This window comes from Papio anubis, chromosome 6 (genome assembly GCF_008728515.1).
Source record: "Papio anubis isolate 15944 chromosome 6, Panubis1.0, whole genome shotgun sequence".
NCBI lineage: Eukaryota > Metazoa > Chordata > Mammalia > Primates > Cercopithecidae > Papio > Papio anubis.
Window position 1 is genome coordinate 140,699,906 of NC_044981.1, and position 144,179 is coordinate 140,844,084.

General features: G+C 36.9%; 2 protein-coding genes across 3 annotated transcripts; one reads left to right on the top strand and one right to left on the bottom strand.

The window, feature by feature from the left end:
- The first annotated feature begins 10,140 nt into the window (after nucleotides 1–10,140).
- SERINC1 (serine incorporator 1) lies at nucleotides 10,141–38,839 on the top strand. Its single transcript, XM_009206190.4, has 10 exons — nucleotides 10,141–10,346; nucleotides 23,376–23,537; nucleotides 25,393–25,562; nucleotides 27,808–27,887; nucleotides 28,139–28,276; nucleotides 29,959–30,128; nucleotides 30,262–30,352; nucleotides 34,805–34,949; nucleotides 35,066–35,296; nucleotides 37,004–38,839. Exons 1-10 carry the CDS (start codon nucleotides 10,308–10,310, stop codon nucleotides 37,137–37,139), a joined length of 1,362 nt encoding a protein of 453 aa, XP_009204454.1. The 5' UTR covers nucleotides 10,141–10,307; the 3' UTR covers nucleotides 37,140–38,839.
- Nucleotides 38,840–49,129: 10,290 nt separating this feature from the next.
- Nucleotides 49,130–87,112, bottom strand: HSF2 (heat shock transcription factor 2). Of its 2 annotated transcripts, XM_003898240.3 has the most exons (13): nucleotides 86,834–87,112; nucleotides 69,643–69,751; nucleotides 69,359–69,486; nucleotides 68,474–68,598; nucleotides 65,790–65,865; nucleotides 62,835–62,896; nucleotides 61,845–61,932; nucleotides 59,760–59,908; nucleotides 59,100–59,339; nucleotides 58,366–58,471; nucleotides 54,119–54,172; nucleotides 50,563–50,647; nucleotides 49,130–50,165 (listed from the first exon to the last, which is right to left on the bottom strand). In XM_003898240.3, the coding sequence occupies exons 1-13, from the start codon at nucleotides 86,924–86,926 to the stop codon at nucleotides 49,870–49,872; spliced, it is 1,611 nt and encodes a 536-aa protein (XP_003898289.1). In that variant the 5' UTR covers nucleotides 86,927–87,112; the 3' UTR covers nucleotides 49,130–49,869. The 2 variants fall into 2 exon arrangements, with proteins under 2 accessions (XP_003898289.1, XP_003898288.1); XM_003898239.3 differs by lacking the exon at nucleotides 54,119–54,172.
- Between the last annotated feature and the right edge of the window lie 57,067 nt (nucleotides 87,113–144,179).

Sequence of the window (144,179 nt, forward strand, 5' to 3'; positions counted from 1 at the left end):
GTCCAAGTTCTAACCAAACCTTTGAGTTACTCATCTCTGGGTATATGTTACATGCACAATGCATGTGTTAATAAACTTTTGGGGTTTTTTTTCTCTTATTTTGCTGCCTTTTGTCAATTTAATTTAGAGGACTCTAACCAGAAAACCTAGGAGTGTATTAGGAAATAATTTTTCATTTTCTATATGCATACACAAAATTTGTCTGAGGCATTATGATATGTGGCAGATAATTGTAAAAATTATTTCTGTTTTCAGTAGCATTCATTCTAATGTATTCAGGGGATGTTTCAACTTGTAATTAAGGATTATTGCTCTCCCATAATCAAAAATTGATATAAATTAATGTATTTATAGTTGTTTAAATTACTTCCATCAAATTTTAGACAAATGTTCTTTATGCTGTATACTGAAACTTTTTGTCTGGTTTAAAATTAAAAGTAAGGAAGCTACACATGAAAAAGAGATAACTTACTAAAAATTTAATACTTCAACAAATCATTCTTTTAAAAAATAGTCTCCAGGTTCTGGTTTATTAAGATAATTTTAAATAAATTTATATGATTAAGACAAGCAGGCGGGTTGATTCCCTATTTTAAGATGGTCTAAAGGAAACGATAAAGCCCCTCACTCAAGTACTAGCTCATTTAACTTTCAGCCAATCAGTGACAAGAGATCCAAGAAACTATTAACAGCAAGCTCCTATTTCAGGGGGCTAGGGATTTCCCCAGAGCCTTGCATGTGCTGTTGGACTTAAAATCCAACCTAAAGTGGCCTGGCGTAGTGGCTCACACCTGTAATCCCAGCACGTTGGGAGACTGAGGCAGGCAGATCATGAGGTCAGGAGTTCGAGACCAGCCTGACCAACTTGGTGAAACCTCGTCTCTAATTAGCCGGGTGTGGTGGCACACGCCTATAATCCCAGCTACTCAGGAGGGTGAGGCAGGAGAATTGCTTGAACCTGGGAACCCGGGAAGTGGAGGTTGCAGTAAGCCAAGATCATACCACTCCACTCCAGCTTGGGTGACAGAAAAAGATTCCGTCTTAAAAAAAAAAAAAACCTAAAGTTACCTCTTCCTCATTTTAATGCTAAAATAATTCATACCCAAGGGTGGAGATTTTAAATGCTAATGTTACATGCAATGTATGGAGAAGTATGTTGAGCTACTGTGCAAGCACTAGAGAAAACTGTCCTATATATGCCCTAATATAACCTTTCCCTATGAAAAGAGTCTATAAAATTAACCCACACACTACCCTCAGGCAACAGCCAACTCCTTTTTTCTTTCTCAGTGCTAGCTCCCTTGTGTACAAGCTGGAATAAAATTAAACTTACCTTTGCTGCTGTGTTCTGTGATGTCTTTTGATTTCAATATTGCGAGATTACAAAAACCCTGGGTGTTGATAACATAATTAGCATATTTTTGACACAGTTAACTACAGGTAAAATAGGAAGCCAAAGCAATATTAAAAAAAAAATTGAACTAATTTCAGACTTCAGAAAAGTTGCAAACGCTATACAAAAATTTTCTATGTATCTTTCACCTTTATTCACCAAATATTAAAATTTTATCTTGTTTACACAATGTGTGTGTATGTACACACATACAAAACAGTGTATGTGTATGTACACACACACACACACAAAATGTGTATGTACACACATACAAAACATGTTTTGTAAACCATTTGAGAAAAAATTTCCAACATGATCCTATTTACTCCTATATACTTCAATGTACAGTTCCAAAAATACAACACTTTTCTACATAACCACATTATAACAATCAAAAACAGAAAATCAGTTTTGATATGATGCTGCTTTGTAATTCACAAGCCCCATTCAAATTTTGCTAATTGTCTAAATAATGTTCTTTACAGCAATAACAGTAATTATTTATTATCATTGTTATTTCTGCTCCAGTATCTAATCCATGATTACATGTGGCATTTAGTTGTCAAGTCTCTGGTCTCCTTTAATCTGGGCAGTTTCTTAGTCCATTTCTTTCATGACCTAGATATTTTGAAAAGTACAAGCCATTTATGTTGCATAATGTCCTTTAATTTGGGTTTGTCTGATGTTTCTTCATGATTTATTCCCGTTTATAGGTTTTTGGCAAAAATGTCTCAGGAGTGATAGTGCTCACTCCTCAGTGTATTACATTAGAAGACACATGAAACCTATTTGTTCTATTACTGGTGATGTTAAAACTTTGATCTTTTGGATAAGGTGTCTGTCAGGTTTTCCACTGAAAAGCTTTTTTAAATTTTTTGTGGGATTTTCTATACACTTACATAATCATGGGCTTGATTTGACGCAAGGAGTTTGACTAAGTGATATCTTAAGATTTACTCAATTTAACTTCATTTTATGATATTTCTATATTAAGTTCTTTAAAAAGAACACCAAAAGATTATTTTTATATGTCAGATTTTGTGGTGTGTACAATATCACTTTACAATCAACACACATGCATGTCTATGATTAGTAACGATGTGGATTTTAGTATCATTGTGAAAATGAAAGCGTGCCTACTAAGCTTTAGAGAGTAACCTTTACATTTAACAGAAAAATATCTGTACTGTAAGAAATGGAGATGAACACTACAACCCACTAAAAATTGTTTGAAAAAAATCCTTAGAAATATAAGGCATAGCCATCAAATAGATCAAAGGGAAGAGATAGAAATGGAGTAAATACTCTGGGCATATAAATAGAACATGACATTTTTCTAGGATCACTATTACTACATTTTCAAAAAATTTATTCCCTTTGGAGTAAGTAAATAACTTGAATAGAAAAAGGTACATGAAGCATTATTTAATGGGATGTTGTACATTATTTTTCATATTAAGTTTTCAGATTCTGGTTTTGTTATATAATTAAGAGCACATCTCCATTTGGACCAGCACATTTCAAATGTCCAATAGTCCCTGTATTGGACAATGCAGGTCTATAAGCTGAAGGAGAAAGTTGAGAAAATTATCCAGGTGATACAAGCTAAACAAGCAAGCAATCATATTTTTCTTTGTATAAGTTATTTAGATATTTCAGATAAAATGAAGAAGAATGGTGCATTCCAGCCCAGATACTATGCTTTTCTCGTGGTCTTCACAACCCACTGACCAGGAGATTCCCTCCGGTGCCTATGCCACCAGGGCCCTGGGTTTCAAGTACAAAACTGGGTGGCTGTTTGGACAGACACTGAGCTAGCTGCAGGAGTTTTTTTGTTTTTTTGTTTGTTTGTTTTTTGTTTTTTCTTACTCCAGATTTTAAGCATGTCTCTAAAACACTTTCTCCTATTGGCATTTAATCCATGGTTGTATTCGTATAAAGATCCAATGGGAAAGTTCATTATTTTGGACTCCATTTGTATGTGAAAGCTACTTCTTAAAGCATAATTCCCCCTGCCACATATTATGTTAAGTGACTCTAATTATGTTTTTCCTCTTACTAAAGACTACCATTTGGAATTGCTGAACAATGTGCAGTGTCCAGCCATGCCCATATCAAAGCATACCATAGAATTGAACTATGGAGTACCCTCCCATGGCATCTAACCTGCTGGATGAGTATTGCGGAGAAGTGGAAATGTGCCTAGCATTTGTATAAATGATGCTGGGAGTGCTCTCTCCATGGCAGAGAAAATAGGTAGAGAGAATTCTGCTCTCAGCTCTACAACCACTGAGATGATTTTAAAAACTGGAGGATTCCTAGAAAGACTGGATTCTGCTGCAAAATACAAGTCAGGCCAATTGAGGCAGAAAATTTCCTTCAGGAGATGTCGATAAAAAAAATTGGCCTGTGGTTGGTTCATACATAAGCTTCATCTGACATTACATCTTTAAAAAGATAGGACTTTTCTGGAGAAAAGGGACAGACCCATGAGCAAGAATGGAAACTAGTGGAAGCCAGCCTTCGCTATAACAGGACTCTGAATGAGAGCCTGGGAAAAATAATACAACAAATGATACAGCCACATGCTACCAAACAGCTAAGTCTAGGATTTCTGCAGGTGATGCAAAGCGGGTTACGGAATATGAAGACCTTAATACCAGAAAATATTAGGAAGCTTTATGGAGAAATTAAGACCTTACCAGTGACTTACCAGGTTGGCTCTGAAGGGGTGTCCATACTTTGTTGTAATCGCTTTTGGTGTTAAAGCAAATCTTCAATGGGGTAAAAACTGTAAGGAAAAAGTACCCGAAGTTCTTGATCATTCAGTGGAAAGAGCTTTAGGTATGAATTTGCCAAGTGTTATATGAAGTAATGGACAATACAGTCAGTGGAGTGAGCTGTAGAGAATTGGGTAAGAATAAAAACACTGTCTGAAGTCGCTTGAGATCAGGCCACTTAAAATGTCAGGGCCTCTGGATATCATTCTATTTTTACAATTAATTCTGGAGAAAAGAAAGCAGCTAAGGCCATAGAAACTTGGGTGAATAAAAAAGAAATCAGGATAAATTGGCTAAAACAACATCATGGAGTATTTGGATTATTGGAAAATAAAGTCAAATCTGGCAAATTTCATACATATAGTATAGTACTTTGATAGCCTAAATGATTATCAGAATATGACATTTATCCTTCTTACAAATCTCTCCTATTTGATTTTTATAGAAGAAATCAATTTAGGTTCAATACCTAAAGCAAATGCACAGCCTTAAAACCACTTTATCTAAAATATCTAAATAACTTATACAGAGAAAAATATGATTGCTTGCTTGTTTAGCTTGTATCACTTGGATAATTGCCTCAACTTTCTCCTTCAGCTTATAGACCTGCATTTGAAATGTGCTGGTCCAAATGGAGATGTGCTCTTAATTATATAACACAACCAGATTCTGAAGACTTAGTATGAAAAATAATGTACATCACATTAATAATTTTTATATTAATGTTGTTGAAATATTTTGGATATACTGAGTGTAATTAAATGCATCTTTAAAATTAATTTCATCTGTTTCTTTTAATACAGCTACAAAAATTTTAAATTACAAATGTGACTCACATTTCATTTCTATTGGAAGGTGCTGATTTAGACATTGCCTTAATAACACATTTAATAAGAACTCAAAAATCTGATGAGTGCCAAATAGAAGTAGTTGATTTCTTTCTGTAGCACAATAAATAACGTTTTGGGTGAATGAATGTAAAGAATTTCTTCAGTATATACTTTCATTATATTTTATCAAGGTCAATACATCTGCCTTTGAGAAGTGAAATGTTTTAGAAATGCCATTAACAATTTTTCAAGAAGTCATTCCCTTCTCAATTATTATAAAACAGTACATTAAATATTAGACACATATTTGAATTAGCTATCCACTTTATTATTTACACAGTGAATATTTCCTTTTTTCCTGAATTTATATATGTTCTGACTGAAATAAACATATTTTTGTAGACATCTATTTCACTGGTATAAACATATCTCCTAGTTATGGAATTACAGACTTAGATTTCAGCAAAAGAAGAAAATCAGTGTGGAAAGAAAGTTCACTTGCTATTTTAACATTAAGACCATAACTGAAGAGAGTTTTTATACATTTGACACTATATCTTAGTTTTTGAGTTATTTTCCAAAAGTATCAATGTCTGTCTTAACAAATAAAAGCATGTCTTTAATCAGAATTTGGTCTCTTCCAATTCTAAGTTTATACTGACCCCTATGGGTTACTGTGTCCTAATCTATTTTTGGCTTACCCTTTCAGAATATCTGGTGAAATACTTAAACATGTTTACATTTAAGATATAATTAATTTAGGGTGAAAGCCATAAAATACTTTTTATATTTTTGTTCTCCTTGGATTATATAACAAACTATGCACAAATTTTATTCATCCTTTAACTATTGTGGAGGGCCAAGATGTTTCAGTCCTCATTACATTTAGTGTTGATGTACTAAGGACAAGAGAACTAAGCAGTATAATTTCTAATTTCCAGAAAAATATGACCTGATTATTTTTCCTTAAAATCTGTTACACTTTCACAATATTTCAGAGATATAGATCATTTATTAGGATAAAAATTAAAGTTTATACAGAGATTTGTGTAAAGGCAGGAAGGATTATGGGACCAAAGATGAGTCTATTTTAGTCAACCTTGATGGAGACACACTGATTCTAGGTTACACTGGGAATTTTTAATGTGACATACAGGATTCTAAACCCTATCCTTATGGACTGATTATTTACTTTTACTTTTTTTTTTTTTTTATTTTTCTAAGACAGAGTCTCACTCTGTTACCAAGGCTGGAGAGCAGTGGCGCGATCTCGGCTTACTGCAACCTCTGCCTCCCAGGTTCGAGCGATTCTCCTGCCTCAGCCTCCTGAGTAGCTGGGACTACAGGCGCAAGCCACCACGTCCAGCTAATTTTTGTATTTTTAGTAGAGATGGGGTTTCACAGTGTTGGCCAGGCTGCTCGCAAACTCTTGACCTCAGGTGATCCACCCATCTCGGGCTCCCAAAGTGCTGGGATTACAGGCGTGAGCCACGACGCCTGGCCTATTTTAACTTTTATAGAGATGAAGTCTCACTATGTTGCCTAGGTTGGTCTCTAACTCCTGTGATCAAGCTATCCTCCTACTTCAGTCTCCGGAGTGTTGGAATTAAGATGTGAGTCACTGCACCCAGCATAACCTTATGGATTTCAACAGGAATTACAAGAGGTGGTGAAAGGTTATAGACATTTATTTTCCTTTATGCTGAAGATGTGGTTTTATTACCATGCTGGTGAATTCTGAAAATAAAATTATTATTTTTAGTATTCTCTCAAAAATTGAATGTGCCAGGCATTTTGGCACATGCCTGAAATCCCAGCTAGTCAGGAGGCTGAGGCTGCAGTGAGCTAAGATCAGGCCACTGCACTCCAGAGAGAGGTTGCAGGATAATCACTTGAACTTGGGAGGTGGAGGTTGCAGTGAGCTGAGATCAGGCCACTGAACTCAAGCCTGGGCAATAGAGCAAGCCTACGTCTCAAAACAATAACAACAAACCGAAATGACTGATAATTGACAAATCTATATTTGAGAGTAACTTACATAAACCTAAATCTTGTACCTAAATCATTCTGAAATTACATTGGTTAATATTGATTTTTGTGAATCCATTATTGAAATTTTTACTATGACTAGGATAAGCCTGGTAATCCTGCTTTACATTTTTCTCAGGGTACAATAATCACAACTATAGTTTATCTGGGAGATTCTTTATTTACCCATATGTGAGAATGAACCTGGACTATCTTCTAAGGAAAACCTTAAGCCTGACTATAGTACTCCATAGTTCTCCCAGCCCATTTCTGTGCATGTCTATTCTGACAAGTATTTTGGTCTTTCTCTTGAATTTCCTTAAGAGACTATTAATTTTACATACCATTTATTTGAATGTTAAAGTTTATGTCTTGTCCTTAATTGATAACACAGAGCATTCATGCTCTGATTCTTGACAGAGAACATAACCTTCAGCTCTCTGATGCCACATATGGAACAAAGGTTTAATTATGAGAAAAGATATTCTAGGAAGGCTACCAGAAGGCTATGAAGTCCATCCTTCCCTCCATCAGTATTTCTTAAACTATATTTCACAGAATAACTACAATGCATATTAATACATGTTTCATCAGAAAAAAAAAAGATTTTTTAAGGTCAAGTTTAGAAAACATTAGGAGTGAAGGAATTCAACATGCTAATATGCAACATCAGTCACAAGAGAATATAACAGGCAGTACTATCCAAGTTTATCTGAAAACTTTTTCCAGCATGTCTACTTAGTAACATTCTCAAAAAAAATCAGCATTCCAATTTTTTTTGTTTTTTTTTTTGGCATACTAGCCCTTAATCAAGTCAGAGAACTGAGTTATTAGATAGCATGGCTTTTTTTGTTTGTTTGTTTGTTTTGAGACAGAGTTTTGCTCTTGTCGCCTAGGCCGGAATGCAGTGGCACGATCTCAGCTCACTGCAACCTCTGCCTCCTGGGTTCAAGCGATTCTCCAGCCTCAGTCTCCCAAGTAGTTGGGATTACAGAGGTGTGCCACCGTGCCTTGCTAATTTTGTATTTTTAGTAGGAACAGGTTTTCGCCACGTTGGCCAGGCTGGTCTGGAACTCCTGACCTCAGGTGATCTGCCTGCCTCGGCCTCCCAACGTGCTGAGATTACAGGTGTGAGCCACCATGCTTGGCTAGATAGAATGTTTTTTACTAATGTACTTACTTAGACTAATTTGTATTTTGGCATTGTATGTTATATGTGTGCTACAGGAAGTCGCCTGGAGAAATGGGTGCTCCTACTAATAGCTGGTATACATTGAGAAAACTGCTTTGAGCTGTGTTTGGGTTGATATTTGAAAAAGTCATCATTTCAATTTTCTTTCATAGTTGGCAAAGAGTAAAACAAGACTGATGTCGAAGACTTTTCTAATGAATAAAACAGTTTATAATTTATATACTGTCGTGTAATTAATGTTGTATATATAACAACTTAAGTGAGCAAATTCCACTCCACATAGCCTACAGGTTAAATAAAAGTAATTTTTTTTTTAATGTATTTCAAGGCCAAGTGTTACATTCCAGAAAGATTAACAAGGACTTTTGTATTTAACTCTAGATATCTCAGGTGAAAAAACTCTATTGAATAGTGCAAGAACTTACGAATATCTCAGAAACTCTCTTGAACGTAGCAAGAGACAAGAACCTGCACTAATTTAAATTTTAAAAGACCCATTCTCCATTTGTCTAATCAACACATTCAACCTTAAAGTTACTTGCATATAAGTCTTTTTTGTCTCCTTCTCTGATACTTTGAAAAGTTTAAGGACTTGAGATAATAGGATTCTTTTCTCCCATAAATAACATATTACTTTAAGTTTAGCATAATTAAAAATATTGTTAGGTTTGTAATATCCATTTCCACAATTTTTTTTTTTTTTTTTTTTTTTGAGACAGAGTCTCACTCTGTGGCCCAGGCTGGAGGGCAGTGGACCAATCTCGGCTCACTGCAACTCAACCTCTGCCTCCCGGGTTCAAGCAATTGTCCTGCCTCGCCTCCTGAGTAGATGGGATCACACGCGCGTGCCACCATGCCCGGCTAATTTTTTGTAGTTTTAGTAGAGATGGGGTTTCACCATGCTGGCCAGGCTGGTCTTGAACTCCTGACCTTGTGACCCGCCCACCTTGGCCTCCCAAAGTTCTGGGATTACAGGCATTTCCACAATTCTTTAAACCTTATGGATGCTCTATTATAATACTTTAAGAGTGGTCTACAAAACCACTGATAAGGCAAAGAAGAATAAGGCAAGATTGTCCCTTAGTGGTTACAATAATTAGGAGTAGGGATTCTGACATTATTCCAGATTCTTAGGTGTTTACCCCACCTCGACCCATGCCATTTTTGTAGATTTTACATCACTTTCTTATTATTAGTTATAGGAATGACTATTTCAAGTTTGAGCTGTTTCCCAAAATATTTTCAAAAACCAATAACTCTAAAAAAACCTGGAACTTTTATAGGAATGCATTCCCTGCAGATGTGCATCATCACCTAATACGCAAGGGTTCCACATGCCTCAACAGCTCATGACATTCGAAACCAATGTATGAGTTTGATAATTAGTATGTCTTATCTAATTAAAAATAATTTTAATGTGCAAATTTTTTGTAACATCTTAACAGCACAAGAAATTAAAATATAAGTCAATAGCAAACAGAAATGATACAGAGAAACTGAAGCACATAGATGAATGATAAATATCCCAATAAAACTTGTTCCAGGCAGCGGGCTGCAGGAATACGTTGTGAACATAAGCGCAAAACAGGATGCAAAAGTGGGAAAAATAGAAAATAAGTGGAGTTAGGACGGACAAACACTAAGAAAGAGGAAGCAATCCCCTAAAAAGCAGAGAGGCTCCTCAGATGAAGGAGGGCAAAACGTCAACCACCACCTCAGCTCTGTTGTGTACTAATGCCCAAATTCAAGTTAATGGTAGGTAAAGGTTGGTTTTGCTCACACCGTTTTCTTAATTTGGCAAACTACCGTCAGATCCACACTAGCCTTAAGTTTCCAGCCAGCAGTCCTTGGGAAATTTTCCAGGAAGGAGGACAGCCGGGCCATCTAGTGACGCGCACGCGCAATCTCAGCGCTGCCCGCTCCGTGTCTTATCCCACCCTGGCCTGGAAGGAAGTGACGTGAGGCTGAGGGGCGGGTTGAGCTCTGTGCCGGAAGTGTCTCGCAAATAGTAAATAATCTCGGAAAGGCGAGAAAGGCGCTGTCTCCATCTTGTCTGTATCCGCTGCTCTTGTGACGTTGTGGAGATGGGGAGCGTCCTGGGCCTGTGCTCCATGGCGAGCTGGGTAAGGTGCTTTTTGCGGCCTCTGGGTGGTAGTGGGAGAGACTAAAGAGAAGGCGACCCGAGCCGGGGTTGGGTGAGCCCGGCGGGAATGTGGTGCCCCACCCAACAGGGAGTGCCCTCTCTGTCCCCGTTTTCTTCTCGTCTCCTCTCGTCACTCAGAGTTCGCTTCAGAGCTTTGAGTCTTGCGAAGAACTGATCACTGGCCGTAAGGTGTAGTGGCGATGGGAAGATGACCCAAATTGAGGAAGAGAAGTAGAATAGTACCCCTCCCCCACCCCTGCTTGGTGAGCGCTGTCTCCCATTCTTTCAGGCCCCTTTTCATGGTTTTGTTTGTATCTGCCTAAGCCATCTCTACAAAGGTCTTTGCTCCTTTCCTTCTGTGGGGTACCCACTCTGTTGTCATTTCTTTCCCGGCGACCTCAGACTGCCGCACTGTCGTTCATGGATTCATGTCGCCCTCTTTGTTCTGTGGCGCAGATTATGATTAAAAAGTGCTTGTCGTCATTTGGGACCGCCTGGCGGTAATGTTAATGTAGTAATATTGTTTTTGAAACAAGTAGTCATAGCTCTGCCATGACTGTTTGAAGTGTCAATTTCAAATTTCAGCTTAAAATTGAAATTTCAGATGACACGCACATGTTTTGTGCCTAAAGACCAAATTGTCATTAGGCACAAGGCATGCGTGTGTCATCTGAAATTTCATGCTTAATTCGCTGTACATTACATTTTCATTAAAGGATTGTTAGAGTAAAACTATTTTCAGTATAGTGGCAAGACTTTGGTCCCTGTGGCATAAATTTATTTCAGTTTATTTAAAATAATCTCTGCCCCCTCCAAAATAGTAGGCAACACATTGGCAGTGCAGTTAATAAAAGATATTTGTAATTTTAGGCGAGGTATTTGGATTCAAATCACTTTTCTTTAGTCTGGAATTTCTTAATTCTGTTTCTAACAATTGCTTTTCTGACTTCCCAAATAATTCCGTTATATATACTCTTTTCAAAAAGGTTTTCATATGTCTTGAACTAAAAATGTTGAATTTTAATGAAATAATGATGTGGAGATTATTACTCCAGCCAGTCTGTTCTCTTGATTACATGATATTTCTTCTTGCACGGAAACCTGGAATATTTTCTCTCAAGATATTAGAGAGTTTAATTATTGACTTTCATACAAAGGCATATTTAGTGTAATAAACAGTTTTGAAAGCTGATAATTGATTATCATGTAAGATTGTTTTCATCGGTTTTTATTGGAAGATGTTACGCAGTTTAATTTGTGATGTCGTATCTTGCCCACTTCTGAAGTAGGCATGCTGTAGTTTTTTTTGTATATAATAGAGAGTTAAAAGATGAGATACATGTTTTCCGTTTTACAATATAGATCGCCACCTTTATTGATTAGAAGAATGTCCGTGATAAAATTGACACTACCTTTTAGTTTCTGTGTTAATAGCGAAGTAAATTAAAAACGTAGCAGCAGTGAGGCAGTTTTTTAGAGACGAGGGTCTCAGTGTGTTGGCCGGGCTGAAGTGCAGGGGATAGTCGTAGTGAACTGCAGCTTGGAACTCCTGGGCTCAAGTCTTAGTACCTCAGCCTCCCAGGTAGCTGGGACTACAGGCAGGTGCTACTGTGCCCGGTTTGGAATTTATTTTATTGTTTGCAGTTTCAGTAATCTTTTTCCCTTTTCTTCTTGTGCCTCTGTCTCTATTCATTAATTGTTTGATTTTAGTGCAGGCCGATAGTCATTGAAGGGAACCATCCCTTCCACATTCTGAACAGTTAATGTGCTGATTTACTTAGAGGTTTTGATGAAATTAAAATTTATTCAACTTTTCCAAAGTAACATTCAGGGCCTGCCGCGGTGGCTCACGTCTGAAATCCCAGCACTTTGGGAGGATGAGGTGGATGGATCACTTGATGTCCGGAGTTGGAAACTAGTCTGGTCAATATGGTGAAACCCCATCTCTACTAAAAATACAAAAAAATTAGCTGGGCGTGGTGGCACATGCCTGTAGTCCCAGCTACTCGGGAGTCTGAGGCAGGAGAATTGCTTGCACCGGGAGACAGAGGTTGCAGTGAGCCGAGATCATGCCACTGCACTCTAGCCTGGGCAAGAGAGCAAGACTCCGTCTCAGAAAACAAAAAACAAAACAAAACAAAACCAAAAAAACCAAAAATTAGCCGGTTGTGGTGGCGCACAACTGTAATCCCAGCTACTCCGGTGGCTGAGGCAGGAGAATCGCTTAAGCCCAGGAGGCACAGGCTGCAGTGAGCCAAGATGGCGCCACTTCTCTGCAGCCTGGGCGGCAGAGTGAGACACTGTGTCCAAAACGAAACAAAACAAAAAACAGACCAAAAAAAAAAAGTAAGATTCAAATCATTAAATTAGATCAGGTAAGCCAGAATTAAAAACAAACCAGCCTCATTCGTTGTTAGTACAAGCATCTGCAGGCTTAATCAAATTTAGTAAGATTTTTCCTTATTTGTAAAATAATTGTAGAAAATGGCTAAACTAAAAAGAGATAAATTATGTGTAATAGCACTGAGCAGAAATTGGAGTGTTAAACTGTTCACTTTTTGTTTGCAGCTAAGAGGCCTAGAATTAGATTGATTATAATCCTTGGTTCATGGCAGTATAATTTTTTATTCATGCATGGTGGTTTCTTTTTTCGATTGATAATTACTTCAAACATTATAAACATCATACCAACTAATCCTATAACTACAACATTACCAATCACTAATACCTACTTACATGCTTTTCCCCATCCCAGTCTCAACATTGATATTAGTGAGTAGACAGAATTGATTTTTTTTTTGAATGACTGAACCTTATATACAATACCTATCAAGATATTTAATGTAGTTAAGTCGTTAAGAACTAGTGATTACTAAGTGCGTATTTTTTGCCAACCTCTCCTAAATTTTTGTTAATACAGTGACTTGTTTTATAGAAATAATTTATAGTTGCTATGAATGGTCAAGCAATGCAGAGTAGAAGTTAAATAAAAATGTCCCCTCAAAATCTTCCTTCTCTCACAATGCATGGGTGCATTGTGTATTTGTATACACGTGGGTGGATGAATAGACAAAAGTACATTCTTAGGAATGGCAACATTTTAGACATTTTTAAGCAAAGCATTGAAATTAATTTTTCTTGAATTTAACAAAAGAAAAAAAGTAATTCTTGAATGTTAACATTTGTCAGAAGAGTTTCCTAAAAAGATTCTTCTAAGGAGATGTTTCTATAGCAGTGATTCTCAACTGGACACAGTTTGGCTCCCCAGTGGGCATTTGGCAATATCTGCAGACATTTTTCATTGTCACAACCTGGGGTGAGGGGTGCCACTAGCATCTAGTTAGTTGGTAGAGGACAGGGATGCTGCTAAATCTACAATGTATAGGATAGCCCCCAACAACAAATAATTATTCAGCCCATAATATCAATAATACCATGGTTAAGAAAGCCTGTTTTAAGTTTAAGAAAAACATTGTATAAAACATTGAAGTTGGAGTAAATTTTTAAGGACATTTTAATTTTAGATTCACTTCTCTGAAAAGTGGAATAAATCAATATTCACCCATTCCCCTAGTTCCCAGGGTTAATTAATTGTATGATTTTCAAATTTTTTAATTCATAATTCTGTATGTACATATTTCTCTGTGTGCTTAAGAAAAATACTACCAGTCCCATTTCCACCCTTTGGAGACAGTATTTCTTTTGGTATTTATTGCCACATTTCTAATTAACATACATATAGTGTATTCTTGATTTTATTTGTTTGTTTTAGACACTGTCTTCTAACTATGGAAGATGAAGATTTAGCAATCATCCCTTGATTTCAGCTGGCCCTCATCCCTACCCCCACCAAAATCACATACACTCATTAATGTCCCCATAGCTTTCCATAATACTAAATAATTATGGTAAATGAACATTATTGTGACTATTTATATAAGTTTATATCTGTAAAGCTATAGTAAGCACTTAAATATTAGTTCTTTATTTGTGTAATGCTCTTCATAGGTCAGCCTTGTAACAAATATACAAAGACTTTTCCTTTCATGCACAAAATTTTGTGTTCATTGGTTTACTTTCTTTTCTTTTCTTTTTTTGACAGAATCTTGCTCCGTTGCCCAGGCTGGAGTGCAGTGGTGCAAGCTCACTGCGACTTTGGCCTTCCGGGTTCAAGGGATTCGCTTGCCTTAGCCTCCTGAGTAGCTGGGATTACAGGCATATGCCACCACACCCAGCTAATTTTTGTATTTTAGTAGAGATGAGATTTTGCCATATTGGCCAGGCTGGTCTCATAACTCCTGGCCTCAAGTGATCCACCTGCCTTGGCCTCCCAAAGTGCTGGGATTATAGGTGTGAACCACTGTGCCCAGCCTATTTTCAGTGTGTTTAAATTATTTGACCTCAGACTTTTCCCCAGCTGTATGCATCTCTTAGATACATGTCATGATTGATCGAACCTTGGAGGTTATCTCTCCCAGAATCATCTGACCTGCTCTAGTCTATAGTCACTGTTTTCATCCTGGATCTCACTTTATCCTCAAATGAGGATGTACATTTCCTCTCTCTTAGGTTGAAACCCTTTTTTTCTTCATTGCTTGTTTTCTTGTGGTTGACGACCATGTTTTGGTGTAGTGCTCCTTGACAGAAGCACATAGGAGGTACACTTTGGTCATAGAATTCTATATTGGAAGTCATTTTCCCTCAGAATTTTGATGCTCCTTTGTAGACTTGCAGTGTTGTTGCTGGGTATTCTGAAGTCATTTTAGAAACTTTTTCTGTATGACCTCTCCATCCTTCTCTTCTCCACCAGTTAATTACATTTCTTGAGTTATTTAATTTTCTCACCTGTATTTTCTACATTGTTTTTCTGTTATTCAGATAATGTGCTTCCTGGACTGAAACTCGATGTTTCTTCCTTTCTACTTTCCATCTCATTGGCTTTTTGCACTGCTTTCTGAGAAATTTCCTTGATTGTTTTCAGAACTTCATTGAATTTTGTTTTTTAGGTTTTTTTATTGACTGACTGGACTTCTGTTGAATTTTTAAACCTCTGCTATAGGGGCGGTGTGCTCACGCCTATAATCTTAGCACTTTGGGAGGCCAAGGTAGGCAGATCAGTTGAGCTCAGGAGTTGGAGACCAGCCTTGGCAACATGGCAAAACCCTGTCTCTACAAAAAATACAAAAAAATTAGCCAGGCGTGGGGGTGTGTGCTTGTGGTCCCAGCTACACCCAGCACATCTGTGATCCCAGCTTCTGTGGAGGCTGAGGTGGGGGAATCACCTAAACCCAGGGAGATTGAGGCTGCAGTGAGCTGTAATCATGTCACTGCACTTTAGTAAAGGCTGCCCTCCAGCCTGGGCAACAGAGTGAGACTGTCTCAAAAAACAACAACAAAAACCTCTGCTATAACATTTTTAATTACCAGAGGTTTGTTTTGTTCTCTGTTTCACGAAGTCTTGCTTTGTCGCCCAGGTTGGAGCGTAGTGGCGTGATCTTGGCTCACTGAAACTTCTACCTCCCAAATCCAAACAATTCTTAAGCCTCAGCCTTCTGAGTAACTGGGACTACAGGCACGCACCACCATGCCTGGGTAATTTTTGTATTTTTAGTAGAGACTGTTTCACCACGTTGGCCAGGCTGATCTTGAACTCCTGACCTCAAGTGATCTGTCAGGCTCAGCCTCCCAAAGTGCTGGGATTACAGATGTGAGCCACCATTCCTGGCCTCTGTTCCATTTTTATAGCATCCTGTGTTTGTTTCATGGAAGCAATCTTTCTCCCTTTTTAAAAAAATCTTTATTTTTATCTTTACGATGTACGCTATACTATATAATTAATATACTTTGTAAGTATATTAGAAATATTAGATTTTTTTATGCTTTTATGTTTGAATATAATTTCTTTTCAAGTTTCTCCTATCCACTCCACCCACTTTCATTGATCTTAGTGTTTTCCTCAGTATTCAGTGGTCAGTAGCTATTTGTTCATATTTAGGAGTGGGACACTCAAGAGCTTGGTGTAGGACTTGTCAGTTGTGACTACAGCGAAGTGATCTGGCTGAACCAGTTTATTGTGGAAGCCTGATGCAGATATTTATCTAGGGCTATTGATAGATCCAGGGTACACTTCCAGTCTCTAACCTGAGGAATATACTTGCATTGTGGAAGGCAAGTGAGGGAAAGAATGATGAGGTTCTTCACATTCAGTACATAAAATTTGATTTAATTTTATATTTTTATTATGGAACCCCTTTTGTCAACTCCTCTTGGTGTTCCCCTGTCAAACCTCATGTTTTATCCTTTTCAGTTGGTTAGTGCAAGAAATGGAATGAAATCTGGGAGTCTTAACTACTCTTTGAAAAGACATTCAACCAATCATCTATTTTTACTCTACCGTTAGTACCGCTTACAGAGACTCCTGGTGCCACCAGTTCCTGAACTATTTGGGTATTCCGCCGAATGAATTGTGTTGCTTGTTAACTTTTTCCTTTGATAACTTAGAATTCAGCTTTCTCTGTTAAGGCTGTTACTACCTTGTACTTTCTACTTTCCAGATTTGTTCTCCTAGTTCTTTTTGACTTTTATATTTTATTACTTATTTTTTAAAGAAAAAAAAAAACCCGAACTTTTATTTTTTATTTGATTGGGATTTCTACAGGGAACATAGGTAAATTAATATATTCAGTCTGCCATCTTTAACCAGAAACACTTTGTACTATCATTTTTATGTCGCTATTATGTTGTACCATAGAAACGTTGACTGGGGACATTCTATGTTTTAATAAGCCGTCCAGGTAATTCTGGTAGTTGTTACAGTTTGAGAACCAGTGCTCTAAACTTAAGTGGATGCAAAGCTCTCTACCAGTCCTTGGCTTACCATTGCTTTGCTCTAATTTTTTATTTTAATGTCATCTCCTAATTGACCACATTTTGTCATCAGTAGATTTTTCAAAAAGGATTTATGGGTGCCGGTATCTTTGGTTTTTGAAAGTGTCTGCTAAATTCTTGAGAGACATATAGTATACGAATTTCCGTCAGAACTTTGTAGTTATTTCTGTATTGTATTCTGTCTCATATCAGCCTGGTTTCCACACCCTCCCAAAACAACTCTGCACATGCATAGGTGATTTGTTTCTTCTGCCTGAGTAACTGAAGAGTTTTTCTTTATTTTAGAAATTAAATAACCAGATAAGTCTGAGTTTAAATCTTTTATCACTTTTTTTCCTCTTCTCAAAAAGTAGTGTGCTCTTTTGATTCACAGATTATTTTTCCATCTAAGGAATTTTTCTTATATTAGATCTGTGAATATCCTTTAATTCATTTATTTAGGGTATTCTCTATTTTAAGGACTTTTTTTAGTTAAAAGTATAATTTTTATACAGTAGAATTTACTCTTTGTAATATACAGTTCCATGAGTTTTGACAAGTGCTTCTAGTCATGTAACCATTTTGGAACATTGATCATCCTAAAAAATTGCACTGTCCTGTCCTTGGCAACCCCTATTTTCTGTCTTTAGGATTTTGCCTTTCTAGAGTGTCATATTAATGGAATCCTACAATATATAGTTTTTGAGTCTGGCTTCTTATTACTTAGCACATAATTCATCTGAGTTTCATTCTCCATATGTTTTTATTGTTAGTATTGTTTTTGTTTGGATATACCACAATTTATTCATTCACCGTTTGAGGAGCCTTTCTAGGTTTTGATGATTACAAATAAAGTAGCTATAAGCATTCCCATAAAGGTTTTTTTGTGTGTGATTATAAGGTCTTATTTCACTTGAATAAATATCTGAGTGTGGATTTGCTTATTCATACAGTAAGTGCATGTTTGACTTAAAAATAAGAAACAAACTGGTTTCCATAATGGTTGTACCATTTTTCATTCTCACCACCAAAGTAAGAGAGTTCTAGTTACTCTGCATTCTTGTCAGTAGTTGGTATCATCAGTTTATTTCCTTTTAGCCGTTCTAATATGCATGTAGTAGTATCTCTGATTTTAATGTACGTTTCCCTAATAATGATATTGAGCACTTTTTCTTTGCTTATTTGCTGTCTATATGCCTTTGATTAAAGTATCTGTTTAAATATTTTGCCCATTTTTTAATTGAGTTGTATGTTTTCTTATTACTGAGTTTTTAGAGTTCCTTTTATATTCTGGATGCCAATGGTTTATCACATACCTCACTTGCAAATATTTTCAAATTTATGGCTTGCTTTTTCATTCTCAGCAGTGTGTTTTAAAGAGCAAAAGTTCTTAATTTTAATGAAGCCCAATTCATTTGTTTTTCTATTGTGAGTCCTTTTTTTTATATGGTATCCAGGAAATCTTAATTTTCGTATATGGTTTGATTATGGCTTAAGGTTAACTTTTTAAAAAATATATGAATATCCAGTTATTTCGGTACCATTTATTAAAAAGATTATCCTTTCCATAGTGAATTGCTTTGGTATCTTTGTGAAAAATCCTTGGTCATATTTGCATCAGTCTATTTCTGAACTTCATTGTGTTCTGCTTACTGTGTCCACCCTTTTCCCTGTATCACTCTAATTACTGTCACTTTAATGCTAGTCTTGAAATCAGGTAGTGTGTCTTTTAACTTTGCTCTTTTTTCAGACTTGTTTGAGCTATTCTAGTGTTTTTGCCTTTTCAGCTAGTTTATTTCTGTAAATCTGATATTGGGATTGTGATTGGAATTAGACTGAATCTATAGATAAGTTTGGAAAGACCTGATATCTTGAAAATAATTGTCTTCCAATCCATGAACTCTGTATATTTTGCCATTCATTTAGGTCTTTGATTTCTTTCACCAATGTTTTGTGGTTTTCATTATTTGAGATGTTTTCTGTTTTGTTAGATTTATAACTATTTTCTTTTTGTTTTCAGTTGTTACTAATATGTAGAAACATGATTGATTTGTGTATATTGACTTTTTTTTTTTTTTTTTTTTGAGACGGAGTCTCACTCTGTGGCCCAGGCTGGAGTGCAGTGGCCGGATCTCAGCTCACTGCAAGCTCCGCCTCCCGGGTTCACGCCATTCTCCTGCCTCAGCCTCCCAAGTAGCTGGGACTACAGGCGCCCGCCACCTCGCCCGGCTAGTTTTTTGTATTTCTTAATAGAGACGGGGTTTCACCGTGTTAGCCAGGATGGTCTTGATCTCCTGACCTCGTGATCCGCCCGTCTCGGCCTCCCAAAGTGCTGGGATTACAGGCTTGAGCCACCGCGCCCAGCCCATATATTGACTTTTTATCATGTGACCTTGAAGAGTTAGTTGTAGTTGCATTTTTGTAGGTTCTTTGTGGGGTATTTTTGTTGTTGTTGTTGTTTGTTTGTTTGTTTTATTTTGTTATCATCCAGACTCAAGTGCAGTGGCACTATCATAGCTTACTATGTCCTTGAACTCCTAGGCTTAAATGGTCCTCCTGCCTCAGCTTCCCAAATTGCTGGGATTATGGGTGTGAGCCATGGTTCATGGCCCTCTTTGGGATTTTCTATGTAGACAGTTGTGCTACATGTGAAGGGGGCAGTTTCGCGTCTTCCATTCCAATTTTTATATTTAGTTTTTTTCTTACCTCGTTATATTGGCTGGAACCTCCAGTGTGAAGTTGAATTCAAATGGAGAGGTATTTTGCCTTGTTTGATATCTTACGGGGAAAGCATTCAGACTTCCATCATCAATTATGGATGAGAGCTATAGATATTTGTAAATGCCATTTATCAAATTAAGGATGTTATCTTCTGTTCCTTGTTAACAGTTTATATCATGAATCAGTATTTAATTTTGTCAAATGGTTTTTTGAGATGACCATGTTTTTTCTTTAGTCTGTTTTTACCGTCGAGTTCATTGGTTGATTTTTAAAAGTGCAACCAACCTTGCTTTTCCAGGCTAAACTCTACCTGGTCACAATATGTTACCCTTTTTATATACTTTCATATTGTTGTTTTTGACTTGCTAAAATATCATTAAGAAGTTTTTGTTTATGTTTATGAGGGATATTTGTCTATTATTTTCTTATGATGTCTTTGGATTTAGTCTCAGTAATTCTGGCCCATTTTTTTAAATAAGAAGAATGTATCTATTTACTGTTTCTTTTCTTCTTTTGTATGCAAATCCAAATTTCTGTCTGGTATAATTTTCTTTCTTGGAGGATTTCCTTCAACATCTCTGGCAGTTTAAGTCTGCTTGTTTGGATTATTTTGTCTTTTCTATTCCTGAAAATGGTCTTTATTTCACCTTAATTTTTGGAAGATATTTTCACTGAGTACAAAATTCTGTTTATATATTTTTTCTTTCAGTACTAATTTTAGGCTTGAACCGTTTCTTACTAGAAGTGTGATTTATTTCTTTGTTCCTCAGTTTATAATGTACATTTTATTTTTCTGCCTACTTTTAAGATTTTTCTGATTATTACTTTTTTAAAGTAATTTGATTATGATGTGACTTGGTGTGGTTTTCATGTTTATTTTGCTAGGGCTTTGTTGAGTTTCCTGGATCTGTGAATTAATAGTTTTCATAAAATTGGAAAAATTTTGGCAGTTACTTCCTCAAAAGCACCCTTGTATCTGTTCCCTCCAGTTCACTTCTCTCCAATTGAAGTTCATCTCTAATTTCACTTATATTAGGCGATTTAAAGTTGTCTCACGATATTCCGATCTTCTTATTTTTATTTCTTTTTCATTTTGGATCATTTAGTTTCTTATGTCTTTAGGTTCATTATTAATCTTTTCTTCTGTCTTGTCGATATTTAGGGGGCTTATTTTGTCATCTGGAGAAGTACGATATGGGTCTTAATTTTAAATTATCTTGCATGTCTGTCCGTAACATGATCAAGTTTTCCTCTACCTCCTTGAGCATGTGAAATAATACACTTACAATAATACTACAGTGCCCTATTTATAAATGATCTCAGTTATCTGTATCATTTCCAGGTTGATATTGACTGATTGATCCTCATTATAGGTTGTATTTTTCTGTTTTTTGCCTGCCTGCTAATTTTTTGTTAGCTGTCCAGTGTAAATTTTTCCTTGATCAGTGCTGGATATACTTTTATTAAAAAAATATATATATATATTATTGGGCTTTTATCTTTGACTTGGGTGATTTTACTTAGAGACAGTGTGATCTTTTTATTTGCCTTTAGGTTTCGTTAAGTGCAACTAGTGCAGCCTTCAGTTTGATGGCTGATTTTTCTCCAGTATTAATTGCCTTCTGATATCTCTACCCAATGCCTCATGGATTACAAAGTTTTTCACCTCTGGGTGGTAAAATTCCCAGACCCTACCTGCAGTGGACGTTCTCCCCAGGCAGAAATAAGGGCCAGTTGACCGGGCAAGGTGGGCCACGCCTGCAATCTCAGCACTTTGGGAGGCCAAGGTAGGCGATCACCTGAGGTCAGAAGTTTGAGACCAGCCTGGCCAACATGGTGAAACCCTGTCTCTACTAAAAATACAAAAATTAGCTGGGTGTGGTGATGTACGCCTGCAATCCCAGCTACTCAGGAGGCTGAGGCAGGAGAATCCCACGAACCCGGGGTGAGGCGGGGAAGGTTGCAGTGACCGGCGATCGCACTACTGCACTCCAGCCTAGGCGACAGAAGGAGACTCTGTCAATCGATCAATTGGTAAAATAAGGGCCAGTCATAGGGCTCACATTGTCTCCTCTTAGAAATTACTGCTTGACATTGCCCGTTCCGGTTCATTGTCTGAAAAACTTGTTTTTTCCATTGTTTAAGTCAAGAGGATGAGTCTGGTCATGGTTTCTCCATCTTGACCTGAATTTATAGTGATTATCCCAAGCCTTTTTTCATCAGTAATTTTTATTTTTACCTATGTCTGTTTTGTTTCTTGATAGTTATTAGTTAAGTCTGTTTTTCCCCTTCTCATTTCTTTAGCCCTTTGATTCCCACTTTCCATTGTGTTCTGTTCTTATTTCATTTTTAAGGTCTCCTTTTTTTAAAAAAAAAAAATTGTGTTATTTTCTTATAGCTCAAATGAAATACTGGTAGAGAATTTCCTTACTGGATTATATTTATTTCAGACTGAATTCTCCATATGCCTTATATTTTCTTCATTCCTTTTTCTGAGGGGAGATGTTTATGTTTAATTTTTGCTAAAGTATATTTACATAGTTGCCATGACATTTATTTCTGTCTTGTGGACGTTTAATATAAAGCAGCTTTATTCTTACCTTATATTGGTTGGTGTAGTGCTCTAGCTTCTACAACTTCCCTTACTGTGGTATCTAAGACTGTTTTCCCCTAGAGTTGTAATTCTAGGCCTGGAAGATCTGGTTCATCCACCTTCTAGAAGTCTGACATCTCAGCCCAGGTTATGGTATTATGAGAATATTTACTCTGTGGCTTTCTTAGATACTGGCAAATACTCTGTACCAGTGTTCCTCTCTCCTGGACAGGAAGATATTCTGTTCCCTTGGGAGCATGCTGCTAGATTAGTGTGGTGGTCACTGGAGAAAGTTAGCTAGCCCCAGTTGTATTATTATCCTTTTTGGCTCACTCTAGTTGTAGTTTTCATTATTATCACTATCACCAGGTCAAAAGAAGGAAAACATATCAATTCACTTTTTTTTTCCTCCCTGGATGTATTTGAGAATCCTCAGAATTTTGTGTATTCTTCAGTCTAGTATCTGGGGGCTAAAGGGCAGGCACTGGAGGTGGTGGGTTTAGCAGCTGTGCTACTCATGTATATTCCATTTCTTTTCTTATTTAAACTTTGGTTACTACTGATGATTTTTTCCCCCTTTTTGTTTTAGCTGATTTGTTCATTTTACTTGTCATAGAGTCCAAGGGCTTTTTTGTCTTTACTCCTTCTTAGAAGTTGCTAAGTTTTGTGGTATATAATTTATATGAACCAAATACCTTATGTCCCTTGATGTAATTACTTTTAGTCTTTTTTCTTTTTTGGATAGAATGTCAATTTTCATTGTATCATTTTAAGATCTACTGATTTACTGGCTTTTAATAATATTTTTAATAATATTCTTTTTCCCAGATACCATGTTTGTGTGGAAGTGCCCCGTGTTTGCTATGCCGATGCTGTCCTAGTGGAAACAACTCCACTGTAACTAGACTGATCTATGCACTTTTCTTACTTGTTGGAGTATGTGTAGCTTGTGTAATGTTGATACCAGGAATGGAAGAACAACTGAATAAGGTTAGTCTCATTTCTTATTTATTGATTAACTGAGGCTATAGAGTATATATATATATGAATAAAACTGATTCAGGGATGTTGTAAACAGAATAATATAGAATATGACAGTATGTAATCCTAGTTGTAGTTCATAATCTTTTAGGAAAAACAAAGATAATATACGTTAGCTTGTTAAGTTCTTTGATGGTGGTACAGGACATGTACTGTGGTAATACACAGAAGTATAATTTTAATCAGGTGTCAGAATCTCAGTGGGTCATGGAAAAAAGGATATTCTAAGAATGGTTAGAACTTTCATATACAGAGATTGAAAAATAGAAAGCATAATGAGTATAAAAGAGCTTTTTGAGCAAAGTATCTGTACTTTAGGAAGATTAATCTTACAATTAATAAAGTATAAAAGTCAAGCAGTTAAATATGGAGGCTGTTGCAGTGGTATAATCAAGAAGAGAATAGAGGACCTGAAGTAAGATTTTCTGGATGTAAAATTGACTGAACCTGGCATTGAAATATTGGCAGTGAGGGAATCATAAATAACAACCAGGTTCTGATCCTAGAAAACTGGGAGGAAAGTGTTGCTATTAACCCAGAAACAAAAATTTTTAGAGAGAGTCAGGTTGTGGAAGGAGATGGGGAACATGTAATAAATTTAGCTTCTAACATGTTGACTTGGTGGTATTGTATCATGTACATGTGTATATTTATATATATATATATGTCTTAGTTCAGGCTGCTATAACAAGAATATCATAGGCCGAGTGGCTTAAGACAACAAAAATTTATTTATCAGTTTTGGAGGCTGAAAGTCCGAGATCAAGTGGCCACTATGGTCAAGTTCTGGTGAGGGTCTTATTCCTGGTTTACACATGGTCATCTTACGTTGTTGAGAGAAAGCAGCAGCTCTCTTCTATCTGTTTTTATAAGGGCATTAATCCCGTCCTGAGGGCTCTACCCTCATGATTTAATTACCACCTAAAGACCCCATCTCCCACTACCCTCCCATTGAGGGTTAGGCTTTTAGCATTTAATTTTGGGTAAACACAAACATGAAGTCCATAATAATATACAGCAGCAAGTAGAAAACATGAAGGAATTTAAAAGAAATCACAGCTAGAGACTGCCTTGAGGATAGAAATTGAATGTTGAAACCATGGCATCATATGCTGAAGATCATTCAGAGTGAGCAGAGCTAGAACTTTGCCAAAATCTCTTACTTAAGGGAGTTAGTGGAGAAAGGAAAACCTGGTTCTGATCCTAAAAAACTGGGAGGGAAGGGATAACAGAAAAGAAAAAAAAATGTACAGGTTCTAGGAAGAAAGTTTTAAGAATGACAGGGATAGTGTCTATATAAAAATGGGATTAAGGAATGTGATTAAGCAGTAGCATTTGGATTTGAAAACTAGTACATGACTAGTGTGCTGAAAAAGCAGTTCTTTTTAGAGTGCTGGGACTGGAAGGAGTGGGAGGAAATAATTTATTCTTACATATATGAATAATAGATGTATTAATAGTTTTGAACAGTAGTCTCAGAAATAGCACTTACACTACCAAAACAAGTATATCATGCTATTCAAGTAGAATGCAAGTTTTTAAAATGTAGGATAAATCTATAACTCAAAATAAGCATCCAGCATAGAATTGGTATTATAGTTTATGATTTGCTCAGATGGGGATTTAACACTTTTTTCCCCACTAGATGTGATTAAAATGTATCAGACTCATCTTGAGTACATATTCATCATAAATTGTAAAGCAAATTCCAGTTTTCTAAACGTTTACTTAAATATTTGATTACATATAATTTTTACTTTTACTTAATGAAAAAATGATGGATCAAACCCTTTTGTTTTTCTAGATTCCTGGATTTTGTGAGAATGAGAAGGGTGTTGTCCCTTGTAATATTTTGGTTGGCTATAAAGCTGTATATCGTTTGTGCTTTGGTTTGGCTATGTTCTATCTTCTTCTCTCTTTACTAATGATCAAAGTGAAGAGTAGCAGTGATCCTAGAGCTGCAGTGCACAATGGGTAAGTTTTCAAATAAGCTTCAATATAAAAGCCTGGGTAGCTTCTTATTGGTAATTGCCAGTTTATCTAAGGAAACCTTAAGGTAAAATAAACTTATACAATTTGCAGAATTACTTTATTCGTGAATGACAGGGTGAGAAAATCTTGTTTTTACTGGAGAATGTCAGACTTTGGATATTAAATAATAGCTATAATAACCTCTGATCCACAGTGTTTTATATTTTCATCCTAAAAAAGAGACTATGTTATATTTGTGACTACTAAGGGAATAGCTATTTCTCCTCCTCCTCTTAACTTTTGGTGGACCAGTCCACTTGCATGGAACTCTCAGTTCCCTAGACCCAGAGAGCAGATAATTCTAGGTTGGTTGTATTAGACAACCCAGAAAGAAACTTCAGGGTTTATTTATCAATCTTCCTTCATATAGAGCACTACCTCTGGTACCCTTATTTGACTGTTTTAATATCTGCTGTTGCTTATCTAGTAACATGTGCTACCAAAGACAAAAGGAATAAACAAGTAGAATATAAATATTAATGAGAAAATATGTGACAGGTTGATTATCTTTTATTGTGTTCCTTTAGTCATTGATTATTTTGTTAAATTATTAGAGTTTTAGATGGAGGCATTTATCATGTGTTTATAAAAACTATTCATTTATACAGTTCACCTTATACTTTGATATATTATCCCACTTATGTGAATAAGCCTGTGAAATGGAACTAACATTCTCGTTTTTTCATAATGAATTAGTGAGAAATACATCTTTCTCAAAATGGTCTTAAAAGAAGTTTATATAATTGTTGTCTTTTCTGATAATCAAGTGTATTAGGTTTCTCTAGAGGGACAGAACTAATAGGATAGATAGATATATATACAAAGCGGAGTTTATTAAGTATTAATTTACATGATCTCAAGGTCCCACCATAGGCCGTCTGCAAGCTGAGGAGCAAGGAGAGCCAGTCTGAGTCCCAAAACTGAAGAACTTGGAGCCTGATGTTCAAAGACAGGGAGCATCCAGCATGGGAGAAAGATGTAGGCTGGGAGGCTAGGCCAGTCTAGTCCTCACTTTTTTTTTGCCTGCTTTATATTCTAGCCCTGCTGGCAGCTGATTAGATGGTGCCCACCCAGATTAAGGGTGGGTCTGCCTTCCCCAGCCCACTGACTCAAATGTTAATCTCCTTTGGCAACACCCTCACAGACACATCCAGCATCAGTACTTTGCATCCTTCAATCCAATAAAGTTGACACTCAGTATTAACCATCACAAGTCAGTACTTTGCATCCTTGAATTCAAGTTGACACTCAATATTAACTATCAGAAGTCTACCCATTGTCAACTTGAACCCGAATACACCTCCTGAGACCATACATAATCTGCAAATAAAGACAAAAATAAGGTCATACAACTAACCTTGCAACTGAAAACACACCAGTCCCCAACCCAAATACTATTACATAGAGTTAACAATACTTAAATGCTGATGTGAAGTCAGTAAATCTTATGTCACATGATAAAGGAGAAAGGAAATGAAAATATTTTCTTAGTATGAGTATATGCATGCATGAACATGTTTTTGACAAAACGAGGAAGTACTCATGACAATTACAGCCCTCATTTCTGCAGCTGGACATGTAGTCGTAGCTGGTATTGATGATTGCCTTCTGCTACCCATTCTTTATTCCCTTTGCCTTCAGCAAGCAACTCAGCAGGTGTTTTTTTCCTGGTGGAGTGACCCAGTGATCTCCATAAACGCCTGCTTTAACTGGGGGACCACAATGATGTTTTGGGTACCCTGAAATCAATGTCAACTCAGAACCAGTGTCCAGTAGTCCCTGAAATGTCTTATCATTTCCCTGTCTTTTCCAGCCATTTGCTCTGATGCTTCCTCTAGCGCGGTCTGGGCTTTAATCCATTCCTTTCACATTTTGACTTGCCTTTCTTATCAGATTTTTTTTTTTTGCTTTGTTCTTTCCAATTGGAAAGATCTATAATATAAGCTTGGGTTCATGGTAATGGTTAATTTCACTCTCTCTCCAAACTAAGTTATCTAAATATGATGATTACCTTGTTTTGTAGTTACAAATATGGCTACACTCCAGATCATCATAATATCCTCAGAAAGAAGTAGACCATTCACATAAAGAGTAGCTGTTTGTTAAGATGCAGTTTAATGATTTCATATATGAAATTATTTGATGAATGAATGTTTATTAATAAAAATTATGTTTCTTTTTGTTTTAGATTTTGGTTCTTTAAATTTGCTGCAGCAATTGCAATTATTATTGGGGCATTCTTCATTCCAGAAGGAACTTTTACAACCGGTAAGAAATCCTTTTTAAGTTGTTTGACGTTGATATTTTATAAAGGAATCTGAAATAATTGTTACCTGGAACTATAACTCTAATTGTTCGTCTTTTTGGGTGTATGTGTGTGTGTGTGTGTGTTTTCCCAGTTGGCAAAATCAAGATGTTCATATAACATTTTATTTTCCTTTTTGTGTACTGTGATTTTTAAAGAATTGATAAAAATCAAACTAACCAATCACTTATGTATGCTTTTTTTTCCCTTTCAGTGTGGTTTTATGTAGGCATGGCAGGTGCCTTTTGTTTCATCCTCATACAATTAGTCTTACTTATTGATTTTGCACATTCATGGAATGAATCATGGGTTGAAAAAATGGAAGAAGGGAACTCGAGATGTTGGTATGCAGGTAAGCTTTTGTCGCAAAACAACTTCAGTATAGTTGAACTTTGAAGTCAAGAATAGATATGTAGACCAGGTAAATCACTTAGGATTTTTATGGTCTAATTTCCTATGAAGAGGTTTTTAATTTAAACTCAAAATATCACATTGTATCAGCAACTTGGTGATTAGATCTTTTAGCAGGTTAACTGGGAACATAACCCAAGAACCGGGAAAGAATCCAAAAGAACCTGAATACAAAGCATGTGCACTTTATATTCTAATTTTCTAGCCTACAATGGGTTAAAGGTAAAATATTAAAGGGAAGAGGATTGCTAGGAATAGATAAACACACAGTGATACAATTCATAAACAGCAGCAAATAAAAATATAAAAAGCAACTTGGACGTTTTATATAAGTACAAAGGATGCTTTTATGTGCATCAATAACAACTAAAGGAATTCCTATAGTGATGTAATTAATGGCTATTTTTAATGATGAGGTCGAGTTCTTTGGGGTTATACTTGAAAACAGATATCACAATTCAGATGCTTACAGGACCAAACCAGGTAACAAAAATGAGGGAACAGGAAGACAAAGTTTAAGTGCATAAGCTTTGTCCAAATAGTAGGGACTACAATGAGTTCGAGAGTATGAATGCCCCATCTAAAGTGCATTGCTACTGCTCAGCTCCATTTATTAGTTGCCTTGTGGGAATGTGAACTCAGTATTGCTTGATTTTTCTAATGTTTTTCAAAAGAAGTCATAAATCTGGATTTTCATTCTAAATGACCTGAGTTTCAGCTAAAAAAAATTTTAAATTGGAGTGCAAACCAAATCCGTTTCTGCTGGCCTAATATTCTTCTCACACAACTAATTTGTGGTGGTTGATCTCAGTGGTTCAAGTTAAAATAATTTGGTGCTCCAAGAAACAAACTTTAGTCATTTGGAAATTTCACTTACATTGAATACCTTGTTCTCTAAATGCAAAATCTAATGCAAGGGTTTCTGTCTCTTTTGTTCCCTGCTGTATCCCCAGGGCCTGGAACGCAGGCATTCAATAAATATTTGTTGGATGGATCCCCTGTCAGTGAGGCAAATCTACATAAATACTTGTATATTAAGCACATATTAGCATAAAGGCTAAACAACTTGTGTATGTTGAAATTTACATAGAAAAAGCATAGGTTGACTTATTAAATAATAATGACTTACCTTTGCATAATATGTATCTTTTAAGATTTTAGTTCGTGAGGAAAAGCATCATTGTTATGAGGGCTTAACATTAAGAATGAAAATAATTTTCTTAATGCCCTTGTTTACAACTGAGTGATAATGGTTCTTTAAGAATCTTAAGTAATATTCCTCTTATAGTTATTTTTCTTTATTTTGAAAATAATGGCTAACATGTAAACATAGTTTATAAACTCTAATATAGATATTACTAATAAATCATATTAGTTTCTTACTAACTTGCCATCCTTGCAAATGTGTAATAGTGAGATATGTGTAAAAACTAGAATTCTTAAGCAATAAAGGTCAGAATTAATTTTCTTTCCTGCTTTTATAAGCCTTTATAATGCTGACAATGTTAGTTGCTTAAAATACATTTTTTGACAAAATGACAGATTGTTTATAAAACAGGTCCCATTTCTAATTGCTAATATTTCTGATAAAAAGCTAATTATCCAATTATATTTCTTTCACAGCCTTGTTATCAGCTACAGCTCTGAATTATCTGCTGTCTTTAGTTGCTATCGTCCTGTTCTTTGTCTACTACACTCATCCAGCCAGTTGTTCAGAAAACAAGGCGTTCATCAGTGTCAACATGCTCCTCTGCGTTGGTGCTTCTGTAATGTCTATACTGCCAAAAATCCAAGTATGCCCTTTAAAGCATTAGCTTTTATGAAGCTTGTACCTTTTTAAGTTTTCAAAAATCTAGAATGATGTCTAGAATATTTACCTGTGTTGCTTAATATATACATGTATGTATTATTATTTTTTTTTGGTAGGAATCACAACCAAGATCTGGTTTATTACAGTCTTCAGTGATTACAGTCTACACAATGTATTTGACATGGTCGGCTATGACCAATGAACCAGGTGTGTTTTGTTTATATTATGTGTTTCTAAAGGTTCTGCAGTTGTTGTTGTTGTTTTTCCAGAAATTGTCTTTTGGTGAGATTAAATTACTTAAAAATTAGGCTCCCAGAGGAATAAAGTATAAAAAGTTTTCATCTTTGATGTATTACTATTTCTTCCCTTAGTTTCTTCCATCACTAACAAAATTATAAGAAGGTTACATGTATACCTAAGAGAAATTGTGAGTTCATTTTCAGAGCACCACAATACAACAAACATCACAGTAAAGCAAGTCAAGAATTTTTTGGTTTCCCAATGCATATAAAACTTTTGTTTATTTTACACTGTAGTTTGTTAAGTGTGCCATAGCATTATATCTAGAAAAACAATGTACATTCCTTAATTTGAAAGTACTTTATTTCCAAAAAATGCTGACAGTCATCTGAGCCTTCATCGAGTTGTAATCTTTTTGCTGGTAGGAGGTCTTGCCTCAATGTTGATGGCTGCTGACCGAACAGGGTGTTGGTTGCTGCAGGTTGGGGTGGCTGTTTTTGTATCTTTAAACTAAGACAACAATGAAGTTTGCCCATTGATGGACTTTTCCTTTCACAAAATATTTCTCTGTAGCATATAATGCTGTTTGATGGCATTTGACCCAGAGTAGAGTTTCCTTCCAAATTGGAGTCAATCCTCTTAAACCTGCTGCTGCTTTATTAACTAAGTGTATGTAAATTCTAACTCCTTTATTGTCATTTCAATAATACTCATAGCATCTTCATCAGGAGTAGATTCCATCTCAAAAAACTACTTTGTTCATCCATAAGAAGCAACTCCTCATCATTCAGGTTTGATAATGAAACTGCAGCAATTCAGTCACATCTTCAATTCCACTTATTAGTTCTCTTGCTCTCTCTACCATATCTGTAGCTACTTCCTCCACTGAAGTCTTGAAATCCTCAAGTCATCCATGAGGGTTAGAATCAGCTTCTTTCAAACTCCTGTTAATGTTGATATTTTGACATTTTCCCATGAATCATGAATGTTCTTAATAGCATCTAGAATGGTGAATCTTTTCCAGAAAGTTTTCAGTTTACTTTGCCCACCCAGATCCATCAGAGGAATTACTCTATGGCAGCTATTGCCTTACAAAATTACATTTCTTAAATAATAAGATTTAAATGTTCAAATTACTCCTTTTTTCCATGGGCTGCAGAATAAATGCTGTGTTAGCAGACATGAAAATATTAATCTCCCTGTACATCTCTGTCAGAGCTTTTGGGTGACCCAGGTGCATTGTCAGTGAGTAGTAATGTTTTGAAAGGATCTTTCTTTTAGCAGTAAGTCCCAACAGTGAGCTTAAAATATTCCATAAACCATATTTTCAACAGATGTGCTGTCATCTAGCCTTTTTTCTATTCATAGAGAGGCTGAATAGACTTAGTAGAATTCTTAAGGGCCCTAGGACTTTTGGAATGGTAAATAAACATTGGCTTTCTCTTAAAATCACTCTCTGCATTAGCCCCCAACAAGAGAGTCAGCCTATCCTTTTAAGCTTTGAAGCCAGGCATTGACTGACTTCTCTATAGCTATGAAAGTCCTAGATTATATCTTCTTCTAGTAGAAATCTGTTTTGTCTTTTTTGAAAATCTGTTGTTTGGTGTAGCTGCTTTCTCTTTTCTTATTTTTATTTTTTTGAGATGGAATTTCACTCTTGTTGCCCAGGCTGGAGTACAATGGTGAGATCCCCACTTGCTGCAACTTCTGCCTCCTGGTTAAGCCATTCTCCTGCCTCAGCCTCCTGAGTAGCTGGGATTACAGACTGCGCCACCACACCCAGCTAATTTTGTATTTTTAGTAGAGATGGGTTTCACCATGTTAGCCAGGCTGGTCTCGAACTCCTGACCTCAGTTGATCCACCCGCCTCAGCCTCCCAAAGTGCTGAGATTACAGGCGTGAGCCACCACGCCTGGCCAGTGTAGCTACTTTGATTAATTTTGTTGGCTAGATTTTCAGGATGACTTGCTGTAGCTTCTGCATCAGCACTTAGGTTCACCTTATACTTTTATGTTATGGAGACAGTTTCTTTCCTTAAACCTCAAGAACCTACCCCATCTAGTTTGAAACTTTTCTTCTGCTTCATTATCTCTCTCAGCCTTAATAAACTTGAAGCGAGAGATAGGGCCTTGCTCTGCATTAGGCTTTGGGTTAAGGGAATGCTCTGCTAGTTTGATCTTCTATCCAGGTCACTAAAACTTTCTCCTCCATATCAGCAATAAGACTGCTTTGCTTTCTTATCTATCATTTGTGTGTTCATGTTCACTGGAGTGGCACTTTTAATATCCTTCAAGAACTCTTTCTTTTCTTTGCATTTGCAACTCAGCTAACTGGCAGAGAAGGCCTAGCTTTTGACCTATCTCAGCTTTTGGCATGATTTCCTTACTAAGCTTAATCATTTCTAGCTTTTGATTTTAAGTGAGAAAGGGAAGACTCTTTCACTTGAACAGTTAGAGGCCATTGCAGGGTTGTTAATTGGCCTAATTTCCATATGGTTGTGTCTTGAAATAGGCCGGAGGAGAGGGATAGAGACAAGGAAATGGCTGGTTGGTGGAACAGTCAGAACACACAGAATGTTTGTTATTTCACCATCTTATATGAGTGTGATTTGTGGTGCCCCAAAGAAATTACAACAGTAACATAATAGGTCACTGTAGAGAGATCACCATAACAGATTAATTAATAATAATGAAAAATTGTGAAATATTACGAGAATTAGCAAAATGTGAAACAGACACAAAGTGAGTACATACTGTTAGAAAAAATGGAACCAATAGACTTGTTTAATGCAGAGTTGCCACAGACCTTCAATTTGTAAAAAGAACAGTATCTGTGAAATACTAAAAAAAAAAAAAAAAAAAAAAAAAAAAAGCAAAGCACAATAAAACAAGGTATGTCTGTAAGAAACTGGTTGAAATTATAAGGAAGGTATCTAATTTGCATAGAGCGTATGATCGTTGTATATAGAAAGATAAGCTCTTCAAATTCCTCTTGTTCAATTGTAAACAGTGTAATTTTTTCACATTATTAAATTACTCTTCTAGCCTGTGACTACCTTACAATTGAATTTGAAACTTGGGCTTTGTAATGCATCTTATTATAGACTAGTTATATTGCATACCATGAGAATAGAATATGTTGAAAGGAGACAAATTAGAATAGACAAAAATTATTACCTATTAAAAGAAAGAAAATGATCTCTTTTTCTAAAAAATTTATCTGATGTTACATGAATCTCACTGAGTTTACAAACTGAAGGTATTTTATCATGGGTACTTTATAACTTGGAGACCAAGATTTTTTTTTTGTTTTTTGTTTTGATGTATTACAGAAAGATTTCTATTTTTTTTTTCCAGGTAAGTGGTTAGAAAAAAATTACTAGTAATTTGCTTTAGAGAAGGAAATAGCCTTACTTAATTGGCTTTAAGATAAGAGTCATTTTCATTAGTAAGATGGAGTTTGACAAATCTGGCTTTGTGGGAGAAAAATACGTATTTTATATACTGTAGTGAATATTTCACCAATCATACTTTCTTTTATATTTTATTTTATTTTATTTTATTTTATTTTATTTTATTTTATGACAGAGTCTTGCTCTGTCGTCAGGAGGCTGGAATGCAGTGGCGTGATCTCGGCTCACTGCAACCTCCGCCTCCCGGGTTCGAGTCATTCTGCCCCAGCCTCCCGAGTAGCTGGGACTACAGGTGCACGCCACTACGCTCAGATAATTTTTGTATTTTTAGTAGAAAAGAGGTTTCACCATGTTGGCCAGGATGATCTCGATCTCTTGACCTTGTGATCCGCCCGCCTCGGCCTCCCAAAGTGCTGGGATTACAGGCATGAGCCACTGCGCCTGGCCTACTTTCTTCTTTATAAAAGAATAAAACGGAGTAAGCAAGCAGTAGGTTGTTACACCTTATTGGGTAATTCCCCCGAGGCATTTGCTGGAGTCCTTATAACTGGTTTTTGTGTAAGCCATCTTGCTTTTTTAACAATGTGCTGCATCAAATGGATAAGCTTCATAAAGTCCATTTCATAATCTCAACATATGATAGAAAAGCCAGTGCATTGTGGTTTATAATCTCTGAATTTTCTTTCTAAATCTACTAGAATTATACTAACCTTGGAAAGGTCATCTATATTCCTGATTGTAGAGGTAATTCTCTCTCAGCTCTCACATGTTGTTGAAAATTAAATGATTTAACTTTTCCAGGTACTTCTATAAAATCAGAATTATAACACTTCAGAGGTCTTATTCATAAGTGCAAGGTGTCTTCAGTTATTTTTGTTATACTGATGCCTTTTCCAGCAATTGTTTTTCAGTTTGCAGGGGTATAGAGAGTTAAACATAACTTTTGTTTGCTCTGAAACACATTTTTTTAATATATTCTAACATTTTAATTTGACTTTATGTTACAGAAACAAATTGCAACCCAAGTCTACTAAGCATAATTGGCTACAATACAACAAGCACTGTCCCAAAGGAAGGGCAATCAGTCCAGTGGTGGCATGCTCAAGGAATTATAGGACTAATCCTCTTTTTGTTGTGTGTATTTTATTCCAGGTAGGAAAAACTATGGAATTTTTTTCTTTAAACAAGAAGTCTAGCTGTTTATTTATGAATCATTTCTTTTAAAAATATTCTTTTCTCTCTCTCCTCCTAAACTCTCTTTCATACAGCATCCGTACTTCAAACAATAGTCAGGTTAATAAACTGACTTTAACAAGCGATGAATCTACATTAATAGAAGATGGTGGAGCTAGAAGTGATGGATCACTGGAGGATGGTGACGATGTTCACCGAGCTGTAGATAATGAAAGGGATGGTGTCACTTACAGTTATTCCTTCTTTCACTTCATGCTTTTCCTGGCTTCACTTTATATCATGATGACCCTTACCAACTGGTACAGGTATTTATATTTCATGAAAACTCTGGATGTGTGAATTCTGATGGCATTTTTATGATTCTCTTGTGAAACCATGGTGTGATATGAAGTACTTTTTATCCTCTGATAATATTTCAAAATGTACAGCTAAATGAATAGTGAGATTAGCATGAGAAATGCAATCTTTACTTCCTTGCTTTAACAGTAACTGAAACATTGAAATAGTTCCAAATCTTGGAGAGGTTAAAATAAAAATTTTCATGAAACTAATACTTTTTTTTTTTTTTTTACAAAATCCATGTTGATGGGGATCTAACATAACGTTTATTTTTTTCAATCCTGTAAACATAGTGAAGTAAAGGATACATCCTTTTTTCTGTTTTGTTTGAACTGTTATTAAAAGCTCTGAAAATTTTTAAATTTAAGTATGAATTCATTAACATAGATAGATTCTTAGAATTCTTACAAGCTACAATTTATGCTTTTTCTTTTTTATCACTTCAAACTTAATCCATAAATCTTTTTCTTTTAAGAGGAAGGTAGTGATTTGTAGTGTTTTCATTTTTGAAAGTTCTGGTTTTGTCCAAATGACTACTGAACGATTTGGTCAAAGATTCAGATTGAACTATGTGGTTGGGGAAGTTTTGTTTTTAATAACTTTTTAATGCATAATATTCATAAACAATTTGTAAGAAGGCCTTCAGTATCAGCAAAAGATGGAGGAAAAAGATTATTCTTTGTTGTATTTCTTTTTTTTTTTTTTTTTTTGAGGCGGAGTCTCGCTCTGCCGCCCAGGCTGGAGTGCAGTGGCCGGATCTCAGCTCACTGCAAGCTCCGCCTCCCGGGTTCACGCCATTCTCCTGCCTCAGCCTCCCGAGCAGCTGGGACTACAGGCGCCCGCCACCTCGCCCGGCTAGTTTTCTGTCTTTTTTAGTAGAGACGGGGTTTCACCATGTTAGCCAGGATGGTCTCGATCTCCTGACCTCGTGATCCGCCCGTCTCGGCCTCCCAAAGTGCTGGGACCACAGGCTTGAGCCACCGCGCCCGGCCTGTTGTATTTCTTTGAGTACAGCCTTTACTGATTTTTATTATTGAAAATAATAGATGTTTTTTAAAATTCCTACACTGTTGCGTATTCAGCTATAAGGATCCAGCTGGTTCTTAATTCAGATCCTTGGCTGTCAGATAACGGTAGATATTAAGGCTTTATACTAGAAGGATTCTGGTGTATTTCATTAACTCAAAAATCAGTTAAACTTGAGATATACTTCCTTTCCAGTCTCTTAATTCTTTCTTTTTTTAAGGAGATGTCTCTGAGTCATACCAGTCTCTTAATTCTGAGAAGGCAGGGGCGGGGGGCGGGGTGGAAATCAGGTGAGGAGTTCCATATACACTTTGAACAATCTTATGTAATAGTGACATCTCATTTATCCAGAGGTCACATTCAGTTTCTCTTCTAATAACATGGCAGACATGCATAAAGTGCTTCAGAGATTATGCAAAATAACTATTTCAGAGGCCTGTGTACTTTACTCCATTAAAGGAAATAACAGATTTTTACCTTCACACTAGCAGTGTGGTAAGAAAGGGAGCAGATTAGATGCAGCAATGATATATCTGAAATCACAAACTGTATACAAAGAACACTTCTGAATTAATGAAGCTTCGTAGCTTGATGGCTGATAATTCAACCCACTTGCCCCTTTTTAATAATTTTCCCTGAAATTTTAGGTATGAACCCTCTCGTGAGATGAAAAGTCAGTGGACAGCTGTCTGGGTGAAAATCTCTTCCAGTTGGATTGGCATCGTGCTGTATGTTTGGACACTCGTGGCACCACTTGTTCTTACAAATCGTGATTTTGACTGAGTGGGACTTCTAGCATGAAAGTCCCATTTTGATTATGCTTATTTGAAAACAGTATTCCCAACTTTTGTAAAGTTGTGTATGTTTGTGCTTCCCATGTAACTTCTCCAGTGTTCTGGCATGAATTAGATTTTACTGCTTGTCATTTTATTTGTTATTTTCTTGCCAAGTGCATTGATATGTGAAGTAGAATGAATTGCCGAGGGAAAGTTTTATGAATATGGTGATGAGTTAGTAAAAGTGGACATTATTGGGCTTATTCTCTGCTCTATACTTGTGAAATGAAGAGTAAAAACAAAATTGCTTGACTATTTTAAAATTATGTTAGACCTTAAGCTGTTTTAGGAAGCATTAAAGCAAATGTATGGCTGCCTTTTGAAATATTTGATGTGTTGCCTGGTAGGATACTGCAAAGAACATGGCTTATTTTAAACTTTATACACAAGTCACTTAAATGCCAATTGTCTGAAAAATCTTAGGAGATTTTACCCTTGATATGGGACTTACACAGGTAGGGAGTGTTCAGTGGACAATAGTGTAGGTTATGGATGGAGGTTTGGGTACTTAATTGAATAATGAGTAAATAATCTTACGTGGGTAGAGATGGCCTTTGCCAACAAAGTGAACTGTTGGTTGTTTTAAACTCATGAGGTATGGGTTCAGTGGAGATGTTTGGAACTCTGAAGGATTTAGACAAGGTTTTGAAAAGGATAATCATGGGTTAGAAGGAAGTGTTTGAAATTCGCTTTGAAAGTTAGCTTTGGGCCAGCATGGTAGCTCACCCTTGTAATCCCAGCACTTTGGGAGGCTGAGGTGGGTGGATTACTTGAGCCCAGGAATTCGAGACCAGCCTGGATAATATGGTGAAACCCCATTTCTACAAAAAATAAGCTGGGCTTTGTAGCATGTGCCTGTGGTCCCAGCTACTGAGGAGGCTGAAGTGGGAGGATTGCTTGAGCCCAGGAGGCAGAGGTTGCAGTGAGCCAAGGTCACGCCACTGTACTCCAGCCTGGGCAACAAAGTGAGACAAAAAAAAAAAAAAAGGATTGAAAATCAAAGGAGGCAAAATTTTGACAGGGAAGGAAGTAACTGCAAAACACTAGGCTTTAGTAGGTACTTATCTAAAATCTAGTCCAGTTTTCTCATTTTAAAAAATGAAGACACTGAAGTGTACAGACTTAAATAGCTCAGATAGCTAATTAGGAAGTTTCAAGTTGGCCAGTAATAGCATTCTCTCTGACATTTAAAAATAATTTCTATTCAAAATACTTGCATAATTGATTTTACACCTCATTACTGGTGGATAATTTATGTGATATGCATTGCTGGTGTCCAGCATGACCCATAAACAGGTCAGAAGAATGATCGAATGTTTTAGAATAAACTCCTGCTTATAGTATACTACACAGTTCAAAAGATGTTTAAAATGCTTTGTATTTACTGCCATGTAATTGAAATATATAGATTATTGTAACCTTTCACCCTGAAAATCAAGCAGTATGACAGTTTAGTTATTTGTATGTGTCACTAGTGTCTAATGAAGCTTTTAAAATCTACATTTTCTTCTTTAAAAATATTTATTAATGTGAATGGAATATAACAATTCAGCTTAATTCCCCAACCTTATTCTGTGTGTAGACATTGTATTCCACAATTTTGAATGGCTGTGTTTTACCTCTAAATAAATGAATTCAGAGAAAGTGGATAGTGTACTGATTATTTAGCAGCTTAACTTTACGTGGCCATACTAACATTTAGATCTTTCTTCCTATGTGAAAAAGGAGCTGGCACTAGAAAGTAACTGCCTGTTTTCTGTAATGATAATTAAATTGTCTAGAAGGAGGTTGTTACCCTTTGGTTGTCTATAAGTGACCCCAGAAGTAGGATCTCAGGGGTAAAGAGGCAGTCTTCCCCTGAAGAGTCTTCGGTATATGGACCAGTTTAGTTTGGAGAATATGAATATGTTCAGTGGATATTCTACATCTAGTGTGTCTTCCAGCTATTTTTTTCTGGTTGCCAGTTTTGAGGCTTATCTTCTTTCGCAGATACTTCAGATAGTATAAAAATTTCCCTTCCTTACTAAAGTAGACTGTACTTTTACTGATAAAATACTCCAACCCATATTAGTTACCAAGCTTTAGTATATTTTATTCCATAATTCTTGTCAAGTGGTCTTTCTCCAACATTATGAGCAGTACAATGCCCGTAACTGTCTTGAGCATTTATCCCAGATAAAATCTTATGTTCACATAAAAACCTGTACATAAATGTTCATAGCAGTTTTATTTGTAACAAACAAAACTGGAAACAACCCAGATGCCCTTCAATGGATGAATGAATAAACATACTGGTAAACCTGTACCATAGAATACTACTTGAAAAAGGAATGAACCATTAGTACATGCAACAACATGAATGCTGGGTTTTAAAAAAATCCAATCCCTAAAGATCACATATGATATAATTCCATTTATATAGCATCCATGTAATGATACAGTTATAGAAACGAAGAACAGATTAATGGTTGTTTGGGGTCAGGGATGGGAGGGGAGAGAGCTTTGTGGATCATGGATTATGCCTTTCGTGTTGTATCTAAAATGCCACTGTCAAACACAAGACCATCTAAATTTTCTTCTGTTTTCTTTTAGGAGTTGTATACTTCTACATTTAGTTCTGTGATCCATTTGAGTTAATTTTTGTGAAGGGTGGAAAGTCTGTGTCTAGATTCATTTTTTTGCATGTAGATGTCCAGTTGTTCCCGCATCATTTGTCAAAAAGACTGTTTTTACTACATCATATTGCCTTTGTCCTTTTGCTAGGTATCAGTTGATTAGAGTCTGTTTCTGAACTCTGTTCTGTTTCATTGATCATTTGTCTATTTTTTTGTCAATACCACACTATCTTGATTATTATACCTTTATATTAAATCTTGAGGATGAGTACTATCAATCATTCCTCCTCCAATGTTGATTTTCTCCTTCAATATTGTGTTTGCTATTGCAGGTTGTTTGCCTCTGCATATAAGCTTTAAAATCAGTTTATCAAATATCCACAAAATATTGCTGGGATTTTAACTGGGATTACATTGAGTCTATAGATCAGGTTGGGAAGAACTGACATCTTGACAATATTGAGTCTTCCTATCCATGAATATGAAATCTCTCTCCATTTATTTGGGTCTTTGATTTCTTTAATCAGGTTTGTAGTTCTTCTCATGTAGATCTTATGTATATTTTCTTAATTTTTACCTAAATACTTCATTTTGGGGTGCTAATAGAAATGGCATTGGGTTTTAACTTCAAATTTGAGTTATTACTGTTATATAAGAAAGCAGTTTACTTTCATATAATAACCTTGTATCCCGCAACCTTGAATTGCATTTAGGTTCTAGGAGATTTGCGATCGATTCTTTTGGATTTTCATCATGTCATCGGCTAGCAGAGACAATGTTAATGTTATATCTCCTTTCCGAAGTAGTATACTTTTTATTTCCTTTTTTTGTTTTATTGCATTAACCAGGACTTCCATTATAATGTTGAAAATAGTGAAAAGAAACATCTTTGCCTTCCTCCTTAGTAGGAAAACTGCTAAATTTCTCACCATTAAATATGATGTTACTGGTGGGGATCTTTGGTAAATATTCTTTATTAGGTTGAGAAAGTTCCCCTCCATTCCTAGTTTACAGAGAATTGGAGAATTTTTTTTTTTTTTGGAGATAGAGCCTCTCTGTCACCCAGGCTGGAGTGCAGTGGCACGATCTCGGCTCACTGCAACCTCCACCTCCTGGGTTCAAGCAATTCTGCCACAGCCCCCCAAGTAGCTGGGATTACAGGTGCCCACCACCACACCCAGCTAATTTTTTGTATTTTTATTACAGACATGGTTTCACCGTGTTGGCCAGGCTGGTCTTGAACTCCTGACCTCAAGTGATCTGCTTGCTTCAGCCTCCCAAAGTGCTAGGAATACAGGTGTGAGCCACTGCGCCCAGCCTAGTTTATGGAAAATTTTTATCATGAATGGGTTTTGGATTTTGTCATATTTTTTCTGGATCTATTGATGTGATTATATGATTTTTCTTGAGTTTCTTTGTGTGATAGATTCTATTAGTTCATTTTCAATATTTGAACCAGCCTTGCATATCTGGGATGAATCCCTCTTGATCATGGTGTGTAATTCTTATACATTGTTGAATTGGATTTGCTAATACTTTATTGAGGATTTTTACATCTATGTTAATTAAAGATACTATTTGGTAGTTTTCCTGTGATATTTTTGTCTGGTTTTGGTTTTAGGCCTCATAGAATGAGTTAGGAAGCATTCCCTCTGCTTCTACCTTCTGAAAGAGTTTCTACAGAATTAGTATCATTTTTAGAATTCACCAGTGAACCCATCTCAGTCTAGCATTTTGTTTGTGAAGGCAATAGATTCAATTTTTAAAATAGATACAGGTGTATTTGGAGTATCTATTTCTTCTGGTGTGAGTTTTGGCAGGTTGTGTGTTTCAAGGACTTTGTCATGTAGGTTATCAAATTTGTAGGCATACAATTGTTTGTGATATTCCTTTACTACCCTCGTAAATGTTCATGGGATCTGCAGTGATATCCCCTCTTTCATCTCTGATATTAATTTTTGTCTCTCTTAGTCTGGCTTGTCAGAGGTTTACTGATTTCATCTTTCAAAAACCAGCTTCTGGTTTCATCAGTTTTCTCTGTTGACTCCCTGATTTTCTGCTTGATGGATCTCATTTCTGATAGAGGAGTGTTGAAGTCTCCAACTGTAATAGTGAATTCAACTATTTCTGTGTTAACCTATTGTCTAATTTGCTGTAAAGAAATACCTGCGACTGAGTAATTTATAAAGTAAAAAGGTTTAATTGGTTCACAATTCTGCAAGTTGTACAAGAAGCATGGTGCAAGGCATCTGCTCAGCTTCTGGTGAGGCCTCAGGTAACTTACAATGATGGCAGAAGCCAGTGGGGGACCTGGCATCTTACATAGCAAGAGCAGATGAGAATGAGGGGGAACATGCTACACTTAAGCATCCAGATATTGTTATGAACTCACTATCACAAGGACAGCACCAAGTGGATGGCACTAACATTCATGAGAAATCTGCCCCAGTGATCCAGTTATCTCCCACCATGTCCTACCTCCAACACTGGGGATTATAATTTAACATGAGTTTTAGAGGAGACCACATGCAAACTGTATCATTCTGCCCCGGAACCTGAAATCTTATGTTCTCACATTTCAAAATACAATCATCCTCTGCCAATATTCTCCCAAAAAATCTTAACTAATACCAGCATCATTCAAAAGTACAAAGCCCTTCTGAGACAAGGCAGGTCTCTTCCACCTATAAGCTTCTAAAATTCAAAGTATTTACTCCCAAGATACAACGGGGGTGCAGATATTGGATAAGTATTACCATTCCAAAAAAGAGAAATTAGCCAAAAGAAAGGCTGCAGGCCCTATCCAAGTCTGAAATACAGCAGCACAGTCTTTTAGTTTTAAATATCCCAAATAACCTTCTTTGACTCCATGTCTTAACATTGTGCCTCACAAGAGCACATTGGTATAAAGGGTGGGCTCCTAAAGCCATGGGAAGCTCTGCCCTTGTGACTTTGCAGGGTAAAGGGTTGGAGTTTAGTGCTTGTGGCTTTTCCAGGCACAGGGTGGAAGCTGCTGGAGGATCAACCATTTTGGGGTCTGGAGGACAGTGGCCCCCTTCCCACAGCTCCACTGAGCAGTACCCCAGTGGGGACTCTCTGGGGCCTCCAACCCCACATTTCCCCTCCATACTGGCTTAGTAGAGGTTCTCTGTGAGGGCTCCATCCCTGCAGCAGGCTTCTGCCTGGTTACTCAGGCTTTCTCATACATCCTCTGAAATCTACGTGGAGGCTGCCATGCCTCCTTCACTCTTGCACCCTCCACACCTGCAGGCTTAACAACACCTGTTAGCCACCAAGGCTTATGGCTTGTGCCCTGCACAAGCAGCCCCATCTCTATGGGTGCTTTTACATTTTTTCTTTCATTTCAACCTTAGAGAAGCTTATGCCTATGTGCCTCAGGTATGGTCTTGGGTAGTATCTCCCAGAGCATTTCCTCAGATTGAATGTTGGCCATTCTAGTGAGGTTGGGGAAATTTCATGAACAATATCCTGAAATATGTTTTCCACGTTGCTTGCTTTCTTCCCCTTTGGTTTCCTTTACATAACCCCCTATTTCTTGGAGGTGTTTTTCATTCTTTGTTTTTGTTTGAGTTAGTTCAGTGAGTCAGTCTTTGAGCTCTGAGATTCTTTTCTCAGCTTGGTCTATTCTGCTGGTAATACTCATGATTGCATTATGAAATTCTTGTAGCATCTTTTTCAGCTCTATCAGATCAGTCTGTTTCTTTCTTATAATGCCCATTTTATCTATCAGCTCCTGTATCATTTTATTGTAATCCTTAGATTCCTTGAATTGGGTTTTGACTTTTCTTCTGAATCTCGATGATTTTTGTTCCTATCCATATTCTGAATTCTACTTCTGTCATTTCAGCCATTTCAGCCTGGTTAAGAACCCTTGCTGGGGCACTAGGGTGGTTGTCTGAAGTAAGAGACTCTGGTTTTTCAAATGTCTATATAGCTCCTCAGTACCAATTTTCTGTGGCAGGCCATTCTTATATTGCTATAACTACCTGAGGCTGAGTAATATAAAAAGAGACTTAATTGGCTTATGGTTCTGTAGGCTGTACAAGCAGCACAGTCCTAGGCATCTGCTCAGCTTCTGGTGAGGCCTCAGAAAGCTTACAATCATGGTGGAAGGCAAAGGGACCCGAAGTCTCACAGAGTGAGAGTCAAGAGTAAGAGACAGTGAGGGAAGAAGCCATATACTTGTAAACAGCCAAACCTCATGAGCATGCACATCACAAGGGCAGCATCAAGTGGATGGGGCTAAACCATTCATGAGAAATCTGCACCAATGATGCAGTCACCTCCTACCAGGTTCCACGTCCAACACTGGAGATTACAATTCAATGTGAGGATTAGAGGGGTAAACTTCCAAACTGCTTCATTTTCCCTGCAGTTCTATCAGTTTTTGCCTCATGTATCCTGATCCTCTGTTCTTGGGTGCATACATGTTAAGGATAGTTATGTCTTCTTGGAGAATGGACCCCTTTATCATTTTGTACTACATCATTATCCCTGATAATTCTTGCTGTATAGTCTGCTATTCTATAATATACCTATTTCTTCATTTTGGTTAGTGTTAGCCTGGCATATTTTTCTCCCTTTAATTTGTATGTCTCTACATTTCAAGTGGGTTGCTTGTAACCAACATATAATTGGGTTTTGTTCTTTGATCTGCTTTGACAATATTTTTTTTTCTTTTTTAAACTGGCCCAATTTTCCCATAGAATAATCTATCTTTTAATTGGTACATTTACACCCTTGACATTCAAACTATTTATATATTTGGATAAACATCTACCATGTTACTGTTTTCTATTTGTTAACCTTGTTCGTTATTCCTATTTTTGACTTCCATTCTTCTTGTGCCTTTGATGGTGTTAATTTGGCATTTTGTTATTCTCTGTCTTCTAGTGTGGTTTTTTTTATGGTTGCCCTTCTGTTTGCAGTATACATTTACAAATAATGCAACCCCTCTTTCAAATAATAATATACTACTTCATGAGCAGTTTACCTTATAGTAACAAAATAATCCTAATTTCTCTTTCCTATCCCATGTATCATTGCTGTCATTCCACTTATATATAAGCACCCCTAAGTATGAAGACTATACACACACACAAATATATATGTATATAATCAAATACATTGTTGCTATTATTTTGAATGAACTGTTAACTGTTAGATTAAGAACTGGTAACATATGGAACAGGTTAGTGGAATTTACTATAAAATGCTTTGGGGGAAAATTTTTAATTACTGAAACTAGGAGCTGTGGGATTGCATGTCTATCTTCAATTAGTTTGAGTAAAAGACTTGTAGTAATTTGTCTATTATTGTCAGTTTTCAAATGAATTGTTCATAATATCCTCACATTTTCAAATTTCAACTGCATTTATAACATTTTTATTTTTCCATTCTCTATTTGTGTTTTCTTGCTCAATCTTACCAAAAGATTTTGTTTTAGTGCTTTTTCAATAAACAAGTTCTGGCTTATTTTACTTGGCTTTTGTCCAGCTCATTGTTTTTATTCCTATCTTGAAAAGCACTTAAGAATAGATTTCCCCTCTAGATACCACTTAAACTGCATCTCAAAAATCTTGGCATGTACTTTTTTTTTTTTTTTTTAAATCATTAACATCAGTATTTCCAGCATTTTTTGTTTGGCCCACAAGTTTAGCAGTTCTTTTCCAATTTCCAGAAATGTTAAAGAATCTCAAAATGGTTCCACTGGTTTCTAGCTTATTTGCATTGTGGTTAGTCTATTTGATACCAATTCTTAGAAGTTTGTTGACTTACTTTATGACCTATTATGCTATATTGATTCTCAGAAAATACTTCATGTATGCTTGAAATGAAGGTTTAGGCTCTAAGTCTTGAACGTGACATTTTATATACGTTAAGTCATAGTGAATGTCATTTCGGTATTCTTCCAGTCTGCAGACCATTTTTCTCACATCTCAAGCTCCAGATTCCCGAGTATGCCATCTGTAATCAAACATACTGACACAACCTAAAAGAACGTTTAGCTGTCTGTAATTCACAAGCTTTTATGGTCCTAGTTGTATCTCCCTAAGACAAAAAAAAGCTGGAAGTGGGATGAGGGTACCTACCCCCTATATTGTCTTCACACTGTGGTACTAGTTTCCCAGACAGTACAGGCAGACTTCCCTCTGGTACACACAAGCTAGATTGTTTTTTAAAGAAACCACATCTTTAATTCCTGTGTGTGCTCTTTCCTAAAACTGATCTGGCTGAAACAGTACCATAGGCCTCAGGACAAGGCATCATGCTTTTTTACTTTTTTTTTTTTAAGACGGTGTCTGGCTCTGTTGCCCAGGCTGGAAGTATACTGGTGCGATCTCAGCTCACTGCAAGCTCTGCCTCCCGGGTTCATGCCATTCTCCTGACTCGGCCTCCCAAGTAGCTGGGACTACAGGGGCCCACCACCATGCCCGGCTAATTTTTTGTATTTTTTAGTAGAGAAGGGGTTTCACCGTGTTAGCCAGGATGGTCTTGATCTCCTGACCTTGTGATCTGCCCGCCTCAGCCTCCCCAAGTTCTGGGATTACAGGCGTGAGCCACGGCGCCCAGCCGGCATCATCCTTTTTAACAATTATTCCGGCCGGGCGCGGTGGCTCACGCTTGTAATCCCCGCACTTTGGGAGGCCGAGGAGGGCAGATCACCTGAGGTCGGGAGTTTGAGACCAGCCTGGCCAATGTGGTGAAACCCCATCTCTACTAAAAATACAAAAAAATTAGCCGAGTGTAGTGGTGCACACATGTAATCCCAGCTTCTCCGGAGGCTGAGGCAGGAGAATCACTTGAACCTGGGAGGCAGAGGTTGCAATGAGCCAAGAATGGGCCATTGTAATCCCATCTGGGCAACAGCGCAAAACTCAGTCTCAAAAAAACAAAAACAAAAGCAAAACAAAAATTATTCTTTTCATACTTGACAAAACAAAGATATACCTCTTATCCATTTTGAATCTTACCACTGCACTTTGGAAAAAGCCTCTAGACAATTGGTAAAGGGACATTAAAAAATATTGGTGAGAAAGAGATGACACTGAGTTAAAAAACTTTTTTTGTGATTTAGCTGGTTTCTAGTATTTTGCTTTCAACAAAATTGAAAGATGATCCAACTGAGTCATCAACTGATAGAATTCTGGTACGTAATTCTAAAGGCGTTAAAAAAATTAACAGTACTATACAAAATTGCTTTTTCATCTACTTGTCATTTTGTACTATAAACAGATTCTCAGGATTTTAACATCAATGAAAACAAAAATAGGAATAAAATTGGTATTAACTTTTATTATGAAAACTCAGGAAGACCTGTTTATCCCACTAAAAGATATTTTTGGTAAAACTTTTTGTTTAACAGATCATCAAAATTAAACTATAATGATAGTAAACATTAAAAGCTATAACAGATCAACCCCCAAAAACTCAGGCAGAAAAAAGGTTTGTTTCCCTTCACCTGAAGTGTAAAATGGTTATCCAGGACTGATGGGTTGCCCTCCTCTAAGGAGTAATTCAAAAAGCCATTATTTTCCTTCTTGATTGTATATTTGAAAGCTATATACAACTCTGCATCAAGCCAGTGGAGCGGTAAATGGCTTGGGAGAAAGGCATGGGGGAAGTTACACCAGAACTGCACGTGCTACACATCACTTCTCCTGTTTTACTGATTAAAACTCAGTTACACGGCTACCCCATCTGCAGTGGTGGAAATAATCTAGCCACATAATAGGAAAAGGAAATGGTTTGGCAATCAGTTAAGTCTCTATATATTTATACGGTTTTAAACCACTGTGTAGTTATACAGTATAAAATTGGAAAGAAAGTTTTTAAATGCCTAGAATCTTACAGGAAACAATCTCAAATTTAGATGTAAAGAAGTGTCACGAAAGACCATCGATGTCTAACTTTCACACATAAAAAAGCAGGATAAAATTCTTTGGAGGAAGCCGGGCACGGTGGCTCACGCCTGTAATCCCAGCACTTTGGGAGGCCGAGGCAGGCGGATCACCTGAGGCCAGTTCAAGACCAGCCTGGCCAACATGGTGAAACCCTGTCTCTACTAAAAATAAAAAATTAGCCGGGTGTGTTGGCACATGACTGTAGTCCCAGCTCCTCAGGAGGCTGAGGCAGGAGAATCGCTTGAATGTGGGAGATGGAGGTTTGCAGTGAGCCGAGATCATACCACTGCTCTCTAGCCTGGGCGACAGAGTGAAACTCTGTCTTTAAAAAAAAAAAAAAAAATTGTTTGGAGGAAGTAGATTGGATGAGAGATCAAATCATTATGGCATTCAAGTTCCTTTAGGTAAATGTTAGAGAAACATATAACAATTATGTTTTAGAACAGCAATATCAACTATATCCTAATTTCCTTCCAACTATTTAAACTTAAGATGAAAAATCTTAAATGTCAACTTTAAAAGTACCAGGGTCGTAATCAAGTTTTCCAAAATTATTTTTGAAGAGCTTCTAGAGCTCCAAAATGCCCCCAAGAAGAAACTTGATTGTATTTCACAATGAGAAAGGAATGAAGAAAAAATCTTTTAAGGTTTTCTCCTCTCAGTTTCTAAACTCTTCTTATCACCCTTAGAAACGTAACCTCTTCAGCTCACGCAGAGCATTGTTGTAGGGTCTTGAATTAATTCACCAAGATCCCACTGTCAGAGCCAAGTATTTTAGGATCTAACTAAAATTCCCCTAAGGGAAGTTTCCTATTCTTCTGTGCTAGCCTTTACTTTGAATCATTACATCATAATAAAAGAAATTCTAAGACACGGACAGAATATGGCCAATAGGAAAACCTGCCTTGAAACTCCTCATTAAATAGCCCTATACAATATTAACTGTACTGCTTTCAGTCCTTTGCCCAAAGGTGAAATTCTTCACATGATAAAAGTGCCCTGGCCTTGCATTAAGTCTCTATAATTCTCTTGGGCGACTGTTTCAAAGGAAAGAGCTGATTTTACTATTTCTCTTATCTTCTCTCCAGACATCCACTGATAATACTCTTACCCTATTTGGGACAATGAGGGGCATACTTCTCCCACTTTTTTATTAGAAACATAGAAAGCAACCCAGTATAATTTTTAAACAAAGAACTTCAAAATACATTAAATTTAGAGATATATCTCCCTCGTTGCAATATACAATATATTTTCGAGATGTGGTACAAAGATCTTGGTGTGACTCATATTGAGAGTAATGAACCATAGACAGTTTAAAGCCACTGCTTCCTATGAGAAGAAAAAATTGTTTCATGTGAGTGTCACCTCTAAAGAAGACACATAACAGACACTAGTACTCAACATTCATTGTGTTTATTTTACTAAACAGTATGGTTCAAAAAAACACAAACCGGAAAACCTTTATTTAAAACTAGTCCAACTAAGTGGATGGGGCTGACTCCATCCCATCCCACCCCCGATCTTTCTATATATATGGAGCTGGAACCCTATCAGACCGTGAACATTCATATATACTTTGTCTTTCCTGTTGAACATGAATAAACTTCTTCGAACATAAATGAACTTCTCTGAACCAAAAGAAACAAATGAAGTTTTACAAGATACAGGCACTTTATGTTCCCAGTTTTAAAAATAAGCCAAGTGAAAAATATTTAATAAAAATAACTGGAGCAGAGAAAGCTTTAAGAGTTATACCATTAGTTCAAATGACTTACACTCAATGCAAACAGACAGCATCAAACAGGAAAACAAACAAAAATTTAACTGAGGTTAATGGTCATATTTGTAATAAAAAGAAATCCAATTTACCAAAATTGGAAAAAAATGGCCATTTGAATCCAACTTAAAGATATGCCAATAATGTGCATTAAATCTGTGTAACTATGCAGCTGAGTAACATCTGAAAGCTTTGCAAGAGTGTGTGGTTAGTGAGAAAAGCAAAAGGTGCTTTTATTCCACAGTATCTGATTAAACAAAACAAAGCAATTTACAAAAAAAGTACCAAATGATACTTCAAAATAAATAGTTCATCATTTTGATGAATATATACATGTAAAGTCCTCTTCTTGGGGATTTAGCTATCTAAAAGTGGCATATCACTATCCAGAGGTGCAGGAGCAAGTTCACATAAATAAAACAGGGTAGCTTCACTAGCTTCAGCTTCAGTCAATGGCTCCAGGCGAACAAGCTTACTTTGGGTTGGTTCTGGGTCTAGGCTGCTATCCAGAAGCTCATCAACTTCTATGGGTTTATCTACAGAGGACAAAACTTCTGATGATGCTGTTGTACTCGCCTGTTCAACAGAAGAAGCAGGGTTCCCATCGAGGAATGCAAGAAGTGGAAAGGCAGTATACTGGATAAGCTGCTTATCTATAAAGATCAGAAAAACACTCTAATCACCAGCTTATATTGAGTTCAAGCTGAGGGGAAAAAATGAAAACAAATGTACACATAGGCAATTACTACTCTCAGATAGCCAAACAAGAAATGACATGATGCACTATGCCAATAAATTTTAAAATGTGCAAGTCAGTAGTTCTCATTCAACAATTAAGAAATGAGTTTCCTAAAGTTAAATAGGAAAGAAAGAAAAAAAAAAAAACTTTAAGAATTGTTACCTCACCAATTCAACTTGCTCTATACCTTGACACACTATTCACAGAACTAAAGCCAGCATATTCAATTGTTAAGACTACCCTTGGCTTGCACTTGTTTCTACATAGGATTAAAAAAACCTACATAGACTGAATACTATATTTATACCTACCTGGTTTGGATTTAGATTTTCTTCCCTCTTCTGAAACTGGCTGAACTACATTGTTCTTAGTAGTTTCTAATCCTTTATTCTCAGACTAAAAGAAAAAAATATATATATATAAGTACTTGTTTATATTGTAGTTTCTGAAAAAAATGAAAAATTGATACAATATGTAAATACTGGTATATTATCTGAAATATATGAGATGGGGAAACATAGGAAAAACGGGCTACAGAGAGAGATTTCAGTAGAGATAACAAGACTGGTTAAGGAACTATTGCTATCACTGAGGGGATAAAACAAAGAACCTGAATTAGGATATTCTATATTAAGGATGAAATGAAGGGGGATTTCAACAGCAGAACAGATAGAATTTGTCAAGAGTAAAAGATCAGAACGAATCAAAGATGACTGGTTTCAAAATGTTAACTGAGAGATAATTATGCAATTAAATTCATTTTAAGTAGTTTTGATTTTAAAAATGTATTATACATTTCACTCATAAACAGAATATTTAGCATAAGTGAACACAGAGTAGCTCAGGATGACATAATGACATCCTTAAAACTATTTATCACTATTTAGAAGCCTCAAAGTTGAGGTGGTGTTTCTTCTTGTCCTTTTTGTAGCTCTGTCAGTTCTTTTCTGTCATTTAAATTGCTTCTTTGAACCACTTTCTTCTCTCCTCACATCTGATTGTGGTAGGGAAATTATATCTTTACCTTGTTAATTTCTTCAGTGCTCTTTTCAATGATGTTCACACTCTGAGGTGCAGAGGTTCTTAATTTTTCCTGTAAGTCCCAGACATCTGCAAGTCCCAGATATCTACATGCTGGCTAAATATATATGGTGTAACCAACTGTAAACTAATTACAGTAATTCCCCTGATATTTAACATAAAATGAAGCTGTATAAGTTTTAGGATTTAGAGAAGATAAGGGCTCCAAGATATAATAAAAACTACGAAATCTTTCCAAAACTGTACATAAAAATATTTCATCACTTAGCATTCACAATAAATATATAAACATTAATGAAATAATACCAACTTTATTTTTAGGCTTCCTAAAATAGGTATTTTCCAAAGATATCACTGTTATTCTAAAACATGAGAACCCGACGACAAATGGATTTCAAATAGACACAATAAAAAATGATAAAGGGGTATCACCACTGATCCCACAGAAATATAAACTACCATCAGAGAATACTATGAACACCTCTACACGAATAAACTAGAAAATCTAGAAGAATTGGATAAATTCCTAGACACACACACCCTCCCAAGACTAAACCAGGAAGAAGTTGAATCTCTGAATAGACCAATAACAAGTTCTGAAATTGAGGCAGTAATTAATAGCCTACCAACCAAAAAAAGCCAGGACCAGACGGATTCACAGCCGAATTCTACCAGAGGTACAAAGAGGAGCGGTACCATTCCTTCTGAAACTATTCCAAACAATAGAAAAAGAGGGATTCCTCCCTAACTCATTTTATGAGGCCAGCGTCATCCTGATACCAAAACCTGGCAGAGACACAACAAAAAAAGAAAATTTCAGGCCAATATCCCTGATAAACATCAATGCGAAAATCCTCAATAAAATACCGGCAAACTGAATCCAGCAGCACATCATAAAGCTTATCCATCACGATTAAGTTGGCTTCATCCCTGAGATGCAAGGCTAGTTCAACATACACGTATCAATAAATGTAATCCATCACATAAACAGAACAAATGACAAAAACCACATGATTATCTCAACAGATGCAGAAAAGGCCTTTAATAAAATTCAACACCCCTTCATGCTAAAAACACCCAATAAACTAAGTATTGATGGAACATATCTCAAAATTGTAAGAGCTATTTATGACAAACCCACAGCCAATATCATACTGAATGAGATTTCATTTCCCATGCAAATTCTTATTCATTCATAGCGGCCAATTAAGATTGCTGTACTGAGGAGTATAAGGCATCTGATTTATTAGGAAAGTGTTGTAATCCATGTTATGTAACACCTGTCATGAGCAAGGGAAGGACAGCTGATGTGGCAATTATTTGAAAACATTAAAATCTAGATTCAGAACTATAATGAAAAGTCATTCTCAAATGTAATTTTTCTACAGCATTGTAGAGCAAAATGCAATTTGTTGCTTAACTGCTTACAGTTTTTGAAAACTATAATCAAGTTCTTGGTTTCTGGAATAAGAAGATGGTCCACAAATAAAAAATGACTCAATGTCTAGTCACAAATAAACAATAAAGCACATTCACTAAATGAACAAATGATATGGGTCCATTCAACTTAAACGGTCCATGAGAATAACATTCAGTAATATATTTACTGAAACACAGAGCATGTTACACAAAATCTTATAATATAAATCCAGGTAAACTATAGTCCACATGCCAAATTTAGCATGCTGCCTGTCTAAATGAAGTTTTCTTGCAACACAGCCACACATTCTTTTACATATTGTCTGTATCTGCTTTTGCACTACAATTGCAGAACTGCACAGTTATGACAGAGAACACATGGCCTGAAAGATAAAGTATTTACTAGCTGCCCCTTTATGGAGAAAGTATCCCAACCTCCAATATAAATTATCTGAATACTGAATGTATAATCAACTTCCTAGTTCACAAATTCATAAATTTTTTAAGCTCTAAGTTATCCACAATGTAACTCTGAAAATATAGAAAGTCTGGTCAGGCTTACATATGACAATTATCATATAAATTCCACTCCTCACCCTAATCACTCATGTTTATTTGAGATGTGCTCATTTTTGGACTCAAAAGAATCAAAATTCTGGCTTCACTAATCTGGAATTTGGACTTGATTTACCTTTAACCAGGCTTACTAAACAATTTGGTACAAATAAAATATAAAGGGAGTGAATACCCATTCATGACAATAAGTTATACAAAATACAATGATATATAAACATCTGCTCTAATAACTTCAAACTGTCCTTACCACTCATTAAAAACCAGTTCCACAGAATCTCTTTTCAACACTTGCTAAGCCCAAGTGCAGTTCCCATATGTTACCAAAAAAAAAAAAAAAAAATCCTTATTACTTTAAAAAAAGTCGAAAATCCATACACGTTTCAACTTCCCTTTTCTGCAATAAATAAGAATTCCTGAGTTTTTACTATATGCTAATGATAGAACTCATAAAAAATATGGGTACCATAAATTTTTAATAAAAAAGTTGAGAATAGAAAAAATAAGAATGTAAAATGCTGCCCACAAAACATGAAGAAATTATATTTTAGTTACTTATTTCAATATACCAAGTTTAGTCAGGTGATCTCCCAGCACCAAAAGAAGCTCATTTCATACTGGTAGTTAATCCCACAAGTGCCAAAAGTGGGTAATGGTTCACCACATAACCAAAAGCTAATTTTTCAACTAGAATTTTATTATCCTGATCACACATACTGAGTAAGAATATAAAATGTTTTTTGTAGCTGGGAGTGATACTGCTCTCTCCTTATTAGGACGTTTTTTGTAGATTTTTATAGCTATGGGTCCTGAGCAACATGAATTAAAACTTACTTTTGTATTATTGATGTAATCTGTGGGATTCATCTGCACAGAACTAGTGAAAAGCTGAAAGACCAAACAAGAAAGATGATAAGTTTAAAAAATAATTTAAAATAATTGTGTGTTCAAAATTGTTACACAGCCATGTTGGGTGAAGAGATGTAGCCCCTACACTAGGAAGCTTCTATACAGTTAAACAAGTTTGAAAGAGAAAAGCAGAAAGAAAAACAAACAAAAGCAGAACAAGCTAGCCCATGCATTAGATGAAATTTCATGTTGTAAGAATTTCTCTAAAAAACACTGGAGTAAATCACTTGAGACAAATAGTGGTTTTCACCTCCTCCCTTCTTCATTATTTATCATTCAATTTCATTTCCTTTATTTTTTCTCTCTAAATGTCTTTGGCCTTAAGTGGTGCGCAGGGTTGTGAGACCTCTGCCCTGACACTGAGCCTTCACTGAATACCTGGTTAGGTAAAAAATTTACAGAATATGCTCTATGACAGTGGCTCCTAAACTATGCCTCAATTGAAGCCCTCTGACAAATGGCATATCTACTTGTTGGTTCTTTTCACCACATCTCGCAAGGAAAATTGTAAGTGCTAAGATCACTGCTTACTGTACTCCTCAGTCTAGCCAGTTTATAGATGTAACTGTAAGTCATAAGCTTTAAAGTCATTCATTCCATAGAAATTTACTGAGTATCTTTAAGAAATAAATGACATCATAAAGACATCATTCCTGCTCTCTAGGAGCTTACAATCTAAAAGGACAAGGTAAGACCAACATCAAATAGCAACACATGTTCAGATACAATACAATATTTTAACAGAAGATGGTGGTGCTCAAAAGCACTAAGGAGTTAAGAGAATGGGAAGGGAGGAAAGCGCACACAGAAACATATATAATGAAACAAAATGGGCTGATAAAACTATGTGATATAGGTCAGTACCTAGAGAATATTAGGTTAGAACTTGGAAAGGAGAAGACGGGGGGAAGAACGTATGTGTATAACACTAGTGGCATCAAAAAAGAAGGTAGGATATGTTCCAGAAATAGTAATAACACAGAAGTTCTAAGTTGAATAAGTTATATACACAGGTTCGAAAAGTAGAGGCCATATCCTGTCAGCAATAAGAGCCTTGGGAATGGCCTGAATGATGAAATGCAGTCACTAAGTTGGCCTTTTATGAGAATGAACACACCAAATGGTTCACAGGATAGAATGAGATGCAAAAAAAGTCACAGGCAGATCCTTCCCCCATTCTCTCTAGACACTGATTCCTCTCTTTAAAGTTCCACACTCACGGTAGTCCTACAAAAATCCCTGGCTTTGCCTTTTCATTTCCTTCTCCTTTCTTACCAACTACTAACCTCAGAAAAGGAAGAAAGCTCAGATCCTTGAGAGTAGTTACTCATGATAATCAATCTCTACCAGTTTAGCTTATCACTGCCTAAAAAGCCTAACTCACATTTTGTCCCTACAGAGAGTGGCATCTGAGGAGGACCAGCACTGTAAGCTCCTCTATTCTCCTCTTTGCCCAACAACCCCTACTCACTAACTCAAGGATATCCTACATGTATTCCCAGGAGACGAATGGTAGGAAAGGTAGATCATATATAAGCTGACACAGCTGGTTGAATTCTAAGGTCTGGCCTCTCCTGCTGTGACCCCACTCTGGGTTACCAGTACTGAACTCCTCAGAGAGAAGCTGTAAACTTTTCAGCATACTTATTCACATTCTTACCATCTTTGTCGTCTCAGAGAACAAAGCAGCATAGGTGAACTTTTTATTTATAACAATACAGCATAATTCAAGGATAAAATAAAGAGGGTCTTGGATGAGAAAAGCAACAGTGAAAACAGAATATAGGGATGGCTTGTGAATGCTATTTTAGAAAACAGGACTTAGTGAATGATGAGAGAAAGAGAATTCAAGGGGATTCTGTGAATAACTATCCTCGTAAGTAAATAGAAGTCTAATACCATTACAGAAAATGAGAAAGTTGTAAAATGTAGCTAATGCAGAGAATAAAGAAGTTTGTTGTTAAATCAAATAATCTGAGGTAAGAGCTAACTGATGATCACAAAGTCATGGAATTAGAATTCAAGTCAAGTTTACTTTAGAAAAATGTTAAGAGCTGGATATACACATTTAAAAGCAATCTTACAAGCCAAAATCTCTTCACAGAGGAAGAATGGAAAAAGAAGAGAGATAGACAAAATAAAAGAGACTGAAAGATTGGGTGCATTAGGGGATGCCCTTAAGTAGAAGACAGTAGAAAAAAGAAAAGCTCTTAGATAAAACACAGAAGATTAGGGAGACAGGGAGAGAACAAAAAAGTACAGCACCTCCAAAATCAACAATAAAAGATCTATTGTACAGAATGCCCAATAATGTTAATAACAGTGTTAATTATTTCTAATTCTTGCCAACAGCCCTTCATGTTAGACATTAACAACATTTAACAGATGGAGAAACTAGGCAAGAGAGAGTAACTTTTCCAAGATTAGTAACATAGCTAGTAAGTAACATGAGCCAATAACAGAACCCAAACTTGTCTGATTCAAAACAAACTTTCCACTAGCCCAATGGACTAATACAGCAAAAAGAAAAGAAAAATCACACACAGCGTACTTACAAGGGAAAAAAACAAAACAACACAGGCAGTGCAGAGTTAGAGTTAATACGCAACACAATACCCAAGCTTCAGACAAAATAGAGTAAAAAAGAGGTAAATATAGCTGCTTATTTCTAAAGTTTTGTAGTAAAGGAGTTAGAGAAGCAGAATGGTAAATGAACAAAGCCAGATGTCAAAATGGTTGTTTTTTTAAGATGGGGCAGATCTCTAACTACTGAAGGCAGATGGGAAAGATGAAGGATAGAGGAGACAAATACAGAGGCAAAGGACAGGGGTACAAATTGGTTTAAGGAATTACTTCTAAGAAAGGATACAAGATTGGAAACAGTCATTACTTATGAAAGAACGAGAGTATAGTTAACTATCATCTGTGAATAAGGGATTGTTGACTGGATAAGGTCTTTACGGCAAATAAATGTGGTAAATGTTTTAAAGTTGAATTAAAATGACCTAGCTGAAGACTATAAGGGTTTGAACATGGCCAGGATTATGGAATTTTATTTCGTTCTTGGTGATCTAAAGGAAAACTATTTTGAAAGATCTCTGGATCTAAAGAGGGAAGGGCTGATAGGATCAACAAACACTGTCGTGTTACTGCTAAGCTGAAGTAGGTCATCAACATGGATGTAAAATTCAAATTAACACATATTCATAAGATAGAAACACAGGTCAAAATGGAAAAGAAATCTTCAAAGAAAGTAAAATTCACTCTGCGAGGCGCTAACGATTTAGTAAGAATAAGTCCTTGGGACATTGACAAGGACTGGTGAGAAGCAGAGGAGTAATGCAGTAAACTAATGAACTTGAAATAAGACTGAACAGCAGAAAGAACTAATTCTTGTTTAGCCTGAGAGGCTTCTAAAAGGGTAAGAGAAGCTGCAATGTAAGGCAAGAAACACAGAAAAAAGACAACATAATTTTCCAGGATAAAGAGAGAAAACTGTTCACATCAGAAAATGGAAATAGGAGACAGAACAAGATTCATCTGAGTGGGACCAGGCCATGTAGGAAGCTTTAGATAAAGAAGGAATAGCAGGGACAAGAGAGAACAGAGTAAGAGAGGTGGTTAGTGGCAGAAACCGTAGATAAAAGAATTCTCAGTCCAGTCAATATTGAGGTCAACTTCATAGGGATGGTGGATTGGAGCAGGGGAATCTTGTGACTCAAAATATAAAAATGTAAAAAATAAGGCAAATATATTAAAATATATTTGAGTAAAAAACGTTAATCCCCAAAGTATTAAAAGGTGTCTCCATGCTATTTCCCGGCTATGTACCTCTATTACTAATTTCCACAAATTCCTATTTACTGACAATCATTCTAGAGCAAAACATAAAACAGCAACAAGTCCAGACAAGACCTGAACTTAACAGTACTGCTGAAAAGATATGATATGTTCCCACAGGGAGATTAGCTCAACTGCTACTCCAAGGCAGGTGGTAATCACTCTCCTTCAATGTCCCAAACCTATCTTTCTGATAAACAAAATAATTAATTTAAAAAAAGAAAATGCAAAAACAACCTGTAGAATACAAAACAAAATGGCGTACTGATTTTTAAATAATATACATAAATACACAAACTACCAGTAAAGCAAAGATTACCCAAAGTACCTACATCAACCAGGAGATCTGGGTCTATGCTAAATTGTCTTCCTGATAGCATGGCCTGGAAGTCCTCTAAACTGCAATCAATACTGTCAAGATAATCCAACAGCTCAACCCTAAGGGGAAAAAAAATTTTAAATCAAATATTAGATATCCTTGTTTTTATGTTTAAAAATCACCATTACAACTTGGCTAGGCAAGATATTTCTAGCAGCTGCTGCATCTTTACTGGTTCTTAATCTTAAGAGATAATATTCAAGAATAGGAATCCCTGCAAATTTGGTTAACTGAAAATTCACAGCCTTTACAGAAAACTTTAGTATTTACAGAAAAAAACACCCTGCAGGAACAGTCTGATTTACCTTTTTCCTCTATATATTATAAAATGTTTAATCTCATTGCTGATTATTACTAATTATTAAGTTTTCTTTGTTATAAGTCCCTTACTAGAAATTACATTATTCTGCAGTTCGGATACACAAATATATATAATCACAAACACTGTATGTACACTCAAAGTAAGTGTATCATCAAAGGAATCTGAGAAACTAGCAGGAAAATACCAAGACTACTCTTGGGATGATTAAATCCCATTCATTACAGAACTCAACACTAACCAAAACAGAGAAAGGTGGATTATGTGGGTTCATCATCTGAAAGGAAGATCACTCAAAAGAGAAATAGAATATGTGAAGTGAACAAAGAAAGCAAATAATTTTAGACAACATCTAGATAAGTACTCACTTTCCCAAAAGATTGATGTTATCATTCAAAATGGAATCCATCATGGTCACTGGATCTTCTGAGGTCAGACTGGATGAGCCATTTAGCTGGACAGCACTAGACATGAGAGGGCTGCTGCCATCACTGCCTGAACTTAGGGATTCTCTGGCTGGTTCACTCTGCTCTCCACTCTGAATGACAGGTGCATACTCATCTTCATTGTCATCTTCAACGATGACAATATCAGGGTACTGGCTACAGCTAGATCAGCAATAAAAGAAAGAACCTATTACACTTTCAAATTTAATAAGTTCATACTATCCATTCATTCTAAATGGAAACTCTCTCCCATACCACATACTGAAAGGCTTAAATTTCTTAAGCGAGCAGCTTAATCACAATATTGGTACTTCATAGTATAGAAGACCACAACGATTCAATGAGAAGTGTTTAACTACAAAATAAAAATTAAAAATCAATTAATTTTCAGTATTACCTCCTTTGAGAGGAAGAGGAGGTGAGGCTTTATCTGGTTGAATAATTTAGCTTAATTATTCAGTTTAATAATCCAAATGTGAGAAAGATTGTTAGTCTTTCAAAGAACAAAGTAGTTTTGAATTTTGCTCTGTAATAAGAAAAGTAATCAATATTTTCATACATTTTATCTCACAAACTCCTTACTTGGAGGGATCAGATATAACATCCTCATTAGTTTCTGGAATAACTGGGATATTTTCTTCATCTGCATTATCATCAGTAACATCATAAATAATGATGTCATCTGAAATCCTCTCCCTTGGCTTTAAACCTTCAGTCCTACTGTGTGGAACCTAAAAATTCAGAGAGAAAAATATATCTAAAAATCAAAATCATTGACTACCAAACAAGATATCATTTACAAAATAACTGGGCAACTACTACTTACTGAATCTCGGGGTATGCAAAACAAGTATGTTCTCTGCTCTTATGGAATTTACATACTAATTGGTACTAGTAGCACCAATTCACAGAGGTATGAGGTATATTAACTGCATTCTACACTTAACTACTTCTTTTACTGTAAGGGACCCTGAAGATGACATCCCTAAAAATGTTTCTATGGAAAGATCTTCAAATTTTACAGTATTTTTTATGCCTAAAGAGTACAAAAGTCTTAGGACTTCACTTCACCAGAAATTTCAAGCACAACCAGACAGCCACCGTGCTGACAGGGATATTGTTTCAGCTCAAGCTGCTCTGTTTTGAAATATGTTTTATTCTTATTCATTAAATAGCTTCACTAAGAGAAAAAAAATACACTTCACCTATCTCAGTTACAGGTTAGCTTGGCTTTTTAGCAATGATTTTTTTTAAACTTAATCTACAGATATATTCAGGCTATAGCTGTATAAGCAAAGTAAGTTCAATCCTGTAAAGCAAACTAAAGTCATTATTAAAATGCAAAAATCTATAAATTCCAATACTAGATAATAAAGAGGCAAAGGATGTGAAGTACTTTAAAATATATAAACCCAGCCAAAAATGTAAAACTCTTCATCCACTTACATGAGCCTTCAATTCTAAAAACAAAATAAGTATGCTTGATTATTTTCTAACAGTAGTGGGAAAAGAAATCAGACGTGAGGTTAAGTTTGATTGTCCAAGAACAAAAATCTTGTTACTTTAATAATAAATCTGAAGAACTATTTTGAATTCTGAAGTTTGAAAGTAGTAACAAAAAGATAATAAAAACGATCTGGACTTTGGACTGGACTAATTTGCCACTGGATAGAAATCTGACAAATTATCCGGAAAGCCTGTGACAAAATGAAGGTAAAAATTTAAATTGCTGGAGTAAAAAGCAGTCTAGTTGGTGCACATTAATTTAAAAAAAAGTTGAAAATAAAATAACCAATGTAAGAATATATAATCACATTAAATTATTATATTTTCAAAATATTCAATTATTATATTAAAATGAATAAGCCAGGTGCAGTGGCTCATGCCTGCAATCCCAAAACTTTGGGAGGCTGAGGCAGGCAGATGGCTTGAGTCTGGGAGTTCGAGACCAGTCTAGGTGACATGATGAAAATCCATCTCTACAAAAAATACAAAAATTAGCCAGGTGTGGTGGCACACACCTGTAGTCCCAGCTACTCAGGAGACTGAAGCAAGAGAATTGCTTGGGCCCAGGAGGTGGAGGTTGCAGTGAGTCAAGATCGTACCACTACCTCCAGGCTGGGTGACAGAGTGAAACCCTGTTTCAAAAAAATAAAACAAAACAAACAAAAAAAAAGACAAAAAAAAAAGAAATGAATAAACTAAATCTCTATGTTTAATAAATCTCAAAAGCAACACCAAGTTAAAAAAAAGCCACACTGTAAAATGATATGCACAAAATTATATTATTTATATGAAGTTTAGATATATGCAAAATAATACCAAGTACTGCTCCTGGATTCACACATACAAAATGGCCATGAGAATGATAGATACTAATTCAAGATAGTGACTACCTCTAAGGTAAGCAGGGACAGTAAAGAGGTGAGACAAGAGAGGGGGAGAGAGAAAAACTTGGAAACAGGCAACTGGAACAACTAGATTTGTGATGATTTATTTCTTACAATAATCTAAAGTAAATAATAAAAAATGTCACAGTTTGTTAAAAGCTGTGGGATGAACACTTGAATTGTTATTCACCACACTTATTTGAATGCATGAAACACTGCCATAATAAAATTTAGTCTGACACAATAAATATAAAATAGACTCTAACTAAAAAATTACTTTATGATGGTGATTATCAGTTGGTTCTTTGACTATGTGCTGAAACAGGTTCTTCTTTTGGGCTCCATTAGTGTTTAGAAGTAGAGGCCTGAAAACCAGAAGAATATGCAGTTCAGTGACAAACATACAAGGAATTTAAACTCCCTCTATTAACTTACCCAAACACACACACATGCACACTCACTTTAATAATGCATAAAAAGGTTCAGTAACAATAAATAAACTTAAAAATGATTACATCTTAGGAACAGAAACTGCTGGATGAGAATATCTACGACTTTCAATTCTCCATTTTTCTACACTCTTTTTGTTATAATAAACTATTCTCTCCAGTTATACTTCATTGCTTACTGAACTACACAACTCTATGAACTGTATTTATATAGAAAAAAAACAGATAATATCATTAAGAACTAATTAGTGGAAGTAGTTAAGGTCATAAAGCTCTGATCATAATCAAGTTTTCCCCAAATCTTAGTGTTACAAATCATTTTTTCCTTTCAACTATTCCTTTTGTCCATTATTCTTCTAATGTTTTAACTGTGACGATAGTAGCTACTGACACAGGTATCACAACCCATGGTTGAAATACAGATTTAAAAAGACTATGAGCGGATTAAACTAAGAGAGGTCAAGTAAAACAAACGTTGATGTTTTCTTTTGAACATATGGCCTCTTTTTAAATTTCCCTCACTCAGGCCTTCTAATGCTACTTTAATAATGTGAATGAAAAGTGAATATTCTTTATTAACTGTACGTATGTCTATAAAGTGACCATTTAGGCTATCCTTATCTCTCAAAAACATCAGTAGAATGATAAAACTAAAAACTAATATCACTCTAGAGATTTTAAGAGTGTAATTTAACTAAGGAGAATTGTTCTTTTGGGACAACAAGCATATACTCAGCTAACGTAGGCTACTCATAGTTAAACACTAACAAGTCTGACTGTCTATATACAGGCCATAATGCTATATCATAAAAACTTACCTTTTACGTTTTAAACTCACAAGTTGGTTATTCTGAACCAATGTAACAATAAACTGGACAATCTGAAAAAAATATAAACAAAAATTCTTTCATTATACTGTTAATTCTTCCGTCTCTATTACCAAGTCTTATAAAACAAATTCATATAATAATTTGTCCTCTATTCTAAGTCTCATAATTTCTCACATATTAACACTTGAAATCCAGGTGCACCTTACAACTGCTGTCTAAAGAAACGTACCAGCTTCCAGGCAGTTTATTTGTTTTGGTGATAAGTACCAAACTTGCCTGGGTGTAGACCCCAACTTTTTTACTTCAAATACTTTAAAGAAGATTTCATTATGGTGCAAAAGAGAAAACTGGTGTTTGATAGGCAACATTTTACTTATATCAGGTAACAGAGGCAAAAGAAACTGTCAGTTCCTTCAGAATAATCATAAAATTTTCAAGTTAGAAACAGTTGATGGGCCAGGCATGGTGGCTCATGCCTGTAATCTCAACACTTTAGGAAGCCTAAGTAGGAGGACTGCTTCAGCCCAGGAGTCCAAGACCAGCCTGGGCAACATCGTGATGCTCCATTTCTAAACAAACAAACAAACAAACTCTGCTTGCAACCAAAGAAAAAAAAAGAAAAAGAAAAACGTTTATTGCCTGATTCTATAAAGATTAATGTTGAGACCTACCTGTCAAAACTTCCTGCTGACAAGGGAAGCTAATCTTTAATATTTGATTAAATTTAGAGAGAAAACTGTCAAGACACACAAACAAGCTTTCATATTTCATAGTAGTGTTTCTTAAAGTGTGGCCCATAAACCAACAACATTAGCTTAGGAACTATGGATATGTTAAATTCTCAATCCTACTACAGAATTGCTGAATCTGAAATTTGGATCATGGGATCCAGTAATGCGTGTGTTTAGAAAGCCCTTTAAGTGTGACTGGATACTGATATGAGTATAAGAACCACTGGCTTAAGAGTATGTCTTGAAATTACATTGCCAACTTCCTAAAGGTGCTATAAAAGGTGAGGATCATATGGTAAACTATAAAAAGTAGTGTATCACTGAGAAGCTATGAATAAAAGCCAAAATTGATTGGAGCACTATTTAGACTCTGTGCAGAAAGTGTGCTTATAAGCTTTGTGAAATTACATGAATTAAATAGAGTATTATCAATTAAACATATCTATTGTATAGCTTTTAACAGTGAGCATTTCCTCACAAAAAAAGGCTACTAAGAGGTCTGCCTTATAATCAATATCAATTTTTCAATGGACAAAAATATAGACATTTTAACTGAAGAGTTTGATAGTATTAGAGTCTATGAAAAGGAGGGTAGCCGCCAAAATGCTTATGCAAGAGAAAATGCTAACAGTTAATGAAAAGACAATATGTAAGCTTAAAGATGTTTATGATACAACTCGACTTCAGTTTTTTTAATTAATAAATGTTATGGGAAAATTCTAAAAACTTCAGGTTGAATTTATAACAACATCAATCAGTGGCTAAATTAAATTTATTCTATATCTCAATTCTCTTTTGACACTTTTGGATCACATTATACAGGGATTTTTATTTGAAGAAGATAAGGCATCTAACACAGCATGTAACTTCTATACCTGTTAAGTCCTGTAACTGGACCATCACACATATTATTCTCAATTAATCCATGGCTGACAGTAAATTCCAGGAGCAGAGTAAAAATTATTGGTTGTTGTTATGCATTATATAAACACCACTCAACAAAGCACAGAGATTCAAACTCAAATTTTAGAAGACAGAATGTTAGCATTCATGAAAAACTGAAATGTCATATAGCTATTTTATCAACTATTCTTGCTTTCAGGAAAAAAAAAATCTACACATTATAGAGTGTTGTAAGTTAATATATTACCAAAACACTGTTTCTGAAAACTATTAACAGACTGTTTCCATAAAGTACAGGTTAAGGTACATCTATTGTTTTAAATCAACTATTCTTAACCAGGCTGCACATTAGAGTTGCCTATGAAAGTTTTAAAAATATGTGTACTTGGACTAAACACTTAGAACTGAATTCTACTACATTCAACCTTCACTTGAACACTAATTTAAAAAAAAAAAAAAAAAGTAAATCTATGCTGACTATAGGCCACAAGCTGCAACTACTATTCATCTCTGCTTTAAGCCTTCTCCATTAGACTCTGATCCTGTCAGTCACCACCCTATTTTTAGTTCAAGGGCCTTCTAAGCAGGAGCAATCAGAAGCTCCCCCTCAAAAAACCTGTTGCTTTAACTCAGAGTCTAGTTTACTCATGAGCAAAAAATAGCTGCCTTAATTACTATGTTTCATCTCTTATTAGCAAATGAAAGCTGATATGCAAAGATTAAATGACAAGGACACAATGAAATAGAGGGATTCCAACTCCTATATTAAATTTTTAGCTCACATACTAAAATCTAAAATTCATTTTACTATGTTAACTGCTTTTCTGCACAGACTAATAACTGCATACATTGAGAAATTTTTTGAAGTCATAATTTGGTCAACTGATTTGAAAATATTTGTCATTTATCTTCTGAGACCTTAACTATGCCTTTTATAACAAAAAACAACAACAACAAAAAAACCCAGTAAGGCTATGTTTTCTAATTTTAAAAGAAATTGGTAGTGTATTAATTAAGCCCATAAAAATAAAGTATTTCAAAGTTGTTATATTAGGCAAAAGATTATTTACTAAAAGCTACTGAGACATTATCTGCAAGTATGGAATAACCATCTTTAGCTAGTGAGAAATTTTTTATTAAAAATATGTAACACTTGGCTTAATTTCATTTCATTTTTTACTTCGATCTGTGCATCCAATATGTAAGAAACTAAGATCAATCACAGATACTCAATACTGACCTTTTTGGGTGGCAAACTGTATCCATTAAACAAATGCAAATTACGGTCCTGGGGAAAAGAGCTTCTTACCTTTCGAATAACCTGTTGCTGTTGTGCATGCTTTGCTCGTAATTCTGACACCTCCTTCCAAAGGGACTCATTCTCACTATGTTATAATTTATTAAGCAACAAAACAAAACAAAAAAATCAGTCAGAAAACCAGACCACAATATCTTTAATTAAGAATACCAGACAACTTAACTACACTTATTTTTACTCTATATATATTTATGAGACTAAGAAAACTTTGGTTCAATTACACAGGAATGACAGCTACCTTGACACAACTCCTGAATCATTCCTTTTTTTTAAAAAAAAAGGCAGAGCTTTGCTCTGTCACCCAGGCTGAAGTGCAGTGGTACGATCTCCACTCATAGCAATCTTCGCCTCCAAGGTTCAAGCAATTCTCGTGCCTCAGCTTCCTAAGTAGTTGGGATTACAGGCATGTGTCACAACCGGCTAATTTTTTTGTATTTTTAGTAGAAACAGGGTTTCACCATGTTGGCCAGGCTGATCTCAAACTCCTGACCCTCAGGTGATCTACCCACCTTGGCCTCCCAAAGTGCTGGGATTACAGGTGTGAGCCACCACGCCTAGCACCAGAATCATTCCTTCTTAAGTGTATTATCTGCTACTCATGGCAATATATACACAGAAACTTAAAGACATATGCCTACATCCATACAGTAGTTGGCAATTTACGACTTTTGACAATCTGGCTCATTACTTTTTGCTTAAAAAAAAATAAGCCAGTCTTTCGACTGTAGCTACCAAGTGAATTCCGGCCTTCCTAATCTAACCTTGCAAAACAAAGGGTAGTGATATATACCCAGTACTTACTATACTCCAAGCACTATGTTAGACATTTTATGTGTATTACTTATTTAAAACTTCTCTAAAAACCACCAAGAAATAAGTCATTATCTCTATTTTATAGATGAGGACACTGAGGTATAGATAATTGAAGGGAATTGCTCAAGATCATACAAATAATTTGGTAAGTGTTGAAGTCAAACTAAAGTCTGTCAGATTCTAAAACTATCTTAAGATCTATCTCAAACAAAAGCATATGTAAACCACTAAAATGTTATTCTGAAAAAGCATATCCAATAATATGGATATTAACTTGCACAATAACTTGCCAAATATGAATAGCTTCTTCTTTGTTCACCTTTTTTAATTGAAACTGCATTATGCTGTTAAATGTTAGCAGCATGGATAATGCTGAAAAGACGTGACAGACACTCTACCTATTAAATGCTTTAATTTTCCATCTTTTGTTAATCTCCACAAATCATCTTCTTTAATCCAAACTAATATAAAAGGAACTGCAGATTTACATATAAAGGTAGACCAAAGGAAATTTTAATATTTACTGAATAACTACTGTATTTTTCTGATTCAAATTTTAAAATGCTGTTACCTGCTTACTAAACAAAGGTGCGGTGGCTCATGCCTGTAATCCCAGCACTTTGAAAGGCAGATGTGGGCGGATCACTTGAGGTCAGGAGTTTGAGAACAGCCTGGCCAACATGGTGAAACCCTGTCTCAACTAAAACTACAAAAATTAGCTGGCACATGCCTGTAATCCCAGCTACTAGGGAGGCTGAGGCACAAGAATCGCTTGAACCAGGAGGCGGAGGTTGCAGTAAGGTGAGATCAAGTCACTGCACTCCAGATTGGGTAACAGAGTGAGACTGTGTCTCAAAACAAAAACAAAAACAAACAAACAAACAAAAATAAGGAGAAGAAAGTTTCTTCTAAGACACAAAAGATGATTTGGGGATCACTTTCTTTAAGGGGTAAAACTGTGGTCCAAGGAACTGGGTCAAAGAGCAGCTAGTATACACAAGATACATACAGTAAACAAGTTGTTAAATAAAGTACACAAAAAGGGAAAGCCTAAAGCTTATTTAAAAAAGAAATCAAAGTCATAAGTTCCTCTTTTAATGAAGATATTTGAGTTATGATTAACTAAAGTAATGTCCCACATTTGATATGGAAGAGAGAATACGTAAACTACTCTTAAGCCCTTGGCACCTATTAGGACACAGAAAAATTCCAGCTACTTACTAAGAAGAGTAATACACCATTTACTCTATATACAAGTTATTAGTATGGCAAGTTAGAATAATGGTACCAAGAAATGTAGTAAAATACAATGAAGCATCTTTCTGTAGATAAAAGGTCTGAATAACACTTTTCCAAGTCTATATGAAATAAGTATTAAGCAGGGCAACTCTCTTGTATTATTGTTTTCCGATTTTTTTTGTGTCCTACTTTTTCCTAAGAGCCCACCCAGAGAAGTCTTAAGCAACAGCCACTAAACAAAGGATGGGTAACATACAGTGTTTTTATGTCATATGCCCTCATTGTCTATGAACACAATATGAGCTAACCTAAGTAGAATGCTATTTCCTACATCATCTTAAAGACCTAATGTTTATCGCTAAGACTTATACATCAAATTGTTTTGATATGCTTAGGTTTATAACTTCTTCTGACTACCATAATTAAAACAATATTAGGGTAAAGTCTATGGCCACAAATCAAAGTAAAGGGAACCAATACTTACAGAAAAATGACCTTTGATCTTGGCTTCAACAAAGTGATCTGAGTACTTACAATAAAACATCAGACAACCTCCAAACCCAACACACACAGACAAATACTCAATTCCCACATTAAAATTATATTTGGAAATAAAACTTTACCTTTTTAATTCAGAAAGCCTGGACTCAATAGTTTCCTGTTTTATTTGAACCTTCTGAGCACTACTTATAATTTTTGTTAAATCTTCCTGACGAATTTTATTTTCTTCTGGTTTTGAAGATGAAACCTTTGAAAAAGTAAATTTAGAAAATCAAAGAAACAGTAAACACTCATGATTGTAACTCAAAGCTTCCCTATCAGAAGAGGTTTTCGTGGCCTGTTCAGGAAGTGAGATCTGGTTCCAAAAGCCCGGGATGAAATGCTAGAGAAAGAATAAACTTCAGAGCTCAACGGGAGGGAATGTAAGAAATAATGTACTTAAAAAAATGTTTTTTAATGTGAAAAAGTTTCCACAAGCAGGAATATCTTAGGGTCTTTTATTCTCCCCTTATGCCAAACTCCTTGCAGTTTCCCCCAAGCCTCTTTATTGCCACATTCCACATTTAATTAAATTTATGCAGTAAGAGGTTCATGCTAGGCCATTTTCTTCCATGGTCCACTCCTTTTATAGATTTAGTAAAATATCTTGTTTTACCAAAAGATATTATGCATTAAAAATGTATTACTGAATGTATTTCTGAAAGCCTACTATGTGGGCATATTTATAGTATTAGAAGAGACTTATTGTAGGCACTGGATATACAATAGCAAACTATAGAAAAAGCCTTCCAGGGAGCTCACATTCTAGCAGGAACTTATTTTACTTTATTTTATTTTTAAGCTAACTTAGGAAAAAAATACAGGGAAACAAGTAAAACTTTACTTTCCTAATTCATCCCAACAAGGAACCGTTGTGTATTTCTGTACTTTCAACAGCTGAAATAAAAATCTTGGTCAAGCACACTCCAAGTCAATACCCGAATCAGCTCATGTTCACAACAGCTCACCTTCCTTTTAATGTTCTCCAACAAGTCATCCTGTCCTTGTTTGAAGTAAGGATGCTGAAATTCTACAGGACCATCTCTTTCTTGCTTTACAATTCCAGAGTCGATATGTACTACTTTACGGAAACCATCTGAAAAAGATTCAAAATTCAAATGACTAAAATAAACGAGTCAAAATTTGGTGGTGCTGGTATGGAATAATTTTCCTTTACCACCCTAATGGGGGAAAAAATGGCTTCATCAGTAGCTGATAATACTACTCCAAATAAACTGCTGTCCATACTCACACATATTCAGTTGCCTCACAAAGCTTGCCATGTTATTGTGCTTGAAATATTTGGGAAGAATTTCTTTTGCAAATCGTTGCTCATCCAAGACCAGAAAACTCTGGCCATTCTACAAGGGGAAAAAAAAGAAGAAAAAGTCAATTAATTAAGTTCCTATGACACATGGTGATATATTTATACATCCCAGAACTGTCTTGAGTAGTCCTTCCTAGATGTCTTCAGACTAACATTCTATTCTTGATAACAGGAACAACAAACGAATTGCAATTAAGTACCAAACTGCAACTAAGCTTTTTGATGTCAACCTCAAAAGTTTAGGAATATATTTCAAACCAAATGCCACATCACACGCTATGGTGAAATATTAGAAGAATTTCCACTAAACCAGAAATGAGAAAATGAAATACAATTATGTAGCCAGCAGAATTAACATTGTTTTAAAACTAGTGCAATAAAGACCAAAAAAAAAAAAAAAAAAAAAGAAAAAAAGATTTTGAGAGGAAGTACCATTTTATAATTACTTGCAGTAGACATAATTGTATCTTTGTACAATCTATTTATTTATTATTTTTTATTATACTTTAAGTTCTAGGGTGCACGTGCACAATGTGCCGGCTTGTTACATATGTGCCATATTGGTGTGCTATACCCGTTAACTCGTCATTTATATTAGGTATATCTCCTAATGCTATCCCTCCCCCGCCACCCCACCCCACAACAGGCCCAAGTACGTGATGTTCCCCTTCCTGTGTCCAAGTGTTCTCATTATTCAATTCCCACCTATGAGTGGGAACATGTGGTGTTTGGTTTTCTGTTCTTGCGAGAGTTTGCTGAGAATGATGGTTTCCATCTGCATCCATGTCCCTACAAAGGACATGAACTCATCCTTTTTTATGGTTGCATAGTATTACATGGTGTGCATGTGCCACATTTTCTTAATCCAGTCTGTCACTGATGGACATCTGGGTTGGTTCCAAGACTTTGCTATTGTGAATAGTGCCACAATAAACATACGTGTGCATGTGTCTTTATAGTAGCATGATTTATAATCCTTTGGGTATATCCACAGTAATGGGATGGCTGGGTCAAATGGTATTTCTAGTTGTAGATCCTTGAGGAATCACCACAGTCTTCCACAATGGTTGAACTAGTTTACAGTCCCACCAACAGTGTAAAAGAGTTCCTATTTCTCCACATCCTCTCCAGCACATTGTTTCCTGACTTTTTAATGATTGCCATTCTAACTGGTGTGAGATGGTATCTCATTGTGGTTTTGATTTCCATTTCTCTGATGGCGAGTGATGACGAGCATTTTTTCATGTGTCTGTTGCCTGCATGAATGTCTTCTTTTGAAAAGTGTCTGTTCATATCCTTCACCCACTTTTTGATGGGGTTGTTTTTTTCTTGTAAATTTGTTTTGAGTTCTTTGTAGGTTCTACTTTGTCAGATGAGTAGATTGAAAAAATTATCTCCCATTCTGTAGGTTGCCTGTTCACTATGATGGTAGTTTCTTTTGCTGTGCAGAAACTCTTTAGTTTAATTAGATCCCATTTGTCAATTTTGGCTTTTGTTCCCATTGCTTTTGGCATTTTAGTCATGAAGTCCTTGCCCACGCCTATGTCCTGAATGGTATTGCCTAGGTTTACTTCTAGGGTTTTTATGGTTTTAGGTCTAACATTTAAGTTTCTAATCCATCTTGAATTAACTTTCGTATAAGGTGTAAGGAAGGAATCCAGTTTCAGCTTTCTACATATGGCTAGCCTATTATTAAATAGGGAATCCTTTCCCCATTTCTTGATTTTTTCAGGTTTGTCAAAGATCAGATGGCTGTAGATGTGTGGTATTATTTCTGAGGGCTCTGCTCTGTTCCATTGGTCTATATCTCTGTTTTGGTACCAGTACCATGCTGTTTTGGTTACTGTAGCCTTGTAGTATAGTTTGAAGTCAGGTAGCGTGATACCTCCAGCTTTGTTCTTTTGGCTTAGGATTGTCTTGGCAATGCGGGCTCTTTTTTGGTTCCATATGAACGTTAAAGTAGTTTTTCCCAATTCTGTGAAGAAAGTCATTGGTAGCTTAATGGGGATGGCACTGAATCTATAAATTACCTTGGGCAGTATGGCCATTTTCATGATGATTCTTCCTATCCATGAGCATGGAATGTTCTTCCATTTGTCTGTGTCTTCTTTTATTTCACTGAGCAGTGGTTTGTAGTTCTCCTTGAAGAGTGCCTTCACATCCCTTGTAAGTTGGATTCCTATGTATTTTATTCTCTTTGAAGCTATTGTGAATGGGAGTTCACTCATGATTTGGCTCTCTGTTTGTCTGTTATTGGTATATAAGAATGCTTGTGATTTTTGCACATTGATTTTGTATCCTGAGACTTTGGTGAAGTTATCAGCTTAAGGAGATTTTGGGCTGAGATGATGGGGTTTTCGAAATATACAATCATGTCATCCGCAAACAGGGACAATTTGACTTCTTCTTTTCCTAACTGAATACCCTTGATTTCTTCGGGCTCTGATTGCCCTAGCCAGAACTTCCAACACTCATGTTGAATAGAGTGGTGAGAGAGAGGGCATCCCTGTCTTGTGCCAAAGGGAATGCTTCCCAGTTTTGCCCATGCAGCACATTATTGCCATACGTGGGCTATGGGTAATCTGTCAAGTGGGCCACCAGCTCTGCATTATTTTGAGATAATGCCCATCAATGCACTCTATTGAGAGCTTTGTGCATGAAGGGCTGCTGAATTTTTGTCGTGCCAGCCTTTCTGCATCTATTGAGATAACTATGTGGTTTTTGTCTTTGGTCTAAGTTAATATACTGGATTATGTTTATTGATTTGCGTATGTTGAACCAGCCTTGCATCCCAGGGATGAAGTCCACTTGATCATGGTGGATAAGCTTTCTTTCTGATGTGCTGCTGGATTCGGTTTGCCAGTATTTTATTGAGGATTTTTACATCCATGTTCATCAGGGATATTAGTTTAAAATTATCTTTTTTTGTTGTGTCTCTGCCAGACTTAGATATCAGGATGATGTTGGCCTCATAAAATGAGTCAGAAGGAGTCTGTCTTTTTCTATTGATTGGAACAGTTTCAGAAGGAATGGTATCAGCTCCTCCTTGTACCTCTGGTAGAATTCGGCTGTGAATCCGTCTGGTCCTGGACTTTTTTTGGTTGGTAGGCTATTAATTATTGCTTCAATTTCAGAGCCTGTTACTGGTCTATTCAGGGATTCAACTACTTCCTGGTTTAGTCTTGGGAGAGTGTATGTGTCCATTTCTTCTAGGTTTTCTAGTTTATTTGCTTAGAGGTGTTTACAGTATTCTCTGATGGTAGTTTGTATTTCTGGGGGGTCGGTGGTGATATCTCCTGTATCATTTTTTAATGTGTCTATTTGATTCCTCTCTCTTTTCTTACTTATTAGTCTTGCTAGCGGTCTATCAATTTTTGTTGATCTTTTCAAAAAACCAGCTCCTGGATTCATTGATTTTTTGAAAGGTTTTTTATGTCTCTATCTCCTTCACTTCTGATCTGATCTTAGTTATTTCTTGCCTTCTGCTAGCTTTTGAACGTAAACGCTCTTGTTTCTCTGGTTCTTTTAATTGTGATGTTAGGGTGTCAATTTTAGATCTTTCCGGTTTTCTCTTGTGGGCATTTAATGCTATAAATTTCCCTCTACACACTGCTTTAAATGCGTCCAAGAGATTCTGGTATGTTGTATCTTTGTTCTCATTGGTTTCAAAGAACATCTTCATTTCTGCCTTCATTTTGTTGTGTACCCAGTAGTCATTCAGGAGCAGGTTGTTCAGTTTCCACGTAGTTGAGCAGTTTTGATTGAGTGTCTTAGTCCTGAGTTCTAGTTTGATTATACTGTGGTCTGAGAGACAGTTTGTTAAAATTTCTGTTCTTTTACATTTGCTGTGGAGTGCTTTACTTCCAACTATGTGGTCAATTTTGGAATAAGTGTGATGTGGTGCTGAGAAGAATGTATATTCTGTTGATTGGGGTGGAGAGTTCTGTAGATGTCTATTAGGTCCGCTTGGTGCAGAGCTGAGTTCAATTCCTGGATATCCTTGTTAACTTTCTGTCTCATTGATCTGTCTAATGTTGACGGTGAGGTGTTAAAGTCTCCCATTATTATTGTGTGGGAGTCTAAGTCTCTCTGTAAGTCTCTAAGAACTTGCTTTATGAATCTGGGTGCTCCTGTATTGGATGCATGTATATTTAAGACAGTTAGCTCTTCTGGTCGAATTGATCCTTTTACCATTATGTAATGGCCTTCTTTGTCTCTTTTGATCTTTGTTGGTTTAATTGTCAGACTTACCAAAGTTGAAATGAAGGAAAAAATCTTAAGGGCAGCCAGAGAGAAAGGTCGGGTTACCCACAAAGGGAAGCCCATTAGACTAACAGCAGATCTCTCGTCAGAAACTCTACAAGCCAGAAGAGAGTGGGGGCCAATATGCAACATTCTTAAAGAAAAGAAATTTCAACCCAGAATTTCATATCCAGCCAAACTAAGTTTCATAAGTGAAGGAGAAATAAAATCCTTTACAGACGAGCAAATGCTGAGAGATTTTGTCACCACCAGGCCTGCCCTACAAGAGCTCCTCAAGGAATCACTAAGCATGGAAAGGAACAACTGGTAACAGCCACTGCAAAAACATGCCAAAATGTAAAGAGCATCGATGCTAGGAAGAAACTGCATCAACTAATGAGCAAAATAACCAGCTAACATCATAATGACAGGATCAAGTTCACACATAACAATATTAACCTTAAATGTAAATGGGCTAAATGCTCCAATTAAAAGACACAGACTGGAAAACTGGAGAAAGAGTCAAGACCCATCAGTGTGCTGTATTCAGGAGACCCATCTCACGTGCAGAGACACACATAGGCTCAAAATAAAGGGATGGAGGAAGATCTACCAAGCAAATGGAGAACAAAAAAAAGCAGGGGTTGCAATCCTAGTCGCTGTACAATCAATTAAAAAATCCTTTTAAGAATTCAGTGAGATACGTGGTTAATAAATTAATATTAAACGTCACTAGTGTTTTTCTCTACAAAAAACAAACACCTGAAAACACTACAAAAATAAGTAATCAAAGTAGCACGGTACTGGCATACAGACAAACATATAGATCAACGAAATAAAACAGAGCCCAGAAATAAACCCTGCCAAAGGACTTTTGGCAAGTGTCAAGACCATTCAATTAAAAAAGGACAGTCTTTTCAACAAATGGTGCAGGGAAAACTGGGTATCTACATACAAAAAAATGAAGTTAGACCCTTAGCTGATACATACCATATATAAAAACTAACTTCAAATCAATGAAAGACCTAAACCCAAGCACTAAATAAACTTTTAACAGTAGTAAAGCATGACATTAGATTTAGCAATGATTTATTGAATGTAACACTAAAAGTACAAGCAACAAAAGCAAAAACAGACAAATAGAACTACATCAAATCCAAAAACTTTTACGAAAAGAAGACTACCAACAGATTTAAAAGACAACCCTCAGAATGGAAAGAAAGTGCAAATCATATATCTCATAAGAAGTTAATATCCAGAACATAGAAAGAACTCTTAAAATTCAAAAACAACAAAAGACAAAAAACCCCCAAACAACCCGATTAAAAAACGAGCAAGGAACTGAGTAGGTATTTCTCCAAAGAATCTATACAAACTGCCAATAAGCACATAAAAAGACGGTCAGTAACACAAATCATTAGGGAAATGAAAATCAAAACTAAAACAATATACTACTTCACAACCAGCAGAATGGCTATTATCAAAAACACATAAAAAAAGTTTTGGCAAGGATGTGGAGAAATTGGAATCTTGGTGCAATATTGGTTGGGAATGTTAAAATAGTGTGGTTGCTGTGGAAAACAATATGATAGTTCCTTTAAAAATTAAACAAAGAACATATAATCTAGCAATTCCACTCCTAAGTATACACTCAAAAAAAAAAAAAAAAAACAAAAAACAAAAACAAAAACAACAATAACAAAAAAAAAAAACATAAAAGCAACGACTTGAACAGATACTTGTACCCCATGTTCACAGTAGCATTTTTCACAATAGGCAAAAAGTAGAAGTAACTTAAGTATCCACCAATACATTGTGAAATATGTATGGATAAAATATAGTATATACATGCAATGAAATATTATTTCACCTAAAAAAGGAAATTCTCACAGCTACAACATGGAAAGAACTTTGAAAACTTTATGCTGTGAAATAAGCCAGTCACAAAAGAACAAACACTGTACAATTTCCCTTATATGAAGTTTTCATAATAGCCAATTTCAGAGACAAAAAGTAGAATGGTGATTGTCAGGGGCTGGGGGGAGAGGAAGGAGTTGGAAGTTATTGTGAAAAGTGTATAAAGTTTCAGTGTGGAAAGATAAAAACTGTTCTGGAGATGGGTGGTGGTAATGGTTGCCTAACAATGTGAATCTAACTTAACAAACTTAAAATGGTTAATTTTATGTATATTTTACCATAATTAAAAAAATTAGAAACTAAAATGGAATAAAAAACCCAATAATAATAGAAAAATGTTAAGTATCTAAAAATAAAATTTAAAAATATACAGGAACTTTAAAAATATTAAAACTACAGAAATATAAAAGGAAGACAAATGCAGTATCATAAAGGTGTCAATCCTCTCTAAATTAACCAATACATTAAATTCTCTATTAAAAAATGATTTGTGGAGTAAAGATGAATTGATGCTATTATAACCAAACATTAGGTACTTAAGTTCGCTTGTAAAAATAATTACATAACAACAAACAAGAAAATATTCAGAACAATGGGGAGTATTTTAACCTTACCCAATATAGATTATAAAATCATAGTGTCAACAATTTAGTACAAAAGAAAAAGTGATTAAATAGATTAATGGACTGACTAGAGAGGATAGATGAACCAGCAAATCTATTTGAGAATTTACCAGGTAGTAAGTCAAGATGGCATTCAAATTAGGGGATAATCAGGACAGAAAAGGATTAAGAAATTTTCCATTTGGGAAGAAAAATAAGAGCTCAATGCCCTCTCACTCTTTACAACCAAGCTTTTGGAGACATGACATAATAAACAAAGAAGACATATAGATAAAATATAAATTTATCCAGGGAGACTGCTAGCTTCTTACTCTATCTCTACTCTCCTCTACTTTCTTCCTAACAGAAACACAATTTTGATGAAAAACACACTGTGAAATTTAGCAGAGGCCCAGACTCATAATTAAAGAATGTAAAGCAAAACAAATAATGATTTTCCCTTATTAGATTAAATTTACAACCCTTGACAATAACCAGGATTGGCAACTAGGTAATCATCAAAATTAAAATGCATACATCTTTTCCTACCTTAAAAGAACTTTCCCTCTTACGCCTTCTTTTTCAATCTACCCATTTGTCTTTTCCTTAACTGCAAAATTTAACAAGCAGGTATTTTAAACCCCCCTTCTCCAATTCAGGACCATCCACTTACTCTCACTAAAACTGGTTTTGGTTCCCTCACTTGACTGAAACCAGATTTCTAAAATGTCAAATGTCAAATTCAATGCCCTCTTTTCAGTCCTGATCTTCCTACACCTCTCTGTGGCATTTCATTTGGTACAACTAACAATTACCTCCTTAAATGTTCTACTCTCTGGGCTTTGATGTTAAACACTATTGAGTCTCTTATCTCTCATATTTCCTTTCAATTTCTTCCACCTATCAAATAAGAGGTAGCTGTGTTTTCTAGGTTTTTATCCTTAATCATGGCAGCATTGATATTCTTTCCTTAGACAAAGGAAAGACAAAGGAAAGAATATATATATATATGAATATTTATATCCACACTAGGGTATCTTATTATTGACTTTATTTTATATGATGATAAACACATCTACATCCCTGTCCATGATCATCTCAAATTACACACTTCAATTTAAAATTGTTAACATTTTTTACACTATGTTAACTCAGTATGTTCTCAACCCATTTCCTGTTTCCCCTGAAGTCAATCTTTTCTTGTGTCTTCCATTCTAGTAAGTCCCTTTCCCACTAACTTACTGGACATTTGATGTCAAGAAGAAAACATGAAGTTAAAAACTCTCAATTCTAACAGCTAGTAAGAGGGAAACATTAAAAACATTCCCTTTAAAAATTAAGAACAAAGCTGGAATCCCACGATAATTGCTACTATTCACTCTTAGTTACTGCAAAAAGAAAAACTGAAGGCATAAAGGTCTGAAAGGAAGAAAATAAATATCAATCACAGATACTATGGGTGTACTCAGAAAACTGAAATCAGTAAAATGATTTGCTCACTGATTATCAATTTACAAAAATTACTTGTATTTCTAATTACCAGCAACAGTTAGAAATCTATTTTTAAGTCAAGAACACCATTTACAACACATATAAGATATCCAGGAAGAAAATGAACAAAGATCCACAAGGCCTAATAGGAAACATTTATAAATCAACAAAATGAATTTAGAAATATGCCTTGTCACGAGAATACACAACATAGAGATACCGATTTTCCCGAATCTGATTTATATAGTTTTGATGCAATTGCAGCAAAAATCCAAAAGGCTTTCTTTTTTTAATGGAACTTGATTTTAAAACGTATATGGAAGAGCTAAAGACCAAAAATAGTTAAGGCACTCCTGAAGAATAGATTACCCTACCAAAAGACTTTTTCTGAAGCTACAGTAATTAAGACAGCAGAAGACAGGCACAGGATAAACTGTCCAATGGAATGGCATAAAGACTCCAGAAACAAAACCACTGAATGTTTGTGTCCCCCAAAATTCTATGTTGAAACCCTTGCCCCTGATATGATGGTATTTGGAGGTAGGGCCTTTGGGAGGTAATTAGGTTCAGAAAAGGTAATGAAGATAGGACCCCCAAGTTAGGTTTAGTGTCCTTATAAGATGAGAGAGACCAGAACACACACTCTCTCTCTCTCTCTCCACCATTGTGAAGACACAGAGAGAAGGCAGCTGTCTGCAAAGCAGAGAAAGCTCTAACGCAGGAACTGAAATGACTAGTGCCTTCATCTTGGACTTCCCTGCCTCCAGAACTGTAAAAAATAAATCTCTGTTGTTGAAGCCACCTAGTCTATGTTATTCTGCTACAGCAGCCCAACTGATTAAGACAATATCTATATGTACTTGTGACATAAGACAGAAGTGGCAATACAGATCACTAGAAAAGGAGGAACTACTCAGTAAAGGTTCTAGACAACTAAAAGGTAAAAAACCACAAACTGGAAGATATGGCCAACACATAAACTTGAAAAGTGAGTATGTAGAATATATAGGAATTCTCACAAACAATAAAAAAAAAAAAAAAACAGAAAAATGGCAAAACAAACATTTCACAGAACAGGAAACACAAATAGCCAACAAACGTAAAAAGGTTTTAGAACTCATTAATAATCAAGAAAATATAAATCAAAACCTCATTGAGACAATGTTTTATCTCAATTAGATTGGTAAAAATTAAGAACAATAACTAATACACAGTTTTGAAGAGGCAGATTAACAGAAAATCTCCTACATGGCTAAGAGCGGAATAAGCTGGTGTGGTCTCTTTGGAAGATAATTTGCACTATCCTGAGGTTAAACATTTCATACCCTATATCCCAGCAATTGATGTGAGTGTACAGACCTTAGAGAAACTTGCTTATATACACCAGGAGAAACATACAAGAATATTCCTAACTGCATATGACACAGCTGATCTCTTTCCTGAGCCATTTTCTTTCATTAATTTCTATGAGGTCACTCCCTTGATTTTTCCTTCTTTTTCACTGTTCACTGTTTCACTTTTTCACTTCTCAGTGTCCTTTGCTGACTTTTGTCTTCAGACTCTCTAAATGTTGGAATAATAAATCTTTTGGTTCCTTCTATCTTCACAGATGATGATTTCATTTAGTCTCATGGCTTTACCAGTTACAAGGTCCAAACTCCACCATGAATGCCAAAGTCTTATACTCAACAACCTATTCAACATTTCCACTTGGACATCTTGGAGTATGGAAGTCAGTCAAGCTGTTCAAAAAATTCCTGTTTTTTTTTTTTTTTTTTCCTAGCACTGCACTTCCCCATCCCTTTTGAAATTAGGTGTGGCCATATGACTAGGCATGGTCAAACTTAAGAAAAATTAAACAACTTTCAAGTTGTTTCAAATACTACTACAGATTCGTTTTTAATCTCAAAGTTAATATGCCAAAAAGAATCTCTAACTTATCTTCCCTCAGCAAATGGATTTATCCTGTAGTTCAAACCAAATTTATGAATCATTTTTAATTGTCGTTCCTCCAACCATAGCCAATTTATCAATTCATCAGCAAATCCTGCAGCTCTGCCTTCAAAGAATATTTCAAAGCTGACTACTTCTCAATACCTCAACTGCTGCTACCTTAGTCTCAACCACCAATATTTTCAATGCCATATAGGAAAACTGTGATAGTTTTCTAACTGGTCCCCTCATTTCCAATCTTCTTACTACAGATCTAGGGCCCTACACCATCTGCTCCGCCCTACCTCCCTACCCTCACTCTCCTATTCCCTAAAGATACTCTAACCACATGGGCCTTCCTGCTTCCTTGAACAGCCACATTCAAGGCCTTTCCTTTTGTCATTCCCCTCTGTCTGGCCCATCTTTTCTAATCATTTAGATCTCTCCTCAAACATCATCTCCTTGGAGAGGCTTTCCTCATCACCTTACCTAAAATATCCACAAATCCTAGTTTGTTTATGGGTCAGTTATCAATTTATTGCTCCAAATTCATTCTTCATTGTCTGCTCTACAAGCATAGAGCTAGATCCCTTAAATAAATATCTTTATTTTTCTAGGTACCATGATGTTAAGTTTTGTCAGCATGGGATACTACAGAGATATCACAAGAAAAAGGAGTTCTTGTTCCTGACTCATGTATCCTTGGCAAGCTTCTGCAGTGGAGGAAGGTTCTCCAGTGCCTAGCTCTTGATATTAACGGTAGTCAGCAACACTCAAAGGCCATCAGCTTTCCCTGGTGCTCCCTCTCTGGGGAGGTTTCAAAGCAGAGTATCTCTAACAAGATATCTCCCCATACACAGTTTTTTAGGGTACTCCAGAATAGGGATTTATAAACTTTTATCTTAATGGGACAAATAGTAAATTAGGCTTGCAGATTATAACATCATAACTCTACCTTTGTAGTGAGAGATATAGACAATATGTAAATAGATTGGGCATAGCTGTGTTCTAATTAAACTTTATTTATAAAACAGCTGGCAAAAGGACTGTAGTTTGCCAGTCCCTCAACTAGAGGGCATATTCCCCAGCAAGTTTTAAAGGATGCATTTCCAGTAAGTTCCACCAGAGCAACACTAGTGACTTCTCTGCCACTGAGTCATGGCCATATCCTCTCCAACAAGGTAAGAATCTTAGCCTTGGCAAAAAGGGTTCTTACTTGGGCACTCTATCTCAGCCATATCAGTAGTAGCTGCTTCTTAAAACTATTCCTGTATTCCCTGAATTTTCTTTAATTTCCCTGATAAAATCAGTAACTCTATTAAACTTACCCTCTTGAAAATATCTATGGCTTCTGACTTATGATTGGACCTTAATCAATACACAGTTTATCTTGCTTTTTTAAAGGCATTTATCACTAACTGAAATTATATTAATTGTGTTTTGCTTGCTTTTAATTTTTTTTTTTTTTCTTTTAAGAGACAGGGGTCTCAGTATGTTGCCCAGGCTAGCCTCAAACTCCTGGGCTCAAGCAATCCTCCCAACTCAGCCTCTCCAGTACCTGGGACTACAGACATGCACCACCACACCCAGCTTGTATTTGCTTACTTTTTATTTATTAATATCCATCACTCAAATGTAAGCTCCATAAAGGTAGGCACTTTGGTTCACTACTGAATGAATTCCTAATACCCAGCACACTATCAGGTCATAACAGACTCATAACAAGTATCTGTGACTGACTAAATTAATCTTTGGCCAAATAAACTGAATTTTTAGAATTTCATCAAATTTTATTTGATTATATAAAATAGGAAGATGACAATAATCTCTTGCTTATACCTGTGCTCACTCTCTCTCACAAACCCTCCTTATTCATTCACATCACTCTATCTCTGCTTATTGTATTCCCTCAGTCTCTATTCTAAAATTAGTAAATAACTTAGAGTGCAAAAATTCACCTTCCTCCCTTTTAAACCTGTGAGGTTCAAGCAATACAACACAGAATCTCCCTCTCTCTAAGTATTTTACAAGGATCAGAAAACTACTACTGAGTGAGGTGGGAAAGACAGGCACCTTCTCCTTAAACCCTACCCAAAAATGTTGGCAAGATTCCAAAGAGTAGAAACGATAGTTACTCTCCAAATTAACCATTTGGCACTCTTGGTTTAGAACACTCAAAATATTCCTAATAATCTAATACTTCAGCCACATTACTTTAAAACATTTTTCAGAACAGAAATTTGTGACTTACCAATCTATAATTTTTTAATATGTACCAGCCAATCCTTTGGAGTCTTTAAAAGCTCATTCTTTCTCTTATATATACACAAGTAAAAATACTTGAAAATCAATCTTTCAACTTTTCTGCAGGTCTATCTAAGTTGGATTTTACCCTCATCTTCCCACACTTGTAGTCTTTCTTATTTTCACTTTGAAACACTGAAATAATGCAATGGTTGCTGGGATGTTCAAAACAATACTAGTACTTTGTGAAGTCCAAGGGCCTACTGCTCAAATTCATCCAAAACAGCTAGAAAACAATGGAAAAATTCTGTTTTTGCTCTCTCTCCCTCCTACCTATTTCCTAATTCATTTCTGCTGACATGAGGGGGACAGAGAAGCAGAGAATACCAAAGGGCACAAAAAGGGGGAAAAGCTGGGTATGAAGTCTTTGGTGGAAATCACTTCATTTTCTCAAACAATCTGAAAAACAGAGACAAAGGTAACAACACTGACAAAAGAATGACCCTCCAGTTCTTTCCTTCTTTTACACTGCTTCACTTCAGCGTACACTGGTTATCACATTTCATTAACTTGTAAAGGCTGTTTTTTACTATATAACTTCATTCAACCTCTACAGCCTTGTCTCTGAGTATCAAGTTTCACCAGTTGCTTCCAAGCTAATATGTGCCCTCTCTTTAGGACACTTAAGATTTAAAACAGCTTTAGGTTGTCTGACAGTACAATCTCTGTACTTGATTCTGACAACAGACTATCAAAGCCAAGAGCAGTTATATAAAATTTTACATTTAAAGGAAATGTTAAAAAATGAAACTTTTCATTTTTGTTTTTCAGAAGAGTAAGGATAAAATGGAAATATGTAAAACGCTCTTTCTTTTCTGTTTGTTGTTGTTTTGAGACAGGATTTTGTTCTGTTGCTCAGGCTGGCTTGCAGTGGTGTGATCTCAGCTCACTGCAACCTCTGCCTCGTGGACTCAAGCCATCTTCCCTCTTCAGCCTCCTGAGTAGCTGGGACTAAAGATGCATGCCACCATACCTGGCTACTTTCTGTATTTTTTTGTAGAGACAGGGTTTCGCCATGTTGCCCAGGCTGGTCTCAAACTCCTCAGCTCAAGCCGTCTGCCCATCTTGGCCTCCCAAAGTGCTGGGATTACAGGCATGAGCCACCGCACCTAGTCACGTTATGCTTTCTTAAAGACAGTCTGGAATTAAGGCATTTCTATTATTTTAGAGTCAGTAACACATTTAAGTATAATTTCAATTGTTCAGATCATTATATTCTTGTATTTAATGGTGAGAGGTATTATTTCACTTTTTAATTTTGTCATATTGCAAACTTCAAGGAAAATTAAAGTTATATAAGTCTCCAGAGATATTATCCAGAGATAATTTGGATAACGCAGTTGGTTTTGGAAAAACGCAGTTGGTAAGAGTTTTTTCCCCTTGCCTTACACTCAAGGTAGAGAAATAAATTATTTTCCACCACTGAAAAAAAATTGCACAAAAGGTTGTCTGGTTCCCAAAACAACTGCTTCTTCTAAAAGTTCTCAATGATTTTCATAGTACAAATGCTAAATTAGCTCAACAGAAGTAAAACACAAGTTTGAAGGAAACCAGAAACCACCATAAATAGCCACTTTTAAAAGATGAGAGTACCTGGGCACCTGTGGCTCACACCTGTAATCTCAACACTTTGGGAGGCCAAGACAGGCGGATCACTTGAGGTCAGCAGTTTGAGACTGCCTGGCCAACATGGTGAAACACCCTCTCTACTAAAAACACAAAAATTAGCCAGGCATGGTGGTGTGCATCTGTAATCACAACTACTTAAGAGGCTAAGGCAGAAGAATCGTTTGAGCCCAGGAGGCAGAGGTTCGGGGAGCTGAGATCGTGCCACTGTACTCTAGAGTGACAAGAGTGATACTCTACTACAAAAAAAAAAAAAAAAAAAAAAAAAAAAAGAATGTGATATAATCTCTGCCACTTAGAAATTCAAAGCCTGCTGAGGACTATTATATCATCGTTCCTACCACTCTCATTACATTTTCTAGGGATTTCATTTATTCATCAAAGAAAAGAGAAAGACGAAAGTAACTTATTTTGGTTTTTCCACCTAACATTATTGTTAAAGTTTTACTTTTCAGTGTTAGCACTGCTTTTAGAAAAATTAATGGAGAGCACGAGTGAGACAACTAAGCAACTAGGCTTAGCCCTAGACAACATTTATTCAGAATTATCCACTGACTTGTGGCAAGCAACATTTTGGTATAAAACTAAATATGATGTCAACTTGTATTGTCTAGTTCTATTGGTGGAAGACTGATCTGGGAGCTCAGAAATCTATTAGGGTGGGGGTGTCCAATCTTTGGGTTTTCCTGGGCAGCACTGGAAGAATTGTTTTGGGCCACACATAAAATACACTAACACTAATGATAACTGATGAGCTTAAAAGCAAAACTGCAAAAATATCTCATATTTCTTTAAGAAACTTTATGAATTTGTGTCGGAACGCATTCAAACCCATCCTTGGCCACATGTGGGCTTCGGGTTGGACAAGCTTATGTTAAGAGTCTCATCTCCAATCTTGGCGAGCTGTATAATTATGGATAAATAATCTCACCTGTCCAAGCCTCAAATCCTCATCTATACAATGATGAGGCTAACCTAGATGATCTCTAAGATTCATTTCAAACATAATTTTATCTTCATCATTCCTACCACTCCATTACATTTTCGAGGGATCTCATTTATTCATCAATTATTAAACATCTGTGTCTCCGCCACAGTGATCTTACTGAGCTTACATTTTGATTGTCCCATAGGCATATTAGAAAATTAGTTAACACATAAGCTTAAAGTTAGTAATGGGATTAAAAAATGGTTAAGTGGCTTGTTTATTTGGCTTAGAACTCACAGAATGATGCATTTGTGGATCAGTACAAAACTCTCCACATTTGACACTGCTCAGAAAATAAGAATGCTATTAAAACAGTTACTAATCAGAATTTAACAGGCCTACGACTGGCATGATACTCTGATTAAAAGCAATTGCCAATATATATGGCCCCTATTTCTGGCCTGTAAAAGACAAAAAGGTATGATAAGGTCAGCTTTCGTGGGGAGAGAATCTCAGTCCGATCTCTAACACGAATACATGTCTGAATAACAGTCTGTGCTGACCCTTCTTGTCAACTTTTAATCCTTCTAACTGATGAAAAGCATGAGACATGTGTTTATTTTAAGTACATGCTAGTGGCTGGCTTTCTTATTTTCACCTAGCTTTGTACAATTGTACAGAACTCATTAAATTCTTAATACAAACACTCACACAATGCCCCCGCCCCACCACCTCCCCGCACTCAACTCCAAGCAGCGAGTGGGGCTAAAAGGATAACTCAGTTGCTCATAAGGAACACACAAAAATTAAACCCTACAAGGAAGTTAGAAAAAAGAACAAATAATAACACAAGGCAAACTATGGTATTAGAGTAGTCAAAACTTCAGGGTCTTAATATGGTGCTCACTCCCTGTTAAGATAAAAGTAAATAAAACTGAGAGTTCCTATAATAGGAGGAGAACAGGAAAGAAAGGAGGACGGGAGATAACATTTACTCAGCACTTAACAGGTGCCAGGCACTATGCAGGTAGTTTTCACTTACTTTTCTCAAGAACTACACACATGAAAATATGCCTCAATAGGTGATCATCTACAACAAGAGTTAACCACTTCCCTTCATAAAATGATTCCAACAGCCTAGGATTGTATTCTAATGTAAAGGTAGTGTGGATGTAAATAATCATTCTGCCTAGAATCTTGTATTTGGAACTGAAAGAGGTCTTGGGTCACCTAGGCAACCCATCCATCTTACGGATTTAACTTAGGCCAGACAAGAAAAGGGGCTGGACTAAGGTCATCCTTGTTTACAAGCAGAGCTGAGATCAGACCAATAATCAACACATCGATATGCCCCTCTGTTGGTAACAGTTCAGTGAAATTTAGTAACTACTAAGTTACTGACCACCTATTAGTACTTTATTAAAACAATCCTAATAATCCGACTATACAAATAGCACAGAATCTCGAAAGAATGTGTTAATTTCTATATATTTTTAAAACCAACTGATAAGCAGTAATCTGCGTTTGAATATATGTCTATTTCCTTGACTGCTCTCCACATAAAGATCCCAGATGCAAAGCAGTGTTGGGGGAACGGGGAGGGGGTGATCGGTCGCTGAGGTAAAGATCGCCTCCTGTAAAGCCCCAGGTCGATGATCCTGGCCCTGGACTCCCCGTCCCCTCCGCGATTTGTAACCCCTGAGCCGGGCGGGAGGACAGAGGATGAGTGTGCAGTAAAGAGGCTCCCGCGCCCTCGGCTCGCCGATTCCCCTCGCGACGCCGGGCCGGTTCCGAACGCGGACCAGACCGTTAAGGGGCTGCCAGGGCCGCTACGCCCCGCGCGGGCCGCCCCTCCCCCACCGCGGCCTGAGGCGAGCGGCGCTGCCGGCCAGGCCCCCGCGGCTCCCCTAGCGAACAATACAGGGGGTCCCCCGCGAGGCCGAACGCCAAGGCCCCGCACCGCGGGCCTGGCAGGCAGCGTCGAGCCGCAAGGCCGCGAGAGACCACCCAGCGGGAGAGTGAGTGAGGACGCGGTTATTCAGGGGGTTCAGAGGCCGCCGTGGCCTGACCGTACCTGGCTCCAGGTGATGAACTCGTTAGTGTGGGTTTCCTCCACAAGCGTCCACAGCTTGCTGAGGAAAGCCGGCACGTTCGAACTCTGCTTCATTGTTAACGCGGCGCAGGGATTCCAAATTCTAGACCCGAACGCGGTGGTAGCGGCGGCAGCAGCTCAGGCAGCAGCTCCCCGAGAACGCCCACAACGCAGGCGCAGCAGATCTTGGTCCCCGCCCCCCAACCCCGCCAGGCGCGCGGCAAGGCAGAGAGGCCGGGCGGCCGCACGTGACGGACAAGTCCCCGCGCTCCGCCTGTGCGCGCAGTGGTTCCGCGCCGGTCCCTTCCCTGGCCAATCCCAGGGGCCGACCACACGATGGAGAAAAGCGATTGGCTGCTGCTGACATGAAGGGGGTGGGAGCAGAAGGGGGTGGGAGCAGAAGGGGGCGCTGCCTTCTCATTTGCCTTTTATATAGAAGCTTTGATGGTAGCGGATCTTCGGCTTGGGAGACCGTCGGTGTTTGGACGTTTCACGTGGAAACAGCTTATGGTTTCTGGGCTGTGGCTGGGAGGCTACAAAAAGCCCTTCGGGGCCTTTGAGTCATAAGTTTGGCAGGCAAAGTGTGGTTTGCACCAGTTTAGAGAAGATCATTCGCAGAAGGAAAAAACCAGCTCTCAAGCATGATGTGCTAGGCCCCGAATTGAAATTGTCTTAAAAATAATGAACCTTGTTCTTACATTATCATTGGGAGAAAAAGCCCTCTTTAAAATATGTTTATCAAAAAGAGCAGTTTAAATAACTCACTCTCTATTACTTAAAACTGTAAACCAGGAACTGCAATTGATGTATCATGTGCTGTTTTTAATCCAGTCATCAAGTGCCTACTCTACACCCAGAATAAAAGGAAATAGGCTGTTTATACTATTTTAGTTAATTAAAATAGTTGTTCCTGCGTATACTTTACAGATACATTGTTTTTTGCCTGAGAGATTGGTATAGTGAAAAAAAAATAATGGAGAAGGAGTCAGTAGATCTGAGTTTAGATAAAGCCTCTTGAACGTTTTTCTGTATATTAAAGTACACTGGTACTGTCACTTAGAGCAATTCCTTAGCCACCAGTGCCAGTTTTTCCCATTTCTTGATTGGGAATAAGATCTATCTTTTTACCCATTAAGAGTGTCTTTAATGCTATAATAGCTGTGCAAATGCTTTGAAAATATGAGGTCTACAAAATTCGACCTTTTTTTTTTTTTTTTACAGAAGTCAGCATGTGAAGGTAAAAACTTACAAACAAGTCAGAGCCAACACATTATACAAAAATTCAACATAGGATTGGTTTACTTCTTGGGTAAATGTAAAATAGTACATTAAAAAAATATATATAGAGAGAGTATATTCCAATGAGCAAATATTTATTGAATGCTGCCTTTGTGTTCAGCACTGGGATGTTGGCTGAAGCAAAATCAGATATATGGAGGCATACATGTGATAGAGGAACTAGTATTTGATGAGCCCTTATATATATGCCAAGGGCTTTACATATATTATTGAATCCTCACAACAATCCAATGAATTAGGTTTTATTATCCCATTTTCCCAGTGAAGATTCTGAGACTCAAAAGTTGATTAATTTCCCCAGTCACAGCAAGTAAATAGGAGAGAGTATTTACACCCAAGCTTTATTGAGCTCAAAAGTATGTGCCCTTTCCATTGTACAATGATGACACTGTTTCAAAGCTCAAGATGCTTATATTCAAACTCGAGAAACAACATGACCATAGTGATCAGCACTCATTAATATATACAAAAAGAGCTAAATGTTTGGTATAAAATAAGTACTAGGTGAGTTTAAAAAGACAGACTAGTAGGTTAAGGTGATAAGGAAAGATTTCATGGAGGATAGGGACCTTAAGTTGGATCTTGAGGTACAAATATATTTGAATAGCTAAAAGGAAGATACCAGAATAAGCAAAAACCAGGAAGCTAATGATCATGTCTGTCTATGGAGGGCAACAGCTCAGAGGTAAGATTGACAGTGTCTAAGGAGGAAATGTGGCCTACTTTCATGGCATTATATTATTTTCTTCTAAAAAAAATAAGGTGTGGTTAGATAGAAGTGGAAACTTGTCTTTGGACATTCAAAGGCTGGGCATTCATAGGGCTGGGCTTAGTGGGGTGCCATACTTGGTTTAATGCTCTGCTCTCATCCTCTTGAAATTCTCAATTTTTGAACAAGGGACTCTGCATTTTCATTTTGCAATGGACCTTGCAAAATATGTAGCTGATTCTGTTTCCAGTGTATGGCATCTTATAGATCGTACGTTTGAAACAAGTGGTTCTTAAACTTAAGCATGTGTCTGAATCACTTGGAGAGGGGAGCCTTCCAGTAAGCAGATGAGCAATATCAGTTCTCAGGTAGTATTTGTAATACTTATAAGGGCAGCGACAAGGATAAGTTATTAACCAGGTAAGAAAACCTTGGTACCAGGAAATTAGATGATGTATCCAAAATAATCTAGCTAAAGTTGGAATTGAAACCAGGTCTTTCGTAGTCTGAAACATGCTTTTTAAATTTACACCAGTGTGCCTCAAACTTCAGCGCAGAATCACCTGTATGGCTTCTTAAAAAACAAATTGCTGCTTCTGCTTCCATGGCACTCAGTAAGTCTGGGATACAGGTTAAGAATTTTTATTTTTAACAAGTCCCAGATGAGGCAGATGCTACCGGCCCTGGAACCACATTTTGAGAACTGCTGTTATAGAGGAAAAATTAGTAAACTGACCTTCCCTTACTACTAACATGTACTGATTAATTGTTATGCTTCACTTCTTTTTTTGTTATTGTTTGTTTGTTTGTTTGTTTTAACAGAGTCTTACTCTGTCGTCCAGGCTGGAGTACAGTGGTGTGATCTTGGCTCACTGCAAACTCTGCCTCCCGGGTTCAAGTGATTTTCCTACCTCAACCTCCTGAGTAGCTGGGATTACAGGGCTGTACCATGAAACCCCGCTAATTTTTGTATTCTTAGAAGAGATGGGGTTTCACCGTGTTGGCCGGGCTGGTCTTGAACTCCTGATCTCAAGTGATCCGCCACCTTGGCCTCCCAAAGTGATAAGATTATAGGTGTGAGCCACTGCACCTGACCACGCTTCATCTCTTAATAAAATCCAGATGTTCCAGGAATAACTTAAACTACTATGTTTTGTTTTTCTATGAACTTAATGGTTAATATTTATTATAATTAATACATTTTCTGAAAAACTAAGTATTGAATGAAGACATTTTTGGGGGAAAATAAAATTATAACTTGTTGGCTTGTTTGCACTTACTTATAAAACTGAGAGGGGAAGAAAACAAAAATCAAGCTTTATCTCACAATTATTTGCCACCTATAATATCCCTAAAATATCAGAAGAAACAGATTTGAGCCAGTGGCAGCAATTTTGACCTGTTCATAATACAAGAAGATAAAAATGTCACTTTCTTAAAGGAGTTGCCTCCTATTAACTCCAATTTTAAAAGCTGTATTATTTTCATGGTTTATTTGCAGCCTACAATGTAAGACTTAGATTTAGAATAACATTCGAAAATATGAATGACCCAGACCTTTGTCTAGGAACTAGAAAAGCATATTATGGAGCAATTTGATGCTTCAGATCATCAGATGATGCCATAAATTCTATCCAATCAATTTTGCAAAACTAATTGGAATCAACAGTGCAACCAGTATTAGCTTTTAAAGATTTTTTTTCAAGGATAGGATGATTAAATCCAAAGGTGAACTGCATAGAGGTTTCCACCTATATTGCTATCTGGACAAAGTGTTGATTTTCTTCAATTTTGGAATGACTTAGGGGACGTTAGGCAAATCACCTAACATTTTCCAGTCCTTGCTCCTTATATATAAGATGTGAGTGAAAAATATCTGCTATACTCACTTCACAGGGTGGTTTTGAAGATCAAAGAAATTGTCTCTTCCTCCAGTCCACTTTCACAATCTTTATGGATCTCTTTCTAAAACACTAATCTGAAAAGGTCACTTCCAGACTTAAAACTATTCAGTGACTTCCTATAATTTCCGGAATAAATTCAAACCCCTGAAGGGGCATAAAAGGCCTTCTCTGATCTGATGTCACCTACCATTTCAGTTATTGTCTACCATTGTTTACAACACCTTTCCCTTAGCCACACCTAAATGATTGTAGTTACCTTGCTGGTCATATTCTTTTATACCTCTATGTATTTCCATAGGCTGTTGTCTGTGCCCGCAGAGCCCTTCTTCTTCACCATTTTTCTCTAAATTCTTCTTCAACCTTTCAGGTCAAGTATAATCCTGTACAAACCTAAGTTCTTTGGTGAAATCTTCCTTGGTAACATTTATTATAGCACTTACTACATCATATTATAATTATTTATTTACATGTATTTTTCATTCTAGACTATGAAACTGCTTCAACATAAATACTATGTCATATGTGCATTCATTTATTTACAATGACATTCACAGTGCATGATATATGTTAAAATATCAATAAATATTTGTTGAATTAATAAATGAATACATAAACAGGTAAGTGCTAACCATCCGCTTATTCTTGCATGACCCCCAAATCGGGGTTAGTTTTTCCTCCCATGTGCTCCTATAACTTCTGGAACTTGACCTTCACAGTTTTTACCACACTATTGCTGCTCATTTACTTCTCAGCAACCCTTACTAGACTAGCAAATTGTGCTTGCATTGTTCACTCTTGTATCCTGAGCACTCAGCACAGTGCTAATAATAACGTAGGAGCCGCTTGATAAATATTTGTTGAATGAATAATTTTAGCTTTTGAAATCCTTTGGATAAAATGTGCCCTACCTAATAATAAAGAAACCCCTTACAATTTATTCTCAGTCAGTAGAAACCTTTTTGTTTACAAGAGAAGAAAATGAAGAGAAGAGCTTAAGGATAGCTCAACTGAGAAGCATGCGAATGAGGAGCTGTTAGTAACTGAACAAATATTAGAATCCCGGAAATGCCAGATGTTAACAGAATGCTATAGAGGCCCAGGTTTGAGGCCACTTATGTCTTCAAAACAAATGACAGTGGCAAAATGCTTAAGGACTCCTGAATAGGCTTTTGAGTAAGTGAAGAGCTAGAAGACTGTGAAAGTTAATTTTTAAAAATTTTCAAGAAGCTGCCTTTTTCTAAGGCTACAACCTGGGTGCAAAAGACACTGGCCAGAGGAGCTTTTTATGTAGGAAATGTGTTAGTACTGCTTGTACCAGACTTGGGCTGGAACTGCTCTACGTTAAAACTCCAATCTATGCCAGATTTGCTAGAATCCAATCAGTCATCCAACTAGGGTGACAAACTAGTTCAGGTTTGCACAATGCATTTCCAGCTTTGATACTGAAAGTCCTATGTCCCAGGAAATCCCTCAGGCCCAAGCAAACCAGATTGTTTGGTCACCCTAACTCCAGCCTCTTCCAGTTATAGATGTTGGACAGGAAGAAGAGGCTCTTTAAGCAAAGCAAAATATTGTATAGCAACAACGTAGATAAGGGATCTGAAAACCTTAACGCAGCTTTGGTCTTTCTGGAAGCAGTGTGGAGGCTCTCTTTCACAGGCACTCCAACAGCTAGCTGATAAATAGAAGGAATTGATGTACCCGCGCAACTCAAGGTCCCGGTGAAGTCTCAGACACACGCAGAGAGATGTTGATAAGAAAGAAAATTCAAGGCTAAAAAAACATCAAGGACTGGAAACATTAGAAAAATGGAGTGGGTTAGAGAAATGGCCTGCAATGTAAGTCTTCCATTATTTCCATTAGAATAAAACCATGTTAGGGTTTAAGTTTCTACTTCACTGGTACTTGTCTTGTTCTAAGAGGAGGTGGTGTCCAAGACAGATGGAAAGTGTTAGGAGTTCATCTTTCTGGAAAATGTGGTTTAAGTGATCATTTTATTCAAATCATTTGATAACTAAGACCTTTGAGCTCCTCAAAGATGAATGAGCTGAATTATAGGAATTGGATACAGAAATATACTCATACCATGAATATTAAACTGGAGAACTTGGGTTCAGTGAGGAGGTAGTCACTATCACAGCTGTGTGTCGTGATTTCAGAGGTGTGCATGAAGAATTGGCAACGACTGGGACATTTCTAACCTCTTTAGAGTTTAGTCATCTATAAGCAGCACCCAGGTACCAGCCATAAAGAGAGATGACTTTTCTATTCTGTGCTCACAGTGTGGTGCAGTACAGTAGAGATGAAACAGAGGCTCAAGCTGCTGCTTTCTTGAGAAGGCGTCCTAGGATAGAATTGAATGAATTCTGATCTTTCAGAGAAAAGTCTGCCATTGTCTGAATCAAGTAGTTGCTAGGATGTATTAAAGATTTGTGGCTGGGCACAGTGGCTCACGCCTGTAATCATAACACTTTCGGGAGGCCAAGACGGGCGGATCACAAGGTCAGGAGATCAAGACCACCCTGGCTAACACGGTGAAACCCCGTCTCTACTAAAAATACAAAGAATTAGCCAGGCGTGGTGGCAAACGCCTGTACTCTCAGCTACTCGGGAGGCTGAGGCAGGAGACTTGCTTGAACCCAGGAGGTGGAGTTTGCAGTGATCTGAGATTGCGCCACTGCACTCCAGCCTAGGCGACAAAGCAAGACTCTGTCTCAAAAAAAAAAAAAAAAAAAAAAAGGTTTGCTAATTAATGGCAGAACTCTTGATTTATAAAGCCCTTTATATATGGTAATTGTTGTATTTGCTATAATTTACTTTAAAATAGTACAATTTAAACAGGAGTATATAGTGTGATGGTTAATTGTAATCTGCACCCCAGGGACAGTCAACTTAACAGTTGAAAAACCCTAATTAGGAAGGCAGTCTCCAGGGATGGTTAGTTAGCATATGAAAGACCAATCTAATGCTTTTCCTATGAAGATTTTATCTTAATGTTTATTTTTTTAATCAATACCAAAAGTTTTGTTAACTAGGATAATGGATATGGAAATGATTTCTTTCTTGGTAAAATTAGTGAAGTTCAGGATATGTGTATTGACTAAAAATAGTGTATTGTCTTTCCCCATTTTTGACTAACCTGAGAATGGCATTATCTTGAACTGGTAGCCTATTCTCTTCTCAAGGTGCCCTCACCTTAGGATCCTCATAGACCCATTGTTCAGGCGATTTAGGTGGCCTGAAGCAAAAGTAAAAATAGAGAGTTACATGCCATATTTCAGAAATTTTAAAGATTACAAATCAAGCTAACAAACAGTTAAATAAAATATGTTTTAGTCTCCTAGCTTGACAAATGTATCTTCATAACAATAAAATTAAAAGATATGTGTCAAATAATAGTTTTCAGCTGAGCATGGTGCTGCATGCCTGTAGTTCCAGCTACCCAGGAGGCTAAGGCAGGGTTGCTTGAGCCCAGAGTTTAAGATTGCAATGAGCTGTGATTGCACCATTGCACTGCAGGCTGGGTAACTGAGTGAGACCCTGTCTCAAGAAACAAACAAACAAACAAACTCTCTCTCTCTCTCTCTCCATGTATATATATGTGTGTGTGTGTGTGTGTGTGTGTGTGTGTGTGTAGTTTTCATAAGACACTAGGTTGGCAAAATATTTTAATTAACTTTGACCCAAGAAGATCAAATGTAATTATTGTTTGCTGTTCTGTTGACGGAGGAATGATGTTTTAGATGATTAATAAAATAGAGATATATAATTTGTAGATCATTGTATATTTATTCCATAAAATTATTTTTTCTTACCTATATTTCAGTTAGATTGTCACCATCAAGGTTGTCACGTAACCTATGTTCTATTGGATCAGAGTATTTGAAAATGTAGTTGTACTCAACGTACAGCTGTATTTAACAACCAAATCTGAATATATTTTATAAAACGTATTTCAAATACTTGCTAAAAATAGGAAAATTAAAGTTTTTGTGCATTTTGTTTTAAAATATTTAGAAATGTCGTAAAATTAAAAACTAAATTATAATTAATAAATTTCTAATTTAAAAACAAAATCATTTATATAAATTTGACATTTTAAGCTTAATATTTTGAAACTATAATCAGATTGCATTAAGCATTTCAAAAAATAAACTCTTTTCTCATTCTGAAGCAGCTGGCATGGGCATAAAGTAGTACAACCTGCAAACCTTGTGTCTCAAGGGCATAGGAGAAGAGTTTTCCTGGAGCTCTTAGTTGCTAGAATGATATTTAGAGTTACGCTATGCCAACATGGAGTGCTGGATTCCAAATGATAGAAGAGATCATTTGTTCCTTAATAAATTATTTTTTTTTTTTGTATGTGTTAAATGATATTCAGGGCCCTTTAAGGTGCTGGGCTCCAGAAAGAGATTCCTCCTCTAGATTATGAAGGCAATATTGCTACTTAGAGTAGATTTTTTCACCTCACTTTCTTGAAAGTTAGCTGAATCCCACTATTAGAATACTGCAACATATTCTACGCAATGTACTTCATCAGGTTTATACAGCAGGGTGAAGCCTTCTTGCTAATACATCTTTGTATGTGTGGCAGAATTTCTGCTTTTTTATGATGATTATTTTAATGTTTTTAAAATATAAACTTCTTTCTGGTGGTAAGGTTGTGTTCAACTCAACTTCACCTAGCTCTAACTCTTTGAAGCTACCAAAATAGTCATTGTGGATAATCAAATTGGCTTAGATTAGTTCTCAGAAGTGTAAATCTGGCAAAATTTCCTAAATTGATGCGACAAAATAGATCCCTACATTGAACTATGAGTTCAGTTAGCTGGGAAGCTAATTTTCAGTGCTGGGGGTCATAGGTTTTATTGGATATGACTTTGTAGGCATTAGTGGCTAAAGATATATTTCAAGAAGTACTGAAAAGCACTATGGTCAATAAAGACCTCCAGGTATCACTCTGTAGAGAACTCCCATTGCCTCCATGTAGGGACTATATCATTTATTTTCTTGATTTATTTGAACAACGTACTATTCTCTCTAGTTTGCATTCATGCAGAGTAACTCATTTGACAAGCTGGTGTCATCCTTACAAATTTTCTCTATTTACAGTAGGTTATATATGTATTTATATGTGTAGAGAGAGTTTATTGGCATTATTTTTTATATAAAACATTTTCCCAATTTTTAAAATTTACTTTTAATTGCAGTACAATATACATAATATAAAATTTACCATCTTAACAATTTTTAAGTGTACAGTTTAATATAAGTGTTAAGTACATTCACATTCTTGTGCAATCAATCTCTAGAATGCCTTTCATCTTACAAATCTGAAACTCCATACCCATTAAATAACATTTATGCTTTTCCTCTTCCCCTCAGCCCCTGGCAACCACCATTTTACTTTCTGTGGTTGTAAATTTGACTACTCTATTACCTCATATATTTGGGATCATACAGTGTTTGTCTTTTTGTGACTGGTTTATTTCACTTAGCACAATGTCTTCAAGGTTCATCCATATTGTGAACATGGGTCATAATTTTCTGTCTTTTTTAAAGCTAAATAATATTCATTTGTATGCATATACCACATTTTGTTTATTCGTTCATCAGTGGACTCAAGTTATTTCTGCCTTTTGACGATAGTGAATAATGCTGCTATCAACACTGGTATATATAAACAATTTTATGCATTTTGCTTTTCTCACTTGATAACACATGGTAGAAATTCTTCCATGTCAATTAGCATAGCTATAATTTATTCCTTTTAATGGTTCCATGGTATTCTGTGGTTTGTATGCAGCACAATAGATTCAGCCATTCTGCTACTGATGGGCGTCTGCTTTGTTTCAAGGTTTTTATTTTTTTTCCACTCTGAGATGCTGCAAAAATATTCCTTAAACATAAATCGCTAAGCATTGGTGGTTTTATTTCTCTGGAGTAGTAAATTCAGACTTTCATGTATAATTTGCATGGTAAATCTATACTTTAGATTACTGTACCAAGATATAAAAAGAGCATGCTGCTGTTTAAAAAGCCCCACGTTTGAGCTAACAGAATGCTATTGTATATGTATCCAACACTATGACACTCCTAGCAACAAGAAATGTCAACATCATGCTTCTATGGCAATAGCAAATGTTTAAGCGAGACAGAGAGAAAAATCTAATATTTAGTGCTCAGGAGTGATTGCACCTTTGGATAGAAATAAAAGGAGACACCTTTTTTTCTTTGTTATTTTCATAACACAATGCAAAGCCAGGCAACTACATTTTATTACATGTGATTTTCAGGGAGCATTGGTGGCTGAAGATATATTCTGTATTGCTTTTGGAGCAATTTGGTTCTGGTTTACTTTCCACTGAATTAATTTGTAATTATCTGTAACTATCTCTTCTAGTCCTAGCCAGCTGTGAAAAATGAAGAGAGTAAACAAAAGGAGCTAATGTTCTGGTGTTTAGAGATATTTATTGAAATTGAGACCCAGAGAGGTTTGATTACATTCTAATAGGTTCACAATCAGTATGATATATATGTGTGTGTGTGTGTGCGCGCGAGCACGCGTGCATGCGTGTTTTGATTCAGACTTTTCCACTTGGAAATCTATGTCTCTATCATTTTATGATTTACCCTATGATGACCCTAGAAGAATCCAAACCAAATCTGATATCCCAAGTCTCTTGTATTTGATGTTCCCAGAGTGAGTGCTTGACATCCCCTGTTCAAAGTGGCAGGCTTCCAATTTGACTCTTTTTAGCCTGTAACTAGGTGGCACTCCAGTTCCCATAGAAGAGGCAGAGCTCTGCTGCCAATACCCACCTACTTGGCTGGGCTGCTCCCTTAGCCCTTATTCAGGATCTTCCACAGGCTGGCTAAGACCTATAGTAACCAGTTAACAAGACTCTCTTCTAATAAGAATTAGAATGTGTAATAAAGTTCTGCTTTTTTATGATGACTATTTTAATGTTTTTAAGATATAAAAATCTGCAACAAACCAATGAATATAATTGAACAAAAACATGTTCTGGTTCTCCTGCTTTGGTGCTTAGTGAGGTCATTGTGTGCTCTGATCCTGAGTCTTGTTTCCAACAGATAGATCATTTGGGTCTTGATGCTATGTGTTATGGGCTGAATTGTGTCCCCTCAAGCTTTATTTGTTGGCATTTGAATCCCCCAGTACCGCAGAATGTGACTGTTTTTTTGAGATAGGGCCTTTAAGGATATAATTGATGTAAAATGAGTCCATGCAGGTAGACCTGATCTAGTATTACTGGTGTCCTTATAAGAAGGGGAGATTCAAATGCAGACAATACACAGACCTACAGACTGAGGGGTAACTATATGAGAACACAGGGAGAAGGAATCCATTGGCAAGCCAAGAAAGAAAAGTCTTAGAAGAAACTAGATCTGCCAACACTTTGATCTTGGACTTCTACCTTCCAGAACAGTAAGAAAATAATTTTCCATTGTTTTAGCAACTGAGACTGCTAATGTACTCTCTACAGGAGGACTTTCAACTATACCAAAACCTTGGGACAACCAAAAAGTCCAAGTACTCTGGATATTAAAGCAACTTTAATAAAAACCTTTTACTAACCTTGTTGATTTATAGTGACTGGATAAACTCATGAACACATTTTAATGGCTATTAATATTTTTTATTTTTGTAACCAAAAAAGTTAATTATGAGATATTAAGGCATTATTTTAAGCCTAGGTGAAATGAGATTTCTCCATATTAAAATTTTGATAATCATTGTGAAATTTGTCACTAAGTATAAGAAGCTTAATGAATATGCAATACTTGATACCTAAGAATAAAAAATTGACTACTTATATTTTAAGTGTTATCAAATGACATTTTCCCTTGGCTAGTTTAATGCTTTTAAATTACCCTTGAACAAGTAGTTGGATGGCTTTATATTATTTATTTACATATTTTTTTAAGATTTTATCATATAGAGTACTTAATTATCTGGGGATACAACTTCTAGAAAATGGAAGATTCAGTTTTGTTTTGTTCAGAACCTTACCAAGAGTTATTCACATCGCCAATACGTGCTATTGATTTTCTTTTTTTTTTTTTTTTTTAATTTATTTATTATTATTATACTTTAAGTTGTAGGGTACATGTGCATAACATGCAGGTTTGTTACATATGTATACTTGTGCCATGTTAGTCTGCTGCACCCATCAACTCGTCATTTACATCAGGTATAACTCCCAATGCAATCCCTCCCCCCTCCCCCCTCCCCATGATAGGCCCCGGTGTGTGATGTTCCCCTTCCTGAGTCCAAGTGATCTCGTTGTTCAGTTCCCACCTATGAGTGAGAACATGCGGTGTTTGGTTTTCTGTTCTTGTGATAGTTTGCTAAGAATGATGGTTTCCAGCTGCATCCATGTCCCTACAAAGGACGCAAACTCATCCTTTTTTATGGCTGCATAGTATTCCATGGTGTATATGTGCCACATTTTCTTAATCCAATCTGTCACTGATGGACATTTGGGTTGATTCCAAGTCTTTGCTATTGTGAATAGTGCTGCAATAAACATACGTGTGCATGTGTCTTTATAGCAGCATAATTTATAATCCTTTGGGTATATCCCCAGTAATGGGATGGCTGGGTCATATGGTACATCTAGTTCTAGATCCTTGAGGAATCGCCATACTGTTTTCCATAATGGTTGAACTAGTTTACAATCCCACCAACAGTGTAAAAGTGTTCCTATTTCTCCACATCCTCTCCAGCACCTGTTGTTTCCTGACTTTTTAATGATCGCCATTCTAACTGGTGTGAGATGGTATCTCATTGTGGTTTTGATTTGCATTTCTCTGATGGCCAGTGATGATGAGCATTTTTTCATATGTCTGTTGGCTGTATGAATGTCCTCTTTTGAGAAATGTCTGTTCATATCCTTTGCCCACTTTTTGATGGGGTTGTTTGTTTTTTTCTTGTAAATTTGTTGGAGTTCTTTGTAGGTTCTGGATATTAGCCCTTTGTCAGATGAGTAGATTGCAAAAATTTTCTCCCATTCTGTAGGTTGCCTGTTCACTCTGATGGTAGTTTCTTTTGCTGTGCAGAAGCTCTTTAGTTTAATTAGATCCCATTTGTCAATTTTAGCTTTTGCTGCCGTTGCTTTTGGTGTTTTAGACATGAAGTCTTTGCCCATGCCTATGTCCTGAATGGTACTACCTAGGTTTTCCTCTAGGATTTTTATGGTATTAGGTCTAACATTTAATTCTCTAATCCATCTTGAATTAATTTTCGTATAAGGAGTAAGGAAAGGATCCAGTTTCAGCTTTCTACTTATGGCTAGCCAATTTTCCCAGCACCATTTATTAAATAGGGAATCCTTTCCCCATTTCTTGTTTTTCTCAGGTTTGTCAAAGATCAGATGGCTGTAGATGTGTGGTATTATTTCTGAGGACTCTATTCTGTTCCATTGGTCTACGTGCTATTGATTTTCAACTGCACATGTCACTCCTCTGCTCAAAACTCTGCAAAGCTCTCCATCTCCATCTCTCCACTCCAATTAAAGTCAAAGTCCTTTCAATGCGTACAAACATCTATGTGATTTGTCTTCACCCAACCCTGGCTCCTGGTAAAACCTCTGCACCTGGGTTGTGGGGATTGGGGGAAGACTGATCACATATGTCTTCTCTTAATGCTCTTATTTCTTTACAGATGTATTGGAGTCCTTATTCTTCAAACACATTGGGAGCACTTTGTCTTAGGGTCTTTGCACTAACAGCTTCCTCTGCCTGGAATGCTGTTTCCTCTAGATACTCTCCTTCTGGCTTCTAAGATTTTGCTTAAATGTCATATTTTCTATGACACCTGTCCTGACCAGCCTATTTAAAATTGTAACCTTCTTGATTACTCTCCCCTATACACCCCCAATTTCTTTTTATTTTTTTCCACAAGGCCAGGGATCTTCATTTTTTTTCCATGGATGTATTCCAAGTAGTGTGCTTGGCACATTATGAGTGTTCATTAAATATTTATTGAAAAAATGAATAAATGAATAAATAAGAGGAGAGCATCTTTGTGCAATGCTATCAGCTAAGTTAATAACCAGAGCTGAGTAAAGGACTTGGCATAAAGACAAGCTTTATTTAATGATGCATTAACTCTACTACAAGTTAGCAAAGAAATGGCCCACTCCTGGGGGTTCAAGAAAAGTTGTAGGCTGATTCTTAAAAACATGAAAGAAAAATAAAAGTATTTTATTGCTATTATGAAACTTGATTCTCTCGATAATAAATATTTGTCCAAGATTTTCAATACTAACTGTAAAAACGTATTTGTTTCACTATTGGAAAATTTTAATATTAATGTATTTTGGGAATTCAAAATACATGTGCAAAATTTCAACCTTTTAAATCAATCAATTTTTGACATTTGACAACTCCTGCTGTGTTTCTTTAGCTAATTCTGGAAATACACACTTTGATTTTTCTTATTCTCACTTTATGCCTCTATAATTGTGCTAATTATATAAAACGTCTATTTAGTCCCCAAATGGAAATTATTTCTCCAATTTACTTATATCAGTGGAAGGTATTACAGAAGAAAGAGCACATATTAGAAGTCTGGCAGACATAGCTTTGCTATTATTATTATTATTATTATTATTATTATTGAGACAAGATCTCCCTTTTTCACTCTGGTTGGAGTGCAATGACGTGATCATACCTCACAGTAGCCTCAACTCCTGGATTTAAGTGATCTTGCACCCTCAGCCTCCTGAATAGCTAGGACTATAGGTGTGTACCACTATGCCCAGCTAATTTTTGTATTTATGTAGAGATGGGGTCTCGCTATGTTGCCAGAGTGTTGAACTCCTGGGGCCAAGCAATCTTCTGGTCTTAACCTCCCAAAGCACTGGGATTACAGGCATGAATCACCATGCCTGGCAAGCTTTGTCATTATTAATGACAGTGTGACTGTGAACCTCTCTGAGCCTCATTCATTTACAAAACCTCACATTTAAATAATGAATTTATTATGGACAAATAGACACATAATAGTAGGTGTCTCATAGATATTCCCTGATACTGTTGAATAACTCGGAAATACTAAAATACTCTATTTGAGCAGTTCTTCTTCGATGTCTTTTGAAGTTATTTATAATTTTTATTTTCCATTAATGAATGTGCAGGCTTACATTTCATACTATTTACTCCTACACTTCAAAGATACAAAATATATTGATGAGTTTAGCTAATTTTTTTGAGTGTCTATTAGGTGTCCTCAGTCATATTAGTTACACTGACAATTGTACAATACTTGTGGTTCCCGCCAAGAGGAATTTATGATCTAACAAAAACATGAAATGAAAATACACAAAATAACTAGCAAATAATTAAATATTAACCAGGTAACACTGACTAGGTGTACAGCAAAGTTAAAGATCAGAGTGGGTTGAAGAGATTAGAAAATCTTCATGGAATGAATATGGAGTATTTGAATTGGCCCCAATTAACCCTCAGCATAACAACAACATAAGAATCGGCTTTACACTCCTATACATTGCAAGAACAGTTATAATTACTTTACATTTATTAACTCATTTAGTTCTCAACAACCCCCCAGGAATTAGGTACTATTTTAATCCCATTTAAAAGAAAGAAATAAACCAAGAAAAGGTACTGATTAGTAATTGTGATTTTCAATCTTTCCCACCAAGTCTATAGAAGGATTGAAAAGGTTTACCAATAGGCAGAGTCAATTATGAATACTGCATAGAAACCATTCTTACTGTAGGACACATAATATACAAAATTTCCAGCTATTCTTCTGCTTCTACCCCTTACTTCAATACAATTAAGCTATTCCTTCTTTCTGCCTCAGTGTTATTAGGCATCTTGCTCTCCTCACTTACATTTATGAATATCTTATGCGTCCCTCAAGAGCCCTCACAGTTTCTATGTTAACGCCCTGTCCAGGAGAAAAATATTGTATTTTTCTTATGATACTGATATTAAACTGCCTTGTAGTTATTTTGTGTGTTGCTTATTATTTATTTATTTTTTTAAGACGACGTCTCACTCTGTCTCCCAAGCTGGAGCGCAGTGGCATGATCTTGGCTCACTGCAACCTCCGCCTCCTGGGTTCAAACGAATCTCCTGCCTCAGTCTCCTGAGTAGCTGGAAATACAGGTGCGTGCCCCCATGTGTGGCTAAGTTTTGTATTTTTAGTAGAGATGGGGTTTCACCATGTTGGCCCGACTGGTCCCGAACTCCCGACCTCGTGATTTGCCCGCCTCGGCCTCCCAACGCACTGAGATTACAGGTGTGAGCCACTACCTTGTGTGTGAGCCCGGCCTTGTGTTTATTTCTTATGAGCAACAGAGGAAAGGAATTATGTTTTTTTCATTTTCATATTCCCCATTCATTCCTTATTGCTACTTCCCAACCATGATGCCTGGTATGTCTTATATACTGTAGGCATTCGTTGAATATTTATGAAATAAGTAAATGAATGAATACCACCAAGATATTGTTCCCACTTTGCAAAAGTGGAGAAGAGGTAGCTTTCTCAATAAATGTGAAAAGAAAAAGAGAAAAGGGCATTATTATTATTCTTTTTGAGACAGGGTCTCACTCTGTTGCCCAGGCTGGAGTGCAGTGGCACAATCATAGTTCACGGCAGTCTTGGACTCCTGGTTCAAGCACTCCTCCCTCCTCAGTGTCTCAAGTAGCTGGGACCACAGTCATGTGCAACCACATTCAGCTAATTTTTGTATTTTTTATAGAGACAGGGGTCTTGCTATGTAGCCTAGGTTTGTTTTGAACTCATGAGCTCAAGTGATCCTTCTGCCTTGGCCTCCCAAACTATTGGAATTAGAGGAATGAGCCACCATGCTTGATGAAAAAGAAATTTTTTTAAGTTAATAACTTACACTATAAAAGAAGAAAAACCCATGGATGGAAAAAAAGATGAATGAGAAAAAGAGGGAAAATTATTAAAAATAAACATAAATTGAATGGCAATAATAAATGGGTTCAAATAAAATGTGACTGGAACAAATGGTAAAATAGAAATAGCCAAGAACAAATAGGAAACTCTTGGAAAAAAGGAGTTGTGGAAATGAAAGAAAAATGACAAGCAAATGAAATGTAAGAGAAAGGCAACATGGAAGAAAGGAAGTAAAAAACATGGAACAGTGCAGAAGAGAGTAGCAAATAGAAATGAAAAGAATGCTCTGTGTCAAAAGGTTTGTACCTGGGTCACCCTAAACAAGTTCTTCTTAGTGAAAATAATAAGAGGATTTTGTTCTGGCTTACTCTTCTACCCTCTTTGCACTGATTGGTATTACTCATAACAGGAATCTGGAGATGCTGAAATATTTGAAAATTGCATTTCCAAGATATTTTAAAGATAAATGCATTAAAAAATCTTTTTGAGTCATCTATGATAAACCCACAGCCAACATCATACTGAATGGGCAAAAGTTGGAAGCATTACCCTTAAAAACTGTCACAATGATACCCTGTCTCACCACTCCTATTCACCATATTATTGGAAGTCCTGGTCAGAGCAATCAGGAAAGAGAAATAAAGGGCATACAAATAGGAAGAGAAGAAGTCAAACTATCTCTGTTTAGAGATGACATAAATCTATATCTAGAAAACCCCATAGTCTCAGCCCAATAGCTCCTTAAGCGGATAAACAATTTCAGCAAAGTCTCAGGATACAAAATCAACATACAAAAATCACTCACATTCCTATACACCAAAAATAGTCAAGCCAAAAGCCAAATCAGAAGGCAATCCAATTCACAATTGACACAAAAATTAAATACCTGTGAATACAGCTAACCAGGGGGGTGAAAGACCTCTACAATAAAAATTACAAAACGCTGCTCAAAGACATCAGAGATGACACAAACAATTGGAAAAATATTCCATACTCATGGATAGTAAGAATCAATATAATTAAAATGGCCATTCAGCCCAAAGCAATTATAGATTCATTGCTATTCCTATCAAACTACAATATCATTCTTCACAGAACTAGAAAAAATATTTTAAAATTCATAAACAAGCAATAATAGCCAATGCAATCCTAAGCAAAAAGAACAAATCTGGAGGCATAACACCACAGAGCCTCACACTGTACCACAGGACTACAGTAACCAAAACAGCATGGTATTTGTACAAAAACATACACATAGACCAATGGAGCAGAATAGAGAGCTCAGAAATAAGGTCACATACATCTACAACCAACTGATGTTCAACAAAGCTGACAAAAACAATCAATGAGGAAAGGACTCCCCTATTCAATAAATGGTGCTGGGATAACTGGCTGGTCATATGCAGAAGATTGAAACTGGACCCCTTCCTTACACCATATACAAAATCCACTCAAGATGGATTATAGACTTAAATGTAAAACACCAAACTATAAAAAACTCTGGAAAATAACCTAGGCAATACCAACCTGGACGTAGGAATGAGCAAAAATCTTATGACAAAGAAACCAAAAGCAATTGCATAAAAAGCCAAAATTGACAAATGGGATCTAATTAAACTAAAGAGCTTCTGCACAGCAAAAGAAACTATCAACAGAATAAACAGACAACCTACAGAATGGGGGAAAATATTTGCAAACTATGCATCTGACAAAGGTCTAATATATAGCATCTATAAGGCACTTAAACAAATTTACAAGACCCATTAAAAAGTGGGCCAAGGTCATGAATGAACACTTTTCAAAAGAAATTGTGTCCAACAAGCATATGAATAAAAGCTCAATATCACCAATTATTAGAGAAATGCAATTCAAAACCACATCGATCATCTCACACCAGTCATAATGACTATTATTAAAAAGTCAAAAAATAACAGGTGCTGGCAAGGTTGCAGAGAAAAAGGAACGCTTATAAATTGTTGGTGAGAATGTAAATTAGTTCAACCATCGTGGAAAACAGTGTGGGGATTCCTCAAAGACCTAAAAACGGAACTATCATTAGACCCAGCAATCCCATTATTGGATATTTACTTAAAGGAGTATAAACCATTCTATCATAAAGACGCATGCATGTGTATGTTCATTGCTGCACTATTCACAATAGCAAAGACATGGAATCAACCTAGGAGCCCATCAATGGTAGACCGGATAAAGAAAATGTGCTACACCACATGCAAAACATGAATGAAGCTGAAGGCCATTATTCTTACCAAACTAATGCAGGAATAGAAAACCAAATATCGCATGCTCTCGCTTACAAATGGGAGCTAAATGATGAAAACACTAGGACACATAGAGGAGAACAGACACTGTGGGCTACTGGAGGGTGGAGACTGGGAGGAGAGAGAGGATCGGGAGAAATAAACAATGGGTACAAGGCTTAATACATGGGTGATGAAATAATCTCTACAACAAACCCCCCTTGGCACAAGTTTACCTATATCACAAATCTGCACATGTACTCCTGGACTTATTAAAATCTTTTCCTAATCACATTGGCCCCCAAAATAATATTTGTCAAGAATGGATTCTATTAAAGATAGCTTTATGTTTTTATAATTTTTTAAAGAATAAGTAAATATCCTAATTATTTCAATCAGTATGCTTTGCACAGCCTCTCGGTGCCGAGTTTTGCACATGAACGCCGCTAAATCCAAGCCTGCTGTGAAATACTGGTCTTACAGATGTTCACCGGTTGGCCTGCGCCTTTAGCTCCCTCTGCTGTTCACTCTCTGTTACTACTGCGACCTATAAATGCATGCAGAAAAAGATCACCTGTAAGAGAAATCTGCTAAAGAAAGCTGAATCTCATTTTCGGTGGCCCCAAAATGGTGATAAATATGATTAATTTCTTAAGTTTCACTCTCCTGGCAGTAGAATTGTTCATTCTCAGCAAAACTACATCACTGAATGTACTTCAGAGAGTTGTATTCCCTAGGATCAGATTTTCCCCCTTAGTCAATATCCATTTTATTTTAATTAATGATAAAATATGAATTTACAGTCAGTGCTTCTCTTGGTAAGTATAATTTAAAGAATTATCTGGATGATGTCAAATGCACATGATTTCTCTGAGTTCTTTCAATGATTCATTAAGACAGTGGAATTTTGGAATATGTGGAATATGTGGGTCACATTATTTTTTTTGAAGTTATTTTCTTATATTTAAAAAGTGTGGTCATCTCTGAGATTTCAGAGAACAGGTCAAGCATTATATTTGTAATATTTAGTAAGTTTAATTTGTTTACAATAATGATTTTGTTATAGAGATCAATAAACTAATTTCTAAAATCCTATTTCCATGGCCACCAATCCACTGAGTATTAAATATCCCAACAGGGATCAGCCAAGACTGTAAGGCAGGCCACTAACATATGAAAGCTTAGGCAGAGCAACCAGTATAGATGGAGAGAAGAACATGAAAGAGAAAAAGGGACAAGGGAAGAAAAAAAGAAAGAGAAGGAAAAAAAGAAAGGAACATAGCAAAGAGAAGTAGAAACTGAAAGATCACAGAACGATGAGAATTTGGCTTAGAAGTGTTCACATTTGATACTTTAATCCTATTTGACTTCAGATAGATTTTTATTAATTTCATAGACTTTAGATAGACTTTTATTAGTTTCATAGCAGAGCTTAAAAGTGTATTGTATAGGCTGGGTGTGGTGGCTGACACCCATAATCCCAGAACTTTGGGAGACCAAGGTGGGCAGATTACTTGAGCCCTGGAGTTTGAGACCAGCCTGGGCAACATGGCAAGACCCTGTTTCTAACAACAACAATAACAACAAAAATTGTATAAATTTAAATTTGGCAAATATAGGCTTTTGAAATGACTGATTGTTAAAGTTATTTTAAATAAACAAGTTTTTTGTTATCAAAACATTAAGAAATAAAAGAGTAATAAGAAAGGTATTTCTTATTAAAAGAAATGAAAGATAATAAGAAAGGTAAATAATGAAAATTAGAAGGTTTATGGTTCCCTTCAGTATCTTCACCAGTATCACTCACCAATATATTTACTTATTTGTATGCGGCACTCACAATGTACCAGGCACTGTTATAAGTGATTACATATATTGACTCATTTAATCATCACAAGCACCACAAGGTATGTACTATTATTATTCTCGTTTTAAAGGTGAAGAAACTGAAGCATACTGGGGTTAACTAACTTGGCAGTTACACAGCTTGTGCACTGTTAAGATATTTCCAAAATGTGCTTATATATCTCTTCCAAGATTTATCAATTTTAGATATTCTTTATTGACTCCTACTATGATAGAGGAGGACTTAGCTCATTTTTACTAAGCTTTCTTACATTCCCCTGCCTTCTAGTGCATTTCAATTAAAAATTTTATCTTCTATCTATTGCTTTAGTTCCTGCAATTTTAAGATTTATACAATCTTGATTCCTTGTTTCTCCAACTATAGAGAGTATCTTTTGTTTCCACTCTGCACAACATGGACAGGAGCCCCACTCTACCCTTCAGTTCCCCAAATTTCCCTTCCAACTGTTACCTTTTGTCACTGTACTTTCACTTTTAATGAGCTTCATGCCACTTACATTGTACTCTGTAACCACAGTGCTTTCACAGTTTGTCCATGAATTGATTCTAAAATATGAAATTCAGTAGACAGTGTTAATGTCTTTACGATCAGGTAAATGTCGTTTACTGGAGAGGTAAGTAGTGCATTATATCTATATTTTCTTTCTTTTACAATTGTTTATTTCTTGTAGTTTCTGATTGGCTTCTTCTTCCTCCTTGCATCATTTGCCTTTGTTTCATTTTACATTTTGTTCAAAGTTTATGTTGTACAGTCCATAACATTGTGGACTTTCCCTCCACCTGGTTCTTTTGTCTGGAGACCGCCATCTTGCCGGGCCACAGAGTACAGCTTTCTGTTCTGGTGTTCCTCTGTCATCCTGGGACACCTCCTGTGTCTTCCGTGCTCTTCTGAGAAAGACCCATTGTTGCCTGTCATTTTTCTCCCTCTTGGTCTGTTTCTTTCTTTTGTAGGAATGTATCCTAAAGGAATTTCACCAGAAAGCACCATGGTAGTTAAATTTTCTGATTGCTTATATGTCTGAAAGTATTTCTTTCTTTTCCCTCACATTTGATAGATGGTTTTGCTGGAGTACATGCATTTCAAGGTGGAAAATCATTTTCCTTCAGAATTTTGAAAACCTTATTCCATTGTTTTCTGTCACTGAGTACTGCTGATAACTCTGATGATAGTCTATCTTCTGTTCCTTTTTAAAAATTTGTTTTTATCTCCACAGTGAAAAATTTAAATATATTTTCTATATTTATTATTTTGAGGTTTTATAATGATATGGCTCAGCATATGTCTTTCTTTTATTAGTTGAGCCAGACACACTATGGGCTCTTTCAATCTGTAGACTTTCACTGAATAAGTACTTATCTCTGCTCTCTTTTATGTTGCATATCTTGGAGTAATCATCTTTGTCTCATTTTCTCTGCTATTTTCTATTGCTTATCTTTTAGTTCTATAGTCTGGAAGATTTTTTAGTATTCATGTTTTAATTTCCATTAACACATTTGCTTTCTTATTTTTACTTTTTAATAGTATCTTGTTCTTGTTTTTTGTTTATTTGTTTTATAGATGCAATAGATCAAACAGCTTCTGGAATATCTTTCAGGATGCAATAAGAAATTTTTATTTTTTTTAAGAGTCGTTTTGTTGATGAATTACCTCTGATTTTTCTGGAGTCATTTTTGCTTATTTTGGCTTTTCTCATCCATGTTGCAGGTTTTTTTCTTGGTGGTTCTTGTTTGTCCATTTGACTTATGAAAGAGGTAATAGAAAAGCCAAGTAAGTTTCCATCAGGTACAGTTATTGTACTGGCAAGCTTTGTTTTAAGGTATGTGGGTAGGGCACCAAACATTATCATTGTGGGTGGGGCACTAAACATTACAATTTGAGACTCCTAAATGTCTGAGTTTCCATTCTCATGCAAACTGCCCTGGTTCTTCCAAAGTATATTCAGTTTTATACAGAGAAGAGTGGCACCTTCCTTCCTTCCTTCTTTCCCTCCTTCCTTCCTTCCTTCCTTCCTTCCTTCCTTCCTTCCTTCCTTCCCTTTTCCTTCCTTTCTGTCCCACATGTGTGAGCACTTTCTCTCTGTCACTTTCACCTGGGGTTAGTATGGGGATAAATGTAAGGCAGTTGGACCTTCTGAGAAAGTAGAGGTTGAAGGAGGGAGATGGCTGTGGGGGGAAGTAACATGTCTTATCTGAAATCTTTTGAATTATCTCTGTTTTTAAGCCATGCCTCACTTCAACTCTCCACCGTAGTGGCAGTTCAAACTCCTCAGTCCTCTGGTTTCTAATGGACAGATTAGCTTTCCTCTTCTTCCCTTTCTGTGTATGTCCTGTACAGTATCTTCCTTTGCCTTACTTTATTAGTTACTAGTTCATCACCTACTTTCAGTCTTCTGAAAATTTGTTGGCATCATTTGTTGAGTGTCCCACTTTCTGTTCTATTTCTCATTATTGGTTTACACCATTTTTGTGTTTACTTATAATATTTTTTTCACTGGGTCTTGGGAAAGAGAGGAGATAAAGTGACAAACTTCAGTACCCTTTCTTTTATCTTTATTTTCTTTCAGCAAGAAAACCAAAGTGAGCATTCTCATTCATGCATTTGTTTCTTCCTTCAAGAAATATTTAAGTTCTTACTAACTCTATGCTGTGCACTGAGAATGTAATGATGAGCAAAACCGGAGTTTTCTGTGTTCATGGGATTTCCCAGGGGGTGGATAAGTGAAAGTGCCTGACTTAGTCCCAGGGGGTGGGTTCCCCAAGAAAGCAAATTTGAATTGACATCGAAAGTATAACTGAAAATAAGATAATTCGATGAAAATGGGGCAAGAGGAAGAACATTTAAAGAAAAAGTATAACATTTACCAAATTCTAGTCTTGGAAAAGAGAATGGTATTTAGAGAAATTGAGAGGATTCCAGTGGCTACAGCATGGAGGACAAAGGGAAAAGAAATGTGACATGAGACCAGTGAAGCATGCATTGGCCATATAGGGGAGCCTTCGTAACTAGAGTCGGGCCTGGGATCTTGGCCTCTAGGTGCAATGGGAAGCCACTAAAAGCTTATAGAAGGTTTCCAGGCAGAAGCAGTGCAAAGAGAACAGGCTAGCTGCTGTGTGGTGAATTGAGTGTGGGCAATATAATACAAGGTGATGATTGGAGGTTGTGACCGTTGCCCAGGTCAGAGTGTTCTTAGTTTAAACTGGATTGAAGGAATAAAGATAGACAAGGTGAACAGATTTGAGAGTTACTTAGAGTTAAATTAGTGGTTTGGATGATGGTTTAGATATGGAAAAACAGGAAGAGGGAGTTTTTCAAGGATGACTTTCAAGTTTCATGGCGCCATAGGCCGAACAAAGGGGTGCGGCAAGAGAAGCAAACTGTGGAGGAAGGAACACAATAGCTCTGAATGTGTTGAGTTGAAATATCTTTGAAACATACAAGTAGAGATGCTGAGTTACTTTTAAATATACAGAGGTGATAATATATTCTATATATTAATTTGGAGTCATTGTCATATAACTATTAACTGAGACTTTATTTTTCAGTGAGGTTAATTAGGAAGAGAGGGTATATATTAAGAAGAGATGAGACGTAGAGTTTTTGTCCTGGTTAGGTTCTTTCGATATCGCATAGTAAGACAACAAGGGACCTCTTCTCATTTAAAAAAAATTGTGTTTAAAAGTAATTGTAACAATTATTGTTAGGAAATAGCTTGAATATCAACTATAAAGACAGAGTTGCATATTACACATATTTACTAATAGAAGATAGTGCAAGCATTGATTTAACTCATTTTGCTCTATGGATTCTAGGAAGCTTAGAAAGATATTTGGAAAAAGTGTTTGATGATGAAGTTCAATTCTTGTCTCTTTTTTGGTAATAGAACACTTAGGTCTGAAAGTTTTTCTAATCTATATTTTGATTTCCTTGTCAGTAAAACAGAGCTTTTTTAAAATATATATATTGAAAATAAAAAAAGGGTTTTTCTTTGTTGTTTAAACTATGGATAACACAAGTGGTATATTTAATTTTAAATAAATAACCTTCAGTTTAATGTTAGAGAAAATCTAGCTGTAGGCCCTCTAATTTGCCAAGGGAAATTAAAGTTTAAATTATATTCAAGCAACAGTTTTAAGTAATTGCAACTATAAATATTCATGGTAGATTCCAACTGATATCTAACTTCATCTACATAAGATGGGTATTCATATTCCAGCAAGACTACATGAAAATCATGTTAGGTAGATGAAATAGTTTTTAGTTTATAACTGTCATGATGAGATTGTTCAATTTGTCTCCATAACCAATGTAAGTGTTTCTGCTCAGTATAAATTTCACATCTTTCCTCTAGATGGTGCACAAGGCACAATTATGTTAGAAAATCAACAGAAAGTTCCAAAAGACTTCCTACATTTTATTTGGAATCTGAATAAAACCTAATCTTCTTCTATCTATCTCCTGTAATCTAATAATTGAGATGATGTGTCATATCTTTGAGATACTCAGATTTATACAATAATTGCTTAGAATATAGTAAAATGCAGGTATAATTTTGATGTTATTATAAAATTAATTCTTAGCCCTCAGTGAATAAAGTTTTGATATATATCAGATCTATTTCTTTCAGTTTTTTCAAGTGAATGATAAATATCCAAATATCAAGATCAATTATACAGCTACCAGTGTAGAATGGAAGATATATCTACATTTAAGTACTTCTGAAGAACTCCTGAAGATGTGTACTGCTGCTGTGTCTTCACATACATTGAACAATCCTTATGTTTGCCCAAACATCAAGGAAAGACCCAGGAAGTCTGAATGCAGGGGCATATACAGTTTGGAATCTCTTCCCTGTACTGCAAGTACTTTTGAGGATGTTTGTTGTGTAGGAAAGAAGCTGCCACAAGAGGACAAAGCATTATTTTGCAGAAAATTATACAACAGTGGATTAATGAGCACTGGATTAGTATATCTGGACAGAATCACTTTTGGGGTGTTAATATGAGAATTTTAGTAATTTCTAAAACTTATCTTGCTTTTCTGAAAGAAGTAGCAATGTTCAAATATCCCCCAAATCTTCATTCATTAATTCTGCATTAATTCTTTAAGGTTGCATCACTTTTTCTTCTGACTGACTGACTGACCCAGAAGTTTAAAACTATGGTACTGAATTAAGGTCTGCATTTTTCAAATGTGCATTTTCTTTATTCTTTTCTTTCTAATGGCAGATAAAGTAATGCAGATAATTTGTGAATAACCCATCTTTTTGCAAATATAAGGCATTAGTATTATCATGGTAAACACTTCTTGAAAAATCTATAATTCCAGAGTCAAATATTTTAAGAAAGACTTTCTAAGTCTCAAATACATAGTGTTAGACAATAAATAAAATACCTCTGTTGTTCTGAGTTCTGTTGAGATTTCATGCAGGAAAGAAAGTTTTAAAATAGGCATTAAAGGAATGGGATGAGCAAAGGCTTAGAGGAGGCAATTCCTTCTTTCTCTTGCAATTTCTTCCTTTTCATTATCCTCCTGAATAATTTTAGATTACAACAAAAATACGGCAATACCAAAAAAGTTAAGCAATATAGAATTATATTAATGTAAAAAATAAAATTCCACTCTCTTTTTCCCCAGTTCTATCACATTCTCTAGAGATAAGCATTATTAACAGTTAGGTGTGTATATTCTTGATATTTTATTTTAATTTTTTTGAGACAGAGTCTCGCTCTGTTGGCCAGGCTGGAGTGCAATGGCAACATCTCAGCTCACTGCAACCTTCTTCTCCCGAGCTCAAGTGATTCTTGTGCCTTAGCCTCCCAAGTAGCTGGGACTGCAGGTGGGCACCACCATGCCTGGCTAATTTTTGTATTTTTAGTAGAAATGGAGTTTCAGCATTTTGGCCAGGCTGGTCTTGAACTCCTGACCTTAGGTGATCTGCCCACCTTGGCCTCCCAAAGTGCTGAGATTACAGGCATGAACCAACATGTGGTCTCTTTCTTTATATTTTAGTCAATAAATATTTACATATTTTACATAAATGAGATACAACTGTTCATCTATTCTTCAGCTTGTTCTTTTTATTGTTGGCTGTTTACACTAGATTTGTTAAGAGTTTATAAGATTATGCCAACATATTTTAGCCATCCTAAAACGTTCATATAGGCTTTACACTCCTCTTAAAGTATTAACAATATTCAGCTTTCTATTTTGGTAAGAATTTCACAATCTTTACCTTTATTTTGAAATAATTATATGTTCATAAGAAATAATTACATACTTACAGGAAGCGGTAAAGATATGTATGGGGAAAACCATGTACTGCACCCTTTACCTAAAATTCCCTAATGCTAACATCTATAACATAATATCAAAACTAGGAAATTAACATTGATGCAACCCATAGTTTATTCAAATTTCACCAGTCATATACACACGCATTTGTGTGTGAATGTGTGTGTCCAATTCAATGCAATTTTTCAATATTTTTATTTTTGTTATTGATATGTAATAATTGTACATATGTATTTTGTTATTGATATGTAATAATTGCACATATCACATGGGGTACATGTGATAATCTGATACAGACATACAATGTATAATGATCAAATCAGGGTATTTAGGATATCCACCACCTTAAACATTTATTATGTCTTTGTGTTGGGAACATTTTAAATCTTTCTTTTAGCCATTTTGAAATACACAATAAATTATTAACTATTGTCAGCTTATTGTGCTATCAAACCCTATAATTTATCCCTTAGCATCTTTGCATATCTACTCAGTTAAAAATGTATTTTATTGTTTTAATTAATGTATCTTTAGTTGTGAATGATGGTGAGCCCATTTATATATATTATTGTTTTTTCATATTTCACTTAAGAGGAAGTAATGTAAACATATATTCAGGGAAAAATGAGTAAAGGAGTTTGTCTGGATTTGAGTCTTTGGCTAGGGAGTCAGTAGAGTATTATATTGGAGATGTAGGGGCCAGACCATGACCAAAGGATGTGGACGTTAATCTAAAGTCAATCAGAATCCATTAAGTGGTTTGTGTAAAGGTAATATGTACTGTGTCAAATTTATTGTAATTCGGAATCTAGAAACTGAAATCTACTTAAAATGTTTTTGTGATGTTTTAAGGCCTAAAATAATCATTTATACCTTTAGAGGACTTAGGTTAATTGTAGTGGTAGTCATCAATGAAAAGATTCATGGGAGGAATATTCTCAAAGAAAAATAAGCAGGAGATGCTGACTTAACAGATTATGCAAAGGAGAGTGGATTTCAAATTGACATAGTGGCCTGTGCAGGGGAATGACATGTCTTATAGAAGCAAGAAAAATTGGAAAAATGGATTTGGAAACTAAGGGCTGGGTGGAGTTATATGAATCTGTCTTAGACATTATAAATCAGAATGAGCAGATATTACTTGAGTGCTGAGAATGTGCTGGCACATGTCTGTGCTTTTCTATGCAGTGATGCTCTAAGTGCTTTAAGATTCCCGATCTTTTCCACTAGAAAAAGTTTTAAAATTTTGGGATTTTTTAGGGGGTGATAGAAATAAATGGTCAAGATATTTTTGTCATGGACTAAACAAAGTGTGAGAATATTAAGGGTTCCCAAGTCAGGCAAAGTTGGGTTCCAGTTCTGGCTTTCCTTCTTTCTAGTTTTGTGACCCTGGATAATGTGTAATCACTAATCCTTAATTCCCTCCTCCCTACCACAGAAATAATAACAGCAATTATCAAATAACTGGTGCAAACATTAAATAGCCTATGTAATGGTGCTCAGTGTAGCTCCTTGTATTAGTAAACATTTAATATTTTAATTATTATTTTTATTATAATTATGATTGGATACAATTATGTAAATATTTTCAACCCTTCCCTCTCGCTTCCCCTGAAGAGGATTCTGGCAGTGCTCACTTAGCTTTATTCCTTCCATCCCCTTCTAAAGGGTTCTGACAATTCCAGAAAGGAATTTAGGTTGTGTATGATGTCAGATAAGGAGAACAGGTCCATAAATGTAAAAGATAGAGTCAGTGGACTGATCCTTAGGGAAAAAAGTTATGGATGTTAAAGATGACATCCCCTGGAAAGTCACAGTCTGTAGGGAAAGTTCTGGAGCACCAACTGCAGAGGGAAATGAAGAGAGAGGAAGAACAAAGAGGAATAAGAGGCAGCAAAAATAATTGATCTCTGGATTGAGAAATTGGGGGTTTGAGGATTGAGTTTCTGGAGAACTTAGGGATTCTAGAGAATGCAGAAGAAAGGGATTTTGCTATATTTTGGTGAACCATGCATTTGGATCTCCTTTTAATGTTCTTTGATGAATGTGAGTAGAAGATTTGGGTCATAAAGCTTATATTCTACTGTGTGTTGTGTACTACTGTTGCTGCTGTTGGTGCTGTCAGGCAGGGGACCATGGGGTAACTGGCAAAAAGTCTCCTCCATGCCCTTTTAACCGTGTATCACTGACTCATAACACAGTGCCTGGCACATAGTATTTACTAAGAAAATATTTGTCAAACTGAAAGCATAGTGATAGGCTGAGTTCTGCTTTCTTTGTTTCCTGATTTCTCTTAACAGCAGCACCATTATTTTTCAGATTCCTCTGTCAGTCCCCAGAATAAAATGTTTGGTGTCCATCCATGAAGTTTCCTTCCTTATATCCAGATGGTATCAATCTATCACCAAATCTCATCCATACGAATTCAGAAAACTCTTCTTCACTCCCCCTATCATTACTCTGGTCCAGAGGTCACACTCAAATGCCTACTTGTGTTAGGCAGGTAACAGCTGTCTGGTGTGACAAAACAGGGTGTGGTTGTGCTTTAAGAACTGGAAATATTTGGGATTTGGAGAGGAACAGTACATAACATCTCTCCAAATCCTTTCTCTTAATTCTGTTTCAATTGAGATAGACAAGGAAGTCTAGCTGAGGAGGATTTAAATGTTTGCTTTGTTATTGCTAGAGCTGTTGAGATACTTGTCTACAAGTGTGTGGCAAACATACTGAATCCCATAAATACCGAATATTACTGCCCATAAACAGGCAGATTTTCTCATCCACAGGCCTGTCTGGACTATGGCAGGTCTCCTCCCAGGGGGCAGAGTTGTAAAATTACATTTGTGTTAAAGATAGACAATAATATGTAACCTCTGCAGGCGGATTGGTTCCCAAAAAGGAGGGAAGGGAAAAGATCTCAGCTCTCCTTGTCCAGTTCCTTGTCCAAAATTTGTCAATCTAATAATATACTCGGTTTCCTCCTTCCTCTGTGCTGTGGTCTGAATGTTTACATTCCCCAAAATGTATATGTGGAAATCTCCACCCCCCCCCCCCCCCCAAAGATGATGGTATTGGGATGTAGGGCATTGGGAGGTAATTACATTATGGGAGCAAAGCCTTCATGAATGAGATTAGTGTTTTTATAAAAGAGGCCCCCAGAGAGAGCCCCTGCCTTTCTACCATGTGAAGGTAAAGTGAGAAGACAGCTGTCTATGAAGATGCAGGCCCTCACTAGACACTGAACTTGCCGGGTGCCTTGGTCTTGGACTTCTCAGCCTCCAAAACAATGATAAACACATTTTTGTTGTTTAAAGGGTAGCTAGTTTGTAGTATTTTGTTTTAGTAGCCTGAAAGGACCAAGGTGCTCTGCCATCATCTTAGATTGTTATTGGTCTTGTTGTTTTTGTTGCTTTTCACCCATCAAGTTTAACCAATAAGCCTATGCTCACTTAGGTGTATGGCTTTTCCTCTTGGAGGAGAAGATAGACTTCTTGAGACAGCTTCCCCCTTCATGAGGTCACTCCCCTGTACCAATTATTGATCATTCTGGTATCATTAATTGTCAATGTAGATTTAGCACCCAGAAGGCTCTGATATAGGTCAGAACTGTTTGCTAATTAAGTGAGCATTTCACAACTAGGGCTGACCATAATGTAAAATTGCTTGTCAGAATTTTGCAATAAGAATGAATGAGACATTATGATATTCTGGTAATAAACTTTCATCAGCACAGAGATGTTCCAAATTTGAGTGTAACTGCCTTCTAATTGTACAGTTTCTGGGGAGATTTCATTGATTTCAAGTCCCAAATCAAATTATATTGCTTAAGTAAAATGAAAATAAAAGGACTTCAAGTCTTTCCCAATTTCTCTTCCTGGCCTGGGTAGAGTTAGGTTTTCTTTAGCATCTGTAGCCAGATTTTTTCATATAAATATATGGGTTTCTTTCAGTTGCATCTGTTACATTTTTTATACCCTTGTTTTTTTGAAAAAGTGTCCAACACATTAATAGAATAAAAAATTATCCAAGCACCAATTCCACATCCATTCAGTTTGGAAAATGGGTCAATTCCCATTTCCTGGACCACTGATCTCAAACAGAAGTGTGTATCTAGGACCGTGCACTTAGTGTTGTCTCAACAGTATTTAAGAGAAGGAAGTAGATAGAGATATTTTTCTTAGTTCAAACTTGCTGTGACTCCTGCCTATGATTTCAGTTCTTTCAAATCCATGAATAGTGAATCTGAAAGCCTGAGATCTCTGCTAGCAAGAGTCCATTTTGTCACTACTCCATGATTAGAATTGGGGAGGGAAACCTATGCATGCACTCTCTCTATATATTTTTGTAGCTCAGAAATTATGATGGTGGTGGTTTTGGCATATGAGTATCATTTCAGGTGCTTTTATTTTCCTTCTGCATACTTAAACTCTTTTAATTTATATTTCTCCCTTGAGTCATGTGCCTCAGGCGCCCCAAAGTTTAATAGCTATGAAATCCACTTAACGTTACAATGTTCCAATATTTTGTGAGCAAGCATTTTCCACCCTGAACCTGTTCATTTTTTTCAGTATTAATTGCTTAAGCCCAGAAACTTGCTACTAGAAAAAATTTTTCTTAGTATCTGAGAATCACCCTTAATAGCTTTCTGAAATGAAGGTGCTTTTGATTATTCTGAAATCTGTACCCTTTAGGGGCCTGCTCTTTAAAACTTTGTGCTCAGTTTTCAAATGTTTCAACTCTTGAGTAACATTATCTTCTCCCACCTATTTTTCTGTAGTTGTAGGAGATTTGTGTCTAGTTTCATTTCTCTCTACCATTCCAGTATGTACCTTCAGTGAAGCTCAGTTGAATTTTTAAGTTTAAATTACTGTGTAAGTTGTTTCCTTTTCTTCTACAGTACTGTTTGCTTGATCTAATTGATCTAATTCAATTTTTTCCTTTAGATTATTCTTTGTATTTCTATTTTATTCCTTCAGATTTTTTTTGTACACACTGATAGTGCTATATTCTAGAATTGCCTATTTGCCAAATATACTAATTGTCAAAATTATACTCTTTGAGTTGGATAACCCCACCCAGGAGATATTCTCCCATTAGACCAGCATCTAACTCAGACTCCATCTGCTTTTGTCCTGCCTGGCTCCACTTTCATCTGCCCCATCTTTGCTTTGACATCCTGTCAAGTTCCAGCCTGAGCTGAATCCAAAGGGAGTTGGTGGGCGGGTAGTTGACAGAACACTTGGGGGGCCGTATTCAGGTGGGACATGGCTTTATTACACACTGCCACTCTCACAGTGTCAGTGATACATTTATGCACCTCACAGACAATAGTGGCTCAGAGTCAGATGATGAGCCCACCCATAGCATGGTTTCATGGATTCATAATATATAATCATTGTGCATGATTATATAATGCACAAGATTGTGTGCCTGCTGTGTCATCCCGCTGTGTCATGCTGCACCAGACATTTACCTCAGCCTACTCCTGACTGCTGCACAGCCATTTTTCTTACACTCCACCTGCTAAGCTGAGGGGGTCCTCTTAGTGGGGAAACGTGCCCATAGAGCGGCACCCTGGACCCACAGGCGACAGCAACAATACAGGGAGCAGCAACCTAGGACTAATATTTCTGCTATGCTGCCTATGATTATCAGGGTCTAATGTAGACCGGAGCCCAGGCACGCCCACCATCTCTGTAGGGGTTGGTCAGTAAGGCTCTCAACTGCTTTAATCTCCTGTGACATCCCTTGTAAGGCTGCTGTTATGTGTTGTTGATTGTCTGGAATAAAGGTACAACATTGCACTCCTATAAGGGCACAGGTCCCACTTTGGGCAGCTGTTACTATATATCTAAGGCCATCTGGTTTTGCAGCATCACCTTTCTGGTTTTATCAACCTCATTGGTTAAGAGGAGGAGGATGACTCAGGTATAATTCAGGGCCCGAGCTGGGTGCTCTGCAAGGGCTGTAACCTGCGTTTTCACAGTGATGACACCTGCTCCAGGGATGGTCAAATCAAAAGGGGAGAACCTCCACAGGGCCTGGTGCACTAGCAAAATCCAGGAATATAGCACCTCCCGGTTGTGGGGGCATCTAGGCAATGTGGGAAGCTCAGTGGCAGGCACAGAAGGCCACCCCTTGGCACAGCAGCCAGTCTAGTTCACTGGCAAATATTTGGCCAACCTGTGTCTCCACAGACCCATAAACTCCCAGGTGGCACAAAGTCCACTGGGGCCCAGCCTTGATGAGGCCACTTATTCCACCACACCTTGTGCAGGCTACGGTGGGCAACCACTGCATGGTGATGCTACCCCAATGTTGCTCTATACATTGTGGTCCCTGTGGCGGGGGCACCACTTGTTTTCCCACTAATCAGCCCCATCCATCATAGACACTACAGGTCAGCCAGGGGGTGGTCATGTCGGGGTTTTGTGGCACCCCCTATCCAAAGCTTGCCGTGTCACATTCCGGGCATTGCTGATGAGACCCTAAGTCTCTGGCCATGTCTAGTTGTCTATAGAAGCTGGGTATATGTGCCAGGGCAAGCTGTCCACAGATGCTGCTGGAAGGGTGGTGTAGATTTACTAACTGGAAATGTTAGTCACTTCGGCGTAGGTGTGAGCCCATTCCACAATACTGTTGGAGTATGTCAACCTATAGTCGAAATGACAAAGCAGGCACAGGTACTAACAGGGGTAAATCTCGCTCCTTAGGCAAAATACAGGCCAACTCTTCATCTCTGGATAGTAGTGCAGCTGCCAGGGTCTTCTCTCTTGGATAATGGTACCATACCTTTTCAGTTCCCAATGGTTCCTTTGGGTGCTGTATTCATGCTAAAGTTACTGGGGAGTTAATAATAGGCTACACAGACAGTACATATGTCCATTAGAGGAGGGTTCTTTTCTTGGTTGTTCCCTTATGAATGGTCAATTGTGGAGGCTATACTTCAAGTACCCAAGGAGTGACATGTAAATCATACTGTAGACCTTCCTCCCAGGGGCTACGATGGCCAACCACTTGCACTGGGGGACTTGGAGGGTCCATGGCCAAAGCCAGGTTTTTTGTTCTCTTACCTTTAGAGGTGTTGGGACAGGCAACAACAGATTACTGTTCGTCCCCATACCTGGTTAGAGGAGGTCATTCTTGGTGTGTATCTGTAACTGAATGGAGGCAGCAGCCTGGTGTACCAGTACCTCCACTGGGGCTGGGCCACCTTTTCGTGGCCACTCATTCAAGGTCTGGAGCACCAGGTCCAGACTTGAACTCCAGCCTTGCAAAGATGGGAGAGTAACATGCAAGTGTAACCCACTTTTCAAGAGTCCATTATATTGTTCAGTCATGCCAGCAACCTGTGGGTTATATGGAACATGAAATCCCCACTTTCTGTCCATCTGCCGTGCCCAGTGTTTTGTCTGCTGTCCAGTGAAATGTGTTCCTCTATCACTTTCAATCGCTAAGGGTGACTATATAGAGCACACAAGTGTTACAGGGCCTGAATGGTATGTTGTTGGTCTGCCACCCTACAAGGTAGGTTATCAACAGGCCAGTGGCCATGTCTATAGACATCAGCACATGTGCATATCCCTGTGATTTTGGCAGTGGCCCAGTGTAATCTATCTGCCATCTGGTCAAGGGAATCTGCCCTATCGTCACTTGTTACATGACACTAGGCAGCTGCCTCCATCTGGGGTATGCCTGTGTGCATGCTGGGCACTTACTACAGGCCTCCCAAATATTCTGCCTGGGCAAGAACAGACCCCAGTGCTCTGTTGCATCAGTTTACCCCCCATGTGGCCTAATTTCCAGTGTAGCCATAGGGCCACATCTCACATAGGTGCTCATTCCAACTATCGGATTCTGGCCAAGGCATCCGCCTTGTCATTGCCGGGGGCAGCCAAAGGCACATGACCTGTCACATAATACAGAGTCACACGCTTTTGTTGGCATATCTCCCATATGTCTTGCCACATGGCTTGGCCCCAAATGGGTTGGTGGCCAACCAACTAATTCTGTGACTTCCAGTTAGTTAACCACAATGTTAGGTCTTGATAAACTGCCAAACTATTCGTGCAGATTACCATAGGTGTCTCCTTGGTGATCACCACCTACACTGCCTTGAGTTCCGCCAGTTGACTACTTTGTCCATACCCAGTGTCAAACCATATGGTATCAGTAATAGGCTGGACCATGATGGGAGTCCAGGTAGCAGTGGCACTTTGGTAAACCATGCTTCATTAGGAATGAGGAGGCACCCTTTCTTAAATGGCGATGGCTCAGGGTCCAGGGGTGCCTCTGGCCAATCCATGGCCTTATCTTACATGAGGAATACAGGTCCCAAGGCTTCTCATAATTCTGCTGCTAAGGGGTTTGTATTCATGGTACTCTGCTGTTCTAAGTAGGCATCCCACTTTACTAAAGTGGATGTCTGAGCCATCCCAGTCTGGAGGGTTTCACCCATGAACATATCCACCCCACTATTGGGTAAGTCATCTGCACGATGACTGTAGCCTTTTCTGTCAAACTCTCACAAGGCTGAAGGGCAGCATATATAGCTGCTAATTGCTTCTCTATCAATGAATACCAGAGCTTGTCTCCCTTCCAAAGTTGGGAGCAAAAGCCTACTGGTGTTCTAAAGTGCTCCATGCACTGCCATAGGCTCCAGCTAAAGCCATCTGTTGTCCCATGCACATCGAGTTCAAATGGGTGCCCCTGGTCAATCAGTTGCAGGGCCTGTGCTTGATGAATAGCCTGCTTGGCTGCCAGAAAGGCTGTCTCATTGGGATGTCATCATCCCAATCCCAGGTAGCCTCCTTTTCTGTCAACCGGTACAGTGGTTTTATCATTTGAGCTAAATGGTGCACGGATGTCCACCAATATCCTAGGAGGCCCACAAAGGTCTGCAGCTGCCTTATCTTGGTGGGCCAGGGATATACCTGAATTTTGTCTATGATGGCCTCCGGTATGGCTTTTGTCTTACCCAGCCAGATAACTCCTAGGAATGTGGCAGATAATCCAGGCCCTTGCACCTTGGATTCATTGATGGCCCAACTGCATGCTGCCAAAGGTTGTTGCAAAAGGGGTGCTGCCAATTCTAAATCTGCAACAGAATCAGAGGTTAACATAATATCATCAATATAATGGAATAGGTAGATTCCCTTTGGACTTGTCTAGGCAGCTAAATCTGTGGCAATGAGACCATAACATATGTTGGGGCTATGCACATAGCCCTGCGGCAACACTGTGAAAGTCCATTGTAGCCCTTCTTAGGTGAAGCAAACTGTTCCCGGCTCTCTGGAGTAAGGTCAATGGAAAAGAATGCATTAGTCAAGTCCACTACATAGTGTTACTGTCCCAATTCCATCATCAAGCGGTTCATCAAATCTGCAATAGACAGGATGGCTGCATGTAAAAGGGGTGTTACTTTATGTAGTTCTTGATAGTCCACTGTCATCCACTAAGTCCCATCAGGCTTTCGGACTGGCCATTCTAGAGAATTGTAGGAGCTGTGGGTGCCATGCACTCTCTATGCCTCCTCTAACTTCTGAATAGTCTCAGTTATCTCTGTATGCACCCCTGGCAAGCGATATTGACGAGTGGAGGTAACCCGCTGGGGTTGTGGCAGAACCTGGGGCTGGTGATATGTATGTCCCTGTAGTACCAGCTTTACCCCACATACTTGGAGTCTGAATTTTCTGGCCATAGTGTGTAAGTCTAGACCGTGCAAAATGTCCACCCCCAGAATGTATTCCAGTATGAGAGACATGTATAGTGTATACGTGGGGAGCCGAGCAGCTGATACTGAGGTGCAGAGATACAGTTTCACTTTCACTGACTGGCCTCCCTAGTCGTCTATGTATTCAGTCTTGCCCAAAAACTTATCCGCATTCCCATAGATGAGGCTGCAATCTGTGCCAGTATCTACTGTATATTGGCGGAAGACCAGTGGATTGTCAATTCCACATGTGACCTCTGGTCATCCAGTGTCCCCCCAAGCCGGGCATCTTGGCCAGTTCCCTAATCAAACACAAAAGACTCTATTCCTCTGCCTGTCTGCAAGAAATCCTTGAGCTGGAGCATCCGGGCAGGACTGGGTGGAGCAGCATTGTCCGGCCCCCTCTTGGGCATTTTCCAGAATTGCTGCTCTGGGGACAATTGCCTCCACAAAGTTAACAGTACTTCATGGGGTTGCCTATCAATTTTCTCCAGAACAACCCCAGCCAATATCAGATCAATCCACATCTGCAGGCGTGTCACCTACTGGGGCCCCTTTTTGTCCCCTTAGATGGCTCCCTGTGGGAGGGATACCTTCCCTTTCTTTATGGCACACACTCCCTGCTCCTGCCGCTGGCTTTCTGCTTCCCTGAGGGTTGCCATGGTAGTAGTCACCTCATGTATATGACAAGGACAGCATATGGAGTAAGGACCGCGGCCAGAGAGCCGAGGGCACTCAGGAGTACAGAGCCCAACACAAGGTACCTCATGTGGGAGGTAAAGCGTTCATCATACGGCTCTCTCAGCATTTAAATCAAACATGACTGGCCGCATACCCATCTCCTAAATGACCTGCACCAGCTTTGCATATGATTGTCATTTACTCCCAGTTTCTTGTATTTCTCCAGCATCCTTCCACACTGTCTGTATGGCTGCCATCAGCCATTCAGTCAGGGTGTGGTCACCTTGCCCTTGTGCCAACCACCTGCTCACCTGCAACCGCTGACGGAGGGAGGGGTGAGTTGTGATATAAGCCAACTTTTCCATCTCGGCAGCAGAATGGGAAATACTCTCAGCTCCTTTCTCCCAGAGGCGGAGCATCCAGGCAGATAGGGGCTTCCCTGGATGCTGCCGACACTGTTTGCCTAACTCCCGCAACTTAGTCGGGGTGTAGGCACTATATGAAGTGTGCTCCACCACGGTAGGGGATCCCTGGGCCTGCCTTTGGGGCCCAATCGACAGTTCATGCTCTATCTTCTGGTGGACCACGGGGTGAGCTCGCAGTGAGGGTTCTTCCTCCTTGGTGTCAGACCGAGTGGAAGTCTCTGCCCGGGAAGGCAGGCTCAAGCCCACACTTACATCAGTCCCCAGTTCTCATTTCAAGCTGTGTATCCCGGCCTCCAGGTGCTCTGCTTGTGCCTGGAGGTCCCTTGCCTGTGCTGCGTCCTGCAGGGACTGGGCCTGCACTTCCGGTAGTGCAGTCAAAAACGCCCATCTGACTCTGCCGGCAAAGACATGCTCTTTCTCGGTGCTGTGAGCTTCCAGGTGCTTCAGCGCTTTCTCCATGCTTATGGGGGACCCGTCCACCACCACCCATGTTTCCACTGGGGCCCATTCTAGCAGCACGGCTGCCACCGGGTACCATAACCCATGCTAGGGCCACATAGCTGACCCGGGATCACTGGGGGCTGAGGACTCACTCACCTTGGTATCCTGAGCCAATTGTCAGGTTCCAACCCAAGCTGGGGTTTGAGGGGAGTTGGTGGACAGGTGGGGGGGTAGTTGAAAGAACACTCAGGGGTCTGTAGGCAGGTGGGACATGGCTTTATTATGCACCGCTGCTCTCATAGTGTCGGTGATACGTTTATGCACTTCACAGACGATGGTAGCTCAGAGCCAGGTGATGAGCCTACCCATAACATGGTTACATAACTGTGATTATATAAAGCATGGGATTGTGCACCTGTGCTCCAATCCCACTGTGTCATGCTGCACCAGATGTTTACCTTGGCCTACTCTTAATTGCCACGCAGCCATTTTCCTTACACATCCTTAGAGTCAAATCCCATCCATATTTATGGCATGTGCTTTCAAGGCACTGAAACTCAATTAATTCTTAAAGCACTTTATTATAATGATCTTTTCTCCCCTTAAATCTAGGCACATTTTTAATTTTCTTTAACAATTTAGTATTGTTGTCCCAACCTTAACAGGTGAGAGTAGTTCGAGTTGTTCTCCAACTACTTTTACACTAAACTCTGTATTTTCAGCTTAAGAAGCTACCTCTTAGTTCCCAGGATCTGATCTCCTTGAGGGGAATCATTTATTTTTATTTTCTGAGATTGTACCTCTCTCTCTTTCTGATATCATTGGCCCCAAGGAGCTTTTTAGAAATCTCTCTCTCTCTCTCTCTCTTTTTTATTGCCTTTTTTTTTTTTTTTTTTTTTTTTAACAGAAGAGAGTTCTGGATGCATTCTTTCTATTCTCACTTTCAGAATCTCATTTTCTCCAGTGTAGCTGTCTATCCTGTCTTCTATATTTTGGTTTTCTCTTGTGAAATGTTTCTCTTTCTCCAGCTTACTCTCTTCCTTTATTTCTAATTTTTCCCCTTGGAAAATGAGTTTGAGAAACAAACTTGCGTCAGATTTTAGAGGACCCTGAATGTAAGATGGCCTTGTAGCTTACTCTAGTGAGGCTGCACATTAGAACTGCCTGTGGAGCTTTAAAAAAGCCAGTGCTAAAGGCTCACTTCCAGAGGCTCTGAGTTGATATGGCTAAAACCTGGGTATCGGTGTTTATAAATGTCTCTCTAGGTGATTCTAATTATGAAGAACTGTGAAGGTTCTGAAATCTTATACTATTTGTTAGCTAAAATGTTAGTTTACCACAGTTTCAAGAATGCTGGTATAAAATATGAAACTCCTGAGTCAGAGATTAAAAATGGTTTATTACAGAAATAAAAATAGCCAGAGTGTTGGCATTATTTTGTGCTAGTTCCTTGAGCCCTAATTCCTATTGGGTGATACAAAGAGGGCCAGATGACACCTGCACACATACTAGGTATAATTGCAGGAGACTATTCCAGAGTTTCGGAGCTTAATATTTTACACTGGAAAGTAATATGCCTACCATTTGTTTCAGTTAGAGAAACTATCCCTTGTCTTTCAAAGTCTTCAGCAAACCTGCCATTTTCTTTGAAAGGAGACACTGTATTTATTTTCTATATAAGCATCCTTGAAAAAATAATCTGAAAAAGAGGTCAGTCAGTCCTTTGTTTCACAAATGTGACAGACCTGTGGAAAATGGACTCTTAACAGAATTGAGACTGCTACTGTTGAAAGAGGGAATCATGGAATTGTTTTAAGCAGGTGAATCAAAGAAATATCTTAAATTATATATATATATATATATATATATATTTTAACCAGGAAAGGAAGCAAGCAGAATAACAGCTTAGAAGCTATTATGCGATTCTGGCAAAAGTTGAAAAAGGCTCTGGCCAGGTGGTAGTAGAAGACAGGGATTGAGATAAGGGGAAATTTCAAAGAAAAATTGACAGGCACACGTTAGTAATTAGATATGAGGAGAGGAAGATATTGATGATAACATCCAGTTTTCTTTGTGGGAAGATTTGTACTGATAATTCTGATTTCTTTAATAGCTATATGGCTATTCAGGTTATCCATTTCTTCTGGAGTGAGTCTTGGTATTTGATATCATTTAGGGACTTTATCCATTTTATCTATCTTGTTGAAATTATAGACATAAAATTCTTCATAATATTCCTTATCCACTTAGTATCTTTAACCTGTATGAATGTCACTTCTCCCACTCCTGATGTTGGTATTTGCCTCTTCTCTGTCTCTTTTTCCTCATCAATCTACCTTGAAGTTTATTAATTTTATTAATCTTCTTTTTAAAAAACCCAGCTTTGATTTCATTAGCTTTTCTCAATCAGTCTTCTACTTTCTATTTTATTCATCTCCTGTCTTTATTATTTCCCTTCTTCTGCTTACCTGGTGTTTTATTTTCTCTTCTTTTTCTAGTTTCTTAAGGTGGAAACTAAGGTCAATGATTTGAGAACTCTATTCTCCCTAATATGAATGTTTAGGCTATACATTTCCCTTTAAATACTGCATTAGATACATTTCACAAATTGGATTAAGCTGTATTTTTATTTTCATTTAGGTAAAAAATACTTTAAAGTTTCCTTTATGATATCTTTTTGGCCCATAGCATGTTTAGAAATGTATTATTTAGCTTTCAAATAATTTAAAAAGTTTCTGGGTTTGGCGCGGTGGCTCTTACCTATAATTCCAACACTTTGGGAGGCCAAGGTGGGCGGATCACTTGAGATCAGGAGTCCAAGACAGTCTAGCCAACATGGTAAAACCCTGTTTCTACTAAAATACAAAAATTAGTCAGGCATGGTAGCAGGCACCTGTAATCCCAGCTACTCAGGAGGCTGAGGCAGGAGAATCACTTGAACACAGAGGTGGAGGTTGCAGTGGGCTGAAATCATGCCATTGCACTCCAGCCTGGGTGACAGAGCAAGACTCCCTCTCAAGAAAGAAAAAAAAGATTCTGGACATTTTTCTGTAACTGATTTCCAATTTTATTCTGTTGTGGTTATAGACAGTATATTTTGCATGGTTTGAAATTTTAAAGATCTATTGAGACTTGTTTTCTTACCCAGATATGTTCTGTTGTGATAAATGTTACGTGTTCAGGTGAAATGAATAGAATTCTGCTATTGAGTATTCTATACATGTGCATTACTTCAAATTGATCAAAAGTGTTGTTCAAATCTTCTATATTCTTATTGATTTTCTGTGTACTTAATATCAGTATCAAGAAACTGAAGCTGAAATCTCTGATTGTAAACAGATTTGTCTGTTTCTTCTTGCAGTTCCTTCACATTTTGCTATGTGCATTTTTATGTAATCATATGTTAAGTGCATAAAAACTTAGAATTGTTATATTCTCTTAACAAATTTATTCTTTTAACTCTGTAAAATAAATCTTTTAATTTCTGGTAATATTTCTTTGCTCTGACATCTGCTTTGTCTGGTATTAATGTAGATACTCTAGCTTTCTTTTGATGTTTTAGCATGATATATTTTTCTTCCATTCTTTTACTTTGAACCTATTTGTTTCCTCATGGAATTTAAACCAAGTTTCCTTTCTAAAACTCATATTTACACCTTCCTTCTTTATCTAATTTACAATCTCTGCCTTTAATTGGAGTGTTTGTTTCCATTTAATGTGGTTCTTTTTTTCATAGGTGGAGTTTCGCTCTTTTGGCCAAGCTGGAGTGAAGTGGCGCAGTCTCGGCTCACTACAACCTCCGTCCCCTGGGTTCAAGTGATTTTTCTGTCTCAGCCTCCCAAGTAGCTGGGATTATAGGCACGTGCCACCATGTCTGGCTAATTTTTGTATTTTTAGTAGAGACAGTTTTTCACCAGGTTGGCCATGATGAAGGCCATGGCCTTCACCTCCCAAAGTGCTAGGATTATAGGCATAATGTGATTCTTGAGATGATTGGATTTAAATATTTCTTTCTTTTTTTAAATTATAGTTTAAGTTCTGTGGTACATGTGCAGAACGTGCAGGTTTGATACATAGGTAGACATATGCCATGGTGATTTGCTGCACCCATCAGCACTTCATCTACATTAGGTATTTCTCCTAATGCTATACCCCACTAGCCCCCCAACCCACGACAGGACCTGGTGTGTAATAATCCTCTCCTTGTGTCCATGTGTTCTCATTGTTCAGCTCTCACTTATGAGTGAGAACATGTGGTATTTGGTTTTCTGTTCTTGTGTTAAATATTTCTTTTGCTATTTTTTTATCTCACCTATTATTTGATTTTTAAATCTAATTTCTTAGGATTAGTTAAGATTTTTTATAATTCTTTTTTGATAACTGTTTTAATGTCCTTGTGTACTAATTCTAACATCTGTGTCATTTGTAGGTATATTTTGATTGATTTCACCTTCATTATTGGTTATATTTTTCTGCATCTTTGCATGTTGGGTAATTTTTGGTTGGTTGCCAGGATGAGACAAAGTAGAAAATGTAAGAAAATGTATTTGCTTATTCTGCTTGCCTTACATTTTATTTTTCTTGCCTGCAGAATTTTACAAAGTCCCTGATTCAGTGACTGAACTGGCCCTCTGGAAGAATTCCTAAAGACAATAAGCAGGTTACAGCATGGGTTCCTCCATCTCTTGCTTGAATCACTGCATTTCTAAATAAGTTCAATGATCTCAGCCCTTGCTTCTTCTTGTACATAACCAGATCTGTAATCTATAACCAGATGTACTCTCACACCTGAACTTCGATGATTTTGTTCTAAAGTAACTTCTGAACATGTTTAATGTAACTTTGGAGCACATGCAGAACCTCTACCACCGATACATAAGCTGTGGGCTGAAACACTGCTTTGGAGCAGTCAAACAGAAACTCTCTGAAAGACTCTCCTGGTTCCAATCCTCAGTAAGACTCTGAATAAAACCGGTTTTAATCCTATAAAAGCCTGAGTTTTTCTTTAGTTGACACCAGTCATTGTAAAGTTTTTTTTTTGTAGGATTTTGGATATTTTTGTATTCTTTTTTGTTTGTTTGTTTTAGAGACAGGATCTTGCTCTGTCACCCAGCCTAGAGTGCAATGGCATGATCATAACTCACTGTATCCTTGACCCCTGGGATCAAGTGATCCTCCTGCCTCAGTCTCCCAAGTAGCTAGGACTACAGGCACACACCACCATGCCTAGCTAATTTTTAACTTTTTTGGAGAAATGGGGTCTTACTATGTTGACTAGGCTGGTCTCAAACCCTTGGCCTCGAGTGATCCTCCCTCCTCGGCCTCCCAAAGTGTTGGGATTACAGGCATGAGCCACCCTACCTGGCCCATTTTTTTATTCTTATAAATATTATTCCTGAGCTTTTTTTTCTGGGCCATAGTTAAAGTTACTTGGAAACACTTTGATACATTCAGATCTTGCTTTTAATATTTGTTAGACAGAACCAGAGTAGCCTTTTTTCTGGAAATAATTTTCTCCTACCACTGAGGCTAAACTCTTCTGAGTACTCTACTCAAGCCCCATGAATTATGAGTTTTCTCTCAGGCTGGGGAAATTAGCAACTGTTCCAGGCTCTTTGTAAACTTCAACACTATTTCTTCTAATCCTTTCTACTGGTTCATTCTCCAGCCACAGGTAGTTTTCTCATTGTCATGTGCTAATTGGTACTTTGTTGAAGACAAAAAGGGGAACCTGCAGATTTCTGGAGCTCTCTATATGTAATTCCCTCCTTTCCAGAACACTGCTTTGCAAACTCTAGCCACCTTGGCCTCCCTGCTAGTTATATCTCCTATAACTTGAGATATTTTCTTTTTACTCTTTGTATTAGTCAAGGTTCTCCAGAGTAACAGAACCAATAGGACATATTTATTTCATTATTAGGAGAATTGGCTCACCTGATTATGGAGGCTGAGAAGTCCCACTTACTGCTGCCTACAAGCTGGAGAACAAGGAAAGCTGGTGGTGTAATTCAGTTAAAATCTGAAGTCTGAGTCTGAAGGCCTGGGAGCCAATGGTGCCAAGTCCTGGTCTGATTCCAAAGATCCAAAAAACACGGAACACCAATGTTGGAGGGCAGAAGCAGATAAATGTCTCCAGTCCAGTCAAGTTGACAAATAAAATGAACCATCACACTCTCTTAATTATCCTTTGGCAGAGGTGGGGATGGCTTATGAACAGAAATTCTTAATTGTATTATAGTTCAATTTATGATTGTTTCTTCATCATTACTATTTTTTGCATCATGATTAAAAAGCCCTCACTCATCTCAAGGCCATGAAGATATTCTTCTATGTTTTCTAACATATTTTATATTAATTGCTTAGTTACTTTAGTGTCTTACTCACAAACCTATACACTTCTTGAGGGAGGTACTGCGCTATACTTAAAACTTCAGCACTTAGAGCATTGTGTGGCACCTAGTAATAATTTAAAACCTGAGTGATCAAATGACCTAATTTTTGCTGTTTGTATGGTGACCTTGAGTAAGTAATCTAACTTTGCCTTAACTTCTATGTCATTAAAATTTAAAGCCTCCCTTTTTTAAGTCCTAAAAATCAATAAAAATGATTTTCACTTTTAGTAGCCTGTCATCATATTTTAATTACAACTTTATTAGCCAGATGGGGATGGGATATACAAATAACTACCCAATGGCTTTAAATAGCTGAAAATAGAGACGATTTGTTTTTCCTTTTACTCACTAAGGAGATGATACTCCTTTCCTTTTCCTTTTTCCCTTCCCTCTCCTCCTGTCCCCTCCCCTCCCCTTCCCTCTATTCCCTTCCTTTTTATCTTTTCTCATCTTTGAAGAATCAGCGTGGCCAAGGGAAATATGCCTTCGACTTTGGCATTGGTCAAACCTTCAACAATTCTTAAACACCCACTACATGTCTGACACTATTTTAGGATTACTGATGAATTAGACTAAATTTCTGTAAATGTTGATAATATTCAAGTGAATGAAGCAATGAATGAAGTAATGAATGACTTAATGAAACAAGGAATGCCAAGTTTCTGGTACATAATATGTACTTGTGAAATGCTGTCTATTATTACTATCACCAAATTCTTTTTGGTATATTTAAGCATTTTCATTTTTTTAAATGAAAATTTCTAAATTCCAGGTAGGTTGGTCAGAAGTCAGATTCCTTAACAAAGTATACAGCTGTATGCTGCTCACTGATAATGCTTTTGAGATCTCCAAGTGATAACTCAAAATTCGAGTTGAGAATTGAGGATTAGCCTTCTCCACTGACAAGGACATTTATCTGAGGATGACACTTTTCCTCTAAATCTGTAAGAAATAGCTTTCCCTGCTAGGCGTGGTGGCTTACGCCTATAATCCCAGCACTTAGGGAGGCTGAGGCGGGTGGATCCACTGAGGTCCAGGAGTTCAAGACCAGCCTGTCTGACATGGCGAAACCCCGTCTCCACTAAAAATGCAAATAATTAGCCAAGCGTGGTGGTGGGCGCCTGTTATCCCAGCTACTCAGGAGGCTAAGGCACGAAAATCACTTGAACCTGGGAGGCGGAGGTGGCAGTGAGCCGAGATCATGCCATTGCACTCCAGCCTGGGCAACACAGTGAGACTTGGCCGCCACCCCCCCAAAACAAACAAACAAACAAACAAACCCTTTCCCTTACTTTACCGCACTGCACGTATGATCTTTTTGCTTTACTTGTCACATGGGTGACTTTGACAATATTTCTGTTGTCCTTAGATAATTTACTCAGTAGAGTAACCAGAAACAAGGTGCAAGTTCATTTCACTTTTAAGCTATAGAACTTTATACATGGTTCCTGTGGTATGTTTTAAACCAAAGGCTGTCACGAACATGAAGAGAAAGCACAGGAAAAGTTCCACCCATAGCAGATTTTCCTTTATTCGTGTAGATTAATTCTATTTCATAATAGCAATATGAAAGGCAAGCAAAATGATTTTCAGCTGATTTATGCAGTTCTTGTGAATTTCCTTGCTTTTGGCCTGGGGCCTCACAATAGCCACCTGAGGTATGGTCTCTGGTAGCCACTCAGAAGTGCTGCCTTGCAGGCTGCTATACTTAAATAATCTGGTTTTGTTATTTCACTCAACAGTAATGTGACTTTGAGGGAGATGAACTTAATCCCAAACACTCCTTTCTGAAGTAAAGGAAAGTTCAGAACCTTAAAGGAGTGGAGATCTCATTTTAGGAAGCTTCTGATAATTATGTGGATTACTGACATCTCAATATGATAAAGTTGCAAACAACCTTTATATTCTCTTACTATAAATCACAAAGCAATTCTGAATTGAAAGTGTAATTTAAAAGATTTTTCTAACATTTTTATGTTTTGGATGAAGGTTTCTGGTAACTGAATATATTACTGTATTTGAAACTAATACATATAGCTAACCCTTGAGTTTTTGGAGAGGTCATCAAGAGTTCATAGATTATTTGAGTCAGACAGTTCCCTTGATGACAGATCAATTTCAATGAAGCCAAAACATTAGCTCTTTTTATGTGCTAGTTAGTGTTACACAAAAACATACACTGTTCCTTGGCCACAAGCTGCATTGAAATTTCTGGTTAGCTTTTACTTATATACTTATTCAAAATTGAAGGTTGGAGCAAACACATCTATTAATAGAAACCAACTTGAAGCTGCATCTCGTGACAGTTTTGTGGAATTTCATCTGTGAAATTATCTTACCACTAATTAACCCTTTTAACAGGGAAATATGGGGGAAAATGAGAAAGCGATTAAATACATATTCAGAAATATGGTACATTGAATAGTTTCAGATTCTTTTTCTAAATTACTTAGAAAAGTTTATTAGTTGTGTATCACACCAGTGATATTTTAATTAAAAAAATCATGGCACTTTCACAGAATCGCCTGTTAAAATTATTATACAAGTATTTTCTCTTTAGATATGAATAGATGCAACTAAATTAGCTTATATAGTGTTTCAAGTAAATGCAATAAATCATTGTCTAATTCACATATTAGGTTGATCAACTGCAGTTACTAGAGGCAGCACAGTATTGTTGAGAGACAATGGATTTTGGAATAAGGAAAATTTAGATTTGAATTCTCATTCTTCCATTTGGCTACTGAGCGATGATAGTCTCTCTGGTAACAGAAGGTCAATAATATCCACTTTCTAAAGTTGCTGTAAAGATTGTATTTAATGCTCTTAACATCAAAGCAGGAACATAGTAGTTGTTCAATGAATTGCATTACTTTTCCTCCTAAGATTTTAAAGAAGTGTAACAAGGGAGATTGACCTATACCCAGGATTTCTGTAATTACCATGAGTTTTGGAGAGATTATAACTGTAAGAAAAAAATCAGCATGCCACTGTAACTTAGTGATGGAGACAATATGCAACACAGACGTTGGGCAAAAATGTGAAATATCTTCTTCTCATTAACTCAGAAAGCTATAGCCACTCTCTTCAAAGCAAAAAACAAACTGATAAGCCTTCTGATTGAGTTCATTTTGAAAATTTTCTAAAGGTATTTTATAAGAAATCTTGTTACTTATATCCTTATATACTTTATTTAAAGATGTACACACAAAAGGTTTTAAGGAAAAGGCATCTCCTCTATGTACCTGAGAAGCCAAGCTGTTTTTGTCTTTCCTTTTTATTAATATATTGCTACAGAGGATTTGGAAGGTCAGATGTTCACATTTTTATTCTTCCCACTTCATTATTTATGCCTAGTCTTCTCTTTTGGGACTTGTTATGGAATAGGTAGAGAAACAGAATACATTGACTTGGACTATGAATCCTCATTTTTTGTGTGTAAAACATTTTTAAAACCATCTCTTGATTTATTTCTATGTCAAGCTTCCAATAAGTGCTTTACACAAAAACCATGTTCACTTTAGAGCACTTAAATTAGTGTTTTGGTTTTCAGTGAGGAAGAGCAAAATTCATGTGGCTTGTTGCTGGAACAAGACGTACATTTGAGACTCTGGAATTCTACTGTGATTTTTATCCCATCTTCCCCCCTGCCTTTTTGTAGCAACAACTGTCAGGATTGGAAGATTGTGTGAGTCGTTTGTTTAATTTATCTTTAAAAGGAATTGAAATCTGTAGGCAAAATGACTTTTCAGCTTGGTAAAGCATTAATGTTGGCAATTTAGGATGTTGAATTATTCTTTCGAAATAGTGTTGAGTCAATACCATACAAACTAGTTAGTTCTGTGCTCTTGGGAAATCTTAAAATTAGAACTTCTTATAAAACCCCATGAAATTTCTCCTTGATAGTAGTAGTTCCCCAGGAACATTATTAAGATGACAATATATTTGAGCTGTATGTATTCACATTTTTATTTTGATATCTACTCAGCATTATTTAGATTCCCCATGTCTTTCCAAATTGGTAATGTATTACTTCTCTGTTGCTTGAACTTAATTTGCTTTCAGTGAATTGCTTCAATAGGTATTATATTTCACCCTGGGAATATCTTAATTTTACAGGTGAAAACAAATTAGCTGTATCTTGTAAATGAAGTTTAGTAAGAGGATAGGAATGATAGGATGATATATATGCTAATGATTAAAACACAATTATTGTTAAATTTGGTCTCAGCATTGGAACCACAGCTTAGGAATAAAGAAGCTTTTGTGATAAACGAAACCTTAAACTGGAAGACATAACACTTGGTCTTAAATCTGCCACAAATTTGCTTTATAATTTTGATTAGTTAATTAATCTATCTGGGCTCAGTTTTATCAGCTATGAAATTATTGCGTGCTACATATATTTTTCCTACTTTAAAATTATGATTTTGGTTGAATCCAAAGGTCATCAAATTAGAGTCCAGAAGCACCCTTGAATACAAAAGATTTAGTGTGAAATGATGTTGGAAACTAGGATGAAAAACAACAGTCAGGGAACACTTGAATGTGAAAGTCAGATACTCTGGCAGGACTCAAGAGGAAATATATGCCCAAGGACAAGGTAGACCAGAGAGTTTAAAGTCTGAGAAACCTGGCCTTAAGACACTGACAAAAGCCGTCAGTGTAGGGCAAGTGAATAGACGGATAAATTTAAGTCACTAGCTCCAAGTAAACTTCAGTACTTGAGATAACACCCTGCCTCACACAATCCCTTACAAAATTCTTGTTCAGGCAGTAACAAATTTCAATTGTGTCTGGCCTAGTAACTGAAAGGAGAAATAGTAAAGCAGGAATACATTTCAAACATAAATTGAGTCTAGGTCTAGAAGAAGCCATATTAATCTTTATATTATATAAATAGTAATATGCAAATCAAACCAGTTTTTTCTTTCACTTAGTGTTTAATGAAAATTGTTTTCTTCTATGTTGTTGAATTGGGGCACAGCTTGATATCTAAGGTCATATAGTCTGAAACATAACTTAAATCACTAATTGTTCTGGTGATGATCACGTAATTCTTAAAAAAGCACTGTCAAGTTACATCAATGTTTTGAATCTCCATGAATCTTAAGCTAGGGATATAAGCTAGAAATCTGGCATCACTACAAAAAGTGAGAATTGATTTTCAGAGTTTTTTCCTCTAAATCTAGATGTATGTGTGAGAGAACAGACAATACAGATATGATTTTTATAAAGGAAAAAGTGAAAGGAAACAATTCAACTCCTAAAGTATTAATTGAGATACCTATTGGGTATGGTAGGTCCACTTGAAGATCATGCCATCATCCCATCTGCTGAGCTCCCCTTTCCCCTTCTCTGAAGTCCCTCTTGCATTTCTTATTTGTTTCAGGCATCCAAATTTAAAACTCAAAACTCATCCTTCACTTCTTCTCTCTGGCATTTTGTAGGCAGGCAGGTACTACGTTCTGTGTATTCTCTGTCTAAAATGTATCGAGCACCGAACCTCTTATTTCTTGCCAGATGTTATCCTAAGCAGCTCTCCACCCACACCCCCTGAGCTGCCACTGCTTTCGTAATTCATTCTCATCATACTCTAATTCAGTGGCCACTTCTTTAAATCCCTTCATTAATTTTCCAACTCTTCATTTTATGTCTTGAAAAGTTCTAATTATAAAATAAACTGCATTTATGAGGTGGCATGGTATTTTGTTAGTTTATCTATATTTTCTAAATCCAATATCTATAATAGTAACTACAATAAAACTCTTGATTGACATTCAATAATCAGCATAGCTATGTCAAATGCAATGCTCTTTTAACTGCCTGTCCTATCCTTCCTTTATCAACTAGGCATTTTGAGACACTGTTCTGATCCATTCAGGTGAAATACCAATTCCATTATGTTTAAGGATACCATATAGTTTGTTGTTGTTGTTGTTGTTGTTGTTTTTGAGACAGCTTTGCTCCTGTTGCCCAGGCTGGAGTGCAATGGCACTATCTCATCTCACTGCACCCTCTACCTCCTGGGTTCAAGTGATTCTCCTGCCTCATCTTCCTGAGTATCTGGGATTACAGGCATGTACCACAACGCCTGGCTTTTTGTATTTTTAGTAGAGACGAGGTTTCTCCATGTTAGTTAGGCTGGTCTTGAACTCCAGACCTCAGGTGATCCGCCCGCCTCGGCCTCCCAAGGTGCTGGGGTTACAGGCATGAGCCACTGCACCCGGCCTAGGATATCATATAGTTTATTGTTCAAACTGGATCACTTTGAAGCATGAAAGAGGGTTATTCATAATGATTATAATTATGGCTGGACAGTGGTGTAAACTGGAACTGTCCTAGGCAAAGTGGGAAGTGGGATAACCCTAGTCGTCGCACTCCTTCTTAAAACCTCAGTGCCTTCTACCACCTACAAATAGAACTACAGCTTTTTTTAGCTTGGCGTTCGGGAAATTCATGTTAGGCTCTCTGCCTCTTTTTGATGGATGTACTCACAGATCACCTCACCTATTTGCTTAGATGTTTCTACCCTTGCACATTTGTTTATGTTATCCTCTCTCTTTACCTTTTAAATTGTCTCACATCAGTTTACCTTTTTAACCCCTATACAACTTTTAAAGTGGAGTTTATCCCCAATATTTCTCATGAAGTTCCCCTACTTTAATCTACTGTCATTAAGTACTCTTTTCTCTGAACTCCTAAGTACTGGTTGATCACTTGATCCCTATATGCTATCTTTGTAACAGATTTTTAGGCCTAATTGTCTGATCTCAAGTGGATTTCAGATTCCCAATGGCATTGATTTTATCTTGTACCTCCGTTTGGGAATTTAGGGTTCTCTTTCACTCTTTCTTCCCATTCTCATTGTCTAGACACTGGTTAACTTATGAGGAACTCTGGAGGTGATGTCAAATGAAAGAAGGGATTCCAAGGCCAGAAACTAGAAGAGGAAATATTTGTCTGAAATTAGAAACATGGAGGCTAGAGAGATGAGCAAAGCTACAAACCCCGTGGATGAACCGATGGCTAATAGAAGGGGAATTGGGGCAAAGCATCATGAAAGACAGGCTGTGAAGAAGAGAATAAGTAGCCTGGGAACAAATCATGGGAGAATTTGAGAGGAATGGAAGCAGTTGAGTTCTGAGCATTGTCTAGCTCTGGAAACTTTTTGCGCAACATGACCCACAGTCCAACAGCTTTGACATCATCTGGAAACTTATTAGAAATGCAGATCCTCACACCCCACTCTTCATATTACAAGATCTCTAGGTGATTCATTTGGCAAGCACTGGCCTAGAGTATCAGCTTATCTTTGTGTACAGATTTTATAGTTGAGCTGGGACCTGGCACATAAATGAATCTTTCTGAGTTGAATATTCAATTGTGATATTCAGGATATCCAATAATAAATATGAGTTGGCTCAACATTGGGTTGAGAATCTACTTTTATTTCTTCACTGGTTTTTTAGTGCTTGAAATGATAGTGTAGATCTTGTATAGACTTTCAACAAAAGTAGGGATAGAGGAGATTTGAGCTCAATGTGTGTTAGAATAATATTTTTCAGATAAACTGTGACTTAATAAGAGTTGGGTGGAGAATAACTAAAATAATCTAATTATGGATGTACTAGAATTTTCAAGTGTCCGTTCATTTTGTTAGGATCTGTAACTTTTTTGACCTTAAATCTCTTCTTGCCAGTTTTAAGTGCTTCAAGACAGGAAAACAGTTGGCCATCTGGTTTTACTAAACACTTTCTCACGTACAAGGAAAAGATGTATTACTTGGAGCAGCTAAGAAGTGCACTGTTGAAAGAATTTAGGACACTTCTCTATACAAACTATTTCTCAAGGATGAAGAGCTTGGCCTGTATCAAAAATTAAAAGAATTTTTGTTGGAAATACTTCTGACTTTTTCTTCATATGCTTCAGCTATCTGTAATGATATATAAATAAGCATTTAATTAAGTACAGAAAGTATCTCACTGTGTGAGCTACACATAGCTTCTCATCTACCCTTCCCTTTTTGGAATAGAAAACTGCTATCTAAATTTGTTAAGTAGATCCTGTTTTACTTTTCATGTTATTTGCATTATTAAATCAGAGATGACTTTGGCTAGATAAAATTCTGTTACTTAAGACAAAATTAAATCACATCTTGAAAAAGACTAATGATAAATTTCTGATAAAACATTAACTATATTGGTCTATAGGGGAAAAAGGCAACATAAAACACACTGAACAAAATTCAGTGTATTGTGCTAAATATGGTTTTTGCTATAAACATAAGAGACAATAAAAATAAAAGCCTTTCAACATTACTAACTCAATACTTTAAGTTTCTTCTCCTTCCTCCATGATTTAGTCTAAATAGTTTCCAACAGACATTATTTTTTCCCAATGATTCTTGTCATAGAATGCTTTGATTACAGTGACTAGCAGCACAAAAAAAAAATGACAAAAATATAGGATCAAACTACCAGTTTATATCTAGAAGGATAGATTAAAACAGATGTCAGCTGGCATATATATTTGTCCAGCCACAGACCAGGATTACTCAGCAAATACTTAGTAGATTGTGTTTCTTGATTTTTGTATTTGATCCAATTGTTTGTTTAACCAATAATTTGCTCTGAGGCAGCATCATACAGGCATTTATCATAATATTGACCATTGTATGATATTAGCCAGTTGCTACATTTTAAATATAATTTAACAGGAGAAGCAGGATATACAAACTGGGGGTCAAGAGAACTACTGAAAACAGTAACAATAATGCACGCAGATTCACTAAGATTGGAGATGTATTTGCAGAGAATTTGTGACTTCCAGAACTCCTTACACTTACAATTCTCTTTAGAAAACCTATTTTAAGTCAGGGATAATGATACAGAGAGGCATCAATAAACAAAACATTTATAAAACCAGACAACTTCTTGTTGCACATAGTACAGCTTGACACCTGTGTGCAGGGTGGGATTGCAGGCATCCTGTGTGCCTCTCCATCCCTGCCATGACACCAGCGTGGCCACCCCAACTGCCTCTCAGGCTCCTTGTTCTGTATTAGGCAGTTCTCAAAGATTTTGAGACCCTTGCTATATAGTGTCAGTGGGCCTCTCTTGAGCTGGTCCTAAGCCATGTGGAATAAAAGGATGCATATTCCTTGCATAAATGGAACCATTCCTCTTGTGTTACCCATGGGTCTCTTGCCTATCCTCCCTGATGGGGTGATGTGTAGAAGGCAGGAGTATGGTCAACATTGTTATAAGATGTGTTGTCCTACTTTTACACTATAAAATTCTGAACAATAAATTTCACATGACCTCAAAAAGAATTATTGCATACTCTGGATAAGATGCATTTGTGGTCATCATCATTCTTTGAGAAAAATATTAGCTACCTTTGAGAGAATTATTGGAAGAAAATAACCACAGCAGCATGAGGCATAATTGAGCATCGTGAGTAATAATTTAGCTACCATTAAGTAAATGTTATTAAGGAAGCTGCAGAAGCAAGAGGATCTGTGTTGTTTTCATACAAATGGGCTCTGAAAACCCTGGCCTTGTGATAATACAGTCTTTCAGTGAGAAATACAAAATTAGCACATTTCGACAATAAAGAATACACAAGGCTGGTTCTGAGACCTGAACAGGAAGAGATGGCACCTGGATATTATGAAGAATCTTCCTAAGAACTTATTGGACAACAAACAGCTAAGTACCTGTTACTTCAAATTTTTATCAAGAAGTCACTAATCTTTTCAGAGACCCATGAATTTTGTAGCATATTTAAAAGTTGAATGATTAATGTAGATAGTGGTTGTACAAAAATATTTTCCCAGGGCCTTGCACATCTTAGAGGGGTCTCTGATTGCTTAAATACTTTCAGTCATAATTTCAGGTTTTGTTGCTATAGTTTTGATGTAGTTCATTTTAAAAATAAGGAACAAAACAAAAAAGGAGCAGTATACTTTGCTGACCTCCTCTACAGTAACTTTTTTGTTATTGTTGTTTAGATTCAGGGTTTATGTGTAGGTTTGTTACATGGGTAATTCGTGTAATGCTGGGGTTTGGGCTTCTTGTAAGCCCATCACCCAGATAGTGAACATAGTACCCAATAAAAGTAGTTTTTCAATCCTTACTCCCCTCCATCCTTGCCCCCTTTTGGAATCCCCAGTGTCAACTGTTCCCGTCTTTATGTCCATGTGTACCCACTGTTTAGCTCCCACTTGTAAGTGAGAACATGCAGCATTTCATTTTCTGTTCTTGCATTAATTCACTTAGGATAATGGACTCCAGCTGCATCTATGTTGCTGCAAAGGACGTGATTTCATTCTCTTTTGTGGCTGCATAGTATTCTATGATGCATATATACCACATTTTCTTTATCTAGTCCACCATTGATGAGCGCTTGACTGCAACACTTTTTGATGAGAGTTAGACTTTCGAATTAGACAAAGTTGGAACTTGAAGTGAAGACATAATGGCAGTGGGGCTTTAGCTATGCCATTTTTGTGGAATACCTGGCAAGTCTCTTACTGCAGCAAGTCAGTTACTTCATCTCCTCATAAAGTTGTATATAAAGATAGGATAGAATAATTGTGTAAGTAATTAGCACATGTTTAGTACATAGTAAGAATTCTATTTTGGTTAGATATTTTCATATACTATTATTAAATGGGTAGGGAAAATACATCAAAACTGAGTTCTTAAGATGGTATTATAATTAATTAATTATCTCTTTTTTATTATTTCTTGCCAGAAAGCTATATATTTAATATAATTTTAGCTTACTGTCCTGAAAGAAGGAAATATAAATAGGGTTGGTGGCTGATTTTCAGTAGGTTCATCATTGCTACTATATTTTATTTAATCTTTTACCCTGCATCATCTCTGGGATTGACACATTGGTATAATTTCCAGAGTTATCAGGTAATTTTCCTGAACTGCAGCTCGTGATTCTGAGAGGCATTTAGTGGAAAAGTAGAAGGAGGCTTTCTGTCTTTTGTTATGTCAAAATATGTGAGACTTATTTGAATAAAATCAACACTAACTGAATAATACACTCGCTTTCATTAAATTCAGGTTGCTTGAAATGCATGTTTGCCCTTTTTGAGGGTCTGAACAACATCAGAAACCCCTTCTTATATTCCTGGAATTGGCTACGTGGTTCGTCCTGGTGAGAGACAGAGCCTGTCATGCATAATAGAGACAGAAAATACTTGGTATTTGTTTTCCCAAGGTACTTTTCATCACGGATATGAGCACATGACTTTCTTTAAATAATTAGATAAAAACGTTTTCTTCCAACTTTGAATAAAAAGCTACCGATTCAAAGGAGCAGACCCTGGAGAAAATCCATTTTGGTGCTGAGTAGTGGCAGCAGAAGTGGCAGTAATATTGAGTTTCTGGAGACAGCTGTGACTTTCAATGTCTAGTGCCAAAAGCAATGGCACAGCAACCCAAGACATCCAGCATTTCATGGCGAAAGCAGTGGTGACTTCTCTGGATGGGTTTTGTGGGTTGGCCGTGTTTTATTTTTGCCCTCATTTCCACCTGTTTTCCAATTCAGAAAATTGTGAGCAACCATGTAACTTTTTAATGAATTCCCTTTTTTCTAAAATCAGGCTTGGTATCTGTTATTTGCAACTTTGAATCCTGATTGATGTGTGCTTCATGCTCCATCTATTCTACCTTATTGCTATGCTGGAGCCCTTCCCTGATCTTCTTTCCCTTTCAGGTCTCCCTGATGCTCTCCTTATCCTGATCTCTCCACCCCTTACCCCAATCCTCACTCCTAGTGGGATATGGAAGACACTGTGATATGTCTTGCAGTCCTACATCTTACATTGAGAACTAGCCCTGCTGCCACCAGAAAGCAACTTTCTACAGGTTATTGAATGATGCATAAAGAAGAAGCCACTATATCTGAATATATGAAGCTCATCCACAGGTTTTGTGATGTAATATTTCACTTATATTCTTTTTTACATTACATTAGTGATTACATTACTTGCTACGCCATCAAATGTCTGCATTTATTTTAAGGTAATTTCCTCGGTTGAACTGTTGCATGACACAGCTTCAATTGTTTAAAGTCGTGAAATCCCAGACGGCTTTAATTTTATTGACATTTCTCCCTCCCTTCAATCTCTGAGAGGTTAAAAATTGTTCATATAAGAGTCCCGTCAAATTCTTGATGCTTTCCATTTTAGTACTTGTACTGGTTTCTTCCAAGCAAAATTCCAACTAATTTAGAATTTATAGAAAGGTTATTATGCTGACATTGAAACTTATTTGGTGGTAAATGTGGCAAAGCTTTCTTTAAATACCACAAGGAGAAAAATTCTGACCAAAAATCAGTTTATGGGTTTTTAATTCTTTTTTTAAAGCAGTAATTTTTGAACAATAAAAACAGCAAAAGG

What these genes read in the sequence shown, in the direction of transcription:
- SERINC1 (XM_009206190.4), top strand. Translation starts at nt 10,308, where the DNA reads ATGGGGAGCGTCCTGGGCCTGTGCTCCATGGCGAGCTGG. An exon ending in CTCGAGATGTTGGTATGCAG is followed by an intron (nt 28,277 to 29,958) that starts GTAAGCTTTTGT and finishes TTTCTTTCACAG; the next exon opens with CCTTGTTATCAGCTACAGCT. An exon ending in TTGTGTGTATTTTATTCCAG is followed by an intron (nt 34,950 to 35,065) that starts GTAGGAAAAACT and finishes TCTTTCATACAG; the next exon opens with CATCCGTACTTCAAACAATA.
- HSF2 (XM_003898240.3), bottom strand. Translation starts at nt 86,926, where the DNA reads ATGAAGCAGAGTTCGAACGTGCCGGCTTTCCTCAGCAAGCTGTGGACG. An exon ending in AGTTCATCACCTGGAGCCAG is followed by an intron (nt 69,752 to 86,833) that starts GTACGGTCAGGC and finishes TTCCCCTTGTAG; the next exon opens with AATGGCCAGAGTTTTCTGGT. An exon ending in GTTATATCTGATCCCTCCAA is followed by an intron (nt 59,340 to 59,759) that starts GTAAGGAGTTTG and finishes TTGCTGATCTAG; the next exon opens with CTGTAGCCAGTACCCTGATA.